Raw genomic sequence first — 121,896 nt, forward strand, 5'->3', positions numbered from 1 at the left:
AATTCATGGGAGTCAAATAAGCATGAGTATTGCTGCACTGGTATTATATTGTGCCAGGAGTAACTCTTGTCATAAACCGAGTGGCAAAAGCTGCATGCTCCCATTTTGGGTGCAGATGTGCAATTACAAGAACTCACCCTTCAAGAGGAAATCAGAATACCTTCCCAATTACCAGTCAGCACATTTAATGAAAAACATTTTAAATGAACTATTTATGCATAGTTTGGGACATTCCTAGCAGTCAAAACCATGTTATATAAAGCACAATGAAAGCACACAACCTGAACGCAACATTTTTCCTCCACCAGTTTTGCCAATTAAAGTATATTATTCTAAGAAGCAAGCCAAGTTCTCTCAACCTTTTATTTTTTAAGCATAAAAATCTGAATCTTTTTTCCATTTTTTTCTCCCCTAAGTTTTAGTCATCAAAAGAAAATGTCCTAATGACTAATTAAAAGTCTTTTTCCACAGGAACACAATAGAGATATTCTGTTAGAAAGTAATACTTACTTTAGAAAATACAAGAGTATCATTTAGAAACTTTTACAGCACTACTTGATGATGCAAGAAACTGCTAAGATATAAGAAAAAAATCTAGACAACAAATTCAAATCTAGATCAATGACTTTTGATCTTTTACCAGGTTCTTTCCCGTCTTTTTTCTATACATCTAAGTTTGTACAATGGCAACAACTTTGTAGATGTTCTCTGGTGTTTGAATGTTACATATGACAATGCCGTATAAAATGTCTCAGCAGCTCCAGCTCAGAACATCTGCACAGGTCAGTGAGGGGAAACATAATCAAAAAGCTGGTGTACTCGTTTGTATATTTTCTTCATAGTAGCTCATATAGTGCTATGTTCTGGATTTGTGACCAAAACAGTGTTGGTAACAAACCCATATTTTACTTACTGCTGAGCAGCGATTAGACAGCATCAAGGACTTCTCTGATTCTCATACTGCCCCACTAGTGAGTAGGCTGGGGGTGCACAAGGGGTTGGGAGAGGACACAGATGGGACAGCTGACCCCAACTGTCCAAAGGGATATCCCACACCATATGGTGTCATGCTTAGCAATAAAAGCTGGGGGAAAAGAAGGTGGAAGGCAGGGGATATTTGGAGTTATGGAGTCTGTCTTCCCAAGTAACTGTTATGTGTGATTAAGGCCTGCTTTCCTGGAAAAGGCTAAACATCTGCCTGTCGATGGGAAGTACTGAATTAACTCTGTATTTTGTTCTGCTTGTGTGTGCAGCTTTTGCTTTACCTATTACAATGTCTATGTCTCAAGCCATGAATTTTTTCACTTTTACACTTCTGATTCTTTCCCCCATCCCACTGCAGGGGAGTGAATGAGCAGCTATGTAGGGCGTAACTCCCTACCAGGGTTAATCCATAACAGCTGGGCTAGCAATGTGGTCCTCCTAAGCTAATGTATGTTGTGTGTCAGGCATGTACTGTAATAAAGATATAATATACAGTCCTGAAACAATTTCCAGTGTCTCTAGTTTGGATGTTCCAGGACCACACTACCTTGCATAAGGGTAAGCATGCTTAAAGAGATGAAACAATCACGAAGACGCAGATGTACTAAGTCTAACATGCCTAACACTTTTTGATGCTTAATTCTCATGTTTAACTCTCAGTGCGGGTTACGAGGCTTTTGTAGATCTGGGACTAGATGATCATGAGCTATCAATAATGTCAAAACAGGCTCAACTGAGGTACGCCAAAAAAAAAAAAAGTATAAAATTTACACTATTTATTTTATTGTATGGTAGTAGAGACAGATCTTCAGTCTTTAAGGCTATAAATCAGCTTTCATGGTCACTGACCTCCCCCCAAAAAAAAGCACACTAACATCTACCTGTCAACAGATCATATTTCTTTGATTCTATTCTTCTCAAATATTTAAAGCAGAGAAGTCCATGTGGACATAAACATTAATGACTAACTACCAGAGAGAATAATTGTAAATTTAAAAACCATGGAGAAACTCTTTCCTCCCTTTCTGTTACTTATTCTGCAGGAACACAAAGTCCTGTTTCCTGCCAGATATTGCAAGTTTAGATATACTCACAATGATTCCCCTCCCAAATACACAGTACACATGATGTGAGTGAAAGGTCCCTTGGCAGTGACGACATTCTGTGAAATTCCAACAAGAACGAGTAGCTTTCCATGTATGGCATCATTTTTGTGCATTACATTTTTGTGCACTTTGTGCTATATGTGGATCCTAATTTAATATATGTTTGCCTGTATTAGGTATTGTAGGCTGCAGTTTATACTCTAAAAGTGATTCAGGTTAAAGCAATATTCTTGTTTTCTGAACAAAAATTCTGCTCTTTTCCTAAGAAATCGCATATAGTCTAAGGTTCTTCCAGTCACATGCCAATGACAAAACTTTACTACCCACCTAACCCTAGTATAAGTGACAAGTGTAAGTGCTCCAGGTGCCAAAGCAGAGATTCCCTGCAGCCCATGGAGAACCTGCACCAATGCAGATAGTCATTGCAGTCTGTGGACAACCCCACGCTGGTGTACATGGATATTCTTGGAGGAATCACAGCCTGGGTAGAGCTCACACCAGAGCAGATTTTTCTTAATAGGAACTGCAGCCTGTGGAGAAGACCCACACTGGAGCAGGGCAGAAGTATGATGAGGAAGGAGAAGCAGAGAGGAGGTGTTATGGACTGACTGCAGCCTCCCATTCCCCATCCCCCTGCGCCACTTGAGGTGGGGGATAGTGTGGGAGACTAGAGTGAAGGAGTGAAGTTGAGTCTAGGGAGGTGGGATGAAAGGTGCTATTTACTGTTTGTCTTTGTTTCCCACTACTCAAATTAGTGATTGCATTTTTATTGGCAATCAAGTAAGTTAATTTTTCCCAGGACTAGTCTGTTTTGCCTGCAACAGTGGCTGGCATGCGGTCTCCCTGTCTTTATCTCAACCCACAAACTTTCTTGTTCCTGCTCTTCACACTTTCTCCCCCTGACACACCCCAGTCCTGGGGGAGGGAGAGATGAGCAAGCTGCTGGGTGGGAGCTTTGCTGTTAGCTGAGGCTAAACTATGACATGAAATCATAAGCATGTTTGGGTTCACTCCGATGTTTGCATTTTCTTCTGCTACTAGTAAGAGTAAAGTAGTAAAGTACATTCTTGATGCAGTCTTAAACACTCATATGGATGTTAGTTATTCAAAGAAATTGAAAAGGAATTCCAAGAAAAAAAACTGCAGTAAAATAGGAACACTGTTCTGTTTCTATTTCTTTATATGCAATTTCATCAAAGTTAACTTTATGAAATATGTAAAAGAAGATCATAGAATCATAGAATCTTCATGGTTGGAAAGGACCTTTGAGATCATCGAGTCCAAGATACATTAACAAATCCTTTCCCTTTCTTTGTGTACCACATACACTACATCATACTTGACATCTAAAGTCACAAAGCCCAGTGTATTCTGTAGTTTGGGTCCCTTCTATTTTCCAGCATATCCAAGCTCCCATTAAAATTGGTAAGCAGTTATTTAAGTAACATGATGTCCAAAAATAATTATTTTTCTACAATAAGAAAATATCATGTCTATTATTTAAATACTTATGATACATTCTAACAGATATATCAGATTTGTCTTTGTATTTCTTTCTGGATGGCTTATTCCTCCTATAGCCTGGTATTACTGATTTCACCGAATATTTTCCAAACACAGTCATTCAGGCAATGAAAAAATAAATACCTGTATTATACAGCAGGCTGAAATAATCGACATCCTGTACTCAAAGTAAAGGGGACCCTTAGGAGCACAGGTGTTTCTTCTTTTATAAAAATTTACCACTTCATTAGTTACAGAAGATTAGTATAGCCATTATACACCAAAATATACTATAGTATCCATAATTTGCATGTGTCAACAGATGTGTTACACAAAAACCTGCAAAGATAATTAGCTTATTTCTGAAAACATCTTGCCTTGGAGTCACTGGCAGGCCTGGGAACCATAGCTTTAAATGAATGTGAACTACATTTGTGGAGTTTAAATAACAAATTAATTTATTTTTGACTTTTGCAATATAGCCACTAAGTAAAATTTAGCATCTGTAAATGGCCTCTGTGTCCTAGTGAATGGACTCAAGTTAAGGAAGGGAGCTTTATGGTTGGCCCCTCTCCAGAGTCTGAGGCTTCAGGCTACATTCCTGGGATTTGCTGTCCATGGACTCTTTTTTTGCCGTGATTAGGTAGGTCTCTGTTAGAACTTATGGCAGCAAATCAATGTCCTTTTCATATTACTTGCTCTGCTTTCTTAACCTCTTAGAGCTCAAAACCCAGAGAGGCCATATTTCATTCCAGCTATATATCATACTGGTAATTTCCTGTTGATTAACAAATATGCTACTAATGTTTACTAGTGGTCCTACCCTAATCCTTATAGGCATTCACCACTTCCTGCCTGGCAGAGGTGGCAGTGTGATCTGTTCAGGGAGTACCAGACATGTGCTCCTGGGTCAGCTAACTTGGCAACTGCAAGACATAAATACAAAAAGATAAAAATAGCATCATGTTGGGACAGCTCTAAGAAAAATGTTCTAACACACCTTCTTTAGTAAATGGTGGGAGAAGAGAAAAAATGAAAGTAGAACTATAATCCTTTCTTTTTTTTTTTTCCTCAGTAAGAGGGTGGTGGTACCACATCTATATTTCATCCTCTCCAATAACACATACGTGTGTGTGACTGGACCTGAACAACAAGTTGTACTGCTGTTGGAAATGCTGCTTGATACTTACTTAGGAAACTGCAGACTTTGAAAGTGTTTAAACCTGATCCTAATGAATACCTTATAAATTTTCTATGCCTTAGTCACACAGGGGAATGAGGTAGACACAGTTGCTGCTAAAAAGCCTCCACTTACCATGTAGAAGCTAATCCTTTTGCTCCAGCAATCCCAGTTCCCAATAGGTCAACCAAGGTGGCAGCCACACACACACATCTCTCTGAGCACCCATGCACTGTTTCTTATCACAGAATATGAAGATCACTGAAGAATCGGGAGTTTATGCTCCCTAAGTTTATTGCAGAATTAGAAATATGAAGCCACAAAGCAACTTTTAAACCTTTAAAACTGACTAAAAGCCTGAATCAATGGTAGAGCACTAAACAAAAGCAGAATTTAGGCCACGATTCAGGACGGCTTCCTAAAATTATAAGGACACCGTGTCACTCTATTAGTTCACAGACTTCTAGTCATTCTAAACTGAGGCTGTGGCTCAGATTACTTATGTGGTAAAAGATTGCAATTTGAAGCCAATTTGAAACACTAACACACCAGGGCCACTTATAAAAATTCCAAGTACCTGCTAACATAAGATTCTACTGTCTGATAGTGGGGAAAAAAGGGTCTAACCTCTCACTCACATGAAAATAATAGGGCTGGCTCTTGACATATAACAAATTACAGAGTTTTGATTAAATGTGTGTATGTGTGAAAATATAAGGGTTAGAATAATCCAAGGAAGTTTAGACTACTTTTTCCTGTGAGTTATTTTTTGTATTTTGCATCTAGAGTCCAAGTTAAGAAAAGCTCATAGTCACTCAGTCTTTACACTCTCTTTTGAGGAGATTTTGCAATTAATTTTTCTCTGGCACACCCAGGTTTTCGAGGAGTGAGAAAAAATATTCATATGTGTATTATGGAGAATGTAGCATAAACTTTTTCTGGTATTTAATGATGTGATTAAAAAAAAAATCACTGAAGTTTTCATACATACAGAATTGGAAGTGAATCAAAACATTACCATGAATAGGGTGGTCAGCTGAAGTGTCAGACCCTACAAATGTGGCACTCAGCCAGAGCCTTCCTTCAGCATATAAATGCTAAATAAGGAAACAAAATTCACACAGACATATCAGTCTTTGTCTTCTATGGAGCATCATGTACTAAGTCTCACAAAGGAAAGGAAAGCACTCTCCCTCAGTTAAGTTACGTGAGATGGATGAGCAAGACAAGAAAGCTTCAAGCAGGAGGTCACTGCCTCTCACAGAGCCTCACGAGACACTCCTTAATTGCAACCCATCCCTGTGCTTTTCTCCAGAAAACCAAAAAATTGAAGTACAGATACCCAAACTGTAAAGAATGTGGAAGTTGTAGGTGATGTAGGTGATGCCATTAGGAAAAAAAACAAATTCCAGAAAAATGAGGCTCAGGCATTATATGTGAAACTTAAGAGATTTTAGTTAGGATTCACGAAGAGAAAACCTTGCATATCAGTATTTGTGTTGCTCTATCCCGGCTAGCCTACAAGTACTGTAAAGTTGATTATTTTATAGATATGAGAGCGTTTCTACTGGATGAATTGAATAAGATAGAGGTTTGAAGGAAGACATGTTTTAACATGCCAGAGTAGCATGAGAACATGGCATACACTGTTTTTCCCACAAGATACAGCTGCATAGCTTCATAACCTACCAATTAAGTCAGGGGTCAACCAGCCTCCAAGAGCTACAGCTTCCAAAAGCTTGAATGAGATTACAATGCTCAATAGACAAAGTCAGTACAACTAAAATATTGTCAGATGCTTCTTCTATAAAAGGCTGATAGAAGACAAAGATTTGAAACATGCGGTACCCAGCTGTGATCTGCCATTCAGAGTAGCAGAGTTTTGTCTAAAGACACTTACTTTTCAATGCTATTTAAGGAATTTCAGGTATTTGCTGATATTCCAGTTATTTTGCCTTCCCCAAATCAATAATCTATAGGTTTGAATTGCTGTACTGTGGAAATAGCTAAAAGAACAAATTGTAACCACAATGCCTTTGTGGGGCCTTTGCAAACAAGTGTTCAATAAGGTAACAAGAAACGGCGGCTCTCAAAGACAAAATAATCTAGATAAGGGAAATATCATTTTCCTTTGACTCACTGACTTTTTTTTCTTCTGTTGTGCCCCATGCTCCAGGCTGCTGCAGTGTGGTTTGCCAATATATGAGGTACAGTCACTTTTCCTGATTTTCTGGTTATTTCTGAATGGGGGAGGGAGGTGCACTTGGTGCAGCTTCCATGTCAGAGCAAAAAGCCCACCCTCTTAATTTTCTGCATTAGAAGCACATATTTGTGGCTCAGCATGCAGAAGATTGCCACTATTTAGTCTCTTTAGGCACATACTCCTTATTTCCCCAATGCAGAGACCAGAGCAGAAACTAAGTACTTTTTAGTACTACAATTCCCAAAAGGAGGCAGGGAGAGGGAAGGGGGAAAGGAAAAGACTCCATGACTATTACTTGCTCTGCTGACAACTGTGTGATCAGTCAGGATACAGCAAGCAAGGTCTGAAAAGTTCTTGTACAGTGGAAATTAGGAGGGGAGTGGGGAATATTTAGCTAAACAGCACAAAAGATTTTATCTATTTAGCTAGATAATTACATGGTCCCATCACTGTAGTATCTGAGCACAACCAATATTTATAAGTAGGAATAACATGCTTGCTTGCTTGCTTTCTTCCCTTACATTTTGGTTTTTTTTAAAAAATACTTTCTATTATGTGTGTAAGAGAAGAAGCTTAATTTATAGGACATTAATTCAAAAAAATTGTTGGTATATGTATGAGCAACCGTGCATGAGGATAACCTAAATCACAGAGCTAGTTGTATTTTATTGTGAGAACAATTAGTTCCCCACTTATTCTTGTTACTTTCCCCATAATGAAATTTTGGTGTTTTGTTTGTAACCAAAGCTGCATCCCTCATTAACCTGCTCTGCGTTGGGTTAGCTATTCACATCTGAAAGTAAAAGTCTACCTCCATCATGAATACACCTATCAGCAGTACTGCCAGCTTTCTCTACATCTCGTCACAGCTTCCATATTCTAATGTGAGGTACTCAAAGAAAAAAGTGATTTTTCAATTAAATGGTGGTAGTCTCTGAAGCAGAACCTCGAAGAGATCTGTACGTTACAGCCAATACAAGAAAATGGAAGAGCAGATCTTCTGCTCATAGATTCTAAGGATGGCTTTTCTTTTTGGTATAAGCTGCAGCTTATTCGGTTTCATGGCTCTGCATCATTGAAATTATCATATATGAAAATGCCTCAGTAGGACACAAATTCTCCAAAACACTCCTCTCCTCACCCAGCAAGCATCTCATCCATCTTGGATAGATTTGATCATAGACAACTATTTAGACAAGCACTGAGAGTTGTGAGTGTGTTTTTGGTGTAGAGGAAACAGAGCTCATTGCCCGGTACCTCTTCCAGGGTTTCTACCCAATTTCTGCCTCTTCTGTAGTTTCATGAAGGCAATAGGGGAATTCTTAGATCCACATGATTCCCTAATGTTGAAAGCCACTTCAAATTCCAGATAGGTAAAGGAAATTTGCACTACAGTGATGTAGTACCTTGTTACTGTCAAAGCCACCAGTGTATACCAAGTTAGTTCTACCTAGATACACAAAAGCAAATGCTGAAGCATTATTGCAGTGTGCTGTCCATGTGGTTTATTGAAGAGCTTTTGTTGATTAGAAGTTACTTGAATCAAACAGATGCAGCTTTAGGATGTAAATACCCTTTAGCTACAATTAAAACATATCCCCCAAATATCACTGTTCTTCTAAAAGCACTCCTAGAAACCATAGCTTCCTACAAATCATAGACCCTTCTCAGCTCAGTAGCCCCTCATTTTGTTTGTGGTTCATTTATATTGTTGCACTTATTTTTCCTTCTTTCTGCACTTACAGTAAAATGTATAGCTTTTAACTTTTAAATTCAGAAAGGAAAAAAATAGTTGCAAAAGCAACTGAGTGCAGTTTAGCAAGCATAACTACTTATTCCATCCTTTAATGTAAAAAGCTCCCACTAGCTAGACAAAGACATACTTGCCTCAGTTTCTTAAACTGTCAAACCTTCACCTAATTTCTCCAGCACCACCTGAAAATGTTAAAGTTGGCTGAGGTAAAAGAAAGAGTAGTTTTTCTATAGGACACTGAGCAGGCAAGGTTTTTGTTTAAAAAAACAAAGGAAACTGTTGTCAGGTGACCATTCATCAAAGAAGCCTTGCTCAAAACATGTCACAATGTCTATGAATCACCACCATGCTGGTTCCAGGGTAAGAACTGCCTCTTCTTGTTACAATGCTTTCCATTGTTTTTGTTCAGACTGAACTAGAGTCAAAATGGGAGTTATTTTTTGTGAATTTTCCTTCATTTCAAAGCTCAGTGATACATGGTATAATAATTTGTACCTTCTTTTAAATAGGGGGATATAAGTGACAAGGCAGGTAATTCTTTCTGAAGGCTTTGTCTTCACTCATCTAAGGATTGGCACTGGGAAAATCCTCGTAATTCTTTATGAATGAGTGACACCTGCTGGACAAAATGGGATTTAAAAAAATACCTCCCTATAGTTCAATAATCTTATTACACTAGAAAACTGAACAACAGCCACAGCTTCCTTAAAAAAAAAAAAAAAGCAAAACATTGTATCTGCCTTCAAAATCCTCAGTCAAACCAAGTCAAGTTTGTGCTAAAAACAAATGAGCTATCACAACATTAATGTCCTAATTTTTTCTGTCTGGAATTTCAAAGTCTTCAAATATAGTTTCATTTCAGTTTTAGATGGTTTTTTTTTCAAAGTTCTCTTGGAAAGAGAAAGGAGACTAATCCGCAGTGCATGTTGCCTGGTAGGGGGCTGCGGAAGAGAGGCAGTTTTCAGGCAGGATCCGCTTGCTTGAATATTTTTTTTAACAAAATGCATGTATCTCATTTGGGGGAAAAAAACAAAAACAAAAACAAAAACAAAAAACAGAAAGGAAAAAAAGAGGAAGAAAGAAAAAGGTAGCAGTTCAGTTCTGCAAAGAAACTGACAGACAGCTAAGTGTGAGGTGGTGCAATGTCGAGAAGATCTTTCTGAACTCTGCCTCAAATCAGTCTGAACTGTTTCCTGGAGATAACTGACAGAATTGGGATCTTGCAACAGCAATAATACGTATCAAAAAGAGCCCAAAGCAGTAAATGTACCCTTTGTACAAGTCTCATTAGTAGACACTAGTAGTGACTATACAAGTGGTAAGTAACAAAGCTGTTGTCTAGAAATTTTAGATAAAGGCTAAAAAGGAAAAAAACCACACAAAGACAAAAGGAAAAAAATATTTCTCTTTATTTCCCTTTAGGTGCTAAAGTAAGCCAAAAGTTACAGTCAGACGACTAACGCCAAGAAATACTAATTAGAATGATAATATGGAGTCAACTTCAAGGAGTAGCTACTTGAATACAGAACTACAGAATACATTGATGAAGTCTTTAGCTGATATAAATTGGTTATTACTTCTGTAAACAGTACTTCTATTCCTGTCTTCCTTCTTTATAAAATTCCCCACTAGAACAAGTTGAAGAGTGCTGTGATAATACTCAGTCCCCGAAAAAGATACACAGCATACTCATACCATGCCTCAAGACATTTCATGGAAGCACAAAGGACTTTACCTAGAATCCACCTCAATAATTTTCTAGGCAATGAATAATTTTATTTTTTTTTAATCTTTCTCTATATGGATCCTCCAAGACCTGTAATAGGAATAACCCAAAAAACTAATGACTACTTTACACACAGACTCCTAAGCTTTTTTTTGAATGCATCAGGACTTTTGTACTGCTTATACGGTCACATCCTAGTAATGTCACAAGTAAATCACAGGTTTCAAGTAGTTTATTCCCAGCAAAATATGACAATCCTTGCAAGTAGAATTGTATTGGACTAGTCCAATTGTACAACATCTATAGTTGATTGTCTGAAGCTCTTTGAATGATGCTTAGGGGGAAAAAAAACAAAAAAAAAAACAAAAAACAACCAAACACACACACACACACACCCACCAGAAAACAACCTAGATATATAATATACACTATGTTTACTATTCACGAGGCACCGTAAAAAAATATTGTTCTTATGTACCAAAGCAAATCTAATAATCTATTATGACTGAATTCTATTACGCACATTAAATGTTTCTTTATCAGTATGGCTTCTTATTAGTATTAAGTTGGACTTTTTTGAGCTACTACTTGGCCTTGCTTTCTTAAGGAAATGAAGCTCCTTCAATCCCACTCCTTGTGGAGCAGATTGCTGACCAGACTCAAGAGACAGACAAATCATGTGGTGTTTGATCTCTTGTTTAAAACTGTTTTGGTATCTAAGGACAGGAAGATTGCAAAAAAGGTTCAACAATTATTTAGAAAGGTTCCAGTGAACACCAAGAGACATCATACCTGTAAGCCTAGTAAGCACTGGAAAAAGCAAAAGAAAGGAATATGATTAACAAACACATGTCAAAATATATGTGTATACACACAAACAGTCTATTTTTTGAAAAGGGAACTCTTGCCTCACAAACTTACTGGATCCCTCTGAAGGAGTCAACAGGCTTGTGAGTATAATTGATCTGGTTAACATATGGGCATGGATCGCCAAAAGGCTTTTGTGACTCTCTTCCCTTCCAGTCAGCGTATAAGGATAGCAAGGGAAGTCGTTGTATTTCCACATACTCGCACAAAAAAAAAACAACGCATGTTTTGCAGTGAAGCATCATGGCCTGTTCAAAAATCCCTTTGTGTAACAAGTCTCTTCCTCTATCACAGGAGCTATTTAGCAAATTAATAAATGAGAAGGAGTATTAGCCATTTTTCTCACAAATGTTCCAATAATCTGATCTTAAAGGCAATCAGAAAGAATTAAAGTATACAGCAAGTCTTTCACTCATAAGATCGCCATAAGATAAGAGGAAATGAAGCCTCCGGTAAGGTGGAGGAAGCTCAGGTTAACCCCATGAAAACAACAAACGAAATTCCGCTGAGACAAAAATAAAAATTAAATTTCCCCAGTGGTTTCCATGGCAAAATTATATTTTCTCCAACAGCCCAGGATTAAAAAAAAAATAAATCTTACCCTTGGATTTGATTTCTGACAACCATACTATGGCACCAGCAGACACCCAAGCACACCATTTGCCAGATATTCAAGCATGGTACTTCAAACAACAAAAAGTTTCCAAGTTAGCACATGCCAAAATGTCTGCACATGCATACCAGATCACAAATCACGTTTTTTGTCATTCAGAATATAATCTTGACAGGTTATCCTCTTCCAGGATTTCCAAAGGAAAGGGATTAGGCAGTGTGGTAAATTACCCCAAATACACTGCTGTTACTTATTTATTACCTGGGCATGTACTGTCAGAAAATTTGGACATAAATGACTGAAATGATTTACTGTCCTATCTGTGGTTACTCAACAGTTTCCTCTTAAATCCATTAATCTCTCATATGTAACCGAGATAATTACATTTGTCTATTGCCTAATACTGCAATTCTTAGCATTTCTCAGAAACAGTTCAACTTGTTTTGCACCAGTACCCCTGATCCTGCAAAGCCTCTTTCCAGCTGTCTGGCCTGTACTAATGCATAGGGTTATTCCATCCCGGGCACAGGACTTTGCATTCTCCTTTACTGAATAAACTCAAACCTGCTGTCCTGTAGTCTAGCACCATAATTCCACTATTTGTCTTGCTCACCGCGAGCACCAGGGAGAGGGACCAGGTACTTCCCTTGACCCTGGACCTGGCTGCTCCCTCTGGAGCCTGCCTCCATTGAGGCCTCTGATGTCCATGGGACAGTGGCTTCAAGTGGCGTGAAAAATCATGGCAGATCACTACCAGAGTTGCACGGTGTCAAGCAGTCCCATGCAGTGTTGATCAGTGTTTCTGGGCCCCAGTGTTTGTCCTGGGATAACTCGTGCGACAACTGTTGCATCTGTGTTAGATGCCCCTGTTTGCTGCATAGTGCAAGTAGTAACCCTACGACATTCTGTATCACCATAGTAACAAAATAACTATGCTTTTAAAAGCATGCTTTTCAGTCTTAACTTCTTTAATGGACATAGAGGTGGGAACTTCAATGAGAAGAAAAATACCTTACCTCTTCAGAAAGAGACTTCAAACATTTGGTTAAAGACTCTGAGGATAGACTTTTTCACTGCCCAACAACATATAAAGAAGTAATAGACATGAAAAGATATGCCTGTAATGAGAAGTCACGTTTATTTTCTATTGGATTATAGCAGTGCTACAGTGAAAAACCATGAGCCCAGCCATAGAACCATTGTTCATATAAGGACACAACAACCTCTTTCCTAAGTCTACTGGTCAACAACCCTGAGAATTTACCACTGAGGACTATTTGCCAAACTGGATATAACTTCCACACCCGTGTTAGAAAAAAAAAAAAAGAAAAAAAAAAATCTAACAAAACCCTTGCACTCCACATACTACATGAAGGTGGCAAGAATTTGTGAGGCATAAGCCAAAGTGTCCTTTCAAGACCACCCACTCACTTTGAGTGAGAACATATATTCACCATACAGACAGACAGAAACAAACTTGCAGTACTTTTGTGTCCAGGATCAGAGTAAACATGTAATATCCAAAAGGAGAACATCTGGAAAGATATAGCCTCTAACAGGCATCATCTACTTTGCTTAATCCATCTCCCATATGCAGTGCAGTCAAGAAGTCAGTTCCTGTGCCTATATGCGACACAGTAGTAATCTAACTCATAGCTTGACCTCTGGAGCTGGGAACATCTCTACCAAATAGGAGTGTGTTGCGTGAAAAGGGGCAAAGCGGTTGAAGGTATATTGGTTAAAGGTATATTGGACTCCTTTTGTCCATTGGTGATCACTCCATTGGTGAATGCAAACCGCGCTTTGTCCTGCTCAAGGAGGGGAATCATAAAAAACATGTCTTTAACATCTAAGGCAGCCATCCAAGGATGGGCAGCTCCTTGTATCATTGTCACAATTTCCACGATATTTGGAACTGCGGCGGTGAGGGGTGCAGTGCTGGCATTCAACTTTCGGTAATCTACTGTGAAACGCCATTGCCCGTTTGGTTTCTTTACCGGCCACACCGGTGAATTATAAGGCGAGTGAGTCCTCTTAATGATGTCTCTTTTTTCTAAATCTGATACCACCCCGTCCGCTCCTGCAAGCGCAGCTGCAGGCAGTGGATACTGCCAGACATGAGTGATTTTAGAGGGAGGTAAAGGCATGGAAGTTTCCAATAGACTCAATTTCACTGTGTCTATTACTTTTTCGCATCCTGAAAAACTCCACACAGTTCCATCTGGGAATTTCCACATTCACCCACGCAGCACGTCAAATCCTAGGAGGTTAGTACGCGAGGCACCCACTAACAGTTCCGCCCTAGTCATTCGCTGCTCTCCCGGCAACCAGAGGTTAATTTTTGCAATGGGGCATGTTTTTACCACACCATCAATTCCTGCGAAGTTGACTCTGCGTCTGGTGGGATTTATACCTAGAAGTTGTGCCGTTTCATTAGTGATTGCAGACATTTGGGCTCCGGTATCAATAATAAAGTTTACTGACATCCTCCGGGGTCCGACAGGAATGGCAATAATAGGTTCAGAATCTTTATGAGAGAGCCATTGAATAGCTAGTACCCGCCGGACAGGGTGGCTCACTGCCCTCCCCGGGGATAGGAGTTTTTTGACTGGGACTCTGACAAATCAATCAAATTACGCTCCGGTGCAGAAGGTACAATTTTCTCACAGCTTGGGGATTCTCTGGTTAGACTTTTCTCCCCAGCCGAATTATTCTTTCTAGTTAGAGATTGGACCAGTGTACGGAGATCTCCCGTAGGGACACCGTGCAAGAATTGTCGGGGCACCCCTAATTGTAGGGCTTTACGCCACAACTCATTCCGGTCCTTATCAGGCTTAAACCTTTCCACCGGTTTGGGCTTTTGAGTGTGAGTTCGGACTTGGCGAACCTTTCGGGGGTGTTCGGAGGATTTTTCACTAGTTAGGCTGGCCCAGCCCATTCGGCGCCCATATTGGTCTATTTCCTGTACATATTCATTCCAGGTGGGCATGTAGCGACGCCGGCCCCACCCATGAGCATCCCGAGCCTCTCGTATACGATCTTGAGTACGGACAACGAATGGTTTCAGGCAATCGGGAAGACCACGGATGAGAGGGGCTAATCGATCGGGGTCGATAGCAGCTGACATTGGGGATTTCCGAAATTCCTCTGTCATACATGGCTTGCAGACAAGCTGCTTTCCGTATCGCCGCAAACAGTTCAGAGTAGCCTGTAGCTCTAATCTCTAATGGCTCTCCCCTCTCTCACGGATCCATACCACCTGCCCAAAAGGCTGCTCGAGCGGTTAGGGAATAATTATGATCCCCATCCATTGTAGTTAAAAACACTCCTGGTCCCCAAGAGTCTCCTGCTTCTTCCTCACTTAACATAATTCTATCTCCTCCTTCAGAAGAAACTCGCCACGCATACTCAACAGCTGATTCTTCTGGCTGCCTCGAATATTTTTCCCTTATTTTCGCTAACTCTGTTGGTGTCCACGGAATAGTACGCACAGTGTTGCGGACTTCCTCATCATCCTCATCAACTGTGGTTTCAGTTTTAATCAGAGGTCGTAAAGGAAAGACTCGAGATTTCACAGTAAAAGTCCTTCCCTCCTCATCTTCTTCCTCATCTTCACTATTAGACCAAAAATCTCCGATCTGGGTTCCAGAATTTGGATAACACATTAATTTACGAATTTGTTGGACTTGGGTCGAGGGCTGCATTTTATCTAAGAGCCCAGTCACCCTTTCCAATAACATTTTAAGTTGGTGATTTTCACTCCCAAGTTGAGCATTCCGGTTTCCTAAACATTCATTCTCACTCACAAGCTTATCAACTTGAGTTCTTAATTTTTCTCCTGTCTCCTTTTGAAAGGCTAGTGATGACTTCAACACCTCATTCTCCGATTTCAGGGTTGCATATTCTACAGCTGAAATCAGATTAGGAGCAGGGGTTTCTCTAGCTTCTTGTTGTGCACAAGATAAACAGGCGCCTAACACCGCACAAATCACACCTTTGCCTTTCCCGGCTCTGAGCTTCTGTGAAACCCGACACTCTTCAATAGGTTTCGCCACTTTCTCTTCATCCTTCCAAAATTTATGGGCCCACTCCTTCCCAGCCTGGGAAGGGGCACAATCATATTTTTGCAGCAGTTTATCCATGGCAATCCTGCCGACTACGCCAAAATTCTGTTGCGTGAAAAGGGGCAAAGCGGTTTTGGCAGATAATAAACCCCCTTGCGTTCTAACACTCCTCACCGAGGTGGGAGGCTAGGTGCGGCTAGGTTTAAATTCTGAGTGATGCCCAATTCAGCACTATCAGTCCAATCGCGTTTAATATGTATTAAACATTAAACATTACAAAAGTCATGTTGACATCGAGGAGTTTGGTGCTCCGTCTTGTGGCCACATACATTTCCTACACCACCACCACTTCACCCCCCTCATCTGATGCCAGTGAAGAATTCAGCAGTCGCAACAATTTAAGACCAACATAATCTACCAGTAGTCGCACTCTTTATAAAGATATAGCAGTCAAAACTTCTTTAGAGCATTTTCTTCTAAACAGGATCAGTTCAGTCTTACTCCTACCTTACTCCTACACTTGGGAATGCTGTCATGTTACAGTGTTCATTTCTTTTTCTCATAGCAGAAAACAGTGGTTTAGAGTTTTAAATTATAATTGTATTATAGTAAGTAAAGGAGATACTTAAATAATAGTTAAATCCATGCCAAAACCCCCAGGTTTTCTCTTCTTTCCAAGTGTACTCTAAAAAGTATTCACAACAGAAAGCTGAGTTACCATGTTCTCACACATGTGCCATAAGCTGCATTTATTAAAGACAAAAAAATCAAAACCAAACTACAAAACAAACCACAAAAAAACCACCAACAAAACAAAACACAAAACTGCCACCACAACACAGAAAACCACGACCCGCCCACCACCCCCCAAAAAAAAACACTTTCTTCTGACCATAAAAATCAGATCAGATCTCAGGCTTGAATATCTCACAGAGGTCAGGTCATCTCTGTTAAACACCGTTAAGTGGGATGAAACTGTGTCACAATATAACATCCAGCTTTCAAGGACCAGAGGAAACAAACAAAAAAAAAAATCAGACAAAGCAAAACTGCTCCTTCCCCAGGCTGTTCTGGGCTTCACTGGCCTATCCACACACCAGCTAGGAAGCTAGGAATGTTTCCCTCCTTTGTCAACCTAGTATCAGAGCTCAGAAGTGCAAGCAAGGAAGACAGATCTGTAGCTGGGCCTTGATCAAATCTTACCAAACAAGGGTGTTGGGCAGGAGCTCAGAGATCACATAGACAACTTTTGGTAGCCCAGTGTCCCCAAACACCATTCCTTGACAAGACACGTTCTAGTGTTCTTTAGTATGAACATGTAGCCAAATTATATGCTGATAGAGCAAGAGAGAAATCAAGAGAACCAATGTTTTCCTTACTGTTCTGAGCAATCAAATGCAAAGGCATCTCTTATCTTTTCAATTTTCTGTCCCATGAATCATTTCAAGTAGAAATATACATATGAAGCAATGGAGAAAACCTATTCCGTGTCCCAAAACTGAATCAAACTTTTTGGTCTCGATTATTCCAGGATTCTAAACCACGCCACTAGAATGGATCAATCCCATTAGTTATTCGTTTTTGCTGATCTACATACTTCCTAACTCCAGTTGTAATATAATTAAAGCAAGAATATAGCACAGGACATTCCAAGAAAAATCCTGTTTTCATATGATTTGCAGTATGTACAGTTGAATGCAGAGTTGAAGTTGAATAAAAGGTATTTGAAGGTTCATACAAAGCATGTCAGACTTCAAGGGATCAGGGATTAATAATCTCCCCAATTATTAATACAATGTTAATAATCTCTGATTGGGCAATTATAAAACAGTAGTTAATAATCAATATTTTCTGAAATTCGCTCACTACAAATTACTATTAAATAATTTGATTCAGAATATCTTGACACCTATTTTTAATACTATGTCTTATTTGTTTCACCTATTTCTAAAACTCCAGACCTCTAATTACTCTTGTTAAATTAGTGATTATTTATTGCATTTGCAGATATTTACTAAAATTAAACTTTATGCATTTCTTTGAAACAAAGCCTTTCACAACATCAGTTCTAAGCCAAACAGATAACAAAAAAGTTCTCTGGTGGCTTTTTTGGTGATGAGATTTTTCTTGCATAGGTCATATTATTGCAGTAGAAACTTTACCACTGGGCTTCTTGTCATTAATTAATTCCACCAAAAAATGGATACAACATGTGATTTCACCTCCTTTTAGGAGAGACCTCTATTTTAGGTATGATTCGTATGTCATCAGTGTCATCTCTATCAACTTCCATCTAGTTCCAGTAATTTACTTGGACTCACGTAGCTGTGTGCTACATCTGATAGAAAGGAACAGCTATAATATATGGCTGACCAACTCTAGTTCATCTTTGAGTTTGTTTTAAAGGTTCATCATAAAAATGTGTAGTTTTTAGAAATGTTGGAGTATTTCAATAGTTTCAATTGGACAATGTGGAATTTTTTTACGTGATTTATTACAACCTTCACCTTTTAGCAAGTTGAGACCAACTGTTTTATGTGGCGATGGGTCATCCGTTGGCAGCACAGCATCTATGTAGGTGATTTTATGCAGAAAATAATATCTCAACCAGCCATAAATACTCATTCTTAAACTTTTTTATCATTTACATTTGGGATGCTTAACCAATTTCTTCAAGGAAGAGAAAGGGCATCTCGGTTGTTCATTTTTCAGCTGTCTGGCCTGAACAGATGTGGAATGGGTTTCTTAAGCTACGTTTTGACCATTACTAATAGTCTTCAAGTCTTTTGGAAAAAAAAAAAAAGGCAGGAGGGTTTTTAAAACGAGCAGATGCATGAGCATGTTTAATGGATTTAAGTCACCAAGCTGACAGATGCTGTAGCTGCATCCCTGAGACTACTAATGTCTCATAGTCAGTTTGAAGTTTGGACACTTTCCAAAGCTTCCTGCTTTGACTAAGGAACCATATTCTGAATAGTTCAAAGCAAAGTGTTTTATCAGCCTATTTTTCTATACCTAGAAAAATCTCTTTCACAGAGTACTTCACAGCAAGACTAAAATCTGCTAAAATCTGAGAAAAAATCTGCTATAATACCGAAGAAGAGTTCAGCTTATATGAAAATCACCCTCCTGCTGCCATTTGTTTCTGCTTACATTTCCTTTCTGTTTTGCACATGCACCAATCATGTGGCAGTAATCAGAGATGTGTGAGCCCTAAAACTTACTCCTTACCTATTTCTTGCCAAAGGACTCAGTGTTCTGATTTAATTGAGTAAAAATACATTTGCCAGCCCTCTTCCTATCACAGAGATGCTATGTAGAAGGCATTTGGAGCTAAATTTTTGAGCCCTAGCAAGAAAACCAAAATCCTGGGGGAAGATAATTTGAGACAAAAGGGGAGACCCAAAGGAGAGAGCTTCAGAAACAGTTCTTTGTTAGTGAGCATGAAGCTGGCATGGCCCAGGTGGAGTCAAAGTAGATTATAGACAAACATAATTTTTTTCAGTTTTAGAAAGAGGGGGAAAAAAGGCAATCCAAGGTCATCAAAGTGTCCAGAGTATAGGAAGACCCAGAGTAAGCAAAGGAGGTGGGAAAGGGAGTGGAGAAGGATTTTGCCCCACCACCACTGTGCTTATCTCCTGCCCACTACTAATGGGAGGGTGGGGGAAGCTGAGTATAAGTCAGAGAAATGAATGATAGACATTTAGTATAATTTTTCAAGTAAGTGAGGTTTATGGACAAAAATAAGACATTGTCCATTTCACCTTTTGGGGAGAATCTTGAATTTTCTTTCTATTTGTTAAGAGGCTTTGTAAAGCTCTGACCAAGAAAATACAGAGACCACAAGAATCAGAAAGGTTTACTATCTCCTTGGGTCACCCCTCAAAGGAGAACACATTCAGTATGAGCCAGGAGAGAAATAAAAGGAGGTCATAAATAGATCTCACACAGCACACTGCCTCTTTGCAGAGCAAAGACCTTCCAGATACATCCTCCGTATAACAACTCAGCAACTTTTGGAATCCCAGCAAACCCTGTGCTGCTTTCCTTTGGTTTTTAGGATGAAGGTCTGCCCTTCCAGAAAGGCCTGGTTACTTTGTCTACTCACAATTCACCATAGTCCTTCCAAGTCCCTGGCTCCCTGACTGCTATGGTCACCCTTCCTGTACTAGCTCAAACTCATGAAGGGGCTCGATTCTCGTTTACTCAAATGGCTCTCAGACAGAGCCTTCCAATGCCCTGCAGAAAGCAACCAGAGGATGGTAGAGAGGTCTCTTGCTACCTGCCCACTCCCACCTCCCAGAGAGATATCACAAAAAAGACCCACGAACAGAACAACACCCCATCCGCATATACAGCATTAACATGCAGTTAACCTTTGTGGAATTTAATGGCTCATTAACTCTAAGCTGCCAATGAATATGCTTATGCTTAACCCGATAGAGTTTCAGTCAAACTCTAAGCTGAGTCAGATAGGATTTCTTCTCTAAAAGACTAACTACCTGTCAGTGATCCTCAGAGTAAACCTGAAATTGTCATTTAAGCCTTCATATTTTAACTCTTCCCCATGTAACTATAGATTTCATATCATTGCCATTTTATCTGTGCTAGGTAATAAATGAACATGAAACAATATCTGGTAAGTTACTAAATAAATACTCACAAGATCTTGTTTCTCTTCTCTTCACAGCAGATTGCCAGTTCTTCCAAATAAGTAGGGGACTGGAGCTCCCTCCTGTAAATCTTGAGCAGGCTTGTGAACCCTCTCTCCCCCACAGCACAGCCTTCCAAGACAAAACAATGAGCTCCCTTTTCCTCCAGGAAGGTCTGCATAACCTCTTTCTTCCACAGAAATACAGCTCAAATGGAAAACCAAGCAAAGCAAATGTACAGCTCATTGAACTACAATTTACCACTCTTGGTGGGCCCAGTGGCTATACAGCTGAAGTGTCAGAATGTCAATGTAGGCCTTCTGGGCCGTATTCTGTATGAAAGAACATTTTATAGCCATTATAATGTAATAAAAACAGGTTTTCAGACTCCATTTAGGATCTGGGTAAAGTCTGTGTCAAGAATCACAAATCATGTTTGTTTCACAATAAAATGATTAAGGCAGTAATTGTTGTTCTCACATTTCTCTCAGACCACTTGTGTTGCAACAAATTGTATACAACAGTATTCCTACACTAAGGAAATGCCACTCTTCATACCTGTGAATCCTTTTGGTCTTAAAAAAAAACCACCAAAAACAAACAAAAAACACCAACAAAAAAAAAGTCATGTTTCCTCAGATTTATAGACAACTTGAATTTTGCTGTATTTGTCAAATGATAACTACATATGAACTGAAGAGAAATAGATTCATTTGTGAAGTTCAAATATTCATACAGAAAGTATTTTAAGGAAAACAGCAACCATTTAGAAACTAAGCAAACAAAAAAGGTCTTTCATCTATCTTGACTCTTTTTGAGATGCGTGGAGAGTCTTATAGTCAATGAAGAAGGCAAAAAAATATGGACATATTCTACACATATTGAGGAAAATCATCAGAGGAAACGATACAGAGGAAGAAAAGCTGTAGTTCTATGCACAGCATACATGAGAAATCAATAAGGAACAGCAGAATTATTATTGACTTGATGCTGCTGCATGTACAGCAGGGGCTTCTCAACTAGATGAAGACTTTCAAAGTCAGTAAGCTGATGGCAACTGAAATGTTAAGAGGCAACCTGAATGTTATTTACAAAAGAAAAATATTTACTTCAGAAGTCAGTAGATATTACTTGATGCTGAGAAAAAAGAAATGGCCATAATTTTAAATGTGGTAACTGTGCTCTAGCTCCAGCACTGGTTCTGGACTTGAAGAATCTCCTGGTAGTGAAAAATAAGCTATTAAGACACACTTTGTAAGAATTCAGGGCCTGACCATGAAGGGTGGAAACTCAACTAGATTGTTGCTTTTATTACCATTGAGGTTCAGTAGGATTTTAATATCCTTCAGGATGTTTGCAGACTTTATTGACATGGATTTATGTAAGCTGTTGTATGGTGTTAATCGCACAGACAATTTGTGTGAGGCAACTATCAAATATACTTATGTATTTAGTTAAGCTTTGTTCCTGTTAAGTCACTAAGTAACAGACTTCAGTAGGAAGACTTATGTCATCCAACAGTTTTTTAAAGGCATTTAAGAGATTTATTTTAAATGGAATTCTATGTCTTGTTATTAACAAAGTAAAGGTAATCATTGTTTTCTTTCCTCCTTTACATCCAAACAACCTGAAAATACATATGAAAAACGTCTGTAGTATACAAATAGATCTCTCTCATAATAACTATCATGTCTTGATGGAGGCATTGTAACTGTATTTTTACAGTGCTAAAGCATTGTCACTGATGTTGTATAATTTTGTACGATAATAGTAACACCTCTTTCCTAAATAAATTTGCCATTGAGTATTCTCACATTTCAGTGAGATAGTGACTTTACAATTTTACAGTTACTTGTGAAATCATTTAATTGTAGACATGTAGAATGGATGTGGACAATCCCATCCCATGCCCTTAGACTTGACTGAAGCATTAGGCTCCATTTGTGTCATTACAATTTGATGCTGACACTTCTGTAAAGACTTCCTTCCATCAACTGATGAGACAGCAGAGATTTGGGGAGAACATGGTTCAATTTTGCCTTCAACTGGAGTTTATTCTCTTTTGCAGATACCACTAAACCACGTAGACACGTTGGCCCTCAGAAACTAGCAAAAATATATTGCTTGAGCTAACAAAAATTCTCAGCCACTCCTTCTTCTGCAGAAAATGGCATGAATTTAACACTATTAAGCATGATTCAACTCAACAATTTTGGAGTCACATATAGAATCACAGAATCATTTAGGTTGGAAAAGAACCTTAAGATCATCAGGTCCAACCATTAATCTAACACTACGAAGCCCACCACTAGACCATGTCCATAAGTGCCATGTCTACACATCTCTTAAATACCTCCAGGGTTGGTGACTCAAACCACTTCCCTGGGCAGCCTGTTCCAATGCTTGGCATTCACAATAGCCTCTTTATTATACAAAATGATCTGCCAAATAATACACATTATGAAAAAGTATTTTTAAGTGAAGCAAAAGATCCCAATTACTTGTGGTTGTGCAACCCCTCCTCTCTGCAGCAAAACCACTGCAAAGCTGTTAAGTGCCTTAAAAAACATGTCTGCTTCGCAGAACATGACACCATGCTGGGATTTCCAAGTTAATGCCTGTTGTTAGCCCTCAAAAACAGGGCTAATGAACCCAATAATATACCATGTTTACATGTTTATTTAGCTTCTAAAATCCAAGCTGACATCTCTGCTTTGTACAGTATACTATGCCTCACAGGCATATCAGATTTTTGGCACCCTAACATCTCTATTACAGTACTACAACACATATCTGAAGATAGAGGTGATACAGGGCAAAGATGAGAATGATTTCCTGAGGCAGTAGAAGGAAAGACAAAACTGCAACTGCCATGGATATAGGCAGAATGAGCTCTTGCAAAGATGTGATAAATGCCTTTGTTTCAAACTTTTACAAAACCAGGCAGTTGCTATTGCACATATCTAAGCTACAATCCACAGATCGTGGCTGCCATTAGGGACTGGAGCAGGTTGTTCCTGCCAGATATGGTCCTGCTGCAGCAGAAGCACAGATAGACAAAAAGATAAGATTAGAGGGAATTTGGTGATGAGAAAAGATGGAGGTGTAATTCTTTTGGGTCTGGAGACAGAGAAATGATACAGGTGGCAGGAGCTGGGGGGAAAAGCATTCAGGAAAAAGTGCTACTGGCTCCTTGGATGACAAAAAGTGCAAAGGACTCTTAATAGGCAGTGCTTGCAAGGGAAAATTCCCTAAAGCAATTACATATATATATATTTATGCCCAGTTCTGTAATACTGTAAACTTAGCAGCCCTTATATTTGAAAAATATGCATGTGCAGTGTGTGGGATTTGACTGCATGTCAGAAATTATTTTCACAAGTTTATAAAAATTGCAGGTGTTCCCACAGAGGAACAGACGTGAGGTGGGAGGATATAGCACAAAGGAAAGCAGACATGTCTTTCTTTGGAGGAAGCGTTCCCTCTATTTCTTGGGAAAGAAATAAAAAACAAAGATAGCAAGGAATCAGTAGGACAATAAAGGCTGTCAGTTATCCCTATTTAGAAAACAGAGGAGAGTAGCTAGCAACTGCACATCAGTAGCAATGGAAAGGCATATATTAAGAGTAGATTTTTTGAACTTGAAGTTCTCACACACATTTGGAGAAAAGTAGCATGGAATTTTATGTCAGTTTATAAATTCCTTAGGCCAGTTTACTACTTTACTGTCATTTCTATTTTCAAGTTTTCCCAGATACCTAACCTGAACCTCCCTTGCTGCAATTTCTGTCTACAAGAAGTAGTCTAAATTCACCATGATCTTGAAATTCCGTTCTCTTTGCACAAGGTTTTTGCACACATTGAGACTATTTTTCACTCCTCCTGTGAATGCTTCGGTAAATCTGCGGTCTTCCTTGTTGCTCTTCTCAGATCTGTAACCAACCGTGTAAGTGCTCCATCCTTCTTGAAATATGGGAGGTCAAAGCAAAAACAAACTAAAACCAAGAGATAGGAATGATGTCCTAGTTAGTTATAATAGGACTTTTCAATTTTTTGTTTGGGGGATAAATATTTTTTTATAGTTACTTGTAGTAGCCCTGAGTATTAGATTTTTTTTTACAGGTCATTATCTCCAAATTTAACCAGATTAGTCCTCATTCCACCACTAGTGCCCTCAGCAAAATTGTAAAGACTTCCTTAATTTTAGCTCTATCACCAAAGAAAGATGTTCACTGAGGGGAAAAACCACTTTCTTGTTTTACTTTTTACATGGCTCCCTAAAAGTCCGTTATGTCTGACTAATCCAGCACAATCTTTAATAACAATGGAGCACAAAAACTTTCCAAATCCAACTTCAAATTTTAACATGTAGGAAGGTTGCTATCATAAGTCAGCTGTTCTACTATTATTAACTCTTGCAGTACAGCCTGCAAACCAGAACAAGCCAGTGGACTTCTATAAACATGCTTGAAAGCAGAGAGGTTGGAAACCTATATATCAATTAAAGCATGAGTAAATTGTTCCCAACGTGCAATGAATTTTAAGCTATTTCATCTTAAGTATCATGTTGCCAAGTAGAGATGCCAACACAAGTGCCTTGGCATATCTTTCTCATAGTTGCTGTTCCTAGTTTTGGCCTTAGAGGCAGTAAAGATCTTTCGAAGTCTCTTTTTTCATCCCTTTTTTCACTGTCCCCACATCAAGAAAAGCAGTGTATTTCCTGGCCTTACTGTGCACTAACATTCTCGTTTCTTACCAAATACTTCAATTTATGTCCATTTTTTTAAGAATCATGCAACGTATGAAATCTCCTCTTATAGCTATTAAGTATTTGTAGTAACTATTGAATATAAAATGCAGCTCTTCATTTCAACACACTTCAATTGCTTGATCATGTTGAATCATAGAATCATAGGGTTGGAAGGGACCTCTGGAGATCATCTAGTCCAACCCCCCTGCCAGAGCAGGGTCACCTACAGCAGGTTGCACAGGAATGCGTCCAGGCAGGTTTTGAATGTCTCCAGCATTGGAGACTCCACCACCTCTCTGGGCAGCCTGTTCCAGTGCTCTGCCACCCTCAAAGTAAAGAAGTTCCTCCTCATGTTTAGGTGGAACTTCCTATGTTCAAGTTTGTGCCCATCACCTCTTGTCCTGTCCCCGGGCACCACTGAAAAGAGCCTGGCCCCATCCTCCTGACACCCACCCTTTAAGTATTTATAAGTGTTGATGAGATGCTCCCTCAGCCGTCTTTTTTCCAGACTGAAGAGATCCAAACCCCTCAGTCTTTCTTCACAAGAGAGGTGTTTGAGTTCCCTAATCATCTTGGTAGCTCTCTGCTGCACCCTCTCCAGCAGTTCCCTGTCCTTCTTGAACTGGGGAGCCCTGAACTGGACACAGTACTCCAGATGTGGCCTCACCAGGGCAGAGTAGAGGGGGAGGATGATCTCCCTCGACCTGCTGGCCACACTCTTCTTGATGCACCCCAGGATGCCATTGGCCTTCTTGGCCACGAGGGCACATTGCTGGCTCATGGTCATCCTGTTGTCCACCAGGACTCCCAGGTCTCTTTCCACCGAGCTGCTCTCCAGCAGGTCAGCCCACAACCTGTGCTGGTGCATGGGGTTATTCCTCCCCAGGTGCAGCACCCTACACTTGCCCTTATTGAATTTCATAAGGTTTCTCTCTGCCCAGATCTCCAACCTGTCCAGGTCTCTCTGTATGGCAGCACAGCCTTCGGGTGTGTCAGCCACCCCCCCCAGCTTTGTGTCATCAGCGAACTTGCTGAGGGTGCACTCTATCCCCTCATCCAGGTCATTGATGAATAGATTGAAGAGGACTGGACCTGGTACTGACCCCTGGGGAACACCACTTGTCACTGACCTCCAACTAGACTCTGTGCCCCTAATCACGACCCTCTGAGCTCTGTCTTTCAACCAGTTATCTATCCACCTTACTGTCCACTCACCTAACCCACTCTTCCTAAGCTTCCCAATGAGGATGCTGTGGGAGACCATGTCGAATGCCTTGCTTAAGTCAAGGTAGACCACATCTACCACCCTCCCCTCATCTCTCCATCCAGTCATGCCACCATAGAAGGCTATCAGATTAGTCAGACATGATTTCCCCTTGGTGAATCCATGTTGAGTACTTCTGATAGCTTTCTTTTCCTCCACATGCCTTGAGATGATGCCCAGAACGACCTGTTCCATCATCTTTCCAGGGATAGAGGTGAGGCTGACCAGCCTGTAGTTCCCCGGTTCCTCCTTCTTGCCTTTTTTGAAGACTGGAGTGACTTTGGCTTTCCTCCAGTCCTCAGGCACCTCGCCTGTTCTCCAGGACCTGTCAAAGATGATGGAGAGCAGCCCAGCAATGACTTCTGCCAGCTCCCTCAGCACTCTTGCGTGCATCTAATTGATCTAATTGATCCCTCACTCAATCCTCCTCAATCCAAGGGAAGTCTTCTTCTTTCCCCGTTACTTCCCCCAATGCCTGGGACTCCTGAAGGTTGGTCCGAGCAGTAAAGACTGAAGCAAAGAAGGCATTCAGTAACTCCGCCTTCTCCGCATCCTCTGTCACCATGGCTCCTGTTTCATTCAACAGTGGGCCCACAACTTCTCTGGTCTTCCTTTTGCTTCCAATATACTTGTAGAAGCCCTTACTGTTGAGCTTGACATCCGTAGCCAGGTTTAATTCCAAGGCGGCCTTGGCTTTTCTTGTTTCATTCCTGCACGCTCTGACAGCATTCTTGTAATCTTCCCAAGGGGTCAGTCCCTTCTTCCACTAATTGTAAACTTCCTTCTTCCACTTGAGCTTTTCCAGAAGTTCCCTGCTCAACCATGCAGGTCTCCTGCGTCCCTTAGCCGATTTCTTTCTCTTAGGGATGCACCGATCCTGAGCTTGGAGGAAGAGGTCTTTGAATACCAACCAGCTTTCTTGAGCCCCTTTGCCTTCCAGAGCCCTAGCCCACAGGATCTCTCCAAGCAGTTTCTTGAAGAGGTCGAAATTTGCCCTCCTGAAATCCAAGGTTGTAATTTTACTTCTTGATGTTTTGTGCGTAGTACCCATGACCCTGAACTCTATCATTTCATGATCACTACAACCTAGGGTGCCCCCAACCTTAATATCCTCCACCAGTCCCTCTGTGTTTGTCAGTACCAGGTCCAGGAGTGCTCCTCTCCTTGTTGGGTCCTGTACCACCTGTGTCAAAAAGTTATCATCAGTGCACTGGAGGAGCCTCCTGGACTGTGCATGCCTGGTTGTGTGGTCTTGCCAGCAGATATCAGGGTGACTGAAGTCGCCCATGAGAACCAAGGCCTGCGATTGCGAGGCTACCTTCAGCTGGCTGTAGAAAGCCTCATCAGCGTCCCCATCCTGAGAAGCTGAAACTTACTTAATGTCAGATTGTGACTGTGTGAATACAATAAACTGCCAGCTGGGAAGCATTCACCTAGCCCTGTCTTTATCCCAACTAATAGTGTCATTGATACCTCCACCCCTCTCTTTCCCTAAACAGGCTTACAGAATATTCAACTGCAGAAATAACTAAAATAAAGCACTCACCTAAAATTGGAATAGAAGTTCTGAATGGACTAATGTTATTATTAGCTATATGAAAACCAAGAAGCCTTTATCCAGTCATGGAGATGCCATTAGGAGAGGCACAGTAGAAAATCAGAGAAGATTCAGTGGGTTTATTATTCAAATGTGTAAGTCTAACAAAGATTGAGAAGTCAAATGACTGAGGTTAAAAAAAAGATCAGCAGTGCTGCCAGAAGTAAAAACCTGACTTCTGTCTACACTGTTACCTGTACTGAATCCTTTAAAAACACATATTAATGGCAATAGGAGGTTGGATTTGGTAAAGGATTAATCTAGTTTCTCATAATCAAAAAAAATATCGTATCATGTATTTCAAAAGGGAGGTTTGCTAAAAGAGTTTGAATTAAGTTTTGTAATGAAGGACTCCACACCAAAATATCATCATCTTTGGTATCGTTGCAATCTACAGGGAACACCTATACTATCGAACTTATGTGACTAAATTAGACTCTTCAAAAAAGACTGCGCTGTATTTATTCACTCCAGGAATGTATTCTCCTCAGGGGCAATTTGACGTACCAAAGTGGAGATATTTCCTCTCTGAGGCTTTTCCTCTCTTCGTCTACATAAAAGCATCTGTTTCCTGGACTTCAACAACAGTTATCATAAAGTAGTGCTTGAATTGCAGGTTCTTTCTTAGTAGAAATAATAAATAAATGCAGCTTCTTCTGCATTTCCCCTAAATAAATAAATAAGTAAATAAATAGGTATATCTTTTTAAAGGAATAATCACAACTCTGTTTCAGAGTCTTCTACCACCAACTGGACATCAGTCAGTAAAAGCCCATTTCTTCAAGGTCAGTTGCCCCAAAAGTTCCTCTGTGAAAATTAAACCGAAAAGAGGTGGCACTTTTTGGCGATGATTTTAGATATTATACTCCTGAAAAATACTACTGTGTATAGAATTAGCACAGTACTCTTTACAACCACAATACTTTGGATAGAGGAGGAGTTAAGATTTTATGAAGATACCTGGGACATCTTCCGACAGCATATTTTTTAAATGCTTGCCAGTTTCTGCATGGTCTTTCCAAAGCGAAAAAGAAGAAACACTCCTAAGATTTTTATGAACCTTAAGGGATCAGTTGTATCTGGCACGGGGAGTTTAGCTCTATCCAGAGAAGAAAACTCCAGAAGACAGAGTACTCATTTCTACTCCCTCACTTCAAGTAGATGAAGGAATTTTCATGTGAGAGCCCAAGAATTGTGTTCAGCTCACCTCCACATTCTGCCTCATAGGAGCATGCGACAACCAGCTGCAAGAGCATCATACGCTCCCTTCTCTCCCAAGCAACCCACTGGCACCAGAATCAAGAATGTCCTTTCATTTACATTTACCTTTATTTAAGCTACATCAAAGTAAGTCTGGTTTGAGGCCAAAGCTAATACAATGGGTAAGAGTTACAAACATGATAGAAAAAATAGATTCCAACTTAATAACAATTTACAACATGTCCCTAAGTCACAAAATATGTGCAGTGATTTTTCATTCAGACAGTGGAACACCCTAGGCACTAGGCAGATCAGTACAGACACACCAGTCCCAGCTTCAGGATGTTTGCAATTGCCTTGACAGGCAGGCAGATGGGCTTAAATAAAGAAATGTGATTGGGAAAACAAGATAATAATATAACAAGAGTTTAGTATAAAAGCAGCTAGTCTGTATTAGATGTGTTTGGTAGCACCAGCAAGAAACAAACTAACCATTTTGGGGATTCCTGCTCTACTTCAGGTCACAGAGCAGGATGGCAGAGAGTCTCACTGTATATCTCAGATGAAAAAGTAATTTGTCAAACAATTGGAAAGGAAGAGTAAGACTCAGTAGCTAAATACTTTCATTTCGTAGCACTTAGGAAGTAAGCACTAAACATCCCCTTGGCTGACATTTATAGCAAGACACCCCATATACTATTTATAAAGTAAATAAATTCATTCTTCAGTGGCAACAGGGTACGTGGAAGCCACAGAGCAATTTATATTGAATTTATTGTCTATTTTCAATTTCTAGAGTGAAAATGGTGTCCACTATTTATACATTTATTCTCTTCCACTAGTAGTTTTTAACTTACTATTTTACTGGAGGTACCACAAATCAAAGATGGAAAATACATTATTCTCTCTGTAGTCTAATAAGGTTTCCTTATCCTTTCCAAAACAGCAGAAACTTCTTCACAGTTAGTTCTTCTGATCACTCTAAATGACTTCCCTAGTGCCTGTTGACACTTGCTGCTTTAATCACTATAAACAAGGTTGCCAGGGTTCTATCCCAGAGAACATAAGCCTTTATATGTGCAGCTACTGACCCTTCAATGCAAGGTCAAGTCTTAGACGTATCAAAAACAAGCCACTGTTGGCTTAGTCTTACCCTTGTTTTTGCAACAAGAGATCACTGACTTCTGACACATTTATCAGCTGTTGAAGATTTGTTTGTTTTTCCTTTCATTGTACCAAATGCTTCTTAGATGTCTGCAAACTTTGTTTTCATTTTGTTTGTGTTTTTCTGGAAATGTGTTTTCCTACAGAGGTTTCTGAAGCAATCATTCTCTCTTCTTTCCCAGATCTTTCTGTTTTGGGACACAAAATTCAAGTAGTGACCTGTCTACTGCCAGATGTAAGATATCACATTATGTGTAGCACAGGGGAAAAGTATGTCCAGAACCACAGATTTCTAAGAACTTCTGTCACTTATTCCAGGAATAATATTCCTGGTGTACACCACACTGAAGCCGTGACCGCTGGGTGCTATGCTTGTTCACATATGCTCACAGCATGTACAGCAGTTCTACAAGCTGTACGTTATTAGATCCAGCCAGTTTTCTCACTGACTAAGTCATGTTTTATGGTTTGTGTCTGGCATAACTACTCCTTGAACAACATTTGTTTCATGCCTGAAATCACTCAGACCTGAAGACAGTTCCCTCTCTGGCATCCCATTATGCCAATCAGTACTCACTACAAAAAGTTAAGGTACTTCATGAAACTTCTACAGGAGAAAAAGAATGCCGGTTCATTGACAACAAAAAAGACAGAGGTGGGCTTTAAAAAAACTCACAGATATTCTCTTGCCAAGTGTTACAAGAACAGTGGCTGAAAAATGATTCATTAACTCATGGGTCAACAGCATCACCATGCAAGATATACTTGCATGATGGATTAATTCAAATTGAATCTGATCCCAGAGATGAGGAAAGCTAGAATCTCTTCTTTGTATTATGTGATCCCTGTTTCACCCAACCATACCTTCTACTCCAGGAACATCTGTAAGATACAGGTGTGTTTTCTGATGTGCTACATAATATGCTATGAATTTTATCTCCCTTAAGTTGATCCCTCAGGATAACCATTTCAAACCTATGAAGTCCATCTACTGTATCTGATAACCAAAGTCCTTTGAATAATGCAGTGATCTTATTTTCATAATACTTTTTTTAAAAGAAACAAAATCTGATTATTTCTTACATAAACAGTCAGGGAAAAGAAAACCAAAGAGAGCACTCTTTTACCCAGGAAGCTTAAGGTAGAGCTTAAAGCTTAAGCCTGGCTTTCTGCCCAGACACTATTCTGAGCCCGAACCTCATAGGCATCCTTACAGCTTCCCATTTATAGTCAAAAGTACGGTCTATTTACATACTTGGCATTTATAATAGTTGAGCTTGATCCCAGCCACAGTTGTCCCGCCCTATGCTGCCATGACCACACAAACAGGGATAAAACGTTTCTGTTAGATTAAGCCAAATTAAGGAACGCTCAAACATAAGTGACTGTGCTTCTAACTTGCTCTAGTGGACTCTGTCTATGCGGAAAGAAGAAACCACATCTACTCTAATTTTCTTTGCCATACAAACTCCTCCCAAGCAAAAGGAGCAAAAAGTGACACGTACCCATTTGATATACATTTGCTCTAATGCCTTATTGGGCAATTAGAGATGTCTAAAAAAGTTGCCACAATTCTTTTTCAGTCCTACTCACTTATTAACACAGGATTGTAGATTATTCCTATAGTAGAGCATTCTTTAAACACTAACTTAATGTAGCAGCAGCCAGTTCTGTTCAGCTACCTGAGGTTTGAGTAGGAAAAAAGAATGGAACAGTATTTACTGAAGAAAATAAGGCAAAAAAGACAAGTGATGCAGGACTGGAATTTACACGACTGTTGAAGAATTTCACTACTTGGTGGGTACCTCTAGGTTTGCTTTATTAACAACTCAGAGTTGGGCCATCACCATCACCTCAGTGAGCGGCAACCCAGATGGGACTCTAGGACACAAGAGGGGACGAGCCAGATATTCCTCTGGACAGATCTGTTTCCAACAGTCGAATTGCCGGCGAATCAGGTGAGTTCACTTAAGAGGCTTGGGCACGGGTAATTCCAGACAGAATTATACTGGGATACTCTTGTATTTAAACTTGCAATTTATAATATAGCACAGAAGTAAAGATGGGGTCAACACCCAGCGTTGAAAGGGGGACTGCCCTTGCTGAGGTTTTAGAGAATTGGAAAAAGATACCCTTGGCACAGGCGTTATGGAAGCAAAAATTGATAACATTGTGCCAGGAGGAATGGCCATTCCTGACGAGATCTTAAGGAGGAGGACCAATGGTTTTATGGCCTCCTAAAGGAACTTTTAAATCCCATAAGTTTAAATTTTTGAGGATAATTTTAGAAGATTCGGGAAGTCAAGATATTGCTATATTTTGTATAATTGGTATTGGTATATTTGGTATAATTGGGCTCAACAAAGGAGGAAGACCTCCCTTTCAAAAACCGAGGGAAATTTGGTCCCCTCAGCCCCCGAATTCAGGGAAACTGATATGCCTCCCAGAAGTGCTGGGATGTACCCTATGTGTTTGGAATACATCCTAAACCCAAGGGCAGGTCCTGGTGCACCTACCGAAGTCCCTGCGGTTACTGCACTTATGAAACGTGAGCCTTGGAAACAAGGTGATTTAGTAGCCTGGCAGTCTAAAATGCCTCGGCTATTGGACGATGCTGAGAAATGTGCTCAGTTATTATCAGGAATTGTTACTGATTATACCCCCAATTGGAATGACATGCTGTCATGGTTTAGCCTCAGATGGCAACAATGAACCACGTGTTGCTCTCTTGAGCCTTCCCAATATGGGAAAGAATTGGAAGAAAAAGGCAAAACTTGTGGGTTGAGACAAAGGCAATTTAACAGAACAGGAAAGGGAACAAGAAAACAACAACAATAACACGGACAGAGGAATATACAAACACGATTACAGAACTGCTGCTCACCGATGCTCACCTACCGGACCCAGGATGCCCCAGCCAGCCCAAGCAGTGACTTCCTGCCCCCTTCCCTGGCAGCTCATCGTGGGCTGAATACCTGTGTCCCTGCCGGAGCCTGGGGAGAATTAACCCTATCCCCGCCGGAACCAGGACACATGTGAACTCTGCTGTGGGTATTATTTCAAGCAGAAGAGAGAGAAAAAATTCTCCAAAAAGATAGAGAAATTGCTCAGAGAGGTCCAAGGTTAAATCCCTGGCCCAAACAAGATCCTGAGTGGAATTTAACAACTACTGAAGGGACGAGAGCTCATTGGGCTGCTATCCAGCACTTAATAGAAGCAGTCCAACAAGCAGATGAAAAACTAACTAATTGTTCAAAAGTCTTAGAATGTAGACAAAAACCTGATGAACATCCAAGTGATTATTTGGGCTAATTGAAAGCTACTTTATTAAAATATGGGGGCATGAATCGTGACAGTTTTCAAGAACTGTTTGCTATTAGTGTTTTTGTAGATCAACCTGCTCAGGATATAAACAAGTATTTTAAGAAGCGTATGCGCGGTTGGCAGGGTGAAACATTAACCAAAATTCTAAATATTGCAGCCTTTGTTTGTGACAGAAGAAATTAAGAGAAGCAAAGACGAGAAGAAGAAAGGTTAAAACTTGAAAGAAAATGGGACCGATTGGAGAAAGAAAGAGAAATTGGACTGTTGGCTGCGGCAATTACTCAAACATATAACCCCAGGGGAAGAAGTCAGGGATTCCCCAGGGGAAGGGTTAGTGGGAGAGGACTGAGGGGTAGAGCCTTCCTATTTCTCAATGTGTTAACTCCCTAGAATGTTTTTATTGTGGAAATTTAGGTCACCTACAAAAAGATTGCCCACTGTGACCTGTAGCAGGACCTGGAGGACCTCCACCTGCCAGACCTCCTCGACCTCATTCACAGTGAAAGATGATGCTCAACTTCTCTGGGAACTAAAAGCACAATGGGATCTGTCGGAATCAAGGTAGATGAGCATGGTCAGATCTCTGCAAAGGTAAATGGTATTCACATTAATTTCTTAGTAGACATGGGAGCTACTCTGTCATTACTGAATTTCCAAATTCCCCAGGTTTCAAATGACGTGCTTAAAGTAAGGGGTGTGTTGGGGGAAGAAATAAAGTTTCTATCTACCCCTTTACCTGTGATTTTAAATGAAAAATTAGTATGGAGAAGTTGCGTAATTTCCCCTGATTTTCCTGTTTCCCTTTTGGGATGAGATTTGTTGCAGGAACTCGGTATGCTTATTGCCTTGACTCCAACCAGCATTCAAGTGATAGTGACGAATTCTGAAGTAGTTCAATTGGATAATCGGGAACAAAACAATTTAGATAACATACCACTTGAATTGGCTGCAGTTCCCAGAGAATTATGGAGCACATCAGGAGATGAAGTAGGATTGCTAAAATCGGATGAACCAGTAGTAATTAAAACAAAAGGAGGAATTCCTCCTTCAATCCGACAGTATCCAATTGTAAATGAAGCTATCCCTAGTATTGAGAAATAAATTGTGCATTTTCTAGAGAAAGGAATTCCGAAAGAATGTTGTAGCCCTTATAATATGTCTATTTTACCTGTAAGTAAACACAGATTAGATAAGGACAGAGATCAGGAATATAGATTTGTTCAAGATTTACGAGCTGTGAATGAACATGTTATCGCTCCTCATCCTGTGGTACCCGATCCCAGTCTAATTTTAACACAGATACCAATTTGGGCACAATACTTTACAGTGCTTGACCTTACCGGAGCCTTTTTTAGTATTCCAATAGCAGAAGAAAGTCAATTAATTTTTGCCTTTACCTGGCAAGGGAAGCGGTTAACTTGGACTAGATTACTGCAGGGGTTTACTAGCTCCCTCACAATTTTCTCTCAGATTTTAAGAAATGATCTACAAGATTTGTTTTTTCCAAGCAAGTCTGTTTTGGTGCAATATGTTGATGATTTGTTATTAGCAAGTAAATCCAAAGATGACTGTATAAGAGACACTGAATATTTGTGTATTCAACTTGTAAAAAAAGAACATCGTGTATCTCCATACAAATTACAATTTTGTAAACAGCAGGTAAAGTACCTTGGATTTATATTAAAACTGTGAAAAAGGGAAGTAGACCCTGAAAGAGTTAAAGCAGTTCAGGAGATACTTAGACCAGTGACTGAAAAACAGTTACGGGGATTTTTAGGACAAGTAGGATTTTGTCATCCTTGGATCCTTGGGTTTAGCGAAATAGATAAACCTTTGCACAAAGCTACCCAGAGTGAAGAAATAGAACCAATTGCCTGGGGTCCTGAAAGAGAAAAAGCCTTTTGTACTTTAAACACAGCACTTTTGTCTGCCCTGGTGTTAGGGCTTCCTGACTATTCAAAAAGCCCTGTCCCCCCAAAGGGCACACAAGTATGAAATAATTTTGCTATTGGCTGATAATTTGGAACTGGAAAGGTGCAATACTTTGAATCCAGCTACTCTGATGCCTTTACCTTCTGATGGAGAAAAAGATAACCATAATTGTGATCAACTCATAAGTGAAACCAGCAAACGGCGAGACTATCTGAGAGACCAACCTTTGGATAACCCTGATTTGAATCTTTTTACGGACGGTTCCTCGAATTATGAAGAAGATCAAAGATGTACTGGATTTGCCATAACGACAGAAACACAGGTACTGTTGGCGGGACCTTTGCCTGCACCTTTGGGTGCACAAGGAGCAGAAATAGCTGCCCTTACAGAAGTGGCTAAGCATGCTGTCGGGGCAAGAGTTAACATTTATACTGACTCTAAATATGCTTTCGGTGTGTCTCATGTGACAGACATGTTACCCAGACCCCTGAGCTAGAAGACAGGGATGGGGAGCAGAATGAAGCCCCCGTAATCCAAAGGGAAACGGTGAGGGACCTGCTTCAGCACCTGGAGGTGCACAGATCTATGGGGACGGATGGGATCCAACCAAGGGTGTTGAAAGAGCTGGTGGAAGTGCTCACCAGGCCACTTTGCATCATTTATGAGCAGTCCTGGACAACCGGGGAGGTCCCAGCTGACTGGAGGTTAGCAAATGTGACACCCATCCACAAGAAGGGCCGGAAGGAGGATCCAGGGAACTACAGGCCAGTCAGTCTGACCTCGGTGCCTGGGAAGGTCATGGAACAGATCCTCCTCAGTGCCATTACACGGCACATGCAGGAGAACAGGGTGATCAGGCCCAGTCAGCATGGGTTTGTGAAGGGCAGGTCATGCCTATCAAACCTAATATCCTTCTGTGATAAGGTGACCCACTTAGTGGATGAGGGAAAAGCTGCGGATGTTATCTACTTGGATTTTTGCAAAGCTTTTGACACCGTTTCCCACAGCATTCTCCTGGAGAAACTGGCTGCTCATGGCCTGGACAGGTGTACTCTTCGCTGGGTAAAAAACTGGCTGGATGGTCGTGCCCAGAGAGTGGTGGTGAATGGAGTTAAGTCCAGTTGGTGTCCGGTCACAAGTGGTGTCCCCCAGGGCTCGGTGCTGGGGCCGGTTCTCTTTAATGTCTTTATCAATGATCTGGATGAAGGGATCGAATGCACCCTCAGTAAGTTCGCAGATGACACTAAACTGGGAGGGCGTGTTGATCTGCTTGAGGGTAGGTTGGCTCTGCAGGGGGATCTGGACAGGCTGGACCAATGGGCTGAGACCAATGGTATGAGGTTCAACAAGGCCAAGTGCTGGGTCCTGCACTTGGGTCACAACAACCCCATGCAGCGCTACAGGATTGGGGCAGAGTGGCTCGAAAGCAGCCCGGCAGAAAAGGACCTGGGGGTGCTGGTCGACAGCCGGCTGAATATGAGCCAGCAGTGTGCCCAGGTGGCCAAGAAGGCCAACAGCACCCTGGCCTGTATCAGGAATAGTGTGGTGAGCCGGACTAGGGAAGTGATCATCCCCCTGTACTCGGCACTGGTGAGGCCCCACCTCAAGTACTGCGTTCAGTTTTGGGCCCCTCGCTACAAGAGGGACATTGAGGTGTTGGAGCGTGTCCAGAGAAGGGCTACAAAGCTGGTGAGGGGTCTGGAGGACAAACCTTATGAAGAACGACTGAGGGAGCTGGGGTTGTTTAGCCTGGAGAAGAGGAGGCTGAGGGGGGACCTTATCACCCTCTACAACTACCTGAAAGGAGGTTGTAGAGAGATGGGGGCTGACCTCTTCTCCCTGGTGACAAGTGATAGGACGAGAGGGAACAGGTTCAAGTTACGTCAGGGGAGGTTTAGACTGGATATTAGGAAACATTTTTCACTGAAAGGGTTATTAAACATTGGAATAGGCTGCCCAGGGAGGTGGTGGATTCACCATCCCTGGAGGTGTTTAAAAAAAGGGTAGATGGGGCACTTAGGGACATGGTTTAGAAGTGGCTTTTGTCAGGGTAGGTTAAAGGTTGGACTTGATGATCTTAAAGGTCCCTTCCAACCTCATCGATTCTATGATTCTATGACAGGGACCCTATGGAAAGAGAGGGGTTTTCTAACTTCAGTGGGAAAAACTGTCGCACATGGAAAACAGATAAAAGAATTATTAGAGGCAATACAATTACCTTCTGAAATTTCTGTCATCTATATAAAGGCACACACTCAGAGGCAAGATATGATCTCTAAACGGAATTCCTTAGCAGCTCAAGCAGCTAAGGCAGCAGCTCGGCAAATTGCATCTGTTATGTCTTTGATACAACATGATGAAACGTTGGAACTTCCAGAGATGGATAAGCTGTACGAGGACCTCCCAGATGAGGAAAAAGAAAAATGGACTCAATTTGTAGCTCAACAACGAGGTGGGCAGTGGATATTAAACCACAAGCCTCTTCTTCCAAAAAGGTATTTATTACCGATTACGCGATGGCACCATGAAAAGACTCACAGAGGGCCAGAAAATTTAGCGCTCCGAATTCAAAGACTTTGGTCTGCCCTGGGAATTTATGCAGCAGCCAGAAGTATTTGTGAAGGATGTAAGCTTTGTAAACAGTACGCTTCTGTCCGAGTTAAGCCCCCCAGTGGGAAAAGGCCTCCTGCAACTTTCCCTTTTCAAAAACTCCACATTGAATATGCAGAAATGCCAAAAACAATGGGGTACTCTTATATGTTAGTGATAGTAGACCAATTATCAGGATGGGTAGAAGCTTTTCCTACTAGGAAAAGTGATTAAAAAGCAGTAGTAAAAATCCTATTAAAAGAAATAATTCCAAGATATGGAGTCCCTGAAGTTATTGATTCAGATTGGGGAAGCCATTTCACAGCCGCAATATTAATGCAAATCTGTAACTCCTGAGGAATTTTCAGTTGTTTTCATACCCCACACCATCCAGAATCATCAGGTCAAGTAGAGCGAATGAATAGAACTTTAAAGGAAAAACTGTGTGTAAACAGACAGGATTGAAGTGGCCCGATGCTCTGAATTTAGTTTTGTGGGACATTAGAAATACCCCAAGGCAACTGGTTGGGGTTTCTCCAGCAGAGATTTTGTTTGGATGAATACTTGCTGTACCAGGGACATACATGCCAGCAAAAACTATCCTCTTGGATGGAGATGAACAGGTCACACAATATCGTTTGTATCTGCAAAATTCCTTTTTTCAAATGCGAAATTGTGCTTATTGGTACCAAGGAGTAAGTCCTGAGATTCAGGTCCGTGATATACGACCGGGAGACAAAGTGTATATCAAAAATTTTAAAAGGAAAAATAGGTTTGAACAGAAATGAGAAGGACCTTATACTGTTTTACTAACTTCTTTTTATGCTATTAAGGTTGCTGGGAAAGAGACTCGGATCCACCATTCCCATGCCCACAAAGAATCTGAAGCAGAATGGACTATTGTAAAGTATTATTTCTGATGGCATTTGTTGATATTTTATCCTGGGGTGACACCTTGTGGACAAAGTTCGCATTGCGGTATAGAGATGCCAGTACCCATAGAAATGTTATTATATATAGCAATTGCTCTTGCCAATTTAGGGGTCAAATTACAGGCTATCAAACAAAAGCTGGTCAAGTCATTTTTTTCACCTACTAGTCCGAAGACCCAGCAAAGAGACCCTATTTGTCTTTTTGAAAATTTTCTCGAATTCTGTGACAATGTTAGACTTAGAATTGACGATCGATGGGATACTTGGACCAACAGCCATGACTACTCTAAATGGTGGGGCTCCTACAGCTTTCCAACAACTGTACCTTCATATCACATTCAGATTCAGGAATAAACACAGGGAATTGGGACATGGTGCTATGATCATCAGATGTGGGGAATTTATGGTTACGGAGATTGGTGCTGTCATGGATTCAATCTATTGCACAGTAGCTTTACTTACAAATTTAGGAATGTAACTAGGATAAAAAGTTTGGTTCAGAAAGCCAGAGATGTTAGCCTAACCAAGTCAAGAAATTTGTGGGAAAATAATATGCATGTGTCTTTGTTAAAATCTTTTACTAGTAATTTGAATTTAAGTGAATGTTGGATTTGTGCAGCTCTCCCAAGGACGGAGAATCAAGGATTTCGGCTTGTAGGGATTCCTATCCCTAAAGATGCAAACTGTGCCAGGACAGAAAAGTGCGGCTTGATCTCAGTGTCCTTGGGAACTGCTTTCACTGCCCCAGTATTCTCTGTGCTAACACCCTCTGCAGAGCTGGGCTCAAAACCAGCAAACACCTAGTGATTCCTCTCACGTGGAAAGTGCCTGGAGGGAAAAGTTGGGCTTGATCTCACTGTCCTTGGGAACTGCTTTCACTGCCCCCGTTACCTCTGTGCTAACACTCTCTCCACTGCTGGAAGCAAACCCAGCAACCGTATGGAGAATGCTCCTACACAGAAAGTGCCAGGATGGAAAAGTGGACCTTGTTCTCACTGTCTCCAGAAACTGCCTTCACTTTTACACTTACCTCTGTTTCAACATTTCTCTCCACAGATAGGCTCAAAACCACCAAAAATCTGAGGATTTCTCTCACAATGAAAGAGGCCCGAGGGAAAAGTTGTGCTGCTTATGTCAGACACTTTTCCCTCCTGACACCTTGGGTGTGGAGCAGTCTTTGGATAAATGAAAACTTTTGGGGCCAGCCCTCGGGCGAGTGAGGAGTGGTTTCGAGGCTGAAGGCGCCAGGAAAGCCCAGAGCCCAGAGGTCTGTTGGGCCATGCAAGCGGTTCCAAGAGAGCATGAGTAGAAGGCACAGTTTTCCCTTATGGCACCTCGGGCGTGGGAACACTCTCCAGATGAAGATTTCTTGTTTGAGGCAAGCTCTGGGGTGGCTGACAAAGGGCGGTTTTGAGTCTGAAGGTGTCAGGAAAGCCCAGAGGTCTGTAGGGCCATGGAAGCGGTTCCCAGAGAGCTTTAGAACAAGCCACAGTTTTCCCTCCTGGATCTTTGCGGGTGGGAGCAATATCCAGACATATGGATATTCTGGAGGCCGGCCGTGGCAGAACTGAGAAAGGGTGGTTTTCAGGCTGAAGGCGCCAGGAAAACCTGGAGCCCCAAGGTCTGTGGGGCCATGCAAGTGGTTCCCAAAGAGCTTTAGAACAAGCCAAAGTTCTCCCTCCTGGCTCCTTCAGCATGGGAGCAATCTCCAGACATATGGGAATTTTGGAGGCTGGCGCGGTGCCAAGTGAGAAAGGGTGTATTTGAGGCTGGAGGCACCAGGAATGCCTGGAGCCCCATGGTCTGTGGGGCCATGCAAGCAGTTCCCAGAGAGCTTTAGAACAAGCCACAGTTTTCCCTCCTGGCTCCTTTGGTGTGGGAGAAATGTCTGGATATACGGATATTTTTGAGGCTGGCCCTGGGGCAAGTGGGAAAGGGTGGTTTTGAGGCTGAAGGCGCCAGGAAATCCTGGAGCCCCAAGGTCTGTGTGGCGATGCAAGCACTTCCCAAAGATCATGAGAACAAACCACAGTTTTCCCTCTTGACACTGTAGGCATGGGAGCAATCTCTGCACCTTTGAGTTTTTTTGAGGCCAGCTCTGGGGCGAGCATTAGCCAGCTCTTTAGGGAGTTTTACCAGAGAGATTATGGTGCCAGTGAAAGCGGTTCTAAGAGACAGTGAGATCAAGCCACACTTTTCTGTCCTGGCTCTTTCCATTTGGGAGCAATCTCCATACGGTTGCTGGTTTTGCTTCCACCTGTGGGGAGAGTGTTAGCACAGAGGTGAGTGGGGCAGTGAAAGCACTTTCCAGAGATAGTGAGAACAAGTCCCTCTTTCCCCCCGGCTCTTTCTATACGGGAGCAATCTCCATGTGGCTGGTGGTTTTGAGCCCAGCTGTGGAGAGAGTGTTGGCACAGAGGTTACTGGTGCAGTGAAGGCCATTCCTGGAGACGGTGACAACAAGCCACACTTTTCCCTCCTGGCACTTTCCACGTGACAACAATCACTAGCTGTTTGCAGGTTTTGAGCGCAGATATGGAGAGAGTAATAGAAGAGAGGGTACTTGGGCAGTGAAAGCAGTTTCTGGAGACAGTGTGAACAACCCCACTTTACCCCTGGCTCTTTCCATATGGGGGCAATCTCCATGTGGTTGCTGGTTTTGAGCCCAGCTCTGGAGGGTATGTTAGCACAGACGTAACTGGGGCAGTGAAAGCAGCTCCTGGAGACAGTTAGACCAAACCCTATTTTTTTTTTTCCTCCTGGCACTTTCTATATGGGAGCAATTTCCATTTGGTTGCTGGTTTTGAGTGCAGCTCTTTAGGGAGTGTTAGCACAGAGGTTACGGGAGCGGTGAAAGCAGTTCCTAGAGACAGTGTGAACAAGCCGCGCTTTTCTCAACTGACACTTTCGATGTGGGAGCAATCACAGGATGATTGTTGGTTTTGAGCGCAGCTGTGTGAAGAGAATGTTAGCACAGACGTAACTGGGGCAGTGAAAGCAGTTTCCAGAGACAGTGAGAACGAGCCCCACTTATCCCTCACTCTTTCTATATGGAAGCAATCTCCATACGTTTGCTGGTTTTGAGCCCAGCTGTGGAGAGAACGTTAGCACAGAGGTTACTGGCGCAGTGAAAGCCATTCCCACAGACAGTGAGAACAAGCCGCTTTTTTACCTCCTGGCACTTTCCGAGTGGGAGCAGTCTCCATATGGTTGCTGGTTTTGCGCGCTGCTCTGGGGAGAGTGTTAGCACAGAGGCAGTGAAAGCGGGTCCCAGAGACAGTTAGAACAAGCCGCAGTTTTGCCTCGTAGCTCTTTCCATGTGGGAGCAGTCTCCATATGTTTGCTGGTTTTGAGTGCGGCTCTTTAGAGAGTTACTGGGGCAGTGAAAGCAGTTCCTGGAGCTACACTCAAAACTCAGTAAGCATCAGCATTCCATCTTGACACCCCGGGTGTGGGAGCAATCTCTGCACCTTTGCTCTTTTTTGAGGAGAGTGTAAAAAGGTGGTTTTGAGCATGAAGTCGCTAATAAAGCGCAGAGCCCCAAGGTGCCTGTGGTGATGAAAGCAGTTTCCAGAGAGAGTGAGAACAAGCAAGAGTTTTCCCTCCTGGCACATTCAGTGTGGGAGCAATCTCTGGCTGTTTGTTGGTTTTGTGCTCGTCCCCGGGGGGGCTGAAAAAGGTGGTTTTTGAGGGTGAAGCCAGCAGTAAAGTGCAGAGCCCCGACGTCTGTGTTGCAATGAAGACAGTTCCTAGAGAGGGTGAGAACAAGCACCAGTTTTCCCTCCTGGCACCTTGGGTGCGGTACCAATCTCCGGCCATTGCCTAATTTTGAGTCCCGCCCCGGGGAAAAATGAAAAAATATCGTTCTGAGGATGGTGGCACCAGGAAAGTGCAGAGCCCCAAGGTGTCTGTGGGCATGAAAATGGTTCCCAAAGAGAGAGAAAAAAAATATTAGTTTTCCCTCCCAGTACCTTGGGTGCTGGAGCAATGTCTGGATGTTTGCTGCTTTTTAGCCCAGCCCTAGGGAGACAGTAAAAAGCTGGTTGTGAGGATGAAGTCACCTGGAAAACTTGAAGTCCCAAGGTTTGTGGGGCATTGCAAGTAGTTTCTAGAGAGAGTGAGAACAGCAACAATTGTCCCTCCTGCCACCATTGGTGTGGGAGCACTCTCTGGATGTTTGGCATTTTTGAACCTGGCCCTGAGGAGAGTGAAAAAAGGCAGTTGTTTTGGGTTTGTTTTTTTTTTTTTCTTCAGGATCGCATCGCAGTTCTAATTTTTTTTAAGATAAATGAAGTAAAAAATATGTAGTCAACATGGATTTATCAAGGGGAAATCATGTCTCTATGATGGAATGACTGGATGGAAAGATGAGGGGAGGGCAGTGGATGTTGACAATGAAGTGGGGGGATGGGGTAGTGAGAGTTGTTTTGTGGTTGTTTGTTTCAGCTCTTCCCTGCTACAGCTTTTTAGTTTATGTTCTCAACAACTGCATTTGATGCACAGTTGATCCGTGAAGTATTGGATGTAGCCAATTCGTACATCATGCAACAGAACAGACATTTTCTCATACAATAAGCATTTGTGTCTTCTAAGTACTGAAGGACTAACGATTTCTGTTGCTGGTAGCTTGCTCTAACATTTTCACTTGTTATACCGCATATGACAACAAAGCAATCTGCCAAATGAAGCATGATGCTAAAAACCTCTACATCACTTAACTAAAACCATCAATTACATCTTGGAATTTGAAGCACAAATAGAATATACAAAAATATTTACACATACTAGTAAAGTTTGATATTTTAAAATAAGATTTATAGATAGTATTTATATTTTAGACAATTATTAAATATCTCTTTTCAGTTTGATTTCACTCATTTTATACTCGGGCAACTCTAATGACTTCTCAATGGAAAAAAAAAAACAACTACGCTGTTATACCTGCAGAATGCACCCTGGAAAAAAAAAAAGTCACAGCATAAAGGATACAAATAAAAGACGTAGTTGAAATAGCCAAAATTGTTCCAGTAGGAATAGATTTCTGAGCATCCTTAAGATCTCCAGACCTGTTTGAACCCGCCATAATGCCTTAGAAAGAGACCAATTATTATGTCATAAAAACAATTAACACTAGCTTCCTGTAAATATCTCATAGATTAGAAACATTTAACTTTAAGCCTGATTTAACACATCATTACCAATGGAGCAGGCTACAGAAGTGTATTGTAATCCTGCACAAATCATCAATTTATACCTTGATTTTGTTCAGAAATTTGTGTTACCACTCATTGTTGATTGAAAAATCCCAGAAAGCTCAGGAAAGACACAGATAAAAAAAAAACTGAGGAAGTTATTTTTCAAATATAACTTCAGAATACATTTTAAAATGGGGAAATATACAGGAGTAGCAAGATGTTGGGGATGGACGTTATAAACTAATGGGGATTTAGCAATTTTAGCCAGTGTGACCAAATGCACTAACTTTCTACTAAGCAGACCATACATAATGAGATATGCAAAAGCAAATCAATAAGCTAAGTAATAAAAAACTATATAAACAAAAAAGAAAGGAGCAGGCATTCCCACATATTCTGCACATCTCCCTCCTCCTCAGATGTTTTCCCCCCCAAACACACTCAAATTCTCCAGCTAACCTGTCATTCATAATAGTTCTAGGCACATCCTAGCTGCGGTATTTTCTCCTCAATTCACACATCAATGTGTTGGCTCATTGTAAGCTTTCCCCAGACTCATAAACCAAACCATTTGAAATTCACCAGGGCCACGTGATTACATTTCTCTTCTGCCCAGTGGTCTGAGAATGCCTTTTCACGCACTTCTTGATAGCTGTGCAAATCTAGCACCTTCTGGTCAGTCCACAGGGCTTCCGTGTGTATGTTGTACCTAAAGGCCTCTAGAGTGCCTTCGGTGTGCCCCCAGGGTATCTGAGTGCCTATACATAAACCTCATCCTAACCCTACACCCACACACAGTGGTCCACAGGTGCCTTTTGGCATGCACCAGCAGCATCTGAGAGCCATCTGAAATTCAGTAGGTCATCTGATTATCTTTGTGTTCCACCTGTTGCTATGCGTCAAACTACAGGGATTGGTAATGGCTACTTTGTCTTTGCTGTTTAACGTTGTTTTGCTTTGCCTGAAGGAGCTATGATAAAAGCACTGGCCTTGACCCTATTTCAGCCCTGCAATAACTGTTGTCTGAGCAACAGAGATGTTGACTGTCTTATAAAAGAATAGTTTATATATGTTTAAATAAAACCATTATTTTTAGAGTAGAACAATCTTCTGATACTCAACACTTCCAATACCCAAAAAACTCTTAAAATAATATTTACAAAACTAAACAGAGTCCGAAAGGGGGCAGAATTCTGACAGAAGCAAAAAAAAATTTCTATTGAGCACCTGAACTAAATTGTTTGACAATTTCAAATGAAACATACTTAAGAGCTTGTTCAGTTCAGAAAGACAGATTTTATTTTAAACAGCAGCACATACATACAACATTTTCAAAATATACATATTTGAAAACAAGACTGCATTTCATTAACCAACTTGCTGTAGTTTATCAATTGTTACAGTTATATTTGCAACAAGGTGGAGTTACTGCATCATAGCCTTCCTATGAGTTGGATGCTTTTAGGTTTCACTGGTATAATTGTGCAATATACTATAACTGCTAATAGCTCATGAAAGAAAAAATCACACAAGTTGTCAGTTTAATATTACTGCCACCTGGAGACTTCAAGCTACCTGACTATTTTAAATAGAGAAACATTATTTTAAAAGTGTGGCAAATCATGAACTTCATGGAAACACTTTATGCACATAATATACAAGTTTAAGTGGTTGTATACATTTCTGAATGAAGTTTTCTGAATCAGGACTAATCCCAACAGAAGCAACACAGCAGCATTTTGGTAAGGGAGGAAGCCAACTTTTCCTAAAACTTTTCCCTTTTATTTAGATACAGAACAGAGATTAAAATAATTCAGAAGTTGCTTATGTTTAAAAATACCACTGCATTACCATTTATTTTCTTGTATTTAACCGCAATTTAACAAGTGTCAGAATATGCTACACATAAATATCCTAACACATCCACCATTTATTAATTCACTACAGAAATATTTTCTACATAAATCTTCTTAAAATATAATTTAAATGTAACTTTTTAATAGAAAAAGCAGAACACATCATGAGAAGATTCAGCTTGCAGGTAATTTTCAATGCACTAAAACTTTTAATGAAGCTGCTCAAATCATGGCAAATAACTTTGCTTTCTCATTGGGGGTGGGTGGGTGTGTCAAACAAAATGTGCAAACAGGTTAAGAATAAATGGTGATCACTTCACGTCCACTGCCTCGGACCAGGAGAACTCTATCTAGACCTTCTGTGAGAACTTCCAAAAACTCCATGTCTGAAATATCATTAAGTCAAGGAATTTATTCAGAAAAGACAAAAGTAGCTACTAATCTCTCAAAAAATCTGGCATACAATGCAAAAAATAAGTTAAACAATTTTATCAAGGAGTTTTCCTGTGTCACCCTTTACTGTCCCATTATGTAATCCACCTGCTTGCTCAAGTGGAACAGAGGACTAATTTGGGAGAAGTTTCTAGTTCTGCCCTACTCACCTACAGAAAAAATAAAAATAGAGATTTTAAAAATCAGTTCAAAATTTAGGAATGCTTTACCTCAATTCACTAAAAACCCCATCACTGTCAACATTTCTTAAAAGTCTGTTTGTGGAATCAAAAGTAATTTTCTTGAAGGCAAACTTATGCTTACCATCGTTACTAACGATTATTCCAACAAGTAGGCAATGGCACAATCACAAAAATCAAATGCCTAATTTCAAGAAATATGGAAGCAATATAGTAAAGGATACAGTTTTCATCGCCTTTTCTGTTTTTAGGAGGTCCAGGCATATTCAGGAGAACTAGCTGAGCATGCTGTGATTTATTAAGCACTACTCCGTTGAGCTTCACTGCGGTGTGCATTCTTCTCACATTTGACTGATTCCTAGCATGCAAGCAAATATTTTTAAGTATTGTCACAATAGTTGAGCTCTATGTAGTTGAGCTCTATGTAGTTGAGCTCTATGTAGTTGAGCTCATAAATTTAATCTGTAGGTACACAGAATAAGCTATTTTCATGGACACCAGTATTTGTACACATTCAAAATAAGTTTGAGAAAACGCAATACCTAAGTGTTCTTTTCAAAGAAAAAATCTTTAACTCTGAAATTCAAGCAATTCTAACCAGATTGCCAAAATGCACAAAATATTTCAATCGACACTTTTACAAAGATGAAGCAGAAAATTTCAATATAAATTAAGTTTAGTCAAAAAGACTGAGAATCCAGTTTGTTGAATTATATAAGAGACTAACTGGATTTGTATAAGAAATTCTGAACATAAGAATTACAGGAATGCAATGGAAAGATTACAGTATTTATATTGCACAATACAAGGTTTCTCTCATGCTCCTTTGGAAACATTACAAGATTACTATAAGCCCGGTGAAGAAAATTCAGAAACAGCATAAAACTTACGAAAAATTAGTTTCTCACATCCTAAAAGGCAGTAAGCAATGAACTGAAAGTGAGCCTCTCCCCTTATATTATCAAAATTAACTAATGCTTTCCTTCTTACAGCCACAAATATAATAGTTGTAGATTTATGCATAAGAGGAAGAAACTGCTAGGACTTCAGAGATTTCCTTATTTCAGGATCTACCTTGGATGGTTTAATTGCCCTTCAGACCAAGACAAAAGAATAGTTTCCTTATAGTTCCTGAGAAACTACCACCTGTGTAAAACTAGCCAAGACTGGAAACGAGTCATGCGCTACAGCGTATGACTCTACCTAATCCCATTTATCCAAAAGATCTGCTGCCCAAAAGTAGACTCTTTACAAGTGAAGTGAGTCACTTCAAAGGGAATCTCAGAAACAACATGTGACAGCACATCTCAAGAACAGAGATACTGACATACTGATATAAGCCACTTTTTAATCACTATACTATGCAATTTTCTTAGCACTGTAACTAGGTCTCACAGTAAAAGCACAACTGTACCCTGCTCAGCTGGGCTCACATATTGTTGTGGTGGTGTGTTCTCCCCCTCCCCCACCCGGCTCCTTCTCAAGCCATAACCACCAGTGGGAGTTGTGATGAATTGCACCCGGACTTTGGGGGATGGCTGGCAACACAGTCAAAACACTGTCTGGAGTGGAAACCTAGATACTTTGTTCCCATGCGAATATGACTATAGGTCAATTATCTCACTCTATAAATAGCGGACGGCCCAAGAGTCCTTTGAACTCTCCTGCATGGCAGCAGACTGCACACCAGGATCTCCCCTGCAGTGGGAATGCTCGCTTAAGGTTCTACTCCTCAAGGCTGAGCAATTCCTTGCTGCAGCAGATTCTCGGTAAGTGACTAATAGCATGCTAAACTTTGAAATCTTAGCTAAGTGATATAAAGGATTGATTGCGCATATATCATCCCTTAGACATAAACCGTTGGCCAAGTCTGGGACTAGGACTGGATCCAGCCGCACCTAGACTCCTCTCTGAGGAGGAGTTTAGAAAGCAAGGGGGTCCTTTCTGAATCTTGTGACTCAACAGGAGGGTCTCCCTGAGAGCTTGTCTCACCTTGTCCTCTATGCAGTAAATAAAATGTACCTTTCCATTCAATCTCGTAAAACACTGTCGCATTCACTACTAACTTTGTTGAATCACCGTTTTATATTAATAAATATTTCACTACTCTTACGAGTGAAGTTAATCACTCCGCCTGCGACAACTACAACAGAGAGAAAACCAGCAGGTTAGTAGCAGCAGGACATAAGACATCTTCTGAAGTGCTTGATCAATCTGGCACCTTTTGAATTCCACTAACAGCCATCAAAATTACAGCACAAGCACCACCACTGTATCAGCTTAAGTAAACAATAGAAATTAATGAGATCTCTTTTCCCAAAAGAAAAACATTTAGGAGGCCAAAATTTACAAGAGGAAACACATAACTTTGTTCTACTACCAGAGGTCGTTTCAAGGGGACTACACCAACTCCAAGAATCTTCTAGCAACATGAGCCCACCCTCAGATTATATTTGTGAAATGTGCTTAACTGATTCGTGTCAGTGTGGACAGTGTTAGGGCCACAGGGTGAAGTGTGACCTTTGATTGTTTTGTCTGTATGGCCGCAGATGAGACGGTGTGTCTGTCGTGTCTGTGTTTTGCAGGAGCCACCTGGCGAACATTCTAGAATACCAACTTAAACCGGTCCTGTTGTTATCTGCATAGTGACCTGTAAGGGGGGGGATACACCCATTCTTGGCAAGGGCCAACCATTTTAGAGGCAGTTATGAATATGTATTAGTATAGGAGATATAAACCAAAAATGGGGTCTGTAAGGTGTGTGTCTTGGTTGGGCAGAGACCCCCGGCACACCCAGCGCTGTTTGCTTGCCTTTATTCCTTTAATAAATTATAAATTCTAATTGGAATCCTGTTTGCGATTAAATCATTTATGACAATTTGGGGGCTCGTCCGGGATGGTCTTAGTTCCTGAATTCTGACTTGATCTAGGAGGGGCGCCCCACCATTAGGTGGCTTCTGATCAGGTCAGGTCGGGACTAACGCCATCCTGAACCTGAGTAAAGGCAAGCAAAGAAAAGATTTTGATTTTTATTTTTATGAGCTCCCTTGCCGGCTGCAGCAGTTTATTTTACCCGTAATTCTGCGCGCGAAGATCCGAACGAAGACGACGGAGTCGTAAGTATTTAAAGTGTATACCATTCGGTTGGGTGGGATTCGGTTGCCTGTGTGTAAGAGTGTGATTGAGACGGAACCTGGTTCCGAAGTGATTGTGGAGGTCTTCTAACCGCGGTTCCAATCTCCCGCGAGGGACTTGGCCGGTGAAGGACCGAAGCGATTCCTATAGGATTCGTGGGTGGGTGATAGGTCCTAAACCCCCTGCAAGACACTCTTACTGGTAACCAAGGGCTGTAGGAATTGCCGCAGTAAAATTCCTAGATGGGTCAGACAAAATTGAAGACCCAGGACCAGAGGAAAGGGAGCAAATTACCAGATATACCATTGGAAAGTCCAGTAGGAATAATGATTAGGAATTGGAATGAAAGGGGCCCCAGAAAAGGAAAAAGTAAATTAAAATTAGTTCACTATTGTATGATTGAATGGCCGAAGAAACCTTTAAAACCACATGTCTTTTGGCCTGGTTTTGGATCCTTTGAAGACTGAATTTGCCAGGCCTTAAATCTATATGTTAATTCAAAGGAACCTTTTAGTCAGGAGGAAAGTGATTATGCAGGATTATGGATCAGGACTTCACGTTCTTTTCCGGCTTCAATACTTAGATTAAAAACGGATGAAAAGTCTGAGAAAGAAGAAGGAAACAAAGACGAAAAAGGGAAGGAAAAAGATGATAAAGGCGAACGACTGGATAACTTACCACCTCCATATCCTAACAATCCTCCTCCAGGGGCCGCAGTACCCCCACCAGTGCCACCGTTACCCCTGCCTCCACCACCGACAGCACCGGAATTAGATCGACCTCCGGCTGCATGTACGAGAAGTAGAACTGCCACATCTGGGGGAGCTTCTCTATATCCCTTACGAGAAGTACCCCTCAGAGGCAATCAGGGAGGCATCGGGTTTGTGGCAGTTCCATTAAATACCACAGATGTAAGGAATTTAAGAAAGAAATGGGGACCCTATTAGATGATCCCCTTGGAGTAGCAGAAAAACTAGACCAATTTTTAGGACCTAATACTTATACCTAGGAAGAAATACAATCCATTTTAGGGATCTTATTTACTGCTGAGGAAAAGGGACAAAAATTTTTGTAGCAGCAGTAAAAGAAAGTCAGAAAAATCAGAATCCGTTTAGAGAGAAAAGGGAAAAAAAGAATAGAGCAGACACCCAGAGGACAGCCTCATAGGGAGAGATTCACAATTCCTGTCTGTTACTACTGTAACAAGAGGGGACACGTTCAGAGGAACTGTCGTAAGCGAGAACAAGATGAGAAAATGTTCAAAGAAGAATAGGGGTGTCAGGGGCTATATCTTTTCGGGACTTAAACATCAACAGAGCCCTTGATAAAATTATTAATAGGTCCCCATAAGGAGGAGGTTTTATTTTTAGTGGATACAGGAGCTGAAAAATCAACCATTCAGAAACTTCCAAAAGGAACAGAGATAGGGAAGAATTATATGTCAGTAGTCGGGGCAAAAGGAGAACCTTTTAAAGTCCCTATCTTGAAAGATGTAGAAGTAGAAACAGAAAAGAAAATTTGTCTTAATGATTTACTTTGGCTCCCTGAAGCGGAATACAATTCACTAGGAAGGGATCTGATTTTGAAGTTAAACTTGAGCATTCAGAGTCAGGGGAACAAACTGCAGATCAAATTATATACTTTAACACAGGAGGATGAAGAAGCTATTAACCCCTCGGTGTGGTATAAAGAAGGGGAAACTGGAAAAATAAAAATGGACCCCATAAGCGTTCAAATAATATAGATCCACATCGCTCGATTAGATTAGTAGCAGGAGAAACTGAAGAGGGGACCCGAGAAGCTACTATTAAATTGTTAAATTTTCTAGGGGAGAAGGGATTGAAGGTGTCCCAATCAAAACTACAGTTTGTAGAAAAGGAAGTAAAATACTTAGGACATTGGCTAAGTAAGGGAAAGAAGAAACTAGATTCTGATAGGATATCTGGGATTCTATCTTTAAGACGCCCACAAACTAAAAAGGAGGTTCGGCAAATATTGGGATTATTAGGATATTGTAGATCATGGCTTGAAAATTATAGTGACAAAGTAAAATTTCTATATGAAAAATTAACTAGTAACCAACTTAAGTGGTTTACAGAAGATGACCAGAAATTCGAGGAAATAAAAAAGGCATTAATACAAGCACCTGTATTGAGCCTCCCAGATCTAGAAAAACCTTTCCATCTTTTTGTGAATACATCAAATCAGACAGCATATGGAGTTCTTACTCAAGACTGGGCAGGAATAAAAAAACCTGTGGGGTACTGTTCTAAATTACTTGATCCAGTAAGTAGAGGATGGCCTGCTTGTCTCCAAGCTTTGGTAGCTACCGCATTATTAATAGAGGAAGTTCGGAAAATTACCTTTAGTGCTCCTTTAAAAGTGTATACCCCACACAATGTCAGGAGTGTTTTACAACAAAAGGCAGAAAAATGGTTAACGGACAGCCGGATCTTGAAATATGAAGCAATATTAATAGACTCCCCTGATTTAGAACTGAGGGTGACTTCTGCTCAGAGTCCAGCACAGTTTTTGTTTGGAGAGCCATCAAAGGAAGTACAACATAATTGTTTAGAGGTAATTGAGACCCAGACTAAGGTGAGGCCAGACTTAAGAGATACTGAGTTAGAAAATGCAGAAGTGTTATTTGTAGATGGCTCCTCCCGTGTGGTGGAAGGGAGGAGAAAATCAGGATATGCCATAATTAATAAAAATTTAGAACTTATAGAGTCAGGACCTCTGAGTCCATCATGGTCAGCTCAAGCTAGTGAGCTGTATGCCCTTTGTAGAGCCCTGGAATTATTACAAGGAAAAAGTGGGACCATATTTACGGATTCTAAATATGCGTATGGAGTAGTCCACACTTTTGGAAAAATTTGGGAGGAAAGAGGTTTAATTAATACCCAAGGAAGGAATCTAATACATCAAGAACTAATAGTGAAAATTTTAAAGGCGTTAAGAAAACCAAAGGAGATAGTGGTACATGTGAGAGGACACCAAAAGGGATTAGATTATCGAACCAGAGGGAATAACCTAGCCGATAGAGAGGCCCAGGAAGCAGCCCTGAGGACTCAGGTCGCTAAAATTAATGTAGTACAAGTACAAGGAGACATTAGTGAAAAAGAACTAGAGGAGAAAGAAAAGAAATTTACCCCTGAGGAACAGGCAAAATTAGAGAAAATAGGAGCTAAGTTAGAACAGGGAAAATGGATGCTGCCCGACGGGCGAGAGATGTTGCCAAAAGCTTATGCCAGGGAAATATTAGAACGATTACACACACAAACACATTGGGGTACAAAGGCGATAAGTGATCATTTCCTTAAACAATTTGGCTGTATTGGGATTTTTGAAATAGCAAAGCAAATCACGTGAGGATGTTTAAATTGTCAAAAAGTAAACAAGAAAGTGTTTCAACAAGCAGCCATGGGAGGAAGGAAAACAGCTTATAGACCTTTTGAAAGAATACAAGTCGATTTTACTGAATTGCCTAAGGTAGGGAGAATAAAATATTTACTAGTAATAGTAGATCATTTAACACAATGGGTAGAAGCTTACCCTGTAGCACGAGCTACGGCACAGATGGTAGTAAAAATCTTATTAGAACACTTAATACCTAGATATGGGATAATCCAGTATATTGATTGTGATCAGGGCACACATTTTACTTCTAAAATAATAAAATTATTATGTCAATCATTAGGTATTCAATGGGAATACCACACTCCGTGGCACCCACAAAGCTCAGGGAAAGTAGAAAGAATGAATCAAACAATAAAACAGCAATTGGCTAAATTAATGATTGAGACACAGATGTCCTGGACGAAATGCCTACCATTGGCACTATTAAACATAAGAACTAAGCCACACAGTGAGACTGGATTATCGCCATATGAAATGTTATATGGAATGCCTTACTCCCAAGGGATGCCCCTGGGGAACAATGTAGTTGAAGAATATAGTATCCAAAAATATATAATATCCATTGGAAAAAGGTTAAAAGAACTATGAGAGATTGGGATGATGGCTTAAACACCACCATTAGGATTTGACACGTGTCGCGAGTGAAAGGTCCAGTGAAGCAGTGGAGAGTCACATCTGAGCCCGGAGAAGCCAAGCTAACCATCAGACGAACTTAAAGAGACCTTCATCAAGAAGCATAAGCTAAGTTGCTGTGGGAATTTCATTGTAACTACTCCTGTAGAATTAGTGGACAGGGATAAATACCTATTAGGAAAGGTAATTTAGTCCATTGTGTAAACGGTGTTGTTTATTTTTAAGGGCAAAGTGTTCTACATGTTTTAGAATATATCATTTTCCAAAAAAGAAGTCAAGGATCTAGGAAACAGTTTAGAATTTTCGTGCATTCGCTGTGGGGCCACCACTCCCCTATATAACCTACCATGGGTTAGGCTTTATTGTTGTCAATTTAATCAAAGAGTGTTTCTTGATTGAAGGTTACCCCTTAAAAGATTAAGGAAGAGGGCAAGACCGGAGGGGAAGGAGTGGTGCGGCTTAAAAGGTCTGCCAAGGGCTGCAACCCCTTCGGGCTGTGACCACCGATCACTATGGCCCTGACCGGACCTCTTCTGGTCCTATTTGGGGTAAGCTCCTTGACTCTGGTTATGGCAAACAACTGCAGCCAGTGCGTAGTAACTACTAGGAGGGGACGGGTAAGTTCCCAGACTTTGGTTTATAATATCGAAATAAAAGAAAGAATAAGGGAATCGGTACAGCACAGACTACTATAGAAACAGGAGTGGAATATGAAATTCCCACAGTTGCTAAAAATCTATTTGTAAATCTTGCTGAAAACATTGCTAAGTCATTAAATGTAACTAATTGTTATGTTTGTGGTGGAACAAACCAAGGTGAACGATGGCCATGGGAGGCTATGGAGAGCAATATTAGTAATCCTCAAATATGGAAAACAATGCGAGACAAAATACCAAGATGAGAACTGCTTTGTACCAAAATCGCTTAGCCTTGGATTATTTGCTGGCACAAGAGGGAGGTGTTTGTGGGAAGTTTAACCTTAGTAATTGTTGTTTAGAAATTGATGATGAAGGGGAAGCTGTAAATGAACTTGTAAAAGAAATGAAGAAAATTGCACATGTCCCAGTTCAGACTTGGACTGGGGTCGACCTAGAAGGATTCTGGGAAAACTTTACAGGAGGTGATTGGCTTACTAAAATCGGGATTGTTATACTGGGGGCATTTGCAGGATTGTTAATAATTCCATGTTTTATACCTTGTTTTATTAGACTAATACACTCAGTTATACAAGGAACGCAGATAGCTACAGTACCTGTTGATTCAGAACCAGGGAAAGAGAAAACTCTTTCCCTGATGATACTAAAGGAAAAGAAGATTCAAAACTAATACCCATTCGGCAAGTATTAACTCGGTTGGAAACAAAAACACGAATCAATGCCATAGAAAAAGAAAATGGGGGATTGTGAAATGTGCTTAACTGATTCGTGTCAGTGTGGAACAGTGTTAGGGCCACAGGGTGAAGTGTGACCTTTGATTGTTTTGTCTGTATGGCCGCAGATGAGACGGTGTGTCTGTCGTGTCTGTGTTTTGCAGGAGCCACCTGGCGAACATTCTAGAATACCAACTTAAACCGGTCCTGTTGTTATCTGCATAGTGACCTGTAAGGGGGGGGATACACCCATTCTTGGCAAGGGCCAACCATTTTAGAGGCAGTTATGAATATGTATTAGTATAGGAGATATAAACCAAAAATGGGGTCTGTAAGGTGTGTGTCTTGGTTGGGCAGAGACCCCCGGCACACCCAGCGCTGTTTGCTTGCCTTTGTTCCTTTAATAAATTATAAATTCTAATTGGAATCCTGTTTGCGATTAAATCATTTATCACAATATTATATTAATATTATATATTAAATGTGGAGTTGAGAACAGCAGCCAGATAGAGGTTCATGCAAACATAGGGGACCAAGAAAGATGGAGAATGCTGGGAGCATATGTACTTGTGTACTACTAAGTTCCTTTTTTTTTTTTTTTTTTACTATGAAGGGAAAAGCCGTTAACAGGATATTACTACAAGTAGCATGTCTTACGTTGTATTTTCATGCTTGATTTTGCAGGGACAATTGGAAAAAAACAAGGCATTTTGCTGGAAGTTTAGTGGCCAGTGCAGACCAGCCCTATCAATTCCAATTGATTCTCTTCGCACACGTGCACACCCCTATTTTCCCCCCAAGACATTTCCAAGACTTAGTTTATTAGTCCCTCCTGGGGGATTTTCTGTCGCAGCAGCCATCTGTTGTAAGAACCAACTGTAAAAAAAATAATATATGGAACAACAGAATACTTGAAGATCAGTTTTTCAGAAGCAGAACAGCTGTTTGAGAAGACCAAAGAACAACTATGAAGAGAGAGGCAAGAGTGAAGAAGTGCACAAATACTGAAGTAGAAACGTTGTTAAACAAAAGATAAACCGCAGGGGAAATATGCAGGGTGTATACTTGTGATGGAGTGGGCAAGAATTCATCAGAGACATAAAGGTTCGAGTTGACTAAAGGTACATTGTGTACAACGTGTATTTCATTTAGCCTTCAAGCACTCGTAGAACTGAAATCATACATGGTACAGAAGTGAGCTCTCTCAGCTTTCATAAGCAGCTCAATCTGTTAAACAGGCAAAGTGAAAACAACAGTGGGCACTGAAAAGAAGCAGAGCAGTCACCAGTCAGTTCCACCCAAGAACAGAGATGTGTCCCATTTTTGCATGGTGTCATACCCAATATATATCTGAGCTTACATTATTTGTACACACAAACTGGTTGGTGGAAGTGAGACAAGAACTGGCATTTGATGAAACGTGATAGTTCCCTTTGTGAACAAATTCATCCTTATTGTTCAATTAGTTATATCACAGTGGGGACTATTTTTCCAGAACAAAAATGTATTCACTTTTTAATGCAGGTAATTAGAAAACTCAATATTGCACTGGTGCAGAGGAGTACTGTCAGGTTTCACGTTCTTACAGAAACTAAAATGCATGTTCTGTGACTTACCTTGAATGGAGAGTTGATAACATTTAGAAGAAAACATTAACAAGTTACAATGGAGAATATTTTTCAGTGATAAATGCTAAATCACAGTAAACAGAAACAAGGTACAAAAGAATACATGCACTGCAAATCATGATGTAGGAAACATGCATACAATGTACAAGACCACAAGAACCAGGGAACACAGCCTACATTGCTAAAGTGAAATGAAATTGAGACTTACAGGTTTCCCCATTCTCTACACGGAAGGGAAGCAAATACACAGGAAAAAATATTTATGCCATTAGGTACATTTTAAATTCAACATCATTAAGATATTTTTATATTAACATAAAGTTTGAACTGTTATTTCCACCACCTAACCACATACATTATTTTTTAAAACTACTCTGACATCTGTGTCTTGCACAATTTTAAAGAAGTAATAGGAAATATTTCTAAGATACTAACAAAAAACCCCCTAAGAATTAGAGTATAATACATGCCAGAACAAAACCAGTGCTTCAGAGCGTGAGCAAGATGATGTTTGCAATTTGCAGAAGGCAAACTGTTTCTAAAGAGCTCAGACCAAGTCCACAAAACAACTTTGGATTTTAAAGGTGCCAATTCTAATTGTACCTTCTATGGTCTACAAGTCCTAGATTTAAGACACAATTCCTTTAGATATTAAAATTTCTCTCGACTTCCACTGTTTTGCTTTGGACACATGCAGAAAATAGTCTATGCCATGCTTATAACTGCATTCTTCCAGAACTCAAAATACGCGTGTGTGTGCTTGAAGCACAACATGAGGAAGCAAACAGGCTGATATCTTTCTGTCATTGGTTTGTGTCTACTACAGCAGGCTTGACACAGGCAGTAGCTCTTATCTAGTAAGTGACTTCTATTTAAGAAAAAGACATTAGGGAATATTTCAACAGGAAATACTTAATATAACAAGACATATAAAGCACAAATTTTATATTGATTTAATGATGAGTGACCAATGTTCCTTTGAAAAAAAAAAAAAGACGACCAAAACAAATTAAAAAGCAACCAAAAACCAAAACATCAACTAAATGTCTTGAAAGAGTCTATCTGCTTCTTTGGTACACCCTCTACCCCAACAAAACACAACGAGACAGGTGAGTGATATACAGTGTTTTGTTACCCATGAGAAAAGAGAAAACACACAAAAGTTATGATTAAGCATTTTAACATCTATGCTTTCTGGTACAATCCAGAAGTTGAGTTAATAGCTTAAAGTCTGTCATATTTAAGCTTCATTCACAACATTCTTGTGAATGACTCTTCATAGTCATTGTTGTTCCACCCAAGTCCATGCCAGTTTCATAAGGATGCCATTTAAGTGAAGTGCATGGAAAAATCATGTTTGTACTCAAATTTTAAATGAGCCAGAATCTCCTAAAAAACAAAACCCAGAACACCAACACCACCACAACAAACAAAACCCCCCACACTAAAATGCACATAACCAAACACAAAACTCCAAACACCACACGTATACTTACGGCTTCATGTTGAAAATATCTTTGAAGCCAGACACATTTGAATCTTTGTGTTTATGCTTTTCAGCTACAAGCTTTTCTTTAGTCCAGGTCATTTGCACTTTTTCCGGCACAGCAGCAGCCACACTTGCTTTAACTACTGGAGTTGAGTGTGAGGCAGTGTTTCTGTCATGGATCAGCTGAGCCTGGCCACAAAACAATCACCCCAAGATTCAGTCAAAGAGTGTTTGTAGAGTACACATTATTAAAATTTTCAAAAGGAATTTCACAGCAATGGAACAAAAGAAGATACAGAAAAATGCACCTTACTTTGTGAACAAATACCAGATTGTTTTGACTTCAGCATGAAATGAAACTGCTTGTAAAAATGTGGTCATTTGTTTATATTTGCAGGATTACATATGGGCTAGGATGTTACTGTTGCAATGATCTAAAGTGAGGTTGAATCCAGGCTGAGGGTACTTTATTAACACCAGGGGGTTTTGCCAGTGAAAACCTTGAAAGCCAGTGCTCTCATTCTTCATCAGTTACACTGTTATTTTCTCAGATGCTGCCATAAACACTGACCGTCATTTCTCTCCATATGTGTGATGATTCAGAAGAATCAATTTCATTCAGGCCAATCAAAAGCATGCATAAAATCAAAGCAGATGAGAAAACTACTTTCTGCCTCTGAACAGTGATTTCCCTAGTGGTTCACAAACTGTAATTGCAGCTGTTTTTAAATGCCTAAGAACTTCTGTATTTTCGCTGAATTATTTCCCTAGTCCCTATCCTTCAGGATTCCCAAATCGTAGAGTTCAGTTCTGAGGTTCACATAAATATCTATTTGTTTGACAGTTTTGTGTATTCCCAGAAGATTAAATCACAAGTCAAGACTACAAATCAGAAATTACTGTGAATACAGTTCTACCATGAGAACGGAAAAAGCTCACAAAAACACGCCGATTCTGTATGTACTGGTAATCCAATGAACTAAAGTTTCAAACTAACAACTGTAAGATGTACACTTCAATGGAAGAAAGTTCTTTTAGAAAGACAGGCCAAGAGAAATTCTGGACCTATAGCACATGTTTATGAAAACGCAAAGACAGCAAAAGCACACTTTGTTAGTGCTATTTTGATACCAAATTAATTAGATGGAATAAAACACATTCTTCTCATACTTCATGAGGAAAAAGAAACACAAAGTTATACAGCATTTCTACAAACTAGGCTACACATCTTTAGATACGAGCAACACTTCAAGTGCACACTAGAACCATGGACTGCATCAGTCCGTTTCCTTTCAAACTCACCATGCAGAAAGTAGTAATGACATTCACGGGTTAATAAGGGCTTGTCAATAAGCATAGAAGTTTCCTTAAAAAGCCCTAGTATATCTATACAGTCTCTGAGAAGCTTCAGTGCTTCGATATAAGAACTTTAAAGTAAGGCAACGCTTTGTGAAAGCATGAAATATACTTATTAATGAAACACCCACTATTATGACTTTTTAAGAGATAAGAGGCAGAGAAGTATTTTTGCTCCTGGCTCTTAAGAAAAACTTGCGCTCTCAGACACAAATTTTTCTTTTATGGAAATTAAGTGTGAGAAACAGAACGTAGTTCATGCTGCAGAAGCATCACCTAGAGAAAAAAAGTGTAGGGAAAGATAATGGAACTTAAAAATAGTAAAATTAAAATTTATAAAGAACTGTTCCATAACAATGAATGAACAAGTTTTCATTTGTAGTTCAGTTTGCAATAGCGGCACTTCAAGTGTTGCAATGGGAAAGTATATCTAGCCAGTACTATGTCCAACTACCTCTTCCTCTCGATAATCATTAGTCAGCAGTGCCTGAGCATCTTGGCCAATGGACTGTGGACTGGAGTAGCTTTTTCTTCTGATTGAGCCTCGAGACTCATCAGTGATGCTCTGAATCTGGGACAAAAAGGTTACCAATGACAAAAAAAAAAAAACAGTCTACAGGAAGAAGCAGATGACCATATTATTTAAAACAAAAATCGGCTTCCTTTAAATAGATAGGATTTTGTATTGTAGCTTGTTATAAACTTAGTTTGTTTTCACAAACATGCCATTTGTTTATATATACTATGGGGCTCTTTTTGAAGTGTTTAGCAGTTATGAAGTCACTTTACAGAAATTTGTGAAAACATGAAGTGAATTGAATTCTTTAGTCTATATGGGAACCTCAGATATTCACTTGTTTGTGAGGGTCACATCCCTTCATATATGTGATGATTCAGACGAATTGATTTTATTCAGTTACAATCAAAAGTATGAAAAAAAATAAAGTAATCAAGCAGATGAGGAGGCTGTTTTCCAACTCCAAACACTGATTTATTTCCCAGCGATTCAAACTAATTTTGATCCTCACCTACATGCACCCACGTTTTTGCCAATCTTACCTGTCAGCAGCAATCTGCACAACAGCATTTGCGCTTTGCAACCCAACACAAAGTAGTGGTGGGATGGATGACCGCCTTCTCACAGCTCCAACAATATCACTGCCTGACCCAACAGTCATTAGTCAGGACTAGCCAGAGAAGGAAGCCAACAACCACCAGGAACAGAGGCAAGGAAGTAAACAAGGCTCTACATTTTCTTGCATCTTTGCAGCACCGTTGTCGAAGTCAAATAAATAAATGCTTGACAGTTGTGCCTGTCTGTGCAGGTAAGTCTGCAGACCTTACACTTTGCAGGCATGTATTATATTTATGCTTGAATAGAGGCAAATCAACCAAGTTTCTCAAAAAAAGGAAACAAAAATCTGATGAGTCCCTGTGCCCCACTTCCACAAGAAAACCCATGGACAAGATTAAATAAAGTTCCATTTAAAAAAAAAAAAGACAGAAGAGGGAAAGGTGAAGGTGATTCCTAAGGGATAACGGCATGGCTACAAGGGAAACAACAAATAAATGCTATACAAAGCTAAGTTCTCTTTGAGAAGGTTTGTACCTTGTTTGAAGAGGTAAAGCACAGAAGTGAGGTTAAAATACTAATCTTGGTGGTAATAGGAAACAAAACCACAAGCACCATTCAAAGCTGGAATATCAGGGTTACATTTGAATGTCTGGAGACAGATAATGAAAACAAAACCAATGCTAATTTGAACTACTGATACTAATGAGAGAAATGTTTGGAGGTCATCGTAAAACCAGAAGAGATAGCTCAGCTAATTTAAAAGAAGATGATCAGATTACAAGAGGGCCTGCCACACTGAGTGCATATACTCAACTTGTAGCTCCAGAGGAAGTGAAGGCATAACTAAAGCAACATTTTCTGATGAAAACACAAAAGAACAAGGTAGACTAAGGTATCCTAATCAGAAACAACAGATGGATATGGATTGTATTGTTGGACAAGGCTGGAAATAAGTACTAGATTTTCTTGGAATTAAAGGATTTTACTTCAGACCATGAAATAAATTCAATGGTATTTTGAACATCTCAGATTTAACCCTGCCTGATATGACGGAACAAATTGAAGCTGTAATGGTGATGGTTACATTCAGTAATAGAGTAATAGAAAAAACCCAAAACATGGAAGGGAGAAGAGAAAAAATTAAAATCTTCCAAGCAAACAACCCTCCGAAGTAGTGTAGATTACAGACAACTCAACAAGCTGAAAAGCAATTCTTTTGTCTCTACTACAATTTACATGTTAGAGACTACAGAGACTTATGTCCTTGGGCTACTTATATAGCATTCATGAGTAAGTTAAATCCTTAAAAGCCTACTGTAGATTGATTAATCATTCAAACTCCACTGGAAAAATACTAGTGTTTAATAAAGAAATGAGAAAAATCTAAAAACCACTAAGGAGTACAGGAGAGCTTGTTTTTTACTGAAAAGACGTTAGGCAGGCTCAAATCAAAGAAAACTACCATGACACAGATGAGAAGATAGGTAATTTTGAGCAGCACTGTTGTAGCAATACAACGCATCTTTAGGAACCTTAAAAAAACATCCTGTAAAATGGAAAAAAAAGAATAGATACGGAGAGACTAAAAAAAAGGAACGGCATGGACTTGTATGATTAACACCAACAAGGCTTAGGTGTAAAATGAGTTACAATTATCAGTAGACAAAAAAGCCGCAAGAGAAAAATTCTGATTATTTTATGAATGATAGCAGTTAAACACAGTAGAGATCTCTTATTTGGCACAGGAGAGAAATCATTATAAGTGATAGCAAAGCCAATGCATTTAAATTCCTTTTACATCACTAAGAAGTGTTGATTTAATGGGATAGTTAACAGAATGAATGAGGTGGTAGAAGCCAAAAGAAAAAGAAAAATATTTTAAAGTTACAAATATTCACAAAAATACAGCTGCATGCATCTTGTCATCATGCGAAATACCACCAGGGACTAGTAAGGGTAGGGAAGCAGCGAACATAGCATTCCCATCTGGATATCGCAGGATTAGAGGTTAATCAGCTTAATTTTGGCTCCAGAAACAACAATTAATTGATACATAAAACATTCAAAATAATGCAGAAACTAAAAAACAGGCCTTGTTCAATTCACACTGCCAAGGCACAAACAAAGCTAATGATCACAGTTGATTAATCATGAACCTTACCTACAGATATATGTCAAGTTTGAAAATGCTCTGGATATATTTTCCACACTGATTCTCAAATTTTCTGATAGTAAATACTTGCACTAATCTTAACAAGAAGAGAAGAACTCTGAAGTTTTTTTCCCCCACATTATTTTAACCTTGCAAGTGAAACCTGCTGTAGAGAAACTAACATAGAATGCAGTTATAAGAGCTTTTGACTAGTTAGAAACTGATTAGAAGCCCCAGCTAAGAAATACTACTTGTAGATTTTTCACAGAACATCTTGCCAAGCCAAAGTCCCTACCTCTCTCTCCCTTTCGTTCTTTGATAGCTGCATCTGTTTTAGCATTTGAGATCGCTGTTCCATCATAAGCGTCTTCTCATATGTGAACGCAGAAATATCATTTTCAAACTGCAAAAGAGATTGGCATTAGAAACATCAGAAGAAGAGTACTACTCAGAAGAACAACATTTACACAGTGTACCACATTCATTCCTGCATTCATTCAGTCCTGGCTGAATTTATGGCATTAGAGTAATACTAAGCATATAACTGATCAATCATCTCCGCCCTCATTCTTAAAACTTCTTCTTCAAACAGTAATCTTGTACAATGAACTCTCCTACTATATCAATATCAATGTGATCTTTATCTGTATTTGAGGTGCTTGGGACAGACTTTCCATTGTTCTGTTCCAACTAGGCTGCAGAAACAAGAAAGGCTTGAAAGCACTTATTTAAACTGGGTCTGCATTGCTGCCTCCTGAGCGCGTGTGCATATTTGTTTCCTTAAAAACTGTTTAGGGCCACAAAATAACACATTGTCATTTCACCGGTGAGAAGCATTTATGAAGAAACTCCGGCATGTATTCTGACATCAGCTCAAAGCTAAAATACAACGTAAAAAGTCTACAGCAGCCATCTGTGTGGCTACTGACTCATAACGTGTCTCTTATCTTTTGGAAGATTCTCAGGGTTAAATATGACCCACATAAGAAAAGAATAAATTATGCTTTGTATAGTATCTTTGCTCAAAATCCAACCAAGGCTGAGCCTTTTTTATGGCACTCTGTTCGCCTTCTTTCACCTGCACATGCCACAGCATTTTAGTCTTTTATATTCAGTACTCTAAACAAAACAAAAAATAAAATAAATGGATTTCTCTTACTTCCTAGTTCTAAATGTTAACCAAATCTTTCGTAAGTCATTTTTTTTTCATAATTAATTAAAACAATTCTTAACACTTGCTTTATGGCTGATTAGCACGATAAATCTTTTGGGCAGGTTTTGTTCATTCCAGGAACTGGTGGTGGTAGAAGTTTTGAACCAGTTGGCCTGTCTTCCTCTCACTTCAGAAAGAGTTTAAAAGCTTTTTGGGGTTTTTTTTGGCCTTATTTCGGACATTATGCTAGTCATCTTTGAGTGCTGGAAATTAAGTTTTTCTTTAGTTGCCAAAAAAAGCAGGTCTAGACAGACTACAGCTTTAGTCCTTTCTCTTTAGCAATTTATGATCAGTATTTAAAAGAGGGAAAAAAGTTAAAAATTTCATTTTGTCACTATTTCACTTGTAACTCCGTAGCCATATTGTCTTGCCGTTCAGTGCCAAAGAGGCTGGCAGTGCCAAAAACAACTGCCATACTCCCATGGGGGCCTAAGGATTCCTTATTCCAGAGAGATATTTATACAGCAGTTGGAGAGATAGACATGTTCACCCTCTCTCACGTTGGATGCCATGGCTTATTAGACTAAGCATGTTCAGCCTTCTGTTTTTTTCCTTCCCGAATGAACTATCACTACGGACTAGTCCTCATAAAGTAGGCATTAACACATCAAGATGGCCCAATTCTACTTGACAAAATCATTAAACTCACTATAAACTCAAATACACTAGCATTGTGATACGGTAAGATAATGCTGCTTAAAAAACAACCTTATTCTTGGTGGGACTGCAACGTTTCCCTTTTTATCTTTGGGCTAACATCTCTTAGTTTCAAAAACGTTAAATCCTTTTTCCCAAGTTTAGTCTCAATTGCACCTAAAAAGACATATGCAGTAACATACCATTTCAACAACTTCCACTTCAGCATTCAGTCTGAGATGATATAAAAACATCTGAAGATCCTTCTTCATTTGAATGCTATTATCATCCATTTGAGCAACAGTGAAGATACGCATTTTACATTTTCTCCAAACCTATCAAAAAGATACATTATAAAAATTCATAACACGGTGATTGCCATCACCATGCATAATGCTATCAAGGTGAAAGAATATTTCATTAGAAACCCTTAAGACTATTAACTGCTGGAAAATGAAATCCCGGCCATTTTTTGTTGTCCTTGCCTTGTGCTGTCGAAGGAGAAAAGGCAGTAACATCAGCATACCACCATCATGAACAATCCACCACACATCTATGTTTCCCTCAGTAAAACGTTCTTGATTTGTTGGGAATAAGTCAATGTTTTTAGCCACCAACAGTGCTTGCTGAGCTGCTGTTGTTTCTCTTACAGTATCTGCAAGGGAAAGCAAGACATTTGATCAAGGACTTATAGTTTTCAATCACAGCCTTTGTTTTTAATTCAAAGGTTTAAATCCTCACAGATTCTGCTGAGGCAAAAGAGGAACATCCTGGGTTTAGTGGGTTTAGAGACTAACCAACTTAGGAGAAGAACAAAACACGCCATGGTTGAAGAGATTGAGGGCTGAGAAAACAGACTCCACATGAAATCAGATGTGGAGAAATATCCACTTGTCTCCTGGATGTTCAGCATCACACTTCCTCCACACAGCAAATACATTAGTTACACAGTTGTATTGCAAATGCATAGGACAAAGTCAGTAAACGCATACCAACAAAATTTTTCCATGAGAAACGATTTTCTGTTTGCTTCCATGACTGTGGCCATGCCATCAGGACTGTGTTGTGCTTCATCCCTCCTAGACCAGCTGACTGAATCAAATACGATATTCCATCTCTGAAATTAGGAGACACCACAATCTGGCAAAATCCTTTAGTCTTTTCTACTCCCATTAAGGCCTTAACATTCTGCAAAAAGAAGATTACACATTGGGAAATACAATCATCAGCACTGGTAATAAACACCATAAGGAGTAACAGCACTAAATAAGAGCAAAACATTAGCTATAATGTACAACCAACATTGAGAAACCAATTCCAAATTCCAAAGCAGTGAACATGATTCTATAACAACCAAAAACCAAAACACCCACCTCCCCGGCAAAAGACACCACACACAGGTTTTTCATTACTTTAGTTGTTCAGCCTTTTATTTCCAAAGAACAATGAACAAGATACATGCAAAACCACGCTGACAAAGATAAATAAAATAACACTGCTTCAGGTAAAGTCAAAACTGCTAACTGACAAAGCACTGTACATTTGGAATGACGAGTCCTTTCTTTTGGACTTGGAAGAGTTCAGAAAAGCATGATGCCAAGGACTTGAGAAGAGGCCAAAGGTCCTTAAACAACTTTGACATTAAGAAGCTGATTCTTTATTTAATCGGCTCCCAAAATGGAAAAAATAGATGTGCAGGCAACAATTGCAATCACTTCCTGAATAATGACAAGATAAACTGACTAGATTAAGTCTCCCACACCCCATTAGTTTCAAGATGGCTCCCTCTTCTTTTAAACAGACAAATAACAAAGTAATTTAAAAGTAGCATTCAAAATGCTTTTAAGGTTGACTAGGGAACATCAGCTTTAGCATTTACTATGTTTTGATGCAAAATCCTATCATTACCAATGACTTGTATGGGAGATCAGAATGGTTTCAGAAGGAAGAACCAGTACATCAAAATTTGGAATTTTGGAAGCACCAAAATTCTTATCAAAAACCATCAGGAACAGATTTGATCACAGAATGTCTGGCACTGGCTCAGCATGGCTTCACATCAGAAATTCTGTTTAGTAGAGGGGGAAAAAAAAAAAAGCCTTCAGAGAATTTGGTAGCAAAGCTAACAAGCCTGTTAGAAAAGGTAACAAGTCTGCCACCGTGCAAACAGTATCTGCGAGGGCATATCAGTTTAAATAGATGCTTTTTCCTTTTTAAGAGACAGACAGGAGAAATCTTGATTTCCTGAAGATCTTCTAGAAACATTTTCTAGTTGAATTTTTCCAAAGCCAGCAAGGCCTCCAGATGTTCAAACTTTTACAACTCATCTTAATTTCCATTTTAAAAGCACCAGTTTCCCTAACCTTAACACCAGGCCTGACTTTCTAGAGAACCCAGAGATTAGCGCTCCCTTAAATTCATTCCTGTTGCACCTCAAAAATGTAGTTGACTTCAAGTTAAGCCAACTATAGGTAACATTTCAAATCCTCATGGGTAAGCAGTTTCTGTTTAAAGGTTTTTCTTTGGTTTATGTCAGAGGCCTGATTGTATTCTTGGTCTTGTTTTCTACTCACACGCGTTGATAACAACAGCTTAATAACAATCACTTTCACAATAGATCATTGCTAGACTTTTTCAGCCAGGTTTTCAAGCTGCTTGCTCTCTTGGAGCCTTTTCATGTGATAACAGCTAGGCCATCTGGCTTCATACTTTCTTATTTTAAAAACCACTAGGGACAAGACTGAATACCAAGAGGGATCAAAAAGAAAGCTGTAAGAAAAAGGGTAGTTAGCTTTAAATGCATTTCGATATCTCAAATGCTCATCTATTTTAGAGATACCAGGTCTGAAAAAATCACAGGCATTTTTACACAGCTTTGAAGACAACCTGGATCAAAATATCAGACATTTCAACTGATACTCTTTTCAACGACATTGAAGATATTAACCAATTTTGGAAGATATAATGGCAATCATCCTACTTTTGGAGTAGACTTTACAGTAGTTTTCTAAAGGCAACAGATTTTTCAATGGTATTCAATACAATACATGAAACATAGTATTTTCTAAAAACGTTTCCCCACTCTATAAAGTTAGGAGTAGGAAAGTGTGCATAGGTAAGCAAATTATCTGAGTTACACCAATACTGGATTAAACAAAAGTACACAAGTTGCTTAAGAGTAAACAAAAAGGGAAACTTGCTTTGCATTGGAAGTTCAAGCTGTACAAACAATGGATCTTCAGAAACTCAGTCTATTAACTTCCCCTTTTCCTTCAGAGGACAACTTAAAATTAAGTTCAGGTATTTTCAAGGGCTTCCCACAAAAACATTTATGTGTTTCCAATCGGGTAGCACAGTCAAACACTGACAAGTTGCCAGGAAAAAACAGAAAGATTCCAGTTCAGTTCACTTGTGTTTGTAAGCACAGTTAGATGTCATCTTAAACTACATGACAACTTACCATTTTTTCCTACCTCATCCTACCTTCTCTGGAGATATGGGATAAACAGGAAAGAAAAACAAAAGATAAAGAAAGTAAGGGATCTCAAGAAGGATGCTGTTTAGAGTTAAGCAACAGAGTAGGATTCCAGCAAAGATGGCTCCTAATCCTAGGTCTGCTATGTATTTCTAGGACAACACAGAAAATATCATCGTATATACATCCAGAGTATGAAATTATGCCAAACACATCTGCATTTGTTCGATAAATGTTAAAATTTCTGTTAAATAATTCCATTTTCTTTGTGAAGTGGTTCGTTAAAAAAAAAGTCTACCGCTCGGCTTTTTCAAGAACATAAATTTGATTGTGAACCCAGGGCTCTAAATATCAAAAAAAAAAAAAGAGTTAAGAAGTATCAGCGTTGTCTTATCCTATTAGGAAATTTTATAAAACATTTTGCCACATACACCAACCTATTCTTTATATATAATCACTGATTGTGCTGATAAGTAAAAATTGATTCAATACTTTACAATAGTCTGTTATAATTCAAGATATGAGTTATCCAGATTCAATAGTTAAATACTAATGGAAGTTACAAGTGTTTGTAAGCTTTTACATACCTCTTCAGCTTTCTGAGTTTCTGTACTTTTATCCAAGTAGATTCCCTGAAGCACAGAGCCCACGATAGTCAGTCCTTTACCAGCCTTCAATTGAGAGGTGAAAGAAAGCAATCTAGGATGTTTCACCAACTGCTCACTATCCAAATTTAGCAAGACCAAAAGTTGAGGTCTGCCAAAAAAAAAAAGAAAAGTTAAACGCACACATATACATAAGCAAGAAAGAATTTGAAAATTAAAATTAACGATTAATAAAATGCAGATTAAGTGTTTAATTCAATGGAAAATATTCACCTATCAAGCAAGTCAGTCATAATTTGCAATAGCAACAAGACTTTAGGTACAGAATTCCTACATGAGCCACCATACCATCATTCAGAAAAGCTACCTTAAAGAACAGTTTTACCAAGAAAATTATTGAATTAAAACTATCAGCCTTCCACGGTCATCTAGTGCAACTTGCTGCTTCAAGGGGGTAAGCACTGAATGCACACCAGGTTGTTTACAGCTCCATCCAGTTGAAGATCTCCAGAGACAGAGATATTATCGCCTCTGGGTAATGGCTTCAATGCTTAATTACATCTTCTCTCTCTCACAATTTGGTCATGTTCTCTCATTTTCCTACCATATACTGCTATGAAGAGTCTTGATTCCATCTTCTCAGTAGTCTTCTTAGGTATTGGATACTTACCAGTTAGTCATATCAGCTTTTAAGCTCCCCTTAAGCCTCCTCCAAGCTGAATAATCATTGCTCCCTCAGCCTCTCCCCACAGGAGATATGCTCCTGTGCCCCAACCATCATGTCAGTGGTCCCCTGCTGAACTCACTCCAGCTTATTGATGTCTTTCCTACATTAGGGTGCCCAAAACTGGATGAAATAATCTAGACATATTCTAGAGAGTGCTGAGCAAACAGGAATATTATTTTCCAATATATTTACTTCTCAATATACTAGCTATGCTCCTGTTGATGCAGTCCAACATGTCACTGACAAGGCACACTGTTGGCTTACTATCTACTGGGAACCACAGGTCCTTTTCACCAAAACAGGTTCCCAGCCTTGGGAATGTCTCAGCCCAGGTACTGGACTTGTCCTTCTGGATTTTCATGCTGTTCTTGTCAACCCATTGCTCTACCTGCATAGGTCCTTCCAGAAGGACAGTCATACCCTTAACTGTACTGATAGCACTCCAAATTCAGTTTCAACTGCATACTTGATGAGGATGCGTTCTGATTCCTTTAATCAATACCCAACCTGATTACTTTTACCAAATCAACAGTTTATAGTTTTCCTGTCATTACTACAAATTCAAGAGAACAATGAAGAGCCAGAGCACACAACCCACCTCAAAACCAGCACAGTTTAAGACATAACAAGAAGGTCCAGTTCTAGCAACTACATTGTCACACTAGCAAGGTAACTCATCTGGAACCGAAGCGATATCAGACATTTAACAGGAAGGCTCTTAGTCAACACTACATTGCATTCTGTCTCTGAGATGCTGTGTTCCGACAGTTGGCTGTGGCTTGTGTATTCCATAGTAATTGCTTATGTGCATCAGTCCCATGACAAATGGTGTAATAATGTCATGACACCGAAGGGCAACAGAACATTGCATGTGCATGCACTCAGGGATACTTTAATTATAGTCACTGCTGTGTGATAGTATCACAAAATTACTGACAATTTCTTTTTGGCGTGTTCCACTGAACAGAGTTCTTCTGATTTGCATTACGTTCATCAGAAGTGACAGTGTGCAAATGTCCTTTTGTTTTTAAATGCTAAGTAATTTTTTGTGTTTGCTTTGAGAAAAATCAATAGTTTAACAAGTAAAAAGAATATATTGCAAAAATAGTAGCGGACATCTAACTCCATTACATACAAATGGACACCAAATGTGAGATTTTTGTTTTAATGATATCTAAGCAATTTAGAAAGTGTTATGATTAAATGAACCTATATTAAAAAAAATTGCCAAAAAGAGAATTTAAATAAATAACAGATCCTCTGTATATTTATACAATGTAATTTCAGGAGGAACATAGACAGAAGCACAAAAAAAACCCAACCACCATTATGGAATTGAAGCATTTCTTCTATAGAGACAGTGGGACTCAGTGATAACTGTTCATTTGAATCCAAAAATCTGTAAATAATTAAACACTAAAATTCTTATGTACTTTCGAAAACTATAACAATACCACATGGATTTAAGTTTGAGTTAGTTTGCCCATATTTCTAGCAAAATTGATTACTGGCTGACCATAACTCACAGTCTATTGCACTAATATAATACTATTGCAACAACATCATTGCCATGCCCAAGTTAAAACATTATTTTAATTATGAATTTCACTTTGGCCATTAACTATACCAGCAGTATTTCCAATAGATTTACATATTTCAGGAATTGTGTGACCTTGGAAGGCATAGGGCTTACCTCCAGTTCTTGGTGTGAGGAGGACTGTCTTCAACACGAAGCAAAGCATAGCGAGCTGCATTAAGAGACAGTCCTCGGATTCCATCACCCCATTCTTTTTCCGCTCTTCAGGGTGCAGAAGAGATTCAATTAACAGGGTTCCGTTTAGTTATACAAATTAAGTACATTTTCTCGTGTGAGAGATAAAGGGCATAAAAAGTTAACACTCTTTTTTGCATGAATGCATGAAAAAAACTCATCTTGCAGATTTAAATCAAGAAGGAAGACTAACAAAGGTGTGAAGCAGTCTCAGGTACCTTCACGAGTACTATTTGGTAAGTATTTAATAATATTTATTATGACCTATTTTATTTATACTTCAAAAGCTTTTTTGTAGTCATGAGAACTACTCAAGTGCCTTTTAAGCACTAGAATGAATAAGTGAGGGCTACTTAAAAGGAGTTGTTTTAAAGCAACAGAATGAATAAGTAAGACTTGACTTTGTATGGATTAGTGTGTTATATGTTCTCCCCCAACACCACACTACATACAGCTTTCTGCACTTCCTTTCTTTCCCAGCTTCTCTCCCAGATGAGCCTAAAGCTTTATCCACCCTCCTACCACTTTCAGTCTCCCTACATTTTCCATTCCTCTTTCTCCCAACACAAAGCTACGCTATAGACGAGGTGGCCAACCAAATAAGAAACAATGGTTAGGCTAACACATTGTTTTCCTCTGTGGGGATTCTAATTAGCAAGGGATCCACCTCCCTTGCCCTCCCTCCTTCCCTCTTATTTCTACTCACGAATTCTCACTGAACTTTGTTACCACTAGCCTTCTTTTGAAATTTAGATGAAATAAGCCAAATTGAATTCAAAAGCGATTAAAAACAACATGGCAATTAAAATGTACCCTGACAGGCAGCACAGTCACATAAGTTTCTTTTACTTAGTTATCCAAAAATTAAAATAAAAACTGAGGTTTTCTCCACACAGCAGTTTTTAGAATGCTTCAGGGTGAGTTTCTCCCCACTGCCAAATCAGCCCCTGCATTTGTAGAGGCAAGGAGAAGAGAAATTTCCACAAAAAAGACTCTTTTTGCACAGGGTAGATGTGCTGGCTACATGCCAACATTTGTAGAGCCTGTACATGAATCTGGATGTATGTGCATACTTACATACACACACAGAAGCAGAACTGTTATCATCTGATCCACCTTCCTGGCTAAAATAGGCAAATTAATTTCCTTATAATTAACCCAGTAAATGGAGCTGTTACAATCCAGGAAAGCATCTAATCTTGAAAGAGAGATATTAAAAGATGGAGAACCCAAAAGATGGAGCAGTTTATACCAGCTGATCCCCTTAAGACGTGTGCTTAACTCATCAAAACAACTGGCCTCGCTTCAATTTCCTGCTTGACAATTTTTCTTGACTATAATCTTTCAGCATTGGGTATCTTTCTTTAGAAAGGGAAAGTACACACACTACTGATCATAATCACCTCTAGTGTTTGGATATGTTGTTCAGTTGGGGATTTTTTTGGTTAGGTTTTGGTTTTTTGTTGTTGGGTGAGGTTTTTTTTGGTGGTTTGTTTTTTGTTGTTGGGCTTTTTTGTTTGTTTATTTTTTTAAATGAACTCAGTACGCTCCTTAAGTCTCCTACTTGCACAGCATTTCTTACATGTGTGGCTCTGTATGTGCCCCTACAGTGCAAAGCATGTTGCAATTTAAAAATTATCTAAGCTTTCAGAAAACAGATAACTTCCAGTGGGTGCTCTGGATTGTTCAGTGTCATTCATTCTAAGAAGTGCTACAGTCCACCCAAAAGAACAAGTGAATAATAAGGTAACAGATATGTAATATTTGCTACTTGATATTAAAAGGTGATGTTTCTGAGGTACCAAAACTTTACACCATAATCTGTGCTCAAATGAAAATTTCCCAGCCTTATTGGTTCTTATTTTGATCAGTTCTGTCTGTGGAGAATTTTGCAACAGAGCTTCCAGAGGAATTAGAACCTGAAAACTTACAGCCCTTAAAGAGATGGCATCTTACCTTGTTTCAAGGAATACTCTTAATTGTATTACTTCAGTTGTGTCTATTTTATACAGAAGTACTTTTTGCTGAACATTAAAGATATTAAATATAGAATAAATAAGATATATGGTCTTACCCTCTATATTCTATGTATTTGTATATACATCCTGCGATTAGCATGGCAATCAAAGCATAGTACCAAGAGCAAATGAACATCAAGGCAAGACATAAACTCATCCCCAGGAATGAGAGAGTCCTAAAAGAAATCATGTTTTTCCATTTTTTTAAATAGGCATGCAAACGTTCTACAAAGTCAATTTCTTATTTCCGTTAACTTCCAGTAAGGCCTTCTTCAAAGGCCATTTCATAGCTACTATACAAATAAAAATACATTGTCCCAGTTTTAGTTTACAAAAAAAAGTTACATTCTAAACTTTTGCGTGACTTAAATTATACAGCTGAACTAGATATTAACAATAGATATACTACCTTTGTCAGCTCTGAAACTCTATCAGTACCTCCAAGTAAGGTCAGTTTCAAAACACATTGCTATCACTCACTGTTAGATTTGCATTTAACCAAACTCAAACAATACTAAACAACATTACTTCCAGCAAAAATAGTTGATTAGTTTAAATAAGTGTGACTCATCTATTATATTCTCCACTTGCTATTGTGACCTGTCTCTTAGGCAAGAACACACATCAGTAGACAAGAATAGACAACAATCTTGCAAAGGCTATAAAGAAAGAATGACTGTGAACTGAAAAAGTTACAGAAGTATTTACAGATTAAAGTTTATACTTCTGGTTTGCCCACACTTATTTCAAAATAGGCGTAAGTCAGCTCAGAACTAGACAGTTCTGTGAATACTTTTAGTCACATACGACACCCCAGATTTCTTTTCACCTGATCTCCAAATTAGAGCTAGCTTTCACTGTATTGACAAAGAGCATCAGCAGACCCAACTTTCGTTTGGTAGCTTTAGTTTGCTTCTTTAGTACCATACAAGTATTTGAGTCCAAATGCATCCAGTTTTAAACCAAATAAATGCTTTCTACCTGTTATGAGGACATGAATCTAAGTGTAATTTGTCTAAAAGAACAACTACTCTTTCATGCTTGACTTAGCCAACTTTACTAATGCAGCCAAACACTTTCACTCAAAAAAAAAAAAAAAGTCCCGTCCCAGTTCTGGCCAAGCATTCTGATACCTGCTTTGGCTAGAAGTGATTACAAAGTCACACAGCGAGTCAGTTGGCTCCCTGATCTCTCTGGGAAAAATATAAAAAAGAATTATTTCTAAATGGTTACTAATTCTGCTGCTGCCATGTCACAGCCCTTTGGGGTTTTTTTCCTCACTGTCATCCATCCCGTACCTCTTGCTACCATCCATCTTATCCACCTGCCTTAGCTTTTAAGCTACTTTGTACCTCCTACTATGCTTCTTCCACAATCAGATTATTCAGGGGAGGTGCAACAAAAAAGCCCCCAAAAGACAGCAACTCCCCGTTTTCCTTCATGTTGCAAATACTACTAGGTGTCTGCAGTGATAAAACTGGGAGACTGGCACTGATGTATTTGGAGGTTTAGGTGCCAAACTTGTAAGCACCTAGTGAGCATATTAAAAAAGATTTTTCAGAGCTGAAACTGTGATATTTCCTTTTCACTCAGTTCTTTAAAAGGAAAAGTAATAAGCAACTCTTACGTCCTAGAATCAGGCCGCCTTATCTCCTAAACACTCTAGACTTCAAGGCGTTTCAGCATTAAAAATTTCTCAATACAATTAACTGGGTATGTATTTTTAACATGAGGTAAAAAAAATAAAGAAGTTTCCCAATCTTAGTCTGAAATATTTGGACTCTTCAGCCATTTAAAGAAAATAAACTAAACCAAAAAATCACACCCACACTTTCTGTATATTAGACCTTTATGACTTTGTCAAGTATCCACTTGTCTACTGCAGTTATCAAATGCAATGTCTAAAGCATGACGAATTTTAAAAACAGTAATATCACATCACTGAAAGAGCCAACTGATGTATATTAAATGAGATTTTTTTTCCCTGTACAAGTTTTGGTTTTGTATTATTTTTTTTTGCATGAACTGTAGTGAAAAGTCTTATCAGCCTTCCTGAAAATTTTTTACCACTTCTCCTTATCTACATATAAGAGACATTTTATTTTTTTTATCTTCATCTCACATATTCAGATCTCTTGGCTTATAAGCAATATTAAATGTCATCCTGTAGCCCCTTCCCAAATCCTCTACGTTAGCCACATTTTCATGATCACAGCTATTACTAGTCCTATTCCAAACACATGAAAACAAATGTCGCTGTTAGGATATTCAGAATCATCTAATAACTCATTTAAATCAGAAAGGAAGTTTTTGTTCTATTTTGTAAGAACATCAACAATTTAAGACTGCATAATTAATTTTAACTCTTCTGAATGAAGGAATGTTCCCTACCAGTGGTAATACTTGAAACGAGGTCTCCAGTTGGGAGTCCGTAAAAGCGTCTGAACTGCACAAGCGAGATTTACAAACATATAGCACATAAGGAAGAACCTGTTATAAAAAAAAAAGAGAGCATTTTCCAATAGGAAATTAGCTAGACAGATTTGCATTAAAAGGCTGAACACAATCCAAAGAGGCGTAAGAACTTGTATGCCATGTTCACAGTGTCCAACAGAACACAAGATGTACATTAAATTAATACTTGTAGAGTATTAGGCCTCAAAACATGGTATTAGCATCACATGGAGTCTCAAACAAAGATTTCAGAAAAAAAATGTAGCAAACAACTGATAATCAATAGATGTATCCCATCGGCTGGGACAGAGTTAGTTTTCTTCATAGCAGCTCACATGGTGCTCTGTTTGAGCAGCCTGGTCCAGTGGGAGGTGTCCCTGCCCATGGCAGGGGGGCTGGAACTAGATGATCTTTAAGGTCCCTTCCAATCCAAGCCCTTCTATGATTTTACGTTATAGATTTGTAACCAAATCAGTGTTGATAACACAGGTATATTTACACTGTTTCTGAGCACTGCTTACACAGTATCGAGGCCTTCTCTGTTTTTCTTTCAACATTTTATTATTAGCATTCAAGAACTCTGTCCTGGAAAAGGTCTTTTGTGCCTAGAAATAAGTTCCAGACAAAACATTTTGTTGTTTCATATCATCTCCAGGATCAAATAGGAATATAATTGTTAGAAGATGAAGTCTAGCATGTGTTATTTCAAAAAGAAAAACCATTACCTAGTTAATTTAAAAATAAAATTATATTTAACTTAAGAACACCAACACACCACATTCATACTTACATTGAAAGAATTGGTGCCACACTGTCCAATGAGGCTATCAAAATTCCTATTTCACAAATACCAGCAGTGAGGAGCAGAGCCCAAGTTGGTTCTCCATTTGCTTTTCCATGACCAAATACCTAGTTCAATTCAAGAAAACAGCAAGATTAGGGAAAGCTGTTCATCATACACTTATGAAATATGGTGCAGATTGCAAACTAACTCCAACTGGAACCAAAAATAGTCACTAATTACAAACGAAAATGAAGTAATCTATACTACAAAAAGCTACAAACAAAATTGCAAAACCACCCACTTCCAATAAGAAAAACATTTACTAAAATAAGCAATGACTATATAACATTAAAGTACTACTGCAGTTGCTGTTGAACTTAAGTAACTTCAAATCCACATGCATTGGGGATTTATGTTTAGTCTATAAAAAGCTAACATAGCTGAGGGCAGTATTTTTTTGTAACATACAGAATAGCCATCAGCTCAGTACTTATAAGCAGAAATATTGATCTTTAAAGAGAACTTAGCTAAGCCCATGATCTTGCACAGAGCCCTACCAAAAATCATTTTGCATGTGGTAAAGAATTCTATCCAGCCATACTGGTGATAGAAGGCAAAACGCCTCACCTGAAGTTCCAGTAGTATTTATTCTCCTCCATACAATTATAAAGGCTAAACCCTCACTCCCATGTGCCTTAATGCCTTCCTTTCAAAATGTCTATGTTCTTCACTCATTCTCCTTACCGTCTCCCTAGCTTCTTGTATTCCATCAATCTTCCGTCTCCTGTATTAAAATGCCATTTTTTTCTGCTCATGTTTCAAGTATGTTGTTTTATTTCTTAAATATGTCATACTCTTGCCCCTGTATTAATGTCCTTGCATTCATTTCCTTGGTTTTCCACGCAGCTATATTACTCCAAAACTGCAAGCCCTTTTCAAGTCTCAAATCCCTCTTCAAACATCCTGCTTCTCCTGGATTCCCTTTCCTTCACTTCCCAAACCACGTAAATTTTTTTCTTCCGATTCTTCACTCCTTCCAAATCTAACCCTGATAAGAGGGAATCATACTGTCACCTTCTCACCAAGTACCAAATTTTTTACTTCGGGCAAAATTGAAATTTTTCATTTGTCTCTCTCAATACAACGCAGCATTTACAATTTATTGCATTACACCCCCTTCCCACCCACAAGTCAAACTCCATCATGATTCTGTCCCCGCACCCCAGCCTACCTAGTGTATTTACTTCCATTTACAGGTAGAGGTTTTGCAAGCCAGGGAACATGCCACTGCTCTCAACCGTAAAATAAAGCAGCAGCATGTCTGATACTCTTGTACATCCTCATCATCTTTCTCTAGCCCTGGTAGAAGAGATGCTCTTCTACCACACCAAGGGAATGATGATGTAACTTTCTCAATGAACAAGTTGCCAATACTGTAAGTGCCGAGCAGCTCACGCCAGCAGAATTGGAGACGCAGCAGTTGCGTTTCCTGCTAGCAGTAGCACTGCTGCAAGTACTGCTGGCAGAACATTCAGGCAGCAGAGGGGCTGCAGAAGTGGCAGCTGCTGTCTTTTTAACTCTTTTTAACTCCCACCAGCAATACTAGTATACATTTACGGTGACCATTCTCCCCTCTAGCCCAAGAGAAGAGAAGGACATAAGAGAAAATATCAAGGATATAGCCCTACTGAGTCTAGGCACTAGCAGACAGACCAGGGAAGCAGCAGCAGCAGAATGGAACCAAGTGATTCAAGACTGAGAAAAAAAAGCTGGCAACAGCATTATGATCTGCCTTTAAAAACAAAACTCAACACACAACAAAAAAAAAAAACACCACAACACACAGAAGAAAACCCACCCCCCCCAAGCCACTAGCATTACCTCTTCCATTTTGCTTTGCTTCTCAGCTTTTCCAACCATGTCCTCTAACCATGTACAATCCTTCCCCCTCTTCACAGAAGTGCTTTCCTCTCCTATTTCCCCATTACCACATATTCTGCACATCTCCCTCCTCCTCAGATGTTACACACACACCCTCCAATCCCACTCGAATTCTCCAGCTAACCCATCACTTATAACAGTCTAAGCACATCCTAGCTGAGGAATTTTCTCCTCAATTCACACATCAATGCGTTCGCTCATTGTAGGCTTTCACCAAACTCACGAACTAAACCAAGCTGCTGTTCTATACATAGCCCTCACCGACAACGGATTATAGATATCTCTGAATAGAGTTTATTCACCAAGAGTAATAGCCCATTTTTAATATGATATACTACACCGACCTTAGATGCGAGACAGCATCTCGTGTGTATGTATTCCGTACTTTATCCAAACATAAGTTTCGTCATGTAATTTAGGTATCACAATCCCACAGAGATATATAGAAACAATCAAGTGTTCCAAATCATCCTCAGGGCTCTCTCCACACAGAACAGCCTATTCTCCTAAATTCAGTCCTTCAGTGTCTGTGCTACCTGCAATTTCTTTCTGTGTTCTAATTTTGACAACTGTCCCCTAACTCTTTTCCCAAAATATTCACAGTTACTCAGAAATAATCCTGGTTCTTATACTTGAACCTGTTCTAGGTAGGTTATCATTGTGCTGTGCAACTGTTGGCTATTCTTGGCAATTTGAGGTAAGCTTTCAAACTCCAGACTTCACCTCAGAAATCACAGCGTTGCTCTCTAGACACTATAATCTTTTGGAATTTTATTTCTTTATTTTTAACTCAGGTCTAGTTGTCTAGTTTTTACAGATGCAGCCCAGCAATTGTGTTAAAAGCAAGTGTTCTCTTTGCTTCTGTTTGCCAGTTCCCTTACTGACTTCCTTTGAGAAAAATCTCATTTATTCCGAAAACATTCAGAAGTATGTCAGAAAAATCTTAATATTTGGAGTCATGGGATGGAATTCTATGGTGACATGTTACATCTTTATTGACTTCATTTACCTTAAAACAAAATGAGTAAAAATTAGAATTGTATCTCTATGATACCAGAAGTCTCATGCAGTTCCATAGTGAGATTAAGTCAACTCTGTTCACATATACAAGTTGTAAACAAAGCCTGGAGTCAAGAAGTTCAGTTGTTAGCTGCTTCTCAGTTCATTTAATTCTATTTATAGAAGACTAGTATTCTCAGTTTTAAGCCACTAACTTTTATGTTTAAGAACAAAAATAATGAAATAGCATTGCGCAGAAATCCAAGTTCAAAGTTTGTCCTACAATAGCTTGATCTATTGCTTTACACAATTAGAACTGAGCACCAAATCTTTCTCTCACAGTTCTACAGGAATAGCAGAAATAACGCCTTATTTTTCTGTCACAATATAAGCCATATCTGAAGTACCGTAAAGAAAAAAGTCTCACTTGAATAAACGGTACAATCCCATCTCTTGCAATGGCCTGCAACAGACGGGGTGCACCAGTGAGACTCTGGAGACCAGCACCGCATGTTGAAAAGAACGAACCAATCACAATAACCCATGGAGAAGGCCAGGCCAGTGTACCAACCACTAGATTTCCATTCACGGCTTCTCCAAACCTTAGTGAGGGGAAAAAAAGAAAAAAAAGGGAAAAAAGTCAGTAAGAATTAAAATAACTTTTAGTATAGCTTCAACACCCACACTTCAATCTTGGACAACAGCACTTTTCAGCAACAAACACCATGTCACAGCATGCACTACAGGACTTCCCAACCAACCAATTTATCTTTATTCTGCTGTTTTAAAGAAAACGTATTATAATTGATTCGTTATAAATGCTGCCTCTAAGCAGACATGCAGCAGTCATCAGGATCTTGGCAAACGTTACCGAATGAACTGCTTCATCACTAAAAGCAAACTTGGGCATTAGAGAGAAATGGACACCAGCAAGGAAACAAATCTGAAACCTGACAACAGATTAATCTTGGCCAAGTCAACTTCTCCTAAGGGAGAAATCTATCAAAATCTGGAGGGTCTGTTCATGCTTATCTCCATTCCATTTATTCCCTTCACACTTCACGTGCCTCAAATATCCTCAGGATACTCACATGGGTGAAAACTGACATGACTCCTGACCTGCAACTGATTTTTTTAAAAGCAAAAAATAGTCATACATCCAGTGGAAATTATAGGCCTGATGGTACATTGCAGTCTCTCTCATGAACTCTCCTTGTTTTGTAACTGTCAAAAATATTTTTCTGTCTTTGTTCCTCAGAAGCTTCTTCTCTCAAAGTACTAACACTCCCCTTACCACCACCCGTCAGCTCCAAAAATACTATTATTTTCTTTCTCAAGAACATTTTATTAGGGACAGTAGCATGTCAAACATTAATCTTATATTCTGCTTCTACTTCTTGAAGGGATGCAGCCTGATAACCTGACCCATTTCTGCAGCCATCTCAGTTTAACAGACAGACTTTCCCTCTAGTTTTAACCTAAGCAAAAGAAAAATTTCCCAAAAGAGCCATTAATAAGTCCTATCAATATAACCCATGATCATACATACTCCCTGTAAAATTAGAAGTTGAATATGACTTACTTATCTCTTAATATCACACCTTCTATACAGGCACCAAACAACACTATACAGGAGAGATCTATTACTGAGACTGAAGGAACATTACAGTATAAAAAAAAAAAAATCACATACATAGGGAGAAAACACGTAATTTTTCAGTTAGGGATGAAACGAAAGCATCCATGACAATGAAGTGGGGAGATGGGTAGTGATATTTGCTGTTTTGTGGTTGTTTGTTTCAACTCTTCCCTGCTACAGCTTTTTAGTTTATGTTCTCAACAACTGCATTTGATGCACAGTTGATCTGTGAAGTATTGGATGTAGCCAATTCGTACATCATGCAACAGAACAGACATTTTCTCATACAATAAGCATTTGTGTCTTCTAAGTACTGAAGGACTAACGATTTCTGTTGCTGGTAGCTTGCTCTAACATTTTCACTTGTTATACCGCATATGACAACAAAGCAATCTGCCAAATGAAGCATGATGCTAAAAACCTCTACATCACTTAACTAAAACCATCAATTACATCTTGGAATTTGAAGCACAAATAGAATATACAAAAATATTTACACATACTAGTAAAGTTTGATATTTTAAAATAAGATTTATAGATAGTATTTATATTTTAGACAATTATTAAATATCTCTTTTCAGTTTGATTTCACTCATTTTATACTCGGGCAACTCTAATGACTTCTCAATGGAAAAAAAAAAACAACTACTGTTATACCTGCAGAATGCACCCTGGAAAAAAAAAAGTCACAGCATAAAGGATACAAATAAAAGACGTAGTTGAAATAGCCAAAATTGTTCCAGTAGGAATAGATTTCTGAGCATCCTTAAGATCTCCAGACCTGTTTGAACCCGCCATAATGCCTTAGAAAGAGACCAATTATTATGTCATAAAAACAATTAACACTAGCTTCCTGTAAATATCTCATAGATTAGAAACATTTAACTTTAAGCCTGATTTAACACATCATTACCAATGGAGCAGGCTACAGAAGTGTATTGTAATCCTGCACAAATCATCAATTTATACCTTAATTTTGTTCAGAAATTTGTGTTACCACTCATTGTTGATTGAAAAATCCCAGAAAGCTCAGGAAAGACACAGATAAAAAAAACTGAGGAAGTTATTTTTCAAATATAACTTCAGAATACATTTTAAAATGGGGAAATATACAGGAGCAGCAAGATGTTGGGGATGGATGTTATAAACTAATGGGGATTTAGCAATTTTAGCCAGTGTGACCAAATGCACTAACTTTCTACTAAACAGACCATACATAATGAGATATGCAAAAGCAAATCAATAAGCTAAGTAATAAAAAAAAATATATAAACAGAAAAGAAAGGAGAAGGCAGAAGTACAAGAAGGATATTTAGGAAACCACATGTATGCATCCCTGTTTGAATCTAACAAGAGAAAATACATTTTCTAGCACATACTGTGACAGAAGGGAAAAAGTCATACAATAACTGACTAATTCTACCATCTTTTTTAGAATTGCCCTGACTACTGTTGGAGGCAAAAAAACCAAACGTGGAAGGTAATATCAAGTCATTCCAGTGCAAAAGCATGAAACTGTAATCACAGACTCGGATATGATGAGATAAGAGAGCCTGGAGTAGAGAAACGGGAACAGTGGAGGACTAGAATACGAAGAGACATCTCCACCTGGTATTCTACTAGCAAACACAGCTGCAACTTCGTGTCAGAGTTATGTTTTGTTACTTGATATTACAATTGCTTGAGCTGGGACTTTTGAAGAAAAATGTTTCTTGTTATTTCAGTCAAATGTGACCTGAAGAAAATGATATAGAGCTAATCTAGCCTTTCAACTTAACAAAAAGTCTCTACTAATTACAGCTGCAAAAAATTATTGAACATTTAAACAAGTCACAGGCAGCTCACAGCTTGAATCCTGAAACAGTCATCTTAATTCTCAACTGCTCCCTCATACATTTGAGGATTAAAATATTACAAAGGTACACACCTTATTTTGAATAAGCATTTAGTAACACATGGAGCTTTTGTCTTCTTTCCAGACATAGAAAATAGCACTTAAACTGATTCCTTGTTTAAGTCCTAATGCCCCTTAAAATGACCAGCCACCAGCTATATCTCTCTAGCACCAGAAATATGACGTGTTTTCAATAAGCATTCACACACAAAAAATAATCTTTTTTCAGCTATAAGTACACATCCTCACTCAAAAATAGTTGTATCTACCTGTCACAGATGGGAAATAAATCCCTACAAGCATTGTGAAATAGGTCATGATGTCTGTAAAAACGTAAGGTAGTCCACCCATTTTAGTCTCTTCTGATCCGGCAACTGATGGTTGATCTTTTTTCTCAACTATTGATCCTTTTTCTGAATAAGTACTCCACAGATTATCTAAAAGGGGGAAAAAACCAAGAGCCAGTGTCATCTCTGTTTCAGGATATTAAGCAGCGAGAATCTTATGATTCAGATAGCTTTTCTTACACAAATATCATGATGTTTACCAACATTTCCTTATAAATCCAACAAGACAGCAGCAATACAATCGATACCAATTGTAACTGGTGGACATCTGCGTTGTATGCCAGGAGAAATGCAGTATGGGATTTGTCATACAAGATTTCCTCTTCCATTCTCTTCCCACCTGGAATACTGCATCCAGCTCTGGAGCCAGCCCCCAACATAAGAAGGATATAGATCTGTTGGAGCAAGTCCAGAGGAGACCCACAAAGACATTCAGAGGGCTGGAGCACCTCTCCTATGAGGACAGGCTGGGAGAGTTGGGGTTGTTCAGCCTGCAGAAGAGAAGACTCTGGGGAGACCATAAAGCAGCTTTCCAGTATTTAAAGGGGGCCTACAAGAAAGCTGGTGAGGGACTCTATCAGGGAGCATAGTGATAGGATTAGGGGTAATGGTTTTAAACTGAAAGAGAGGATATTTAGATTAGATATTAGAAAGAAATTCTTTACTGTGAGGGTGGCGAGACACTGTATGAGGCTACCCAGATAAGTTGTGGATGCCCCATCCCTGGAAGTGTTCAAGGCCAGGTTGGATGGGGTGCTTTGAGTAACCTGGTCTAGTGGAAGGTGTCCCTGCCCATGGCAAGGGGGCTGGAACTAGAGGATCTTTAAGGTCTCTTCCAACTCTAACCATTCTATGATTAAAAAAAAAAAAAGACTTAGTCATAGAATAAAACTAAAATATATTTGTAGAATGCCCTTTTACATTGCACAGATATATGGATGTATTGTTAAAAAAACAAGGGAACTATCTCTGGGTTCAGACAATTTTTAACATATATTCATATTTCTTGTTCTTATATTCTGAGGAGCAGGTCAAAAAAGAAATCCTACTTAGCAGTAACTTGAGTTCTTTGAGGCCTGCTGTAAAGAATAACCCTGGACAACAGTTCAGGACTCAGCTGTTCATGACAAAGGTATTCCATACAGTGACAATAAGCAGAGTAACCAGACTCCAGAAGAGAACTGATAAGCAAAAAAAAAAAAAACCACCAAAAAACCAGTAGAATGTGCCTCAAACTCCCCAACAAACTAAGGATGCTTGTTCTATGAAAATTGACAGGTCGAAGTATCAGTAGCTTTGTGAGAGCTTACATTTGTGGAAACACTGGTTGTGCCCCTTGACAAGACGATGAGAACATTCAACACTGATTCTTATTTTAAAATGAGACAAGTTGTCTTGTCCCACGTGGGGAAACAAAGTAGATACTCTCCCACTCTGTCAAAGAGACAAAGGATTTTACACCACAGAAGTAAACAATTCCCATGCACTGCCAGGTTAATGGATCTGTTAGCCAGTTTTCAGCCATCCAGTACAACTTAAGGGAATTAAGGACAGTATTCTAAGCCTTCACAACAGCAAAAGATTACCTTGAGCACAATAAGAGATTGAATTTGAATCTCTGTAAGTGGGCAAAGATAGGCTACTCATATCCAGATTTGTAACAGAAATCTTACAATCTGTAAGCATATACGGAAGCGTGCATGAGAAACATAAGAGACAGTAGAACAACGATTAAAAAGAAAGTATTAATTGCTACAGAATGGTATGTGTGTTAGTTCATTCAAATGAAGACAAATACCAAACTGGCCTAGAGAATGCTGAAGACATACAAAAAAAAAAAAGCATAAAAGAAACAAGAGTTGCAAATTTCAGGAATTTTAGCAACGATTTGAGAAGTGACATGAAACAAGGCAAGATCTCCAAATTAGCATCCAATCCCTATGGAGCATAAAAAGAGTCCAAAAATCAATTCATCATTGCCAAAAGCACTAAATACTTAATGAGGACTCAATAGCCTGTGTCCTTTTTCAGTATGACACAGAAGTGACAGTGTCCTGAGCACTACAATGCATATAGCTCTACTTGTGGAAGCGTGCACTCCAGCAGGAGCGGGTAAAATCAGCTTTGAGAGTTTGTAAAATAGAAATCACCTTCCCCTTTTGTAAGATGTCACACATAGCTTTGTTACACTAGTTTCCTAAGTTCATTTTCCCAAAAGTGATAATCCAAGTGGACTTGAAAGTTAGGGTGAGGAAAAAGGGTCACTTTTCAGAAGAGTCCAGACATTTGTGAGGAGGTAGGTTCTCCTTTTAGGACCATTCATGACTTGCTGAGGTTCCTCTAGCAACATTTAGGGACACATATACAAGATCTGATAAAACTTACCTACCCCAACAACATGCTACCATGGAGCAGAATGATGTCAATGAAAGCTGCTTCCAGAATTATTTCATTGCTGTCAGGGCCACAGTCATGAGCAGGTTTGGTCAGCTATTTGTAGAATGATTTATTATCGTTATGCACCTTCCATTATTATTGGTCTAAGAGATGCATACGTACTGTATGTAAGTACCCGCTAAATGGTGTGAGGATTTAGCACACACTTCCTGAGACACCCAGGAATGATATCTGAGTATTCCCAGTCACAGCTCAAGAGACTTAGATGTGCAGAGTCTGCAGTAGCAAAGTCTTCACACAAAACAGAACATACGGCACCAGTGGAGGACAATCCTCTTTGAGAAATCATTGCCAGTCAAGTTCAAGTTTACATCAGATATCAGAACATGTGCTCATACTCAGCAAGCAGGACAGGTGATCCACTTAATTTAGTCTTAACATTACGTGATGCTAGGATAGTGAAATGCACTTTTATACAGTAGTGCTAGTTCAAAGAAATGTTAATCAGCAAACAGAACCAGAGCACATTTTTCCAAAAGCAAAAAATTAGTACTCAGGCTGAACCTCCAAGAATACAGAAAGACCTGTGGTGATAATTATGAGTTTACCTGAAATCATATTGCTATCCAAGGACTGAAACATGACAAACATGAGGCCAACTTAAAGAGAGTTTCAGAGAGATCAGAAAACTAAAGGCTCACAAATAGCACCTGCACATAGTTGATAGCAACATTAGTAATGGAGAGAATTAGTAGACACACGGGTGTTATCTTTTGAGTTCTGACAAAACCAGCATCTGTCCATGGTTTCTTCTTGCGTTTCGAGGAACTGGGGAAGTCTCAGCATAGCTTTTGTAAGAGAAAGTTGTCAGAAGTATTCAAGCTCCTTGAAGGGAACAAACAAAGGCAATCCACCTAATTCAGTCACCTGGATTTCTCATGTTTTTGAGAGATTCCTCACCCAAGGGATCTAGAGTAGCCACAGGATAAGAGGAAAACTCCTCACATGTACAAAAAATGGTTCAAAGACAGAAAGCAACAGGTAAGAGTAAGTGTAAATACAGTTTTATAATACAGGAAAGCCATCAGTCAGTTCCACAAGAATCAGTGACAGGATGTTCCAGCACAGTCATACAGCCTGGAAAAAGGAGATAGTAGCTAGATGAGAAAGATGAGAAAGCTTACTGGTAATACTTAATTATCAAAGTTGAAGAAGCAAAACCGACTGCAAATAGCTACAGAAAAGCCATATCAGACTGACTGACTGAACAGAATGCAATTGATGAAATTCACTATAAGTAAGCATCAAGCAATGGACACCAGAATGTGTATCCCTCACACTGAGCTTTCAGCGGACTCTCAATGGTTGTTAGACATTTTAGCACTATGTGACAGTAGAATAGTGAAATGTACTTTTAGTGCTAGTAGTGCTAGTTCAAACAGAAGTATTAATCAGTGAACAGAACCAAAGCCCATTTTTCCAAAGGGAATATTATTACTCAGCCTGAAACCTCCAAAACCAAAGCAGCAGTGTAAAGCTTACACTGTAGCAAAAAATTAGAATGTACAGTTGTCTTCTGAGCTGGGGCAGGAAATGTAAAAATACTCAGGAAAAAAATGTAGATATGCATGTGGTAAATTATAAAATGCATTGAACAAACACTAAGTCACATTTCTTGTAACAAACGTTTCAATCAAAGAAAATTTCATTTTTCATTGAGGAAATTGAGTGTGTTTTTTTTAAATCATACAAATTTATATTCAGAGAAGCCTATGCTTCATCTAGTATCTTTCTATGTATTTGTACACTTTATATTTGATATTTTAAACTGAATTACTATGGTAGTAGTGATTGCCTAGTGTCCCTATGTAGAGTTGCATATTCACATAAATCAAATTTTATTTTAAGGGGAAGCAGGGGAGAGGTATCAGAACATCCATTTCATACCTGGAAGCATTATTTGTTTGTATACAATACAATCCACTGCATGCTCAAAATGAATCTTATGACCCAATGCACTTGTAATCCCAAGCTCCCACAACTATACAGGAACGTAAACAGAAGAAAACCTATACACTTCATAGAACGTCTCCTGTCCAAATGCTAGACTGGAAGCTAGAAAGACTGCTTTTCTCCAAACCCATCACTAATTGCTATGTCATATTGGACAAGCCACAGGACTTCATTCCTCAATGCACCACCTGTAAATTGGAAATAAGTTCTCCTTCAGGAGTGTTTGAGAATGTATTAATGAACAGCTTATTGAAATAAATGTATTCGGCATACAAAAGAGCTACACATTTTGGAAAAAAACAGCTGTGATAAACATTTTCCTATTTTATTTTTTTTTGTTGGAACAACGGGTTTTGAAAGAGTGCCTATAAAACTCCAATGACCCATGAAGTAAAGAGTTTGATACAAAGCTTCTAAAACAAGATGGAAACTTCATAGGAAGAAACATGCTCTAAGTAGCAATCTTTCACACAAACAGATAAGAAGTAAAAGAATAGCGACAGACTAGACCATTATATTACTGAATAGCTACAGGCCAAGTTAATAGCGTCCAAAAATTTTTAAATCACTGTGCTTTCCAACTTACCAGTTAGGACTCCACTCATTATTCCTGGAATCCCTTGAATTTCTGTTACGTTATTGAGACTAAAGTAGTCATCGCATGTAGCATTAAGCAAAGAACTATCACAGAACAGGCGCCACAAAGTTGTAGTCTTTGTTTCATTATTGCTTTCAGTAAATTTGGCACAGACATCAAAGCTGCGTTTTGACAATGTACGGTTTCCAAGGAGACAGATACTATAAACAAACAAAAAAACACAACAAAATCATGGTGATCCTTCAATACAGTGTTGTGCATTAAACTGTTTTTTGTCCATTAGACTTCTTCAGAAACCCATTACTTCTAGTACCTATCTTATGGTCTACACTACATCTACTAAAACAGTATAGAGCCTCTGCATAAAGAACTATCATCAATAATCTTTAAAACACTAATCAAACATTTCTACTTTAAGCTATTAATAGCTATTTTGCATTCTGATTTGTTCTTTGGAAAATACAGTCAACTGAAGCAGCTGTGCCACTAAATAACAGAGTTTGTGATTCGTTCAGTCCTACAAGAGAGGAGTGAAATTAAGTAATAGTTAATGTAACAATAAGCCTGACCAAGAAAATACAAAAGTAAGATTAAGCAAGTATGTCATGCCCTTTTCTAGCAAATAAATATTTTAGATGGCCCTCAAAAACATTAAAATCTAAGAGGTAGGAAGTGAGCCAGGAGGGTTAAACAGCAAAATTTAAAAACATTGATGGGAGTACAAATTAAAGAATCACATGGCAGGAAGCAATTAAAACACTCAGAAACAAAAGAAAGTGAGAAAACTCAGAATAGTCTGCAAAAAAAGCAAATTCCTAACAGCAAAAACTATTAAGGATCTAGGAAAGTTTCTTTGGTAAGCTACACAAAAGATGTTTAGGAGACATCTATTCCAGGCTTGCTAAATAATGAAGTGATATATAGTATAGTATCTACAAAGACGAAAGACAGAACATGAAATAAAACATTTGTGTTCGGCAGATAAGTCAAAGAACACTTAGCACCCATCTAATACATCTGAAGGAGCTCAGTTAAGCTGATAACAAAGAGTAAAAACATACCATTTTGGCATTAGAACAAGTATACTAAGCCAAGTAGAATATTGACCTAGCGCAATATCCCATTTCTGACAGGAATTAAGAATAGATGCCTCAAGAAGAGTACAGTACACCAGTACAGCTTCAGGGTATGGCACCACATGGAAACCAAGCAGACTTAACAGAAAGCTGCTGCGAGAAAGATCTTGCCACTTGCCTTGCTTATTTTCCTTTTTAATTGCTATTGATTTGGTGACCCTATAGCAGCAGGGTGAATTGACTCAACTCACGGAAACTTCTTCCAGTTTGATCCAACTGGGAGATGAGGTAAATTATTTTACCACCTATACAATGGCCAAAGCTAATACAGGTTAGTGATGCCAACTCAACTAACCAGGTAAGTGGAAGCTGGTTTTTTTGGTCACCAGTTTACCACCAGATCAGCTTTGCCATAATATAAAACCACACTTGAATTTCCCATTTTGAGACAGATGGGCGAAAATCTGAACGACTACATTTATCTTAAGATAACCCTTCTCCCTCCCCACCCCTGCCCAAGCAATAATATATCAAAGTAGTAGCTATAGACAAGGCTTCCAGAAACTTGGTAATAAATCTTACCTGTCCTACATATACAGATAAACCCTCTTTTACCTATATAGGTGACTGAATGATTTAAGTATTTCCCTACTAGAAGTTACGGTTTCTTAGAACATCAAGTTTTCTTCAGAAATGTCAATTTTGAACACACTACATTTTTTCAATAGAGAACTTGATACCATTTTACAGTACACTCCATGAATACTGCTTTAACGTTCAGTTTGTAATGCAACCATCCACACACTTTTAAGTACTATAGTATCTGTAACAGTCACACAGTAAAGGATAACTTTGGTCCTGCATAACAGATGGCGCTTCACAGCGGAACAGTCTGCTAACTTTTGTTCACCTGTTAAGTAGTATCATTTTGTTTTCTCTCCAAACAGGAAGAGATACACAAAAATACAACTCACATGCTGATAACTGGACACTGGACAAAGGAAATAATTATTAGTGAGCTAGGAAAGGCACAAGCCAAAGATGTCGAGAAGCCTCTCACGTGTGACAAAAATTAAATTTAATTTTTGTCAACAAGAAGGTAGAAAGCCTTCACGAATACTTGTAAATTTAACACTGCAGTGTCTCAATTTTGAGTGGGGAGAAATGGAAGTTTCAAAAATTTCCTCATGACAAAGAAAGTTTGAAAGTATGTTTCTGTCATAACCACGGGTCATAGCTAGAATGTTTTCTTGAAGTTTTTACTTTATCCTATAGGTTTAGTTTGATTCTTTACCTAAAGCAGCTCTATTTACTGTCAGCAAAACTCATCTTCCTGTTCTTTAGGTGTGGATAGAATAACACCCAGTAATTTTAAGTACCAAAGAACATCTTCCAGAGTATCATGTCTTATCAACAATGAAAGATTCAGATAGATAACTCAGAATAACAAATGAGCACATAATTGCCTAAAACACATAAACTTACTATTGAAGCCAAAGTGCTTGTATTTTGAAGTTTATCTTAAAACATTAAATGGTTACAGTAGTTATTCCCTCCCCCCAGTTTGTTTTTTGGGTTTTTTTATTTAAAAAACCCACAGTACTTTAAGCACTTACGGAAAGTCAGGTGGGTCAAAAGCAGTCTTAACAACTCCAGCATATATGGCAATGATAGAAAGAATCACACAGGCAAGGAAGACCAATGCAAGTTTGTTGACATACTTTACTCCCACGAAAACTACTATGGCCATCAGAGTGATAATACATGTTCCATAAACTCTCATGTTGTTCAGCATAGCCTCTGTTTCTTCACCAACCTCTTCTGCTTTAAATATAGCAGCACTTGGAGAAATGTAGGTCTGCAAAAGATATGGCAAACTATCATATATGTAATAACATTTTATTAATAAATCATTTACTCGAACGTCAAAAACTAATCTTCTATTCTATCAGTTTTATTCTCACAGAAGAGTTCAACCAGAATACATAGGCATTTCGAAAGCATAGAGATAAAAGGAAGGAGGCGGCAGGGATGACCAGAAATGAGTTTTGAGAATGAGGTACTGCTTTTGATCCAGCTTCTCTTTAAGAGCTTCCACTCTTCAAAGTCATGTCACTGCCAGACAGGCAAAAAACACTAAAGACCTGGGCAGGGGGGCTACTGACAAAAATTAAAAGAAAGAAAACAAAACAACAACAAAACAAACAAAAAACTAGCTCAAACACTCAGCTCAAAACAGATATATCCTTAGATTCATTTGAAGCATTTGCTGATAAATAATTCCGTTGATTAAAATAAAACATGAAGAGCCAAACAAAACCATAATAATAAACTAAAAGTGTTTTCAGTACTATAGTCCCTGCACTATATTTAATAAAATTCCAAGAAACATACCTTAAACATCGTACCTTGAAAAATGTTTTATGGTGAGTTTACCTTAATTTTTAATCTGAATTTGCAACTGCACAGTTTAAGATTAGTGAGACAAAGCTTAGTCCTGTGGTAAAACAGACATTTTAAACTACTGTAATTTCAAACAGGATTCTCTTACAGATCTCAATTTCATATAATTTTGTTCTGGGTTCCACCTGAAAAGAAGCTGGCAGCACAGCTTATAGGACTCACACTGGTAAATGCAAATGAAAAGACAAATTCTGACCTATAGTTGTGAGACATTTCTGCACTATACTACATAATAAAGATATCTTTATTCCTATTTCTAACACCTTTACAAAAAAGACTCTGCTCAGCTATTAGGGGAGATTGTTTGATTCTTTATCTAAAGCAGCTCTATTTACTGTCAGCAAAACTCATCTTCCTGTTCTTTAGGCGTGGACAGAATAACAGCCGGTAACTTTAAGTACCAAAGAACATCTTCCAGAGTATCATGTCTTACCAGCAATGAAAGATGCAGATAGATTCTCAAGTTCAAACTTGATGCAATTCCACTTCTCTAAAATAACTGCTGAACTGACTATCCTTCTAAAGGCAGGAAGAAACTTTGAGTAGGAGGCTATCCTGATATGTTCAGAACCAAAATCCAAAAACAGACATAGGCAACTTAAATTAAAGAAAATTCTAGTAAAGAATTAATTAAATTTTAAAATTAAATTTAAATCTAGTAAATTAATATTTACTAGAATGCAATAAGAGATGAAAATCATCACATCACCATGAAAGAAAACTAAAAAGCAAAATGAAGAAATGATTACAGAGTATTTACGTATTGTTATTAAAAAATCGTCTCCATTGTGATGTTGCAGAAGTATCAGTCTCTGTATGGAGGTACGCCAGAAGGTGTGCTTTGTTGCCCTGCTGTTAACAGCCTTTGCTGGGGAAAGCCACAGGCAGATGCCTGATTTTTGCCCCTCCAAATAATCCATGTCCCAGTGGAGAAAAAAAAAAATAAAAATCAATACTTGTGCACTGGGGCTATGACAGCATTCTGGTCTGAGGTGTGCCTCCCATCCTGGGAGGCTAAATTCCATAGCTGAACTCCATACATGTTTATTAGCAATACAGAAAACCAGCATGCCTCTTAAGTAGGGAGAACAGTGCACTAAATTCAATCCACAATGTGACACAGTGCTAGTGTTGTTAATATAGACCAGACCTCACAAGCTAGCAGTAATGAGCAAAGACTATCTCTAATTTCAAATCCATGTTTTTTTGAATTTATAACGTGGGTCATAGTAAGTAACCAGAAGGAGTAGTTCTGAAGTACCTCCTGTGCATATCTGCACAGTCTCTGATATGATGACCAATAACTGTCTGGCCCCTCCTGGATGAGGCAAAGCCACAGTAGATAGGCCAGTGCCATACAGGCCAGTCTTCAACTGCATCTTTATAGGAATATGAAATTTCAAAGCCATTAGTCTAAAAAGGAGAAAATGGGATAGATTCTTAATTCCTGCCTCATAGGAGATACGCCCTTCATGCTCTCCATAACCTTTCATTGGGCAGCAGCTTCCCCCAGTGAAGATGGCAGTGCCAAGCATTGTAGAAGCTGAAAAAATTCTGCACATTATCCTGGGAATGCTTGTCTGATGCCAAGCCCACAGATTTTCATCTGGAAGGAGTCCTCCTAGACCTCAAGAAAACATGGCTTAAAAGGCCTTATGCCATAGTCACCAAGACTAAGTAGCTCTTCCAACAGAAATGCAGAGCCACCTAGGCATGTTGACTGCTTACTATAACGTAGTTGCCAGATTTAAAACCTTATAGTCATGATCTTAAAACTAGAACAGTAAAATGGAAAACTAATTCCAGTAGATACAAAGTAAGTGGAAGCTCCCCTGAAGAATTCAGAGCTCAAAGGCATACAGCCTGGGAAAAATGAAACAAGATATATATTGAGAAGTTACAGCAAGAAGACAAAAAAAAAAAAGATGCGGAAAAGACAAAGGATAGCTCACACCACGAAATCCACATGCTTGTTAAAACTTGAGAGTCACAAGGAAAGGAACCAAAGCCGCCTTATGTTACATGGAACGGAAAAAAATAAATAAAAGAGTAAGACATCATTCAGAGTTGAATTAAATGGAGACTGCAAAGCGAAAAAGATAAACTGACTCTCAAGATGGAATCATTATAGCTTTTCAATTCCAAGTCTAAGGTGACCTAAAGGAAGTGCTGTGTGCATCTGCTTATTATTGTTTGGAAAAGGAGAGGAGGACATACAACACAAAAGCAGCATAGTATACAGATCAAACTTCTTGTAAGTTTGCTGTGATGCACCATGAACATACGCAAACAAAGATTGAAAGAAGAAATTAATTCTTTCACATTTGTAAGTGAACTATTTTTAACTTAAAATAGCTAACACCGTCATTAAATCCAAATGACATTTCAGAGGCCCTAAAAATATGCATTGTTGACTATGATTTAATCTGCAACCTAATGTGACATTTCGTTAAGGACTACATTATTTCTTGTGGTATTTTTTGTCATTTTTGATCTAGAAGTTGTAGTTTTAAGTTGGTACAAAAATCACTGAATTAAATCTTAACATGTCTCCAAAGTCTACCTGTTAATACAATGTTATTTTCTGCAAAATTTATTGAAATATTTCCTATTTATTTTTAATCTCCAGTTTGGTCCTATACCTTTAGTTTTGGAATTTTAGGTATGTCTTACTAAAATAAATATAGTTTTCTTTGCAACTCTGTAGGTGTATAGTAGCACAGGCGTAATTTATGGGACATTTGGTATTCAGAACACGTTATGAAAAGGTAACAACAGATATATCTGGTACAAATTAGTAAGTGTCAGTTGCCAAATTCTGTTTGGTTACTACTTTAACCAGGACAACATCAAACAGCCTTTAACGTATTTTTGCATTGCTGATCAGAATTTTTTGAACTTTTTCAAATAGTCACAAGTAGAGTAAGAATAAGTATTGACATACTGGAAATATAGCATCAAAACATTAAAACTCACCAAACTAGAATGCATTTTAGGCCAAGTGCATTCCTCAGCAATCTCCCAAAACAGCACAAATACATTTAATCTTAAGAGAAACTAGTACTTACCAATAAAATTTCAATGGTACCAAGAATGTACATTGCTCCTGCAAAGGTTGTACCCAAGTAGAAACAAAGTCCCACCGCTCCACCAAACTCCGGCCCTAAAGATCTTGAAATCATGTAGTAAGAGCCTCCAGCTGTGAATTTAAAAAAAAACTCCAGTCCTTCAGATTAAGGACAGCAGTAGAGAACAAGTCTGAATCATTCAATCAACATAATCAAGATAACTACTGCATGCATCTCGGTTGAAGTGTTCATACCAAAACCGTATTTAATGTCTATACCACCTATGTAGCTCGAATGTACATTTCAAAGTGCACAGAGAATAAACACCAAGGAAATAGATGAAAAAGTCCACAAGCTAAACAATCTAAATTAAGAAAAGGATATACAGGTATAACTAGATGTGAATTGATCTTTAGTTTCTAACCCCAAGCTGTTCACAAACAATAAGCTTCCAGAATAATTTCTTTATGAGATGGAGACAAAATAGAACTTGTCTCACTAATACATTAACACTAACACCCCAGAATTTTTCAGTTCTTCTCACTCATGTTTCCCATATCGATGCATCATTTTTCTTTAAGTCATAAACCACCCTCCATCCTCCTGCCCCTCCTCGCCTCTTCACTGTAACATTTCCCTTTCTATAAAGTTTAAGTTTCAATCTCTTTATCTCGACTTCCCCCTAGCCCCCTCACAGCATGCTCCTCTCTGGTTCCCTATCCATCTTCTCCTAAATTCGTGATGTTTTTCCCACTCATGACACCTAAGGAAGAAAGAGGAGACAGAGAAAGGAAGTGCTTTACTCTAAATAAACATACACCAGCCTCGTATAAAATTAGTCCACAAATAAGAAACTGCTTTTCAATATGAACAAATGAGAAACTAATCACAAAATTTATGATGCATCACCAATCCTTTAACTAAACATAATGCTGTTGCATGTAACAGCAAGAGACATGATCCTGCTGCTCGGGTCTCTTTCAATCCTAGGTTCCTATCTGTGCTTTCTACCTCCTCCATATGTTCCAGTAGAAGCAGCATTTCTCCAAGAAATCGTCACCAACGAAAAAAGTGAAAGTGAAGACCCATCTAGGGTAAGAACTACCAACTTCAAAAGATTTCTGTGACACTCAGACATTAAGCAAAACCTTTACAGTGAACTTGAAAAATATGAGAGGGAAAAGAGCAGAACATTTTAGTTATCTGGACACCAGTTATATTTTATAGTGAAACGTAGTTATTCTAAGCTTTTGAAACAAATTTTTCCATTGTATTTATATTTCATATATGGTACTGTATCCACGAAATGTGATTATTCTACATCCTGCACAAGTCATAGCATTTACTTTTGCCCAACAACTTATGCACCAGTTCTGGAACCCCTTACTAAGCTAGAGAAGCTATGCAAGTGAAGAATTTTTTTTTTTAACATAATTAGGTAAACTGCTCAGAGTTCACAACAACATCTGAAAACTGGTATTATCAATTAATGTGTTGAGAAACTGAGAAAGATAAGAGCTTCAAAGACTAACTGATTTTGCATCAAAAAAAAAATCAGCTTCATAATTGAAGAGGTATGAGTTCATCTGTTTATCCTGAAACTTTAAGTAGATGATCGTAACAGAGTGCTTATATAGAAAGAGATTTCTGCCAGCAGGCTGGCTGTTATTCTTGCACAAAACAACATGACTAGAAAAAAAAAGAAAAGGACAGCCTTATTTGTAGATTTGTAAAAAAAAAAGTCTGCTGTTCATGAAGACAAGTCTCTATTAGTTCAAATTATAACACCTGATCTTTCATTCAAACAGAATCAAGTGATTTATGACAATCAAATGACAGAAGTGTGCTACAGTTCATAATTCCCAGAAGGTCCAGTAAAAAGACTGCAGAAAATTGACCTTAAGTCATTTGCAAATCAGTTACAAGCACTTGACACAAAAGCATTACTTCTGATACTTCAAGTGACAGAAATTTCTTATCCCAGCTTTAAACTTTCATCATTTGACCATTCACCTTTTAAGATAATTAAGGTAATTATACATTACCTGGAACGACACCATTTGTTGCTATTGCACTCATTGAAATTGCAGTTAGCATAGTCTGTGGAAAGATGAAATAGAGGAAATTTAAAATACTGAAAGTTTTTTTGAAAGATGAGGCAAGAAAGAGTGATTACATGAAACTAGGATTTTTAATTTTTTTTTAATAAGATGTTACAGCAACCAAAAATGATCGTCTTTGGTTAGGGATACACGTGTAAATTAAATACTAAATTTTTCAGTAGAAGATTCAGTCAATTTAGATGTTTGAGACAGTCTTTAAAAAGAACTGGAAGAATACAGATCACTGAATACATTTAAAGTAAGTTCATTCTCCCAATTAAATAGGAGTGACAAACTGATCAAGTGTCATTGTTATGACGATATCATCTACTAGCGGTCTCACATTCCAAAATATTAGTTTATGGACATAATGCTGTGGATTGATTTGTAGTTTATATTTCAGTCTGTTCTGAAGTTGTGAAAAGCAGAATAGCTCAAACCTCAATACAAATCATGAAATATTTGCCAAAAGCTGATTTAATAAAAATCAATGTAATACTTCAAATAAAAGCTTACTGTGATCAGCTCAAAAGAAACTCCATACAGGCTAGAATGACACGTGACACTCAGCGCATATATATATATATCCCATGTCTCTCAATTGCACTAATACTTAGCCATTAAGGAGAAATCTTTCTCTGCTACTCATATATTAGGAGGCAGCAATATTCTTGTAACAGGTAACAGAAGATTTGGCCAACAGAAAAGAAAGAGGTTAACTTACACAAGCACAACACATGAACACGATTATGAAAGACTCGAGAACTCCAGCTGTTCCCACAATCCACGTTAAACGTAGAAAAAGGATGACCCCCAAGATGTTTTGCAAGCAGGGCAGGTACACACCGATAAAAGTGCCCATACGTGGAACCTGGAAACAAAGTCAGAACATTAATTCCTTTGTACTTAACAATTCAAGTCCATAAGCACTTTCTTCCACAAAGGCTCACACTTATCACAAATGCTCCATGAACAAATGCCAAGTGAAATTGAATGGTAGCTTCAGAGCGCCCAGCTTCACAAGTATTCATAGGCTATTTATGCAGAAAGATTCCTGAAAAGACAGAAAACTATTTGTCATAGCAAATCCCTTGTTCCATAGGAACTAGGGTGAAAACTTGATAGGGGGTAAGAAGCCCCTTTATCTGTTATTTACAAATCTTTACAAACTTACTTCTGAAATACCAGTTACAGACTACCATTGAAGAGAAGTTACTGCTATCATCAAAATAGCAAATATATTCTGCACAAAGTTGATCACCAATTGCCCAGCAGCTGGCCCACAGTGTGATATTCAACAATAAGTGTTTTCAGTTTTTAGAAGACAACAGACATTATGACAAGGGCAGAAGAAATGCAAAGCTGACTACAATATGTTTCTGCAAAAGTTGTAAAACCTGACACAACAAGTGTTTGTACTTTTTATTTGCTGGTGATCACCATGGGTCAAGACACACACAAAAGCATTCAGGCTTCATCATTTAAGTTCCAGCCTTCTACACTTCTGAAGAAATCAGGCCTTGAAAGACTCAACTTAGAAGTAATAGTTACAGTAGGTTTTCAGACACAGAAGCTCTTCTTAAATCACAACTCAGGCTGTGAAAAAAGGCAATCAATTAAATAAGCAAGCACTGGTGCTTTTTAAGTTAACGAAATTATTAAGAAGATACTAAGTTCCCAAGGACTTATAAGGAAACTTGGAATGCCATTTAGACTATAATCTTATTTTTAGCATCTTGGACAATATTCATGTGCAACATCCATGCTACTGTCTCAATTACGACATTAAAAATGCCACTCTGCCAGGCTACTACTTAACCATCACTTAATTTCAGGCATGGATCTGAAAAGAGACACATGCATAGATATGTTTTCAAGCCACCAGATGGTGCTCAAACGAGGTTAAGTGCAAGTGAGGACACGGTGTGCATTTGGTTAGTCAGTTCCAGAGGGCTCAACACTGTGCTGCATCAACAGAAACCTCTGCCCAACACTGAATGGAGGACAACGATCACACTTAGGAAAGCGTGAGTTGACCAGTGTTTGTTTTCTCATATCCAGATGAGAAGACACAAGTAGAAAACAAAACAACCAAAACAAGAAAAAAGAACAAGCAAAATGAGACAAAAAGAAACCCCCCATATAAACAAGTGCAGGATAAGCAAAAAGCTAAAAGAAACAGCTGGACTTTATTCCTCACCCTTGCCCATTATCCTGGTACCAACACTTCCTACACTAATGTAAACAGTTCTACTGCAACTATTTAGGTACCATGCCATAAGTCCCTCTTCCAGTCAAATGGGCTCCAGTTGTAACCTTACTTTCCAGCACCTGTCTCTTCTATGTGCTCATTTCTTTTCATTCTTATGCACTTCTCCTCCTTTCTCCGTAGCTCAGCATACAAACTCAGTAGCTGCACCCCCTCTACACACAAAGACAAGTGACTCCCAGTACTCTCCTCTTCCCAGTATCTACTGTAAATTTCTTTCAGTCACCATGCTAAAACCAGTTTCAGCTCGTTATCCCTCCTTGCCTAGGAGTTTTTCTACTCTGTCAGGTCACATGTTTTTGATCCAAGCTTTCTCCTTCTGAAACAGCTTCCTGCTCACAGAGGGATCAATCCAACATCTCATTGTAGACTGCGACTGTTGCATATGTTCTGTTTCTACAGAGGCCTAGACAGGCACTTTGGCTATCCAGTAGACAGCGGTTGAAGAATTCAATTGCTACCTTCTAGCAAGCGTGTTTAGGGATGTCCCAAAAAGAGCCTTTGCCTCTTCTTCCTTCACCCCCACCCCCCGATAAATATCGTATTTTTGAGGTATGCAACAAAATGTTTTATTGGAATGTGTCCATTAAGTTTTAAAAATACTTACTGCAACACACAGAAACAAGAGAGCTACTCAGAAAAGCTGCCACCATGTTAACAGGAGTAAATATCCTATGGATTTAAAGAGTCATCTGTTTCATCTTAAGTTTTCCTTAAATTTCAACTTCAGGTAAAAATCCAGCCAATTAAAATGCATTAATAAACCAGCCGAAATAATTCTTAAAAAGAAATCATAACACAAGCCATACTGCAAACACTTCAATTTTAAATTCAGTATTACAAGTCTCACTCCTCATTTTAGGCATTCACATATCTTCTTTTTAGGTTGAAGCAATGATCCTCTTTGTGGCTAGCTTTGTCTCAGTAACTTATTAGAAGTTTAAATACCTTGACTTCCTTTCGCTTGCTGTCTTCATCTGCTTCATGTTCCACCACACCTTGAGTCAGATTAGTGTAGTTTGCTAGTTTATTAAGAAGAGATGACACCATGGGATTACTATCCATTTCTTCCTGTTGGGATTTTAAGAATACTGCATTTATTAAATAGGTTTGTTTTGGTTTTTTCCCCCAAAAGTCATGATTTTATGATACTACTTCAAACACATACTCAACAGGTCAGCCTCAACTCACCCAAACCCAAAAATTAGCATGACAAAATACTGGTCAGCTTTCAACCAACAAGAGCTCTAAATCTTTCCAGAAGTTTAACACCATGAGGCTATCTTGCAATATTGCTTTCACTTTTTTACACTATGTTACAATATGCAGCTTGTACAGCTGGAATACAAGGGAAATCTAGAGAAGGGGCATTGGTAATTATAAAAATCTATTCCTATCACAATAGGGTTTTTAGGGGATTGTACTGGCAGGATTGAGTCATTAGGGTGTTTTTCCAGCATCTTGCTTGTGTCTAGAGAGTGATCTCAAATGATTCTCTCAAGCACCAAGATACTTAAGGATCACTCTCAAGCCTACTGTTGCAGGCTTATTTAATCTTAAACCATGCATGCGACTTCCAAAGTATTCATTTGTTGAAAATACAGGCACATACGAACATCATTTGTAATATTATTTGACACAGAAGTCAGCTCATCTTTCTTTAGACAAATATCTGCTACCAAACAAAAACATGCTAAAACAAACAAAAGTCTAGAAGAAGCATATACAGTAAGAGTATTTGAGAAAAGCAGAACCAGAGAATTTGATCAAGTATACAAGATCCAATACTGTAAGGAAGACAAGAGATCAGGATTGCAAACAGAAAGACAAGAACTAAGCCATCTCTGCCTGAGGCATTAGGTCATGATAATCATGGTTAAGATAGCCAAACTTCTTTGTAACAGTTTATACAAAAATTTAAACACAAGTCAGCTGAAAACATGAGAAGAACAAGATTGTAGGAAACATACTATGAAACATATATACTACCAAAAAAGGTTCACCACTACAGCAACAATGGTGATGAAGTCATTAGAAGGCTTTCAAGGCAACACTGTGACAGCATGGTCTATAATCAAAAAAATACGTAAAAGATAGTCATCGTCACACCATCAGCTGAGGATTTAATGTCAGCCACTCTTCAAAATAACTGATGCAAGCATATGTTTTAAAAAGGGCACAAAAAGCAGATACAGCCAATTTATCAAACTTAGGAATACAACAGGACGTTTTGGACATTGCTTTATAGAATAGAGCCTGAAGGAGAGAAATTTGTGAGAAAACTCCACCACCATGGTTTCTTTCCAAAAAATCATAAGAAATTCCATAGGTGAGAAAAGACAATCAATGACCAACATTAGTTTGGCCCTTAGCACAATCTTCTCAAAAATTTAATGAAAAATAGAAAAAATACATTATTTGGGTTATGCGGAAAGAGGGAACTGAAAGATCGTCTCCCCTATGCTAAGATATTTGAAAGGAAGAAGAGATGACAAGAGGAATAAGAGGATGACAAAAAAATAGTGGGTAGACTGCAACAGCAGGATGTCTAAGCAAACAATGTCGGAAGGATCTTGTTTATTGTTAACAGCAAGCATCAGAGCAAGACTAGTTGACACTGGTTAGAGCAGAACAACTTAGGTTGAACTTTACTAAAACTACTATTCCATTGCAAAAGTATACTTAGATGTACAATATCAATATTTTTTTTAAAGGATTTTAATCAGTGAATTAAACAGGTATTAAACTTGCGTTATAAAGTAGATGCTTATATTGGAAAGTAGAAGTAGCTATGGTATGCTCTACACTGTAATTGGACAATATAACTAAGGCATGGCCTATCACAGTTGGTTTTACAGTTTTGCTGCTTTAAGAGAAGTTTGTATTTCTCCTGTTCAACTCAATATATTTGGTAATCCTTTTAAAGCTGGATACTGCTTTTTTAAACCACTACCTTTAACTTTCAGAAGCTTTCTCTTAACAACAATTTCTAGATCCTAGCCCAAAAATCTTAAATGCAAGAAGGCTTATTTCATATCTTCACATGAATGTGTATCAAAACGTACTGTTGTTGCCTACATAGATAAACTAAAATATAGAAGGCAAAAGAGTTGTAGCACTTTTTTTTTATTACATCATTCAAATCCACTGAAACGTAATGTTAGCAGGAACCAAGCTACTAAAGAGTTATTAAAATTGACTTTTTCCCCCCACTAAATTTCAACAGAAAGAAAACTGCGGTTTGCTTGTTTTCATCTTATTACCAGAGTCTCAACTGAAGGTGAAATACATTTTTGGGTTATTTAACTTACCTCAAAGAGAGCCATATTCTTTCCTTCATACATGTTTCCTCTGTCCATCTCTGCATTGTTAATAAATGGACTGCTCTCCCTGGCAATCCCATCCCCTGGTGGAAAAGTGGAACAATTAGAAACAAAAGGAAAAAAAAGAGACAAGGTATACAATAAGAGGAATAGACATAAAAATTTAGTTCTAGATAACACTGGAGGTAGCTGCCAAACTGTGTGTCTTTGTCATACATGGACTCAACATCCACATTTACGGAAATTGTACAAAGATTTGACTGTTAAAGTAAGTTTAGTGTTCTGCCTCTTAACTATTACTTATTATTCATTAATACATGCACTGATCTCTCCCCTGCCCCATCTTTTCAGTTTACTTAAAAGCACTTGATAATAGAATTTCACATAAGCAACAAAAAACCCCAACCTACCTTTTCATTACTTCACTGGCTCCCTGAAAAAAAATTCCAGTAGTTTAGCCAGGAATTTATAAAAAAAAAAAAATCAACGTAAAAAGAATTATTTTATAAAGGCTGTGGAGACTCTTCCATGACATGGTATATTTATTCTATTCCTTCAATTCTGTTCTATCAATTTCATTAAGCTGTAGCTCCCCGACCTCCTCTGGCACACCTCAAAAAAAAAAAATGTAGCATCACTTTCACTGCCTTCCAGCCCAAGTAATACAAAAGCTATTACATGCCAGCATTGTCACAACATTGACATTTCCAAGCAGTCAAGTCCTTGCCTATGTACTTTTGCCTTTATATTCACAAGTTACAGCAACAGCACCTACCCGGTCTCTTCACTATAAAATTAAGGAACACCTGGAGAACAAGTTGTACACTTTTCCCTTTGTCCTCCACTCTGCCCCCTCCAGGACACTTCTCCCCACATGAAGTCCCTGAACAAAGCTCTTGCAAACATGGACACCAGTCTCAGAACAAAGTATTATCTTTCTTGTAATAAAGACAGAAATAGATTTCAGTTCCTCAAGCAGATGAGAGACTACATGCCTGACAGATTTCCTACCGCTCTCCATAGCTCCCTTGTCCAATAGGCTATTCATGGTATCACTATACTTACTGGTATCATGACATACAAGACGCATACTATCATAAGAGACTCAGAAGATAGCTGTTTTCCATTAGGGCTCTAGGATTAATTCCACAATACAGAGAAGAACTGTTGATAAATTCATCCATAACTACTGTTCTTATCCAATATATCCATATCCTCCATCTTTCATTTTTCTGTTTTTCTACAGTTTGTAATTGGTCCCCTGTTGCTTCAAGTCCTACAGCCTGGCTAGGTCCCCCTCCTCCACCAATGCTTAATGCAGGGCCAGCAGAAGGAGCACGGTGAACACAGAAGACTCACCCTCATAGACCAGCAACTCAAGATGTTTCACAGTGCATGGAACTTGCTGGTTTGGCACAAGATTGAGAAATTGGCATTTATCCTTTAATTGGCTCCATGGTACTTAGAGAAAGGTTCAGTTAGCTTTTACATAGGCAACAAAGAGCAACTCTGTCCCCAAGCAAATACATGTTGATTACTCCCATCTTCTTGCTAAAGCGTACAAGCACTAGAACTTCTTAGTTAAGACCTTGCACTTTCTTCCCAAGATTTTTGGAACATTGCTGTTCTTTTAGATCTATTCCTTGAAATGACCATGTTGTTTTTGCTAAAATTTTTTACAATGCATTCATTGCAAGGCACATTCCCAAATTAAAATAAAAATAAGTTTGCTTGATATTTTTGTCTTACTAAGACCACGCTTCTATTGATTTTCTTGCCTATTGACAGCTGGTAGCTGTTCTTACTAGCTAAATAACTCCTCCCTTCAGGGTACTTCCAATCCCTTCAGAAAGGATTATTCTTCAAGAAGTGAGCTGGAGAATTTCAAGTACTGTTTTGCATTCAGGAGCGTAATATCACTGGAGTTACTACTTCAGTGGGTATCATTAGACTAATCAAAACTGTAGACAAACAAATAATGTGAATCAGTATTCACAATTCTGAGGTTAAAGAATATAGTTTTGTCTTACCAGTTCTGGAAGTAAAAATCGGCATCTCAGCACTGTATATGAAGTATTCTAAACTGTAGTCAGGAGAATAGTAAGATCTTCTTTTATTTCTTGTATTTCTAAACAAACAGTTACTTGGCTTTGCTCCAATAGGAAAAAAATCTCAGAGCACAATATGTCTAACAAGTCTTGTTAAATACACCCAAAAGACTTCAAATGGAAAAACACAGAACTTAGGTTTTCTATTCTTCAAATCCTTTTTCAGTGTTTCCAACCAATATTCTACCTATTTTGAAGCTTTCCAATGCTAGTCTTCAAAATAGCCCTGTCACTGCCAGACTCTATAGAAGTCTCCTGTTTCTTTAATACAGATGTCTCTTCATATTTTGTGTTTGGTACAGTATTTTTATAGTATTTGACATGACCAGCATTATCTATTTTAGCTGTTTGAAAGAGGATCAATGCTGAAAAAGCGACCACAAAAATGTGCTGACAAGTACTCTCTCATCTGCAAGTTTGTTGATCAATCCTACAGTTATGAACACCTTTGAACAAGCTCCTTTAATTTTTCGGTATTGCTGTCAACAAAATCACATTGCCTGTAAATTAAAAATGCCACCTTTGGGAGTATGCTTATGTAATATGCTTAGAAATACACTGAGCCTTCCAAACATGTAACTCAAATTGAGATGTATTACACCATCCAGTAGAAAGAACATAGTTTTAGGATCTCAACACATGGTCAACTAATATGGTGACGTTAACAAAATAATCTTTAGCTCATCCTTTCTTCAAAAGAAGGGATTCATTAGAAAACCAGAACTAAAGAAAGACAGTCAGGATTTACACTTTTCACAAATGCTGTAAATATCACCACTGGTGCATCAAGTGGAATGGAGCACAAAGAAAAAAAAAAACATTTCAGCTGCTTCCCCTGAGGTAACATGGAACATAGAAGTAGGTATGTCATTCCACTAGTAAGTCTCAAGCCATTTACAGCTTTATGTCTTAACCCTATTCCCTTGAATTCTATGAAGAAGAATAATCAAATCAGAGAATCATTTACATTGGAAGAGACTCTTAAGATCAGAGTCCAACTGTAAACCTAACGCTACCAAGTCCCTCAGCACCTCATCTATCTGTCTTTTAAATACCTTCAGGGATGGTGACTCAACCACTTTCCTGGGCAGCCTGTTCCAATGCTTGACAAGCAAATCACCTTTCACTCAGGCTTCTTTGAAATTGCATCAAACTCCTCTAAGGTGTACAGGCGAATTAAACATACAATAAAAATTATAACTTCCAATATAGTTTTAGACAGTCTTCTAAGCTGCACATGTCTTCTGGAACCCAATTAAAGCACTCAAAAAATCTATACTTAGTGTTATTTGATTTCTGAAAGTAATTCAAGCTACTAGGTGTTACAGGCAAAAAAAATTCAATCTGGACTAGCTTAGTAGTCCATCTGAGCCAGTATTTCATCTTGGACCATCAGAGATCCATGAGAAAGGCAAAATTTAACAACAAAAATCATCCACGGGCTTGATTATGGTATAAGGTTTCCTCTGTCTTAGGACACACACAAGAAGCTCACCCGTTGATGCGACACTCCATTCCACCCAACATAAGGTGATCAAAGACTAAGCTCTATAAATAAACCTGTCTCTGTCCCCCCAAATATATAGTTTAAAATTATTATTATTACTACTATTATTACATTTTTAATCTGCTATGGAATGTTTACACACCATAGCACAACTCTGTGCTTACTGATGGGCCAGTAGACAAACTAAAGCCACAACTAATGTTCCTTTCCTAGAAGCCTGTACGGTATTTTCTGTGTTGACGGGACATGCAAAAATTCCTACTCCTGATTTCTACAGATACTCAAGCACTGTGATGGTATAGCTATATTTACATGGAAATTAGCTACACCAAATTACTTTTTTATATATATACACATGAAAAACCAGCTGCAAACAGAGAAAGCAGAAGATGTCTCAAGTTTGGGAAGTAATATTCAGAGCGTTCGTACAGATCATTACAACGTGCACTTCCATACACCCCAGCCCCTCAATTACCTATGCAGCGTAGCCCACACAAGTTATCACAAACCATCCCAGAGCTGTGCTAGCCTCAAGTTTAAAACTGCCAATGCCACCAGATGATTTCTCATTAACATTTCCACACAGCAAACAAAACTTGCATCAGAAATACGTCTCCATATCACAATTCAAAGTGTTAGTCATAGACACAAAAGACTTCGTTCAAACTCATATTCCTCAGAAGTTTCAGAGCAGCAATCCTCAAACACTGACAGGTAGAATACTTTGAGGTATGTTGACAGTTTCTAAGCTGATCCAAACCAGTCCATTTTATACAGTGTAAATAGAGAACTGAACAGCGTAAGTTAGAAAGGCAGAAGTCACCTTTGCCACCAAAGAGGTGGCCTTCTCATTCCCTTCTCACACATACTACTCACCCATTTCTGTCCCTGTATCACATTGTTCCTCACACAAACAGATATATATATATATAGTAAACTCAACAGGGGTGTGTGCTTAATGCTGAGTTGGAAGAGAGTCATTTTGATTTTGCTTTTGTTTTTATTCTTGCTGCTACTTTTAATCCAGCCAGGTTTGTGTGTTCACTACATGAATGCTTGTGCTGGAACTAGAGACACCATCAGTATAGGAATAAGCAATCAATGTAAGCAAACCCACTTCCTTAGCATTGATGCCAATATTACTAAATCATAGAACCACAGGGGCTGGTTCTCCACCTCCCTCCCCCAAATCAAAAGAGGTAGAATATGAAAAAATGTGTTACAGGTATCTTGTCTTACAGAAAGTGGCAGAGCAGGGCTTGGGGTGGAAGGAAATGATCACTTAAATGATCCTAAATTTGCACTAGGATGCTTGTTCAGGAGATTAAGGACAAAAATATTAGACCATCTAATCTGATTCCCTGTGTTTCCACAAGTTACAGAATTTCATTCTGCATTAGGCTCTATAACTTTGAAAAAAACATACTGAGATTTCACCAGTTATCTCTTGATGTTTTCAGAGCTGAAATAAGAAAAAGGCCTAAAAAAAACATTATAAAGATAAATTGATAATTTAAAACGAGATGTTCTTTATTTCTATTTAAATTTGGCTCTTTTCAAACTTGTAGCTATAACATACTAGTAGACCTTCCAAATTTAACCGCTCACACTTAGTATTTTCTATCTGTGAAGGTAACTATACTTATAAAATCTTCTCAAGCTTTCTTCTGAAAAACTGAAATAGTTAAGTTCATGAAACATTTTCCTAAACTTTAATCATTTTTGTGGCAACATTCTCTCCAGTTTAAGTCATGCAAAAAAATATTCAAACTTGAAAAGTCAAATACAGCCTTCTAACAACATTCTCAATCCTGCTATTTACAGAAGTCTAATCATCACCTCTCTATTCCAAGGATCAGGCTAGCCCTCTTTACCACAGCATTAAACCAAGCTCATCCTATTCTATTCCAGTCTGACCCCTAAACCCTTTCCAGATTCACTGCTTCCTTGCGGTCCCACACTATGTCTGTCATTATGATTCACATTCAATAAGTGTTCCTATTTGACTTTATATTCAAATACATTTTGTCCAAAAAAGCAAGCATGTACATCTCCTGTCATGTAAGACTTTAACATCTATCTGAAAAATAAAAGCAGATTCTTTTTATGTGACAAAAGAATACAGGTGGTGTTCAAAATAGTGAGAATGATCTAAACTTTTCAACCACATGGCCTCAAGTAAGATAGCTTGGCTGTGATACGGTATAGCTGTTCCCTAAACATGTGTAAAACTAAGAAGTTTTGCTTACCACTAGAAATTTCTGCTTTAGACAGTAACATATAAAGTTAGAACACAGTTGAAGAATAATACTTCACAGGAAAGTCCTAACCTTTCATGGTTTCCAAAGGGCAACTCAATCACAGTCCACGTACCTTGAAGGTTACGGTTAGCCAGATACAGGCGAAAAATACCATAGTTTTTATTTTAAAACTATAAACATTTTCATTAAGTTAGTATTCAGTCACATTAAGAACAAACCACTACAAACTAAGAATATGAAGATGAGATCCTGTTTGCACAAGAGTAAACAAGCATTTACTGTTAATGTAAATAATCTTTAAGGTAAAAATACATAAAATTTAAAAGTCACTAGAACCAATGTATACAAGTGCCACATTCAAGAAAGCTACCTGTGGCAAAAACTGTAATTTTATCTTCTCTATCATGCATATTTACTTCTTATAGGTCCAAATTTTTGATTGGCAGCTAAAGAGAACTCAGACAATCTTAAAAATTTTATTTCTTACCACTCCTAAGCCAAAAACATACAGAAGTATTCTTTAGAGCTCTAGCATAAACTCAGGTTTTAAAAAGCCACTACCTTGCTTTAGGTCAAATTCTAAAAAGACATCAATAACCTTGTTTGAGCACATCTTGCCTCTGAATTTCTGCATCAGATGGGTTTAAGAATTCAGTGCAATCTACTTCAAAGTTGCAGGTTATTGGTTTTTTTTTTAGTAAAGAAATGTCTAAATATATTTACTATATCGCTAATTTATTGCATTATTTTTATCAATGAGAAGCACGATTTATGTAAGTTATCTTGAAAAGCAGAACAAGGTATACTTAAGGTCCTTCTAAACCCCCTTACATAATGGAGGATTCTAATACTACAACCATCACTTACCTTATCAACATCACTAAATTTTAGTTTTCCTTTACTTAGGCTACTATCATGATCAAGCACGGCATACTTCTTATGAAAACACACTGCAAAAGCTCTTTATAAATTCTTTATAATATAGCTGGAAGAACAGAACCTGCTATTTCAGTAAGAGTCATTAGAACCACGGTATTGTCTTTTAAAGAGACTCACTTGGATTTGGCCCACTTTCTTCATAATCTTGTTCGCTCATTATTAAGGAAAGCCAAGTTGTTCCCCTCTGTTGATTCTTCACAGATCAAGAATTGAAATAGGAAACTGACAGTTGCTTCCTCCCAGCTTTGTGTAAGACCTCAAATCCTGTTTCTTACTAGCATTGGATTAATCCTGAAACAAGTCATTAAGGCTTCATGCAGTGTGAGGCATGCACATGACACAGCCAAACTACATGACAGTCAGAACTCTCTAAAGAGAATTAAGCTGGAGGATTTCCATCAGCAATAAACACCATGCTTAGTGAAATGGGCAAGGTCAAGTTATTAAATCACCCCACATCTTCCCCTAGTAATAATTACATTTAAGGATTTCTTTACATCAAATAAATGCACTTAAAAATACTTCCACTAAGCAGATCAGCATACATTAGCAACAAGCAGTGTCAACCTATTCTGTCTATTAAATAAGCCAGTTTTGTGCATCAAATACACGTTAGCAGATCTTAAGCAAGGTCACCGTAAGTATAGTTGCTAAACATTGATTTTATGTAGAAAGAGCTTGCATTAATTGTACTTAAGATACAGCAGATAAAAAATAATTAAATATAATTCTAGTAACTTTGCAAGCACTCTTTTTTTTTAAAAAAAAAAGTATTTTGAAATTAAAGGGGTCCTCTTTAAGACCGACTGCATAATTTGTTAGTTCTCTTTCAAATTAGATGTATCACCATTTTCTAGTTTATGTATTAATCTATTTCAGCTTCTATACCAGCCTTAAACAACTCCATACAAACTGTTTCAAGTCTATTAAATGGATGTTATTGCTTAGAATGGACTAGTTCCTGTGGTCAAATCTTTGAATCGCATCCAAAATCTACTCTTTTCTGTGATCCTAACACCTATGCCACAAGCACGGTCAACCGCAGAAAGGCTGAAAGGGTTGAAGGCTCCTTCCAAGACCATTTCCCAAAGTTCCTCCTTGCTAGAACCAGCTCTGGTACTTACTAGGTCCCTAGAAGAGCCGCTGTAGCTCACTGATGCTGCAAAAAGCCTGCCTCCTGTACCTCCCCATTTTGAATTCCTCCCCCGCAGCCCTCCCCAGGACTGCTTCTTGTTCGTCACTAGCAAAATAAAGCAGCTTGTGCAAGTCCTCAGCAGATGTTCCACAAAGCAAGACAGTGCAGTAGAGGGCTAGAGATAGGACTGGTCACTAATCAATGGCAGTAAGCTATTGCTTGCACATCCTGTCCTGGTAAGTTTCTATCAGGACAATTCTACAGATAACAAAGCAAACTTCTGATATATTTTCAAGGATGTTCTAAACTTTCCTTTCTGAAGCTAGAAGAAAAATACTCAAGCTTCCCAGTCTTCAAAATTGGAATTAATCTGCTAAAAGGTTTTATTCTCTTAAAAAAAAATGTAAGCTTGTAGGAAGACTTGAAGAAGTTGCAAACTGTGTGCCCCCTGTCAGAAGGCAAGAAACAGAACAAGTTGGTTTTCTTTTTTTTATTTCTTCCTCCAGGAGAAGATTTTTTCTTTCAGAAGACACACATGAGTTTAAAGAAAAAATAATCCATTTTTGCAAAGCAGTTACCAATCAACATCTCACCTCCTGAAAGCTCCCAGAAAGGCTTCCTAAGCAGGCTGAATGCTGCTTATTTTTGACTGCTATGAGTTAGCTAAAGGATACAGCTAATTAAAGTACCTAATTAAGAACGTTAACTGTTGAAATCAGGAAGCAGATAACAAATACTGTCCAATTTACACAGGCATTAAGCCATGCTTTCCTATAGCTGTGATTCAAGCGGAAAATTATTGAGGGATCATCTTTAAGTTTGCATACTGCTAATTGCTCGTGAATCCATTTCTGAGGATACCATCAGACCTTTAAAAATAAGTAGGTAACACTTTTCATGCCCTAAAACTCCAGAATGGCAATTTTGAGGGTTGAGAAGCTACCACAGAAACAGTTATACCTTTTGTAATGCAGGGTCAGGACAACATAGTAAGAACATAGCGTGGCACAACCTAGTGCATCAAACTAGATCCAATTTTGCAACTACTTGAAAGTTTGCATTTGAAATCAGAGAGATTGCAGTTTTCATAGACTTCAAGTGGCAGGTTGACCTTGGCTAGCCACCAGATGCCCACCAAGCCTCTCTATCACTCGCCCTTCTCAACAGGACAGGGGGAGAAAATAAGACTAAAAAGGTTGTGGGTTGAGAAAAGGACAGTGAGATCACTCAGCAGTTACCATCACAGGCAAAAGAGATTCGACTTGAGAAAATTAATTTAATTTACTGTCAATTAAGACAGTGGGATAATGAGAAATAAAAGTAAATCTGGAAACACCTTCTCCCCCTCGCCCCTCCCTTCTTCCCAGGCTCAACTTCACTCCCAACTTGTCTGCCTCCTTCCCCCGAGCAGCACAGGGGGATCAGGGAACAGAGATTACAGTCAGTTCATTACGTGCTGTCTGTGCTGCTCCTTCTTCCTCATGCTCTTCCCCTGCTCCAGCATGGGGTCCCACCCACAGGAGACAGTCCTTCATTACCTTCTCCAATATAGGGCCCTTGCTATGGGCTGCAGTTCTTCAAGTACTGCTCCAGCACGGTCCTTTCTATGGGGTACCATCCTTCACAAATGGACTGCTCCACCATGGGTCTCCTCATGGGGTCGCAGGTCCTGCCAGAAAACCTGTTCTGGCATGCCTCCTCTCCATGGGCCAGGAGCCTCCTCCAGTGTGGGCTCTCCATAGGTCACGTTTTCTTCAGGGCACACCTGGCATGGGGGTCCTCCATGAGCTGCAGGATGGAGACAACTTGCATCCCATGGTCTTCACCACAGACTTCAGGGGAATCTCTGCTCCAGCACCTCCTCCTTCACTGATCTTGGTGTCTGCAGACTTGTTTCTCTCACATGTTCTCACTCCTACCTCTTAACTGCTGTTGCACAGGTGGGGTTTTTTGTTTGTTTTACTCTTTCTAATCAAGATTACCAATGGGCTCAGCTTTGGCCAGTGGCAGGTGCATCTTGGAGCTGGGCTGTCTTGGAGTCGGCTGGAACTGGCTCTGTCTGACACAGGAGCTGCTTCTGGCATCTTCTCACTGAAACCACCCCTGTGGCCCCCTTGCTACCAAAACCTTGCCATGTAACCCCAATGCACATCACCAATTGTATTTTTCTTTCAGCGGGGAAGGAAGAAACATTCACAACCACTGCTGAGAGCAATGGCACCTTCTCCACTGAATTCATCTTTGCTGCACAGCGTCAAAGGTGCAAAGAGCCAAGAAAAACATATTCCAAACCTGTTCTTATTAGCTTGGGGTAGGGGAAGGTAAATAGAAACCTGACAGGATAAGATACACTATTAGCATGTCACGGGTTGAGCAACACAGGACTAATTTCTCTTCTAATGCTGGAGAAAGCTCCACTTTTAGAAGACTCTAGTATCTGAATTTGTGAAAATACTTCATTTATAGACAGCTAGGCTATGTGGGATTCAGGGTCTCAGGGTTTATGAGCTCGCCAGGTGCAGGGATGAGGAGCGAGCAAGGCCTGGGCATTTGACCCAGGCTGGCCAACAGGATTATTTTATACTATGAATGTCATATTCAATATAAATCAGGAAGTTTGCTACGTAGTTTCTCCTCTCCCTTGATGGTGGTGGTCCAGAGAACTTCCTACCCTGGTGCCGGACCCCTGAGGCTTTCACTTCCTCCTGAAGCCATTGTGCTCTCAGTGTCCAACATCTACTATCCACTGCTCACAGTGCACAGCTTCCTACTGTTATAATTGGCTGAGTATATTTTTTGTATATCATATATTAGTATTGGGATTAATACTAGTTCTTTAGTATTATTGTTAATTATTTAATCTTATCCTATTAATTCTATTTATATTTCAACCTTGGTGTTTCCTTGCTTTTCCTGATCACCCTTTCCAGGTGGGGAGGGGTCACTGGGTCATAGAATAATTGTCTAAGCAAGAATAAATTGTTATGTGTTTTCTCAAACCATAACATAGCCAAATTAAAATTCTGCTAGTTACTGTCTGGTCAGGTCACAAAGCCATGGCATACAAATAATTGCAGTTATACAAATTACAGTCTGTACCAGAAATGCTCCTTGTTAAACTGGTACATTGAATCAAGTAGAAAGAGAAATATATCTGATTATGTAAGAAATAACACATAAGCCACAAAGGATTATGTTGGGAAAAAAATAAAATTGGTAGGAGAATCCATTTAAATTGGTAGAAGAATTCATTTACACCAAACAATGCATTTTGTTGGGTGTGGGGGGGGTAGTGGCGCAGATAACAGCACACAACACCATCAAGCTTAATATTTCTACTCCGATTGAGAAAGTAAGTCCCCTGTGATAACATTCTATATTTCATTAGTCTGGAGAGCAAATAAAAATAGCACTAATTGTTTCATTCCCCATGCTTTAGTAGCTATTTTTATGTAAAGCAACAACATAGGTCAAAGATGCAGGAAAAATTAATCAGGTTAGTGCCGCCAAAAGGGGTGGTCTTCTTTCTGTGTGGGTGTGGAACAATACCTATTCTGCAATGAGCTGATTCAAGGAAATAAAGCCTCTTAAAACAACTTTTTAGAGATAAACTTTTTTTCCTGTCATAGTTAGTCTCCTGCCAGTTTGGTTCCCTGAAAGAGTTCACAAGAGGTAGCACTGGGGAAAATAGAAATACCCTTTCCCCCCCAGCAGCAGCTAGTAAGATCTGCTATGCAGTAACAAACTGTATCCTTTACCAAAGGCATCCTTTACAATGCTTACCTGTGAGCTTCCACAGGATAATGGTCATCTTAAAATTATAAAATAACAAAACATTACAAGCACAGTTCCATTACGAAAAAACAGTAAAACAGTTACACCAGAAGACCTTTACTCACTCATATTCTGATGGCTGCAAAAGTATTATCAAAAGAAAAATCAGCAATAAGAGATCAAAAAGCTCAGTAATAATATTTTCATTACAGGATCAGAGAATCTAAAATTATGAGGTTTGATACCACTATATTTGATGTTAGTTTCTTCTGAAATATTCTACTTTAAAAGTTGTTTTATGACTAGAATTATTTACATTTAGCTCTTAGGCAATAAGTACAGTAAGAGAATGTTAGCATTTCTTTCACATGAAATTAACACAATGGAGTAAAAACAATAACTTGCTATTTCAAGCATTAAGATCCTCTCCACCACAAAAAAAGGTCAAAACTGCAACAGTCTAAAAGAAATGTTTGAACAGTTACAAAATGCTAAGCAACCACTTACTCCACAGTGAAGTTATTTAGTTTATTATCCTAACTCTGCCTCCTTTATTTGCCCTCATTTCCCTTGGAGCTATCAACAACTAACAAACAGAAACACCCACATTCACGATGATAAGGGTAGCTATGTTAAACAGCAAATGGATCAGAGTACCTCGCAGAGCTGGGCATACATCAGGAGTTGACCTGGACAGCCAATGCCCCTCAGGGCAAAGAAAATTCCTGTGTATAGCTCTCATGCCTATGATTAAGTGTCAGATACACATTTATCTGCAACAGGAATAATATTTTTCCATCCCAACATTGTATTATACAATAAGACATTGGGGTGACATGGGAGAACCACCAATGTGGCTTCTGTACAGGGAGATTCTGTCTCACATGACTAAAATAGTTTTCTGAAAAAAAAAATAAAAAATAAAAATCAACAAGCACATGGATAATGGAAACCTAATTTATACAGTCTGCCAAGATCTCCAAAAGGCTTTTGATGAAGTCCTCCTCTGAACATACTTAAGGAGCTAAAGCAGCCATAGAATAAAAGAGAAGATATTAGATAAACCACAGGTAAATAATTGAGTAAGAAAGTAGAAGACAAATATAGTCTGGTCTCAGAAATGGAGATGGTCACTGAAGTTCTGCTGGGACACTTGCTGTTCCACATTAATAAAAAACATCAACAAAAGTAAAAAACACAAGATGATCAGAGATGTGACAATTTGAAACTGTTTGAAGTTATTCAGGATAGTCAAGGCACAGGCCAACTTTGGAGCACTGCAGATCTCCAAGACTACATGAATGTTAAACTAACAGGCAAAATTTGATGTAGAAGTTTAAGAGCAGATAGATACATACACAAAGGAAAACAATCAGAAACCAGTTGGGCTGCAGCTGATCACTACCGCTCATGAATGGGATAGTTTGGTTAAGACTGTTTCATAAAAACACCAGTTCAATAATCACTTTTCAAACCACTGCCTGAACATCAGGAAAAAAAGGGAGAAGAGTGCAGTATGGGGAAGAAAAAAAAAACCACACAAAAAACACCTCACCAAAACCAAAAATCACACACACCACTGTTTGTTCACAACTTGATTATCAAATGAAATTCTGGAACTTCCCCAATTTCAAAATGGACAGAAGTGGAAAAAGTTCAGAGAAAGACAGAAAGTAGAACAGTAAGTATGAAACAGTTTCCAAGTGAAGAATCACTAATGACTAAGTAAGAGTATGCAGTTTGGAAAAAAACAGTGACAGAGTTAAGATGAAACAAGGTTTATAAAAAGCTTGAGTAATCTAGAGAGTGACATACACACACCTGCCTCAAGAATTAGCATTTTATAGAAATACACAGCATCCGTGGTTCATTAGTTATGTGATGACTTCTTGGTAGATGACCAGGTTTGTGATTGATATTCCTTGTCTTCAATTCAAAAATATTTTGTAGGAGTTAGCTCTCACATTGGTTTCTAAATAAGACACTGCTGTGGCTAGGTAAATAATACTATGGGATGCTAAAAACACTAGTTATGCTTTGAAACACCTGACATGCAGAGCTACTGATGAAATAGAGATTTGATCGACTTTACAAAGTTTGGACAGGTCTATCCAATAGACAGTCACTTACTGATACGTGTGAAGAAAACAAACAAAAAACCCCAACACAAGTCAGAGCCAGAATTTCTCTTAAAATTTCATCCATTACTGCCTACAACAGACTCCCTGTTTCCTCCTCTTCTTCAACTAGTTACTATTTCCTGACTACCCTTTCACTTGTAGTGTACTATAAACACATTAAGAGACACAGACACATGCTTCTGCACTGGCACATATGCCTTCTGATACTTTGTCCATTATTTGAGTTAGCAGGCTCCAACCCCCAATTATATTGTTCAATTCAAGCATTAATTTCCACTCTACCACCCTGCTCTTCCCAAGTACTACTTTGGCCATTTGGCCAGTGCTGTAATCTGGGCGAATAGCAACTCACCCAAGTCTTCCCCTTCTTCACACATAACTGTCACATAACTGAGAAAATACAAGGCTACAGAATTTCAGATGACTATGAAGGAGTGAAGAACATAGAGTAAGAACATCTCAGCTTAGTCCATTATCACATAAATGAGTGCCAGGTATGAGTGAGTGTAAGGGGATAAACGCACAGAATAATTGATAAGTGCCTTGCTAATAAAATACCAGAATTACTTTAGTGGTAATCTAATGGCTAAACAGCATACAGTCTACTTCCCTCCAAAACAAGTGTTGTGGGTTTAGTGGTGGGATTTGTTTTGGGTTTTTTTGGTTGGTTGATTTGGTTTTTGGTTCAGCTGGGGTTTGTTTGTTTTCTGGGGATTTTGTTTGTTTGGTTTTTTTTAAACGAGGTTCTAGTGCACTCAAGAGTTCCAGAACACCTACTTGGTTTTTAAGCCAGACACGTCAATCAAAACTGCTAAAGTTCTAGATTCCCAGAAAAGCGGAACAAAATTGTATAGAGCTGTATAGGCTAAGGGTGAGCCAAAGGGGAAGTTCCCATTCTCTCTCTTTTTTCACTTCCATCCCTGCTCTCAGCTTTACCTGTCCCCCCAGCTTAACACAACTCTAGACATTCGCAGACTTTTTGCAACACTCACTCACCTGAACTCCAAAACAGGGGAAGCGTATTTTTTTTTTCTCTGCAGTTTAGTTTTCTGCCAGTTTAGCATGTTGACCCAGCTCCCTGAAGTGTCTGATGAACACCAAGGTCAAGTGCAGGAAAACAGAAGGGAACTCAGGGATGTGGAAAAGGGCAGGAGAGAAAATATTTACACCCTAGCCTTTTTTTCAAGGCAGCAGGCTTTTAGATGGATTTAACAGCTTTTAGCTGTACTAATATTTTAGAATTCTTTAAAGTTTTCAGAAGAATGAGTCAATGAGAATTATTTGATTACACAGCATTAACTTAATTTGATCCATTACAGGTTTACATACCATGACCATCCATATAATACCTGAGGCAACATCAAGCAACATCGGGTTCACATCCCAAACCTCCGTATCTGAGTATGGTATTTAATGTCTTAACGAAGTCAGAGCTCTCTGACTATATCTTGTTTACAAGCCTTCTCTTTTCAGTGTTTTCCCCTCTGCTCCCTATTTTACAGGCACATTAACAGGAAGAGTCATACCTAAGTTCATCCACTTAAGTGATACAGATCCAGAACTGTAGATAGTTTAAACATTTTGCAAATATAACTGCTAGTCCACACAAATTCTACTTAATTGCATGAAGAATTATTCTTTTTCTTCTTTTTTAGTCACAACCCTAAAGGTTAGAAATAAGCCACTACAGGAGTGCCAGTTCCACTGTTTCCCTCACCCTCCCAAAATCTCCAGATGTTCCAAGCCTTCCACATGCTACGCATGGTCTAACAGCTCCTGTCTAACTAAGCCTGTATGTATTTCCAGTATTTTGAGACGCCATGTGACCAAACATGACACTCCATGCCTTTCTGGCTAGCTCTTCTACCATAAGGAAAACTACCCAAACAGATTAATGCTGTATTGCTGTCATCCATCCAGTACAGTATAAAGTGTGGCAACAGTTTGGTTTTTTTGCTATTTTTTCTATTCCATTTAGTTTGGGGGAAAAAAAAAAGTGGCAGTTATTAGAACCCTTGCTCACTGCTTGAACATACCAAAAGAAATGCAACTACATGTAGTATGTATCTTTTACAGGTAGGTAGGGGTTTGATAGGACAAAGCTCTGGGAGAAAGCCACCCAGCTTTGTCTGCTTGGGGTTTTAATGGATTGTCTTCCTAAAGAGTCTTTGTGCAAAAAAGAAATAAAAATAATGTAAATACATTTAAGTTTGCCAAATCTGTTTTCATCTCTTTACATTCACATGCAATATCACATGGTATTAGCCTTACTTAACTGTGATCTACACCACGAAAGGGAGAAACCACCACTATGAGGAACTGCCTCTTACAAAAACCCATCTTTTCACCTGTTATCATCTAACATCTAAAAAACCCCCAAACCGTTAACAATGAGTATGGATTGTAACACCCAAAAGACAAGTGCAAAATCCAACTAGCTCTCAGAGTGCTAGCAGTGACTCAAGCACCATACTTGGCATTGCCACTGCAACACCCTTCGGAAAGAGGAAGTGTTAAGGGCTTCTGAGCCAAAGGAAGAAAGAGTTACTGCTTCCTTAGCAGCACCTTATCATCCAAGTGATAAAAGCACTCATTCCCCCACCACCACTTGCAGACACATACTTGTCCCGCTGCCCTGACCGGACCCTCGCTGGTGATGCCCCAACTCCTAGCTCAGGCTTGATTCTGCTCCCCCAGGGCGGCTTCAGGGGCGAGGCCTAGCAGGAGGCAAGGCGCCTAACACCTTGCCACCAGGCAGCAAAACACAACACGGTCGCTGGTGCAAAAGTACATGGCTGGACAAACACCTGGAGCGAGGCAGGTGTGGCTGTGCTCTTCTCCACAGCCTGAATTAGAGCTCTCCTACATCTCTCTCTAGCGAGCTCCAGGAGGTAGGACTTGCCTGTTTAGCAGAGGTTTTGTGTCTGCCTGTTGAGCTACCAGCGGCACTGGTTACTTCCGCTCCCCCTCGAAAGCGGGCGGCAGACTGACCGCCCCACATCGCCCCGGGCGGGCGCCGCGCCCGCCCCCAGGCTGCTCCTCTCCCCCGGCTGGAGCCGCCCAGGAGCACTTCCTCTTTTCGGGCAGCGGCGGTAGCTTGCGGAAACAAAGAGGAACAAGGTCTCGGCCACCCCAGGCGGCGGACTTTCGCCCTCTCCCGAAGCGCTCTTCTCCACCTGGACAGGTAGCCCCGGTATTGCCCCCGCTGCGGAGAGGCGATGTGGCCCCTCCACAGGCTGCAGGAGCCCTCCGGCGGCGAGACCCCCTGCTCCACGCGGAAACCCTGCTCGCTCACACACCCACCCCGCCGGCGCCGTCCTCAGGCACTGCGTGTGTGTGTGTGTGTCCCCGGCACCTCCCCGCTCCCCTCTCTCTCACCGGAGCCCCGGTCCCTCTCCTCGTCTTCTTCTTCCTCCTCCTCCTGCCGCTGCCCATCCCGCTCCTCGCCCTGCGCCTCCACCGGCACCACCGTGAAGCTGGTCGGCATGGCGCAGACGGCCCCAGGACCCGCTGGCGCCTCCTCCCAGGGCAGCGGGCAGGGTAAGCCCGGCGCTGCCGCCTCCCTCACGTGAGAGCCATTTCCTCAAGCAGCAGGGGGCGGTGCCTCTGGTGCCGGCCCCCGCCCCCTCCAGCCACCGCCCCCTCGCCGCCTGACTGACGGCGCCGAGGCCGCAGCTCCGGAGGGAGCGACGGGGGCGCGGGCGGCGGCCTCCCGGGGGGCGAAGAGGCGGAGGAGCGAAGCGAGGGGAGAAGGGAAAGGAAGGGGGAAAAGAAGCGGTGCTCTGACTAGCTCTGACTTACATACACACAACTTCACAGCTCGGAACCGAGACGGGTTGGTGGGAGATTTTGCTCTCCCCCGGAAGGGGAGAGGGGAGCCGTCGGCAGGGAGAAGCGTCTGCTGTGAGTTGAGCTAGTGCCATTGGGGAAACAGCCTGAGAAGGGTGTGCGTGTGTGTTTGTGTGAGAACCGCCCTGGGTTGTTTTACTGGGTTTCAGCTATGGCTGTTGGGCACAAAAAAATGCGTCCTCTCCTTATCAGACCTTGCCTTGCAGATATCCTCGCAGCAAGAGGACCACCAGTCTGCTGGTCCTCAGATCCCAGCAGGCAGAAAGTGTCTTCCAAAGGAAACCAGAGCCAGACTGTAGAGCCCTGATCTTCCAGGTCTCTAAAGGGATGGCAGCGTTCCAACAACCCAAGCAGGAGCTTTGCAGGTTACCAGTTGGACAAGTGTACCTTGGGACCGCCAGGAGATGAAGATGGTTCCCAGAAATCTGCTCTCCCACACAGCATCCATGGGTTGCTGGGGACAGCTGAAGGTCCTGTGATTCAGGTTGGAGTCAGCGTGTAAGCTCTGGCCTGAAGTGAAGCAGTTTCAGTGAAGCAGTGGATGGGCAGTGTATCAAATTAAATATTGATGATTTGGAACTAGTGATGAGCTGTACCTTTTGGTTACCTTACACTTCCTTCCCAGAGAAGGTTGTAGCATCTCCACTCCTAAAGTAGAGAAAACAGACTTGGAAGCCAGGAACCTTTTTCTTGTCTCCTGCTATTCAACTTTCTCAGTAAAGTACTAGGATAGAGCAGAAAGACTCTATTCATGTCAGCCTTTTGGAAGGGGACTCTGGCAAGTTTGCGGGTGCCATGCCTCAGTGGGATGGAAGATGCCTACCTAACACTACAGTCTGTCCCACAGTGTAGAAGCCTTCAAAGAAGGGGATAGGGAAAGTGATTCTGGCCATCAAAAGTGGCAGTGAAGTGGCAGATGTGGGGATAGTGGCAGTAAGAAAAGGAGGGGGTGAGAGGCATGGTAACTTTTTCATAGCTGGTATGGGCTTCCAGTTCCACACCCCCATTCAAATCATGGTGTAACTAC

At 39.2% G+C, this 121,896-nt stretch overlaps 1 protein-coding gene across 6 annotated transcripts; it reads right to left on the reverse strand.

The window, feature by feature from the left end:
• Positions 1-45,879: 45,879 nt before the first annotated feature.
• SLC12A7 (solute carrier family 12 member 7) lies at positions 45,880-120,648 on the reverse strand. Of its 6 annotated transcripts, none has more exons than XM_074575656.1 (26): positions 120,399-120,648; positions 103,144-103,238; positions 100,781-100,903; positions 98,288-98,434; positions 97,507-97,561; positions 95,462-95,592; positions 91,547-91,788; positions 88,843-89,054; positions 83,769-83,936; positions 82,310-82,408; positions 81,549-81,606; positions 80,394-80,568; positions 77,033-77,151; positions 76,180-76,278; positions 73,845-73,964; positions 71,693-71,797; positions 69,255-69,423; positions 66,185-66,380; positions 65,678-65,847; positions 65,396-65,527; positions 63,639-63,746; positions 60,571-60,687; positions 58,768-58,949; positions 57,480-57,494; positions 47,311-47,444; positions 45,880-46,840 (listed from the first exon to the last, which is right to left on the reverse strand). In XM_074575656.1, exons 1-26 carry the CDS (start codon positions 120,505-120,507, stop codon positions 46,749-46,751), a joined length of 3,372 nt encoding a protein of 1,123 aa, XP_074431757.1. In that variant the 5' UTR covers positions 120,508-120,648; the 3' UTR covers positions 45,880-46,748. The 6 variants fall into 6 exon arrangements, 5 of the variants coding, with proteins under 5 accessions (XP_074431757.1, XP_074431762.1, XP_074431760.1 ...); XM_074575661.1 differs by lacking the exon at positions 120,399-120,648 and adding an exon at positions 103,566-103,674; XR_012585575.1 differs by lacking the exon at positions 57,480-57,494 and having other exon boundaries at positions 58,756-58,949.
• Positions 120,649-121,896: the final 1,248 nt, after the last annotated feature.

Source organism: Larus michahellis, chromosome 2, assembly GCF_964199755.1.
Source record: "Larus michahellis chromosome 2, bLarMic1.1, whole genome shotgun sequence".
NCBI lineage: Eukaryota > Metazoa > Chordata > Aves > Charadriiformes > Laridae > Larus > Larus michahellis.

Excerpts from the sequence above, each read along its gene's own strand:
- SLC12A7 (XM_074575656.1), bottom strand. The coding sequence starts at position 120,507 with ATGCCGACCAGCTTCACGGTGGTGCCGGTGGAGGCGCAGGGCGAGGAG. Across the intron at positions 82,409-83,768 it reads TTATTTCCCATCTGTGACAG|GCATTATGGCGGGTTCAAAC; the intron begins GTAGATACAACT and ends TCTCTTTCTAAG. Across the intron at positions 80,569-81,548 it reads GGTGTGATATTAAGAGATAA|GTTTGGAGAAGCCGTGAATG; the intron begins GTAAGTCATATT and ends CCCCTCACTAAG.